This window comes from Nelusetta ayraudi, unplaced genomic scaffold (assembly GCF_046127955.1).
Source record: "Nelusetta ayraudi isolate G7.1 ecotype Tasmania unplaced genomic scaffold, CSIRO-AGI_Nayr_v1 ptg000005l, whole genome shotgun sequence".
NCBI lineage: Eukaryota > Metazoa > Chordata > Actinopteri > Tetraodontiformes > Monacanthidae > Nelusetta > Nelusetta ayraudi.
Genome location: NW_027466055.1, coordinates 2897628 through 3041806, shown reverse-complemented (window position 1 = coordinate 3041806; position 144179 = coordinate 2897628). Strand labels below are relative to the sequence as shown.

Sequence of the window (144179 nt, the reverse complement as noted above, 5' to 3'; positions counted from 1 at the left end):
CAGGGTGCATGAGGGCGCTTGACTGTAATGGAGACAGACTGCAGATCGCTTAGGGGGGTGTCATTTTATTGAAGGCATGGAGACACTCCAATATCACCTCTTTTTCAGTTTGAATTTATTGTGTCTCCAAGACAGAGATTGGTTACGGATAATTTTAGACCAAGATGTCAGCGTTTAGATATTGTTGAAATTTCAGGGTTTTTTTTGTTCTAAAACGTGTTTCTCTATTTTCCCCTGACAAATAACTGAAACAATTTGGTGTCTTTGGGGGCAATGTTGGGTGATCTTCACTGTCATTGTTAATTAATGTGATTGATGGCACAGGGTGGTAATGCTCATTTGCCCTGTGATCATACAGATGGACACCTCTTACAGCCAAGTGCCCCTTTAACCCCAATTCATTTATGTGCTGAATTTCACCCCTACCTCAGCTGGTCGACAGGGTCACAGGAGTCGGAGGTTATACACTCAATGATGGGAAAAGCTGACCATCTCTTCAGCCAAAGGTAGGCCAGCTGGAGGACGTGAATGGAATGTCGGAAAGGATTGCGCGAAGGTGCAGAAAGCGTCACAAGGTCAAGTGTCGCTACGAGCCTCGGCCCTGTCAAGAGCTTTAAAAAAGGGCCGTTTTTCATGCTGTCACGACAGTTTTTATTGATTATATATCCGCTTACTAAGTTGCACATAAGGTGATAAATGAGTGATTTAGTATTCACCACGTGTCTTAACAAGTGATAGATGCCAGCGTCAGTCTGATGTCTGTCACGCAGAGTGACAGTGCCACACTAACTAAGGGGAATAAACAAAGTCATCTTGGAAAAGACTAAGGTTAAACAGTTGAACAACAGAGAAACAACTTTGGTGAAGGTTACTGGAAGGTTGAGTAAAAGGAGAGAACATTTGCCAAAGAGTCCTAGTTCAATGTTTGGGCTGTTTCAAAAAACTGTCAAATTAAAGTTAAAAAAGAGAGACAATGTAAAAGTGATGATAAAGGCCCTTCTGTGTGTTGGACGCTAAAGTGCCAACACTTCAAATTTGAAGTATTCTGACCAAACAAATTGTTTATTGATGGAAGCAGACCACCAAAAATACATTTTTAAATCTGTAAATGACCTTTGAGATGTCATAGACCTTTCTTTGTCCCAAGACCAGGACATTATGGTGTGTCAGCTGCAGTATTAAGTAGAAGGGTAGAGAAAAAATATCAATTGTCGAGATGATGATAATAATAATAAGAAATAACGGTGTATACTATAAAACAACAATGCTATACAGTAGAGTTTAATGGGAGCAGAGCTCATTGTACAGTGTGACAGCTGAAGGGAGGAAAGACTTCCTCAACACCTCCTTCACACAGCAAGACTCCCTCACCTTGGGGTGAGGGAGTCTTGCTGAAAGAGCTGCTGAGTGCTGTTACAGTGTCCTGTAGTGGGTGGGAGACCGTGTCCATCATGGGAGACAGCATGTCAAACATGTGTCTGTCTCCCACCAACTCTCTCCAACAGCTGCAGGACAGAGCTGGCCTTTTAGGTCACGTTACTGACTCATCCTCTCTGCAGCTGATATGCTGCAGTTTATTATAAAAGTTCTGTTGATTCTTGATGGCAGAACGTGCTGCACTTTTTATTTTAAGTTCTAATTAAACATTTATATGAAGTCTGAACATGGATTAAGTGTTTGAAGACATCAATATTATGCCATAAAAATACAAAAGTTCCACAAGGGTCAATTTTGTAACTGAGGAAAAACCACTTTAAATATCTCATTGTGAGGTTTGAAAGATCATGAACATTCAGCTCTGACAGTATCATTCAAGATATTGCAGTATTTTAGAGTTGGTAGTGAAGCTGATCAGTTTGCATGGACGTTTTTTGGTGTTCAGACTTCACATGAGGAGTGTGATCAAGGGTTGTCTGCCCTAAAAGCAGAAAAAAAAAAAAAAAAAATCACTTTAGACTCCAGTAACTGGTGCAAGATGTTGGAGCCAAAGAACGAGTCTGTGAAACAATCAGCTGAAAGATGCAAAGAGGGAATGATTTAAAAAGACATCAAAATGATGAAATGCTAACTTTGCTTCCTCCCCAATTACTTCTCAATGAACGTTAATGAGCATTAGTTAAACGGATTCAACCAAAGGTGGTACAAGATCTGACATTCTTTGGCTAATGTTAAGTAAAGCGTCCTCAGGAACTATATGCAAATTCAATTCTGATTATTGAAATGTTTTAAATGGGAAAAAATTGTTTTGAAGGAAAAAAAATAAAAATAGAGGCCATTTTGCTTTTTTCGCAAAATGGCCAGTGGGAAATTAAACGGTTGATTTAATTTCACATCTTCTTCAACATGAAACATCAAGCTTGAACAAGGCTCGCAGTGCCATGTTGTTATTTAATGCCATCATTTATATTTCAACCCAGCTGGAGAGAAATTCTCATGAAAATGCACTGGTCATTAAACCAGACAGCGGAGGCCTCACGCTGTGCAATTTCGATTAATAGTCATGAACCAGCGAAATTGCTCTCCATTTTCGCAATGGGACGACGGAAAGAAAGAGCTCTTGGATATTACCCAAAGGAATTAATTCAAGACGCTTGCAATGTTTACACGTTACAAAAGAGTGACCTTATGTTGGGACCGCAACAAAGCACGGCGAATGCAGTGGAGAGAGATTCCCTGCAAACGAATCAGACACTTTATCTTTCAGTCATCTGTCACTGACTGCTTCTCCTCTACCTCAGTGGCAAGGCAAAACACAGCCCGTGGTTGTCTATTCCCTCGACGGGGGCCCTTTCTGACCCCCCAGCGGTAATTTTAGACTTCATGTCATCTGTGCCAGAGAACCAGCCCCTGCAATAATTCAAGGTCATCCTGTTTTTTTTTTTTCTCATTATTTTAGTTTGGAGACTGGAAGCCAACCTGCTTCCAGGCGCTGTGCTGTGCTGTGACGGCTGACCTGTCGTGCTGCACGGCTCAGTGACAAGCTGCGTCTGTGACGTTGTCCATTATGACCATTTCTCTGCGATATAGATTCATACATGCATTCCAACTGCACTGACAATACCAAGACTGCATTTTAAAATCCATCTAAATAATACATGGATTGCAGACTGAGCAGAAAGCACATGCTTCCTGGTACAATGGCTGCCTCCGAGAGAGATGAGACAATCGAGCGTGAAACGTGAGGATTGGAACCAGCTGGTTGCTGGAACAGGTGATCTCAATCCTGCACGTTTCACTGGATTGAATAATAAAGATGTTGAGAGTTTGGCCTGCTGCAGAGCACCGGTCATACATATTGTCCTGGTATGCTTCCTTCTGGTATGCTCATTTATAGCGCATGAGTAAGAGAAATCCCACCCACCACCCTTGTCATGTTCTGTCAGAAAAGTTGAAGCGTGACAGTGAAATGTGTTCGGACAGCTTCGGTGTCACCGATCATTCCAGGGATCATCGTCCTTCAACAGACAGAGCGGTCAAAGAGGTCCTCGCTAAGGACTGACATCTACATGGGATCACATCAGTGGTTTACAGCGACAGGCCACTTGTCATTCTAACACTTGCCATAGACTTTAGGAAGCTGCTGATCTTGGAGCGAACCAAGAGACCCTCCTATTATTCTCCTGTGTTGACTCTGATGACAAAATCATTATACAATTGAATTCTTTTTTTTTTTCATTGAATTCTTTTTTCTTTTTTTCTAATTACCATATTCCAGATACTATATATTAACATTAAGTATTATGCACACTAATACCATATATTACAATATATTAGAGTACAATATTACAGTATTCATATAAACACCAAAATATACACTATTACTACATAATTTCAAGTATATAAAGCTATGTATAAACACAATGACTTATGAACCAAATCAAACTAAAATTCGGATTATAATTATATCTTAGGCAGCTGCAACATGCTTTTGGATATTTTTTTTATTCCAAACAATGGAATCCCTGTCTTACATCAGTGTAGGTGTTTTTATTCAGGCGAAATACGCCTGTTTTTGTCTGAGTGATGGCGGCTCACAGCTCGTACAAAGCCAGGCACACTTAGACGTCCCTCACAACTTTCTTAGATCAATTTTCCCCTCTTTACTACCTCAGGATCACATCATTAGTTTTGCCTGGTTAGGTGACATCTCCACATCTAATGGTTGATAGATGTTTTATATATAAAGACCAAATGAAATCCCCTCCCCCACCGCTGAGCTGCTCCAATCCCTCCCTCCAACGTACACACACTGGCTCACCCACCCACACCGGTTTGATCTTCCTCCCATCATCCTCTATCAGAGAAGGCAAGATAACCTCACAGCCAATGACAAACTTTGACAAATGGCTTGTCTCCGAGCACCTGCAAGGAGATGGAGCTGACAGGCTCCTTCACCTTTCCTCTTCCTCTAAGCCTTGGGCTGTGCCAAGCAGGTATAAGTGATATACTGTAGGGCATGGCTGGGTGTAAGTCATGTTCCTTCCGTTTCCTCCAAATTGTGAGGGTCTCCATCTATCACTGTCAGTCACCTCTACTTCTCTGCCTCCGTCCATCTCACTCGCTCAGTCTGTACTTTGAGCTCTGTCTCTTTACGCATTCACCCAAAGGTCAGTCTTCACGTCTCCCATCCCCAGCATTTCATTCCTTTGCCATCAGAGCAGTCTGCAAATATAGCAGTGTACAGATGGCTGATAATCTAGCTTGGGGTCATTATGAAACCTTGCCATACCCCTGACCGACGGCTATAGTCAGTTCATCTCCATAAACGTGGCCCAAAATGAGCCATTTATCTAAATTTGCAGACATTTGGCTTTCCTTGCCAAATATTGCTCAGCTATATTGCCTGCAGAATGAAATCTCTATGCTTTATTTAAGGAGACAAAGATGAATATGCACTTGAGTGGAGGATAAACTGCATTCAACCTTTCTCTTTCTCTCTCTCTCTCTCTCTCTCTTTCACCGACAAAGCAATGATCTGCATACAATATCAATTGAGATTTGGTGTATCGTTCGGTAAAGCACAGAATGGGAGATTTCAGACTTCTCAATGATGATGTGCTCAGTATTATTATTTTTTCTGTCCAAGGCTATAAGATTGAGTACACTAGGTAATGTAAGGTTCCGTTAGTAAAGTCAAAAGTTCCTGGGTTTGCCCACTTCTGTATTGAAGAAGAAGAAGAAGAAGAAGAAGACCTTTATTGAGCCCACGGTGGGGAAATTTGCTTAATTACAGCAGCAAAAAGAAAAAGCTACAGCGCAAAAAGATCAAGAAATATATTAACTAAGGATATAGACAAAATAAAAATATTTGTAGGTATAAACAAAAATAAAGAGTTGAATTTACATGTGCAAAAGTGATAAGTTTACAGCCCTTGTATATTTGGTTGTATCCCAGTGCAGTTACTTAGTGCAGTTGTACGGCCTGATGGCTGCAGGCAGGAATGACCTGCGGTAGCACTCCTTCTTGCACTGAGGGTGCAGCAGTCTTGAGCTGAAGGAGCTGCTCAGGCTCCCACCTCCCAACCCCACAGTGCGGTGCAGGGGGTGGGAGGTGTTGTCCGTGATGGATGTCAGCTTGGCCAACATCCTTCTGTCCGCCACCTCCTGGATGGAGTCCAATGGAACAGTCCAGGGCAGAGCTGGCTCTCCGCACCAGTTTGTCTAGTTTCCTCGTGTCCCTGTCCGTGACTCCACTCCCCCAGCACACGATGGCATAGCACACTGCAGAAGCCACCACAGTGTCATAGCAAGTCCAGAGAAGGGCCCTGCTGACCCCGAAGGACCTCAGTCTCCTCAGCAGGTGGAGGCGACTCTGGCCCTTCTTGTGGGTTGCAAGGTCACTACACTAATTTGTAATTTGAGCTTTGATTAAAATTACCAGTGTATTACAGTGAAGAGTGGTATCACATAGGTCACTAAAATGATTGTTAAAACTGTCTTTTACAGGAAAACAACACAATAATTATGAAATGTAAAGCTCAGTCCACATTATACACAAAATGTACGGTTCTTGCTCAAATGATGGCTGCAGGGGACATGCGGGAGGTCGGTTTATTCAAGTGTAGATGCAGTGCAAAACAATGCCATCGAATAATGAAATGACAGTGCATGACCCCTTTTCATTTTGATTCAATTCTAATTCCATCATTAATTCTAAAATTCTGCATTTTTTTCTTTTTGTTAGCACTGCCATTCTTGTGCCGACAAAACCAATTTTCAAGGATGAGCAGCGTGAATACTTTGACAGTGACATTTGAAGAAACCAGAAAATGTTACTGTTAAATTGCTATGGCATAAAGTATTAAATTGTATGTGTGTGTGTTGAGTATGCAATATAAATAATTGGAAGTTTTAGAAGTTTATAAAGTTTTTCATTTGTCTAAAACTTTGCATGCTGAATCCTCCCAAGGATCACCAAAAAGACATCAACATGTAGGCTGAGAAGTGTGAGGCCTGTAAGAAGGGAAGCACTGGACTGGTCTGTCCAATCAGATGACCACCGACATCCACTCCACTCCACTGCCACCAAGGAGCTTCCTCATTGGAAGGTGTTTCCGTGGGATTGACGAGGTCTTCAAAATATTCCTTTCACCAACCCTACATGCCCTGAGTCGGACTCAGTGACAGTGCAATGTTTACCAGCTTCATCCATCATTGGTCACAGTTATCTGATGTGTTGTCATTTGTACACATATTTTTGTAGATTTTACTGATACTTATTTAGCTTCTGCTTGAATATTTGTCATTGAACAGAAAATACAGAATTATGTTATTTCACACAGTTTGGCTGAATGATGAAAATTGTCCAGCATTGTATGTGCACACCAACTGGCCCACCATTATCTATTCTACCCCATCTCACTTGATGTTGTTTTTTCCCCCATTTGCTTGATAGCCCTGCAGACTGTGATTGATGATAGACGACCACAGTCTGGCTGAAAAGATGTGATGAGGTTTTGTTCATGGCATAATGCCACACCAGATATCAGCCAATGCAAAGGACCTGTGATTATCTCACGCACATTTCCCCCTGAGATACACTGAAAGATACGGCACACTTCCACTTAAGGTCCCTCTTTCTATCTGTGCCTTCTGTCTGACTATCAGTCCATCTCTTTTCAAGTCAGGCACTGAAATTCATTTTGCAGGTCTAGGGGTGAATTATTTAAGTATGCAAAAATGAATCTTCTCACTAAAATAACTCCCATTACTTTGCTTGTTTGTTTTATTCCGTATACTTTAGAACATGTATACATTGTATGAGCGAGTACAATGGTGCACAAACCTGTGGTAAAATAAAATCATCATAATAACAGAACACCGTATACTCTACATTTAACAGGAAAAAAAGCTGCCTCCAAAGATATTAACTAAAATAAATGTTTCCGCAAAATTACATAGAGGAAAGTGTTTGATGCTCACAAACCAGCTATTTTATCTTCTGGTCCAATTGTTTCTGTGTTGAGAAACTCTTTCTCGCTGCCTCCTCTTCCTTCCTTCCCCTCTGTGATCCATATCATTGTTCCCCAGAGAGGTAAGAAAGGTGACAAACAAACCTATTTATCATCAGCAGGTTTTCACCCGCTAAACTGTTATTCGAGATGGACTCGCTAAACTTTTCCCAGTGGCCTTTTGTTTACGGCTGCATTCCCTTAAATTTACACCCACTGTTTGTTTTATGAAGTGGCCGTAGAGAGTACGGAAGGCAGGTAGAGGCACGAAGCATTTCCCCCAATCTACACTATAATGTGTAGTTGGACCAGTCCTTTGTTTGGATCCTCCATTTTAATAGTAACGGTCATAGGTATGTTATTTTACATCAGTTTTAGAAATACGGAATCCTCAAAAAGAAAAAAAAAACGTATGCTAGAGCTTTCTATAAAGCTATACTATAATTGTGTGCTATTGAACCTGCAGAAAGAGATTTTTATAGGCAAAAGTGGAACTGAAAATAGATGTGGCGATTGGACAAACTATTTGTCTATTATAGTCAAGCGTGCCAATACCAGCGAGAATGATTTTTATTTTGTATAGTTTTTCAGGGCAGCTTTGAGGAGTCGTTTGTAACTCTCATTCGCCAGGTGTCTTTACACATCGAAGACGTGAACTGATTATGGAATCCATGGCTATCTATTGGCAGGTGGCAAGGTGTGTACAATTTTTGGGTGCAATCTGAGTGATTCAGCTCCTGTGTGAGGTTGAAACCAATTGACTTACAACTTAGATTCAGGGCAACTTAATTGTGTGCACACTAAATGTTCTTTTTAATTAACAAAGCTTTACTGTAAATCCAAAAGTAAATTGTTTGTGTTAGATTAACATTTAATTTAACAGCTTTAGCAGCCATGGGGTAGCTACAAGAACTGAATACTGGTTAATAAATGCTAGCACAGAGGCGGAGAGACAAACCTGTCTGTTGCCGAGTGTACACTTGAACAATGCACATTAAAACCAAAGTCATTATCTCCCAGTCCTTTTTAATCAAAGTCCTTATTGTCATTCTGGCAAATTGAATTAAATCCCATTTAGCTTCCTCCAAATGACAAGATTCAATTATGTCCACAGGCAGGCTGTCTGCAGATTGTATTCTGACCTGATGTCGCCGTGCCTATTTTGAAAGTAGCCGTCCAAAGACAGGCAGCACAAATTTAACAAAACGTAGCAGAGAAGGAAACAACACGATCTGTTATCTCCTCCATCCATGATTGAGAACCTAGACTTTGGGTTTCTCAGGCTAACATGTTAATAGATAATAGTTGTTGGTCGCTGACAGCTAAAACTTTGTGTGACATTTCACCTAATTCTCAAGATTTTCTATCATGAAGTCACTGGGAAGTAATTCAGTTCTTATCGTATCGTATCTTATCGTAACTTTAGCATCTTGACTATTTTTTATATTTGAGAGTTTCCTATAGGAATCAAAGCAGCAGGGTGAATGTCTCTAATCACCCCTTTTTTTTCCCAACTCTGCTAACACTCACAGTAGCAAAATTCAAAATCCACACGGTCAGGAAAGTTTAACCTTAAAGTCTGACAGACAAGTGAGTGCTGTACACTTATATTAACAAGGAAAAATGTGTTTTCCATGAAATGGTACCTTGAATACATTCATCTTTATGCCTGCAATTGAGAAGAGGTCAGTATTAAACACATCCAAAGATTTATTTCTTCAGTCTTTGTCCTTCTTTATATGTCTGTAAGATGAATGTTCGCTCGTCCTAAATAATCTATCAGTGTAAATGTGCCACATGCTGCTCTCCAGATGTCTGTCAAGTACAGCAACCATTAGTCCTCACCAGACACTTCAATATAGTCGTGAGAATACAAATAAATAGACATATTGGGTCTTTTAAATTGATGTTTAAGTGTTGCTATTTAAGTAATTAAATAATTATATATAAGCATGAAAAATATATAACCTTGTTACCACTTTGTGCGTGCTCTTTTCAGAGCTGTGACCATGTTTTCACAGGTAACATACTGGCTTGTCACATCTTCTCTTAAATATCTCTTGAAGGCTGTAAACTGGGGTGATTCAGTGCCTGCCGCTGAAAAACGCTCCCCTGCATGCTCAATTGTGTAGTCAGACATTTACCTTGTGGCAAGCATTCTGCTGATGCAGTAGTACTGCAGACAGATGTAGGGGTTATGTTGCACAAACAGGGTCAACGCGTCGCACTTTAGAGCCCGGTTACCAACTGCGAACGGAAAAAAAACCAACCCACGGTGAATATGTGTGCACAATTAGCACAGGGAGAACGGGGGTGTGGGTCTTGTGCGTTACCCGTTAAAGGGCATTTATCATGCAACCGTAAATGACTGACGACTTGCGTGTGTGTGTTTGTCCCTACGGTATTGTGTTGGTGGGTGTCGCTTGCTTTTGTGGGTTCCTGACCTTCTGCTGACAGGCTAAAAGAAAAAAAAAAACATGTAGTCTCCAGCTGCTACACTGCAGTGATGTCCTATGGCCTGTGGGAGCCAGCAGGGGGAGGGGAGAGGGGGGTCCAGATGTGCGAACATCCTGGAGCTATGCGTCACCCACAGACTTGGGTGACGTGACCTACCCCCAGGGCAGGACATTGGTTTGGCTCACAGTGCCCCACTGTCCGGGGAGCCCACTCATGGCTCACTGTATGCAGATGGGGGAGCGTTTGTACAGTAGACGTGTCTTAGAGTTCGGAAACGCATTGCTGTCATCCTAAAAAAAACAAAAACAAAAACAAAACACTGGGCTCAGTATCATTTTACAAAGTAACGTGAAACCATCACGTTACTTTGTGATATTTTTCACATAATATTATGTTTTTATATTTATATTTTCTCGTGTGGCAACAATGCACTTACGTAGTAATTAGAACAGATCACGGGGTAAATGCTTCTTGTATTTGTACACAGATTATAGAGCTAGATTCAACTAGATTTCTAGAACCCCAAAAGTCCTTTGAATTGAATTCACGTTTTTACATGATCATTTTCATGTTATTTTGTGATAGTTTCACGTTACAACGTGATACTGTGCTATGTTATTTTTCTAGGGTGGCAGCAATGCCCTTCCATAGTAGAGTAAAAAAAAATCTAAAACAAAACAAAATATATGTACATTTGTTGGCCAATCAAACAGCTGGAAAAGACTGAAAACTGACTTGAACCCTTCATACTAAATAAATGTGGATTTAATAGGAAAGCTGATTATTGTAGAAAAAAAACTGTAGAGCTATTCTGAATACTGTACAGTAGACTGCGGCACAGGGGTTGCCATTAAAGGGGGAGATTGCTTTTTTAAGTGCTATCAGTACTTTGTTCAATCTGGGAAAATTTATGGAAGGCAATCAGCAAAGGAAAAATTGTGGATGCCATTTATCAGTCACAATGGAAATTGCAGTCATAACTTTCAAGCAGACACAGATGAGATACCCCTCCCCTCCAACCCCCAACCCCCAACCTCCAGCACTGACACCGCCCCCTCCAGCCCCCAGAGGTTGCTGGGCCTCATCTCTGGTGCCCCTCTTGTTTGATGTAAACACAACTAAGTCGCTAAAATGAATATTCATTTATATGTTTGCTAAAATAAACTAAGACAGATAGTTTGTCTGAGCTATTTCGCATCTTTGCCTGACAAATGGAGAAGAAGCCAGGACAACTTCAGAATCTGATTCGCAGCCAGACGTTGCGAGGTACATCCCCGAATGCTCACACAATTTTTTTCAGTCAACCAACGACAGAAAGAACACACAAATGTTTGTTTATATGCCTCTTGCATCTCCAACTTCAGCAAAAATAAACTGCAACAATAAAGTGTCTGCACATTTATAATAACTTAAAGAGTATATGTTACAAGAGACTGAGAAGAACAAGTGTTCTGTTGGGCTTCCACTCCGCCCCGCCTCCCCCCAACCCCCTCCCCCCCCCCCGACTTCCATCCCAGCAACCTTGCTAAGTTTGAGCTTTCTCTCTGATGAATAACCATGTCACACCAAAATGGATGTTTCAAGTAAAAGCACCCTGAAAATACAGTTTAGAACAGCACACCAGATGAAATAGACTATAAAATGGGCCATCCATCATCTTGTCTGACAACAACGGACACACCAGGAAGGGATTTAAGGCACTTTTCATTAGGCTTGTGCAGCACTGGCTACCCAGATCAAGTCTAAATAATGACCTTTGCACTAAAAGTGTTTTGCAAAGAATAGGGGACAGAAGACAGACTGTACTTCTATGTCTCACCAGCTCTCCCTCTGTCTCGGTCTGTGCTGGAAATCAAATGCCATCCATTTCCTTCCGCTGTCTGCCTTTCTCTTTTTATAAATCCGTGCACGCTGGCCAGAGACAGTGAATGATATATATTGTTCTTGGAATTGCTTAACGCCACTGCCCAGGAAGTGTCCTTGACTTGAAATGTATCAGTATCGGATGATTTAGAAGAGAAATAATTTTAGCGGTTAAAAAAAAAGACCCTGGAGGGGGTGGGGGGGGGGACCAATACCTTCTTTTGTAAGTTGCAAACATTTGAGTTGAAAAAGAAATGCATTGATTTGCATGTGCGCAGCAAATGATTATAATGAAATAATGGAGGATAAACCACTATTTCCAGACTACTTAGGAAGGCATGTGGCAAATTAGCGGCAGCTTTTTATTCGCTGAATAACACCTGTATTGTTTATATCTTGGCTAAACATGCAGCTAACACACCCATTATGGATAAACCTCATTTGACGACTTGAACAGCATCTCAATTCCCACGCTTAAGATGTTTAGTGAATAATTAAAGTTCACCTTTCACTTGTCTTGCATAAATTATATGAAAAAAGCCATAATTACTTTGAAAGGCCTGATTTAAATTTCCGTTTATAGCCAGTCATTCTGACTTCACAAATTTTGAGTTTCTTCATAGCCGGCAAGGTTCACATTCGGAGATGCTCAACTTGATTTGTGGATTTTGTGGATTACATACTTTGGATACATATAATACTGACATAATTTTGCTTTTGTTTCACACCTTAGAGGCTTCATTTGAATGTGGCTGCTCAACTCACTGTTGTTGTATTTTGACACAAGCTGAAAAGTTGAACGTATTGATGAGCAGTTTTAAAGCTATTAAACCACATGTGTGTCACTTTGTTTGGACTTTAAAAATGAAATGTACGAAAATGGAGTGCCATTGATGATTTATGAAACACAAAGGACTAATTACAAACCAGACAAATGAACCAAGAAAGACATTCAACATTTGCATTTAGCTGTGAAAAGCAAACCGAGATAGTGATTGAGTGTGTGTGTGTCTGTGTGTGGGAAAATATATGCTACTAAACATATTCCCCGTCTCCCCCTGATCAATTCCAGGTCCATTGTAGTGTCATTTTGATTTATGTGACACCACACTAGCATCTTTCTAAAATGTCAACCCTATGAAAAATACATTCAGCTGTTCATATAATGTGTGATGATATCGCTGCTCTGATGAATGTCTCCAGTTCGATCCCTCTAAATAAGATGAGTCCCGTCCAAACCTCAGTGGCAGCCATTAGTGAGACACTCGGCATGCCTGGAACGCTAATAGGATTAGCATTAGCATTTCAAACGGAACCCCTACCTATGTGGCATTAATGCTTTGAGCTGCTCACATATTAAAGAGACACTGGCATCTGTAACAAAGGTGAACATGTTTCTTTGCTCCCGCTGCTACTAAGCAGGACAAGAAAGAAAGAAAAAAGTAGGCAAAAAAATAAAGAGCTGTGGTGTTGTTTGGATTATAAGCTTGAGTGAAATAAAGCAGCATAATGATTTATTGTTTCCTGACTGAAGGGCAACTTTCTCCTCTTGATGCCGATGCACTGAGACAGCAGAGACAGACTCTTGGCTGCGTTAGCTCCATGATTAGATTAGATGATTATCACAGCAGTGGGAAGTTGACTTTGAAATTTGATGAAAATGTGCATGTATTTTTCATATTTAAATGAATATCGGGGCGACATAGTGGCACAGTGGCTAGCGCTGCCGCCTCACAGCAAGAAGGTTGTGGGTTCGATTCAGGACCTTCCTGTGTGGAGTTTGCATGTGCGTGGTTTCTCTGCAGGTTGTCCAGCTTCCTCCCACAGTCCAAAAGCATGCATGTGAGGTGAATTGTCTAAATTATCTGTGGGTGTTTGTGTGTGTGAGTGAGAAAAGTTCTTTGTCTTTGTTTGTCCCTATGTGGCCCTTCGATGAACTGGCAACTTGCCCAGGGTCACCCTGCCTTCGCCCTCTCCCTGTGCCTGGGAGAGGATCCAGCAGATCCCCTGCGACCCTGAGTTCAGGATTAAGCGGGTATTGAAAATGGATGGATGGATGGATGGATGGATAAATGAATGCAATGGAATTATATGCAAAATGAAGCACTCATGTGCAGGTCAGACAGTAAACAGAAAACCCAAGAAGCACTTTGCATTTTAGTCAGGAGATCTTCTAACTCACTGGTTCCCAAACCTTTTTTTCTGCAGGACCTTTTTTTGTAGGTAAAACAAACTTCAAGCAAACTTCAAGCTCCCTCATCTGGACACACAATATACACATCAATTGTGTTTAACACTGACTGCGTCTGTAGATGGACTTAAGACCATGTTGTTCAATTTGGTCAAATGAGTGGCTGTCGTCAGCAGTGCAGGGGCGGGCATAGCAGCACTCATGCTCCAATCACTGCTCGCCTCTGGTACCACCCACACGTCCAAATATGGACACTTTTGGTTTGAACACTAAGCTCAAACTCTAGAGGTCTGTGATCGTGAAACCAGTCTCGAGGCTTCAACACGGGTATTGGTAAGCCAGTGAGTCACATCACAATGACTCCATGGTGTCAGTGACGTCCATATTTGTAACTGGTTTAAACTCCACTGCAAACTACAAATCTCCACTGAGCAAAACTGAACATTACTGTAACAAAACACCAAACAATCCATTTTCCTTTGTAATTAAGTCAAATTAATTTAAGTAAAACCAGCAATAAACAGATGCCTGTGGTGCCCAAATCTTTGTTTTAAATTAACTGCAACCCCCAATACTGGCATATATACTCAATTGGGCACAATCTTCTTAACTAATCACAGTTGGTTGCTGCTGAAAACCACATCCAGTTTCAGAAAATAATAGACCTTCATCACCATCATCACTTTTATTTATTTTATTTACAAAGACTGTTTGTGACTGGTTCATCACAGATACAGAGTACAAATAAATGGCACTGCAATACAGTGTCTGCAATGGCTTACTGCTATTGTCTTATTATGCATCTTCCCACCCCCTATGCACAGAATGTGTCCCTCCTGCAGGCTACATATATGTATTCTATTCCACATGAATTATCGGTCTGATTTCCCAAATGATCTTTTTAGGTGATATACACAGAATATTCACTTTGCAATGTATAAAGCACAAACATTTCAATCAGATTCATGGATTTTGCATGTTAATGGCTACTGATGAAACACTAGTTAATTTTTTTTTTTTTGCCACAGAAAGAAATAAAATAATAAACTAATAAATGATGAAATGTCATGCATGCAAAGTAAGATTTACTGTAAGTAATGGAGGATAATGTGATTAATCTAACACACAAATAGTAATTTCACCAAGTTCTACTTCCAGCAATATAACAATGTTGTGATTAGTTGGCCACTATGCAGTGAAGCTTCGCCCACTGCTAATTATAGTGCAAGACAACACCGTGTTCACCACCACATGGAAATCTGCACCCTTAACGTGGACACAATTGCAGCAGAACATGATTTTTATTTAAATTGTTGGGTTCTTCAACATAGTTCTGAATATTTTCTGAGTAAAATCCCCCATTTAAAGAACAAACAACTGAATAAATAAATCTAAAATCTAAAATACTATTTCTAACAAGTTTGAAGAAAAGGACTGGCTTCCTATGTTACATTAAACCACAAAGTCAAATGAAATTCTGGTCCATTTATTACGTATATATTTACATATTTTAGTGCAATGGAAGAAATTTTCCCGTAATGATGGACAAGTGCATAATAAAGATTTCAAATAATATACCAGACCCAAGGGGCTTTTGAAAGTTTAGTTTTTTCTATGTAAAAACAAAAACAATCATAATGTAGACAAATAAAGTGCTATACTCAGAATTCACTGTAAATGCCAACGATCCATAAGTGATGCTTGTTAACTGCATGACTAAGAAAAAAAATTGCAGAGATCAAGTTCTGTTGTCACCTCTGGCGGCTTTGCTCTTTCCTTTATCCCCACTTACAGCGCTGTCACTTAAACATGTTCTCTACGCCCATTCACTCCTACGCGCAAAATATTACACCGCCCAGGTTCACTATCTTGCACTCAGTCTCGCTGCTCCATCTCCCACACTGGAATCACAGCTCCTACGTGCTCTCCCAGTCTCATGCCTGCTGATGAGGCTTTGAGAGAATTGTGGAGAGGGGCTGGTGGAGTTGGGAATGATTTGACCTGCAGGTGCTTCCCCGTGAGCACAAAGACCTCTCCACAGGTCGATAATGCGCACGCTAATGGCAGTGAAGTGACTGGCCAGGAATGAGAAATTGCCCTCATCAGTTAGGGTAATGGTGTCCCTGGGCCCTCTCAGCCCATTCAAGGGGAATTCTCTCAGATCTGTAGGCTTTCTGTGCGTACCTGCTCATGTTAATTACAGACAGTGGCAGACAATCTCATGTTTCACCAGGACAAGCCCTCGGTCGTACATCATCGCCACGAGGGCCGCAGTGCCGGGTTAGGAGCAATAAACACAGGGGGAAATTCCTAAAAGCCGGCATCATAAAAATAATCACAGTTTGACTTATTTATTCATTGAGCCGTTGCAGTGTTATGCCTCTTGTCCCTGCTGAAACTTTTAAAATAGGTAGAGTGGGATCTTTGTTCTAGGCTTAGACCTTTTCAATGACATTAATGTAATAGGCTGTCCTGAAGATTTCTCAAGACACGTTAAACAGAATACCACTAAACCCGAATTACACATGCAGGCTCTTTAAATATTTACGCTCTCGATAATCTGCCCTGACATCATTGCTCTCCGCTTGACAGCGGTCTCACTTCAAGACATTTTTAAACATCCCTTAGTCCCCATGGTCATGATTGCTCCGAGTAAATAGAAGAACCAGCATAATGACTCCAACTAAACGGCTCACCTCCTCTGGTGCCATTATGACAACAGAGTGGCTGACAGGCTGGGCAGCTTGATGTTGTTCTAAAAACAGCATCACAGGTTGCACGACCTTGTGATACCGTGCACACAGGACTTGTGGTTCGCTGTGCATGTGTATGTCATGAGCGTGTGAGCCATCGTGTCCCAATGTTATTGGGTTTTTTTTAGTAACAGAGGAACAGATGCCTTGTGTATGCAAAATCAACAGGGCAGCAAGAGTGCAGTCATTTGGAGAGTATTTAAGATGCTATTTCTGTACCGAGTGCGTCCGTACATTTCGACGCAGGCTTATCAGTAGAGATACACGTGCCTTTAAAAAATCTGGCCCACATGCAGCCTTGAGCACAGTTGGAGATTTAGTGGCTTGGTGAGTCAAATAATGGAATGAGTCAGCCGTGACAGGGCAGCCACATGGTTTGAAGGCCTGGGAGAAATGGTAACGTTGTGTCGACGAGGCAGAAAATGTAAAAAGTGCTAATAATGATGAGTTGTATCCTGCATTATCTCTGTTCTCCCCCCCCCCCACCCCTGTCAGTTTTATTGATGTGTTATTCCGTCTGTCTTTCGATTCATGAAAAGCTTTCCTGTTTTCTGTTATTACCAGACACTTCCTTTTGATTATTTATCTTGCACTGTAATGCCGCACCCTGGTAAATGTATCCATCATTTATGTGACTTTGCTTTCATGATTGTTTAGTCTGTACGCGCCATTCTTTAGTTAGTAAAGTGTGCGTCATGTGTCAACCTGTTTTGTCCCATTTAATCCGAGTACAAAGTTCTTGTTTGTCTTTCTTCATTTCTCTCCCTGCAGAGTATTCAGTTTTCCCTCTTTAGCTTTGTTTACCTGTTCTGACACCCTGACGTGACTCTCACCTTCTTAAGTCTTTGTCCATTTTGTCCATTGAAATCGTAATTAATAATCGACAATGTCAGTTTTTCCTTTTACTGTTGCATTGAAGTCCGCTATCCAGTATTCCTCCCTTTCCTTTTCAAAACTGCAACTTTTCAATGTACTGTGGGAACGACTCATCTACCATCTGGATTCTGGCCTGCTGGTGCATTTTATTTGCCTCAGATGTTCAAGCTCTGTGTCTGCCTGTTTAAAAGAGACTTTTTAATCTCTATTTTTTTTTTAAATTCATGTAGGAATAAATACATAGTCACATACATACATGTAACAATATAAGTTGCATACATAAAACAAAAATACACATGGGGCAAGTGTATACATCGTGAGAATATAATAAATGGCAGGAATCAGATGAATAGGTCAACTGGCCCTCATGGGAGAGAGGGAGAAATGGTGTGTGTGTGTAAGCATGCATGTGCATGTGAATGAAGTTCTATGAAGTCTAGGAGAGAATGAGTGAGTATATGTGTGAGCTGCGTGTGAGTGAAACTGAAGTGAGCAACAGGCTGAGTTTATGCTTGACGGAGGTGAGCGATGTCAAAGATGAGTCAAATCTTTGGTTTAGAAATTTTTCCTTTTTTTTCCTTTAGCCATTTCAAAGCATTCAACATTTGATGGCACACTTGATAGTCATTCTCTAAAATCACATTCAGTTAGACAACCTAGGCAAAACATTCTCAAAGCCATCCCATGTGTATTGGGTCGTATCGGCATTACAGTCTTTTGGCACCTTCACTCGTATCATATCACACTTTATCATGAACTACAGTGTCATGGTAGAGGTAAATATATATTGGAACCACAGTGTAGACTGAATGTCATTTATATATTTATTATATATATTATACAGGTCATTACTTTATTTTCCTTTGTGTCAATATAAAAGTCTTTAGGTAGATTTTGCTACATAATGATGCCTACCTCTTGCAATGCAATATGCACTTACTTTTAAATAAAGGGAAACTGCTAATTACAAAGCTGCACATTGGTTTTACAGAGATGCAAAGTCAAATGATGGAAGTGTTTGAATTGCGTGTCCTTTTATGATTCTCAGAAAGTAAAGAAGATGAACTGATTTTAAATCAAACATATAAACAAATAATAAAAACATCAGTGAGTAAGAAACTGCTTTGGGCGCTCTTTGAAGTCTAAAGAGAGAACTGCTGGGAGAGTTTTGTTTTTGCTGGGCTTTGTAACCTAGATGAGAAAATGCAAAGTCAAGAAGGAGGGAACGTGGCAGTTCAAGGACTGACAAGTGTTTGTCTAAATTCCCAGCACTCTTTGATGCACTACAGGTTCTCCAGATGAACATCAGTATTACGTCTGACACATCACTGCTCTGAGGCTTGAGTGTTATGTCTGCAATGTGCCTCTTAAAATTCTGCCCATGTTTCTTAGAATAATGGCCTTTGACATTTTAAATTGTACTCATGTTGTGTTTTTGACCTAGAATTCCAAACTCAACATTGACACAAGAATAACTTTAGTCAGCATCAAAGGGGCAATTCATCATTTGAAGGAATAATAGTTGATATATTTTAAAAAGCATGAATGCTGTGTTTCATTTTTCTTTGTGTTTGCTCTTTCCACACCAATGTGGCCACAAACATTTGCTTAATAGGCTGTTAATTGTTAAACCAGTAGAGGAGTACTGCTTGAATGGAGACTGACAAACATTTTTTCTCAGACTGTGAGAACATTCGAACACACAGCAGTTAATGTGATTATTACACTGAACTCAGCCACAGCCATTTTACTTCCTTTTAAATCTTATGCACCATGATTGGGTCTGTATGCTGCCCCAGTGCGTTAATGGAATTTTGTGGTGTCTTACTTAGCATAGTATAAAAACACAACATGAAAACAACCAGAGAAAATAAGTATGATGTTTCTATTTGTATAAGGAGGAACAAGGAACAATGTACGTTGATAACATGCATTGCACAAAATGTTCCAGATTTAGGATAATTGCCAGGCAGATGTTACATAAATTATCTATTTATGTGAGAGCACAGAGTTTTTCTTCACCATCACAAAGGCTTCCCATTCACCCACTCATACACCAAGCCACACACCAATGAGCGGGCTCCGTGTCAATAAAGGGTTCAGTGTCTTGAACAAGGGTACTATAACATGTTGAGCACTTTAACATGTTGACAGTTGGAGGAGGGTTGTAAAGCATCTTCCAAAGCCACAGCCACTCTAGTTCCAGTGGCTGTGGCTGGCAAAGAAAGTTAAGTTTTAGTTATTCATATCAGGTATTGGTACAGTACAATTTTAACAGATGTGTGCAGCAGCTATTTGTAAGTGTATAATTAAATCAGTGTTGTGGGTTCTCATTAACGTGAATGTTATATAATCATTTGAGGATCCGAAGGTGAACCGTCATGCATGTCTACTCCTTTTGCTTAAGAGTTTTGCAGTAAAAATAAATAAATAAATAAACCATGATAATACTCAGAACTTACCTGGAAAATACAAAACATTGTAAGAATGTTTTCCCTTTGCAACGGACCAACTGAAATAGATTAACTTGAAATACTGTGAACTTTTTTTTTTATTCTAAAAAAAAATGCTTGCAGGCTCCTGTACTGTCCTTCACCTGCCAAACAGGGGTCATAGGTCACACTGCTTCAGAGATCATTTTTGTCTTGAATCCTTATTCACTGTACTTGCATTGTATTTTTTTGGTGGATTTGTGGATGTTTGCTCATGTGTGTTGTGTGTCTGTTGTGGTTGTAGTGATGCTGTTGAAGATTGAGAACTTAATTCTGTCATTTGAATCATCTCTAAATACGAAGCTGAGAGGGAAGTACAGCAAATTAAGAAGTATAAGTACCAGCCAGTTAACATCAAGGACGCATTAGATGGTTACTTGGCCAAGGAAATTGAAACCCCTAGATTTATAGTGAAAAACAATGCAACACATCCGAGGTAGTTGGCAGAGACATATGGTGCTGTAGTGCACATTACAATCCACAAAGTTGCAGCCAGGAAGAGTATATTGCTTTTGTTTCAGAGCCAGCATGAAAAGGCTTCAAAGTTGGCGGTGCTGGTTAACAGTTGAATGCAATTATAGAGACAGTCGTTGGACTCTGCTCTGTGGTCACGTGAGTCTGAAGAAGCGCTGCAGACTCCTGTCATTTTGCGAGAACAAATTCACTGTGAAAGAACAGGGAAAGTATTACCAGAATATCAGTGTGAAAAAAACAGCAATGAGGACTGCTTGGAGAGAATATTACCACCTAACTAAGAGCTGGAGTCTCAGGCTGCCTGGTGCACCAAGGGCCTGAATTACTGATAAAGCAGCTAAAAATGATTGGCATGCGGTTGGTTGGTTTGTAGCAAATCAAAATATATATACAAACACACACACACACACACACACACACACACACACACACACACACACACACTTATATATAAACAGATAGATAGATAGATAGATAGATTGATAGATAGATATTGCTGTACGAAAAACACAACAAGGTTAAGGTATAATAATAAATATACCCTAAAAGGGATGCCCTGCATTTTATCAATTTGTCCATTTTTCACAGGGCCAGTTCATACCTTTCAGATGAACTATTGATGTACAGATGCAAAATTTCAATCCTTTTAGGATCCTTCCATTTTTCCCTCCCAGCTTTTGTCAGTTTGGCTGTGTCTCAATTCAGGTTCTGCGCCCTTGAAGTGCGCATTTTGGAAGGAAGTTGCGTCATAGCACTGCACGAAGGCTTGTCCCAATTCCCGAGGGTGCTTAGGACGCTCAAAATGTGCCCTAGTTTTAGCCGATTCCAAGGATACACCGCACTATCCTTGGCGCACTTTGGTATCCCATGGTGCTTTGCGTGCTGCTGCAAAGCATCGTGGGATCCTGGGAAGTCAGCTGGAATTAGCGGCATGTACTGGTTAAGACACGACATATAAATCTAAATATTGAAGTTTCACATAACGTATCCAGTTTTTAACGTAGGATTTTATTTATTGGATCATCCAACGGCATCGTTAGATGGCGAACCAATGGTTAGCTTGATACTATAAAAACGTCACTTCCGGGGTTGGCCAGCAGGAGGGAACGGCGGTGACGAAACGAGGAAATACGCTGAAGGCTAGACCATCCCGAGTGGTTACCAGGGAGGCGGGGTTTGGTCCGTCCTTCTAGGCTGGGAAGTCTACGAACGCTTCCTTCAGACGGAGGACACTCGGTCTCAAGGGTGCAGAACCTGAATTGAGACACAGCCCTTGTCCTCTACCCTGCTGGTCTCTGGCTGGGCGGGGCTGACCTACTTTCGGCTCCTGCATTCACCTTCACACACCTGCAGCTCATTGGCGCCAATCAACTCACCCTATTTTCACAGCTCAAAAAAACACCAAACAAATCTAACAAACAGTTCACTCATTAACTTCTTGGCAGTGTGTTGCTGCCCCTTCAGACTCTGGGTTTTACATGTATGGTTTGTTAGAAAATTACTGGCCTGATTTCCCCCCCTTTTTTTCAGCCATTGCCAGCTGTTCTGTCTCAAGTTTCAATCATCTCCTGTGCTGTGCCTCACAGTGAAGTTTTCCACCAAGCTCTAAATATTTCCCTGTTCACTTTTTAAAAACTCTTTCACTAACTTTGAAACAGCAAAAGACTAAAAAAAAACCTACAGAGACTGAAGGAAGAAATGAAGGAGAAATGAAATGTCATTTAACAAATGTGGTCCTCATGTTCACTATTTTTTTTTCTTCTTTACAATCCTTAACAAAGAACAAGTGCACATTCATTACCCATCAAATACAACACAATGCCGCCTGCTCCAGTGTGTGTACTTGACATTTGAGTTTGGTAGGAGAGCTCCATTCACCTTCAGCCTTACCAATGCCTAATCATGGAGAAAAATCAGCCAAACATGCATACAATTACTCTGTATATAGAGTGATACATCCATGAAATTGGATCCACTCCTCAGACAATCATCCCAACCCTTTATTATATACTGAGCACATGTTCTGCGCCTCCACCAAAACCTTCAGTGGCCATGGAAGGAAAAGTTGACTTTTGATTAACCATGCAATTCGTATTCAATGTGTCTTTCAATAATAAGCTTGATCTCAAATGTCGCAGTTTCAAACAAACTCGGGGAGGACTTGAAGTCTGTGTGTTTCCCCGTTCAATGCATAGAGAAGCAATACAGTTTATTCATTTCTTGTTTTTCACTCACGTCTTCCCTTCCAGTGCCCCTTGCTGCCTTCTGCTTACATCGTTTGTTTATCAACCTCTTGTATTGACAACCTGACATCTAATCAAATCCCCTTTAACACGCTAGCAGCTTCAAGGGAGTTGGGAAGTTGTTGAGCGAAGTGGGCTGCTATTGAATACAATGTGTCTAAAAATAATAAACTGCAACATTATAACACTATTTTAGATAGTGACATGGATCTTTTATTTCCACTGAAGCTGCAAAGTTCCAGTTAAATCAACTTGTACCTTACAACTGTTTCAATTCAATATGTTCTTGTACATTTTAAACGGTTTGAATCAATATATCTGTGTCTATTGAACACCTGGCAGACTGTTTTCTTGTGTTGTTAGGCCAGACATTAGCCATGAAGGATCCACAGCATTTGTGTACTGACAAAGTTGGAAGTCATATTCAGAAGCTTTTCGTCATTTGTAATAAAAATAACATCAAAACAACAACAACACAGTTGGCAATCAAAAAGCAAATGTCATGGTGACATTATCAGTTGCAGGATCGAAAGAAAAGAGGACACTAAAGTACCAATTAACAGCACAGGGTTTGTTGCTAAGGAGGAAAACAATTAATGTTAATTCTTAAACAGTGGAAGATAGTTTCAAAATTTTAAAAAGGAAGCAAACATCCCACCCTTGAAATTTCTCAAGAATATTTGTTGCTAATCTGTCATTCCCTTTCTCCTTATTTAAAATCGTTCCAGACGTTAAAATAAATTGGAACGCTTCAGCACCAAAGATTAGCCAATAGAAAGCAACGGCGTGCATGCCACCCATTGATTGGATGTGAGACTCCAGTTCCTTGCACTGATGTTTATTAAACACCGTAGAACTAAAAGTTCAGAGAAACAAAAAATTAGAACAACATCAGCTTGTACTATCATTAGGAAAATAGCATTGCTTTGCATGGAAGCTAATACAGATGAACAAGACATAAGCTAATACTAACCACTTTAGCCTGCCTCTCAACCAACATCAGAGTTATCTTGGATATTTCTTCCAGGCAATCCTCTCAAGCTTAGCAAGCTTGCTTGGACATAAACATTTCTTCAGTCTTAATATGTAATGAAAAAGAACAATAAAAGGTACATAGCAAACTACCAAAATTACCCTGCTTCCACATGTGCGTCTCAGTCCTTGCGTTAAATTTAACGTGGCGCGTCCAGTTCGAGAAATAAAGGTACATACTTCAAAATAAAAGCGCCTTCAACAGCTACATTTACAGTGTGATTCGTTGAAACTTGTGCTTTAGTAACATCAATCAACTTCCATGACGCCTGTATCCATGATCTTTGCGAGCAGACCACTCATAAAGTTGTCAAGATTCTGGTGAGTCAATAAAGTTCTCTTTAGCACTCCAACAGATAAAATCAATTTTACCCTGACAGCTTCTTGCTAACCGTGATCCAAATTGAGTTGAGCTGAATTTTAGTCTCCCGATCTTCTGTGAGATGAAGCATGTCTGCACTGGGAGAGTGAGAACATTTAGGAGTTTTTGTGCTTATCAGTGAGATAAATGCACAAGTGTGACGATAAGTCAGTCTATGGAAAAATGGTACTTCTCAAACTAATACAACACAACTACTTCTCACCAAAGACCTCTAGGAGCAGCTCAGCAGAAGCATTTCAGAGGGATGGTGTCCGTGGATGAACAAAGTAGTCTAAACTATTAAATAGGCCAATTTTCTTGCCAGTAAGCAGACTTTTGGTGATTTAATATTTTTCTGTTTTCTCCCTAGTTGCACTCTTTGTGTTTTGACTATGTGGTTTTCAAGTTGATAACTCACAGAGGGTGCGTCAGCTTAGTTGGCATCGTAACTTGCCTGTTACTAGACCAGGGCCGCCAGTCTCTTCAAGTGTTACAGCTACATATGAAACGTTTGCTTTTTACTCACATTGTGTGGATAAAATCGAGTGGCCTGAACCACTCCTCCATCTTTCACCTTGAACTTCCAGTTCATTTTAGAATAGATTTTTGAAAAAAAGGTCAATGTTTGTTTTGTATGACTCTTTAATGGCCTTGAATCAGCACATTCAACTGAGAATTTAACCTTGCATTACAGCAAGCAGGTTGTCTCCTGAACTTTGCAAGACCACAGGCCAAACCGGTAGGAAATCTAACGTGAAATCAGTCAGTCAACTTTTACTTGTAACGCACCAAAACACACACACACATACACACACACAGGATTCAGGCAGGATTCGAAACATTTACCTTCTTTAGTTTTACAAAATAAGTAAATAAATATACAATACACACATGCGCGCACACACACACACACACATGCACACACACACACACACACACACACACACACACACACACACACACATATACACACACACACACACACACACACACACACACACACACACACACACATATACAATATATATTAAAATACACACACATGTTCATGCCTTGTCTGTTAAAACAAACAAGTAAAATTTATTTAGATTAAAATGACTTTTGTTACTCAACAGTGCTATGCTTTCAATTTTAACAAATTTCCTGTTCGCATGAACGTATTTTTCTTTTTTTTTTCTGAGTCTTTTATCTTGTCTTTAGATGTTGTCTCATCTTTGAATTCCTGCTGGTTGCTGCAAAGTGCTTTTTTAATAAACGCTGATTTATACATTTACATCATGCACTCTCAGTGAATCTAAGTTTTCTCCCATTGCATTTTACACATTTACCAATATGTGGAAATCTAGTCCAAGGTTGCTTGGCGCTATTATGCCATGTGTGATTTCTTTGCTATCATTCACATTTCATCAGCATTTGTACAAATGCCCTTGTTGTGCTCATGAAGGTTTTTTGTCTTTCCTCAATCCCAGAGCTCAGTGTGTTTATGACTGACAGCTGAGTTGTGTTTTTAAATGGCACACGGAGGATCGAGGCCTGCGCTCTCGAAGATAATGTTAAAAGGCATCTGTTTGATCATTGCTTTTGAATTTCCGATTGCACACATATAGACACATAGGAAATGTGCTGGGGCTTGCTCATGCGTCAAATATGCAAATTATTTCAAAAGCAAGATTTAAAACAACCACCTTCCATCATGCATCAAGTTTGTTGTTACACTAAGTTTTATCCTGAGTGTATTTTTTTTTTCCTTTTCTTTTTTTGGTGCAATGCGGGCAGTGATAAATATCTTCCCTGCCATTCTGGACAGTGGACTCCAGGGTCCTGTGAGTCCTGCAGAGCCAAACCCAAAGTTTTGTTGGTATATTTCATTCTTGCTGCGGAGGTGTCACAGTTACTCAGGAAGCCACACTTGGCTCGATTTTCTGGTCTGCCCAAGTACTTTCCCTTATGTATTCCCTACATGTAATTTTGCATTCACCTGTCATACCTGTATCTAATTACTTGCCATCCCCAAGGAGTTCACACTGTTTTCATAGCCATACTTGGAAAGTTGGTCGTGGGAGACACGTCTGCACCGGAATACGTACTTAGGGGCTGGTTGGGAAGGAAATGGGTACCTAGGGATGTTTTTACCTTGTGCTGTTTTCTTTCCACAGCCATTAATGGACCATGCAAATTTAGCAATTCACTACGGTGTCTTTAAGGCGTGTTTTTGTCACTGCCACATGGCATCGATAACAAACGGAAAATTGCATTCTCTAGTAACACACAAATATCTTGGGTAATGATAATGGGGGTGCAAAAAATAAACAAAGCTACTTCTCACAAGCAATTTTAACCCCATTACCGGACAAGGAATCTGATGTGTTTTCATGTACACTTACACAGAAATATTATAATGCTGAAAAAGAAAAAAGACCCGTCAAAGAGCTGAAAAAGTCGGTTTTACCTGATAGGACCTCTTTCATCCAGAAGGACAAAGAGGCATGCGTGGTATTTTATTTGGTTGTAATTTTAAGCCTAAACTGATTTAAAAATAATGATCTTATTTGATAAATTTGATCTTTATCAGTATTTATATTTGTACTATTGAAAAAGTGTGGATTCACACTTAAGACTCAGGACTTTTGTAGACAATATTTAATTTCACCAAAACAAAGGAGAAGATGGCAAGAGTGGAATCAGTCCAGGGAGAGAATAGAAGATTGATCAGCTCGAGTGAACTACTTGTGGGCTGAGATGCTGGTGGAGGGTAAAAAAGAAAACAGTTTGGCTTTGAGGATGCTCGAAATGTGTTGACAGAAATATCTTGCCAGGTCAACAAGCTCAATTACTAAAAGTCAAAGGGTTAGTCTTTGCCTGAAACAACGCTGTGCAGAGAGTGATGGTCCAGCTGGGATTGAAGATCAGAGGGGAGCTGATAAACTGTGCTGTGATGGGACGACCGTGATGACCAGGTGAGTGTGTGTGATTGCTGAGGCAGAGCGGGTGTAGAATGTAGTAGATGGCTGAAGTGAGTGTAGGGGGTGTAGAGCAGCAGACTGACTGGCACAGTAACACAACTCACTAAAAAACAAAACAAACAGAACTGTCTGTCCGGGTTGTGAAAGAGTGCTTGGACCCATGACGGCAAATGCAAGACAATGCTAAAACATTGATATATTTACATATGCATCAGAGGAGGTGAGACCTTGACACGATTCTGCTGCTATATCTGTTCATCATTTGGTTTCAGTTTGCCCCCAAATAGTTTCTACATTTTTGTTTTTCATTGCTTATTCTTAAGCTTCAAGTAATCCCTGTTTGTGGTTTAGGAAATTGCTATCTTTTATTGTATAATCTTGAGTTATGTAATGGCCTAAAATTGTGAATCTTGAACAATAGAAGGATTAGACTTTCCTGGGACTGTGTTTTATTAAAAAGTAAAATGATAATGCAATAATGTGAGCAGAATTCAATATTAATGCTGAAATTATTATTGTGTTGTGCAGTTGTCTGAATAGTGTGAAGGCCAAAACAAAACAAGAACTGCACCACGACTCCTTGTTCCTCATATGGAAACATACAAGAAATCTCCAGCTTCATCCAACTTACATGGATTTGCCATTGCCAATAGATAAAGGGTACAAATGCAGGCTATGCTGTGGATTCAACCCTGTTTTCCTTTAATAGATCCAACCTTGATCCTCCATTGTGACAACAGCACAGCAGGAATTTGTAGTGAATCTGATGATACCGGAACTGGACAATGCCGGGGATAAAAGGACAGAGCTGCTCTGAGCACAACCAGGTTCAGCGTACATAGCAAATGAAAATAACCAGAGGGTATGCCGTCACAGTGGGAAACAGGGAGCAAAAGAAGACCATACCTTCTTTTCATCCCTCGTTGCATATGTCCTAACTGACCATTTTTCATGTTTCTATACTACTTTTACCTACATTGGCAAAGCTATTACATATTACGGACACCAATGACGGCCTAGACCATGGACTGCTCACATAATTTTTCCTTTTCACCCAATCTTTTCAGGGTATTATGGGTACACTTGCACCATCACTTCCTACAAAGTGGTCCAGTAGAAATAAGACAAAGCTTCAGTGTTTTTGACTTATGCTTTTGGATTATTAAAATAATTGAGAGCATCTGTCCTTAATGAAAAAATGTCAGTTAAAACATTACAATTATCTGATCTCTTTTAATACCGCTGAGATAGATAGATAGATATATAGATAGATAGATAAATAGATGGATAGATAGATTAGAAACTGCAGTATTGGGCATTAAACATTGACAGCAGAAGATATATGTGTTATAGTAGGACTTTATCACTGTTGCACCTTGAGCTGAAATTAATTAAATTCCTTGGTTGTAGCTTGAGGGCCTGAAAAACAATCTGGACCTCAGAGGTGACAGCCCGTAGATAAATAATGTAAATACTATAAGACAACCTTTTATTGAAGTTTTATATGTGAGGCGACTGTGAATGACTGTGCTGAGCGTCTCTGCGCCACAGAATAGAACGCTGTCACCACACAGTGCAGGTGAGGGGCCTCAAGTGGCATTTGTCAAAGTGACTGACTCGCATATAAAATTGAGCAAGTAACCTTTATAAAATATAATCAATCACACATGAACATATAGCAAGGCAGGCGAACCAAAGACAACACACAGTACATACAAAAAACAAAATAACAATATTAGAAAAAAAGCCGTTCAAAGACATAGATGCAACTTCTCCATTTTTGTAGTGTCTTGAAGCAGATTTACTCATAATTGTAGAGTCCAGAATGAACAAAATGACCTTGTCTGTACATGTTTACATATTAACTGTGGCCCTTACACAGACACGACTACTTTCTTTTAAAAGAAAATTAAATAAATCTTGGTAATTCCAACTCACATCTAACCAAAACCACTAAATGAGAAGCAACCAGGCTGAAATGGTGTGCTTTTTTTGAGAGTGAGAGAGAGAGAGAGAAAAAAAAGAGGATGTGTGGTTCATAAGAAAAAGAAAAAATCCCAAGAAACCAAAAGGGGCTAAGCCTTAGCTGAGCTGTACCTTAAAGGAAGGAAAAAAAATATGACATTTGCTTATCTGCCTACACTATTAAGTCCTGAACATAAAGCAAGAGTTGGCACCCACAGACTGCACAATGTTTGACGTCTTATACGATCGTTGCATTCCACACTGTGCGACATGGATCCTAATAAACTTTGCTAAGCCATCAAGTTTGACGATGGCAGACTGCGGTGACCGTTAACTAAATTGCAGGCGGCAGCGTACGTCAACATGCAAAGTCTTTAGTGCACACTGGATCTGCATCCGCAGAAGACATGGCCAAAACGAAAGTCGTCCTTGATATGTCATTGGAAGGGGGCAAATCAAACCACAGCTGGAACAACTGAAGGCCACAGGGATGATTCTTGAACCCCAAACCAGAAAGCAGCAGAGTTGTCACTGGGGCTTAGTGGGTTGTGTAGAAGGTTCATCCATCATTGAACTACACTTATAGCTCCATTTCCTGACATAATAAAGAAGTCCAAATCATCCAGAATTAAGTAATCAAAGGAATGTGTTGTAAGTCCTTTAAGTTGTTTAAGCTTCAAGCTCCATTAAAATAGAGTCCAAACTTTGCAAAAAGCTTCTGTTATAAATGAATGTTTGGCCATTTGATTGGGGGAGGTGCTGGTGCAAGAAGAACCAAGCCAAGAAATTTGCCTTCTCATTCCTGAGTAGTAAACTTTTTGACTGAGAGAAGAAGTTTGCTGCCATTAAGAAAGAGGTTCTTGCCATTAAGTGGGCAATTGATATACTGTGTTATTACCTTATGGGAAATTAGTCCTGGCTTTCAAGTAGATGCACTCCATGTAACATCAGAATGATTTGATACTGCAGTGGTGCCACACCAGGTTTACTATTGAGCATTGTCTTGGAAAGAAAAAGCTTATTGCTGGCTGTAAGTCAAGGTTAAGTGACACAGGTGTTGAAAGGGGGCGAGATATGTGATGGACCCTACTTCTTCCATGTTATATGGACTTTGTTGATGCTCTGTGCCTGTAGGAAGGAGGACATTAAAGTGCAATTGTCTACATTTGATGGCACTTGGCTGTGATTGCTGAGGTTCCTCCAGATCAGTCAGAGCAGCAGCTATGTTTCTCTCTCTCTCTCTCTCTCTCACTATGTCTCTTTTCAGCCATCAAAGAATTGCAAGATTTTTTGTTTGTTGGTTTGTTTGTTTGTTTGTTGCAGCCAGCCTAAATTAATTGAAAATATCGACACCTACACACTGGTCCAACCAGAAAAGACATAGCATTCTTCAGCCGTTTATTACTTATAGTGCTACTCTTCTCTATCTGACTGTTGTCATCCATATATATGACACCTACTGCATATCTATCCATCCTAGAGAGAAGGATCTCTCTGAGTTTTTTTTTCTTTTTCCCCAATTATTATTATTATTATTATTATTATTATTATTATCATTATTATTATTATCATCATTATTATTATTATTTTAAGTTTTCCCCACTCAGTTTGAGGGTCTAAGGGTAGAGGGTGTTGATTCCGCAGAAAAATAAAACCCTATAAAGTGAATTGTATTTGCGAACGTGGGCTTTACAAGTGAAGTGTGATTTGATTTGATTGTACTGCCAAAGATCCCATTCACATCAACTCAGGGATGTGTGTTTGAATGATTGTGAGGCACTGAATCAAAAATATGCTGTTAAAAGGTTTCCGTGGCAGATAAGTCATGCATTACTGACAAGTAATGGCATTTCATATTTATTTTAATATATGCCTTTTCACATGCAGTCTCATCTAAAATTAACTGACACACCAAGGATGCTGATGTGCTTCGGCATTTTGGCATGCGCTCTTCGTTCTTGGACATGACTTATGGCAGTAACGCAGGGACAGCAGCAATTATTGTGCGCACACACAAAATCAAGCTTAATTTGTTGTGGTCATAAGGGGGAGAAATTGTGACCAAATCATAAATACAAAAAAATCATGTGAATAGACAAGATCTCACGTAAAGGAATGTCAAGTAAACAAATAATAAATGAATGATTAGCAATTCTGTGTGTAGCCACAACAAGGAACTAGAGAGAAGATAGAAAATATATATAGAATACAATATAGCTCTGTTTGAAACTGTTATGGTCTGGTTCATGAACTCATTAGAATTTATTATACGCAGCAAATTTTCAAAAGCTGCTTGCTTTCATTCACCAGCAGAGAAGACACAGGCGGTTCATAACTTCATTACAGAGCAGATACAACTCTGAATTTCATTTTCCAAGATTTTTATTTAACCTTCATTTTACCAGGAAAGTCCCATTGAGATTGAAAAAAAAACCAAAAAAAACAACCTCTTTTCCAAGGGATTGCTGGCAAAGGAGGTCCTTTACCCTCATTTTATCCTGGCCACAGCTCAGACCATCAAGGCCTATATTGTTGGAGAGCTGGGCATATGAAAGTCAATGGATGGAAATTTAGTAAAGTGTCAGTTCAAGGAGAACACTGGACAATGACGCCAGTGATTAGACGGCATTATGAAACGCTTGATCACCAAAGGCTTCATCACATGAAAAATGAAGAAGGGATGCAACATAAAGCTGCCACACACAAAAAAATCATAAGCTGTGATGCTTTGCCTGAACAAATGAGAACTCGTAGCACAGCTCAAATACTTCCACTCAAGAATGTCACATATTCACTGATCTCAAGTACGCAGGAGATTCAGCAGGTAGCAAACCTTAGACCAGGAGGTGTGCTGCATTGCTTTTAGTGGGTTTAGAGATTTACTTGCCTCTGCTAATACAAATAGTTCCTCTAAGAGGCCAGACTGACCGTGAATGGATACAGAAGTAACCTGATTTCACACCAAATCTGGTGCTGCAGTGTGTTGATCTGATTTCCTTTGTTAATGTTGTTCTGATTTCAGACGACTGGTTGTGACAGTGTCTGCATTATGCCTTCTGAAGTGGAGATGGGCACTTTGGTTGCTGTGGTCAATAGATAAAAATCTGAGCTAAAGGCTATTACTCTGTTTATCAACACTCACTGACTGCTTGAATGCGTCTTTCAGAACAACAGCCATCAGAGACACTTGTTCTCTTGACTATAAATACAAGTTCTCTCTGCGTTATTGAATTACGTCTCGACACGTAGGTCAACAACACAGAAATCATGGCATTTCAACTCAGTCAAGTAAAGATCATGGCGACTTGCAGAACACGTGTGCATCTTAAATTGTTTACAAACACTTTGCAGTCATGTTTTCTTTCTTCTGTCTCTTTCGCTAAGGCTAAATAAGTCGTGTTGAGTTTAGTTTAGTTGTGTGAGACTTACAAAACATTTTCTCAGGCCATTTTAAACGTTTTAATATACTTGATTTATTTATTTCATTTTGGCAACACAACTTGAAAGAAAATGTCCTACAGCTTTGATCCAATCCAGTCTTTCAACCAGTTAGGCACGTTTACATTGTCACTTTTTTGTCAGATTGAATTGTTTCAGATTGAGGCTTCTGATTGTCCTGTTTACATCATGATTGGATTATTTTTGTGGGTTCCCACAGTACTGTCCACTGTGACATTTTTACGCACATGATCCGCACTCAGCTCTATTCGGAAACCCACCAGCATTTAAAAGACACAGCTGTTAGCCAAACATCAAACTGTATCAGACTTTGAATAAACACAAAAATTGAAAGACAACAATGGCATTAAAATCGAAATATTTTGCTTTTTCTTTCCTCTGGAACGCGCTGCTCTTTGTTAAGAGGATTGTTCATCCAAGTGTTTGGCAAAGAGGTGGTATCAGCAGCAAATAATTATCAGTGCACTCACTCACCGACAGGAGATGTGAGAGAATGAACACATTAATCATTGCTATCGTGGCCACTGCTATCAGTTTACTACAGTATGTGGGTTGCATTAATGCCAGAGGGACTCCGCATGCATGTGTAAGACGAATGACACAATGGCCATGCTCCCAAGAGAAGAGAGTCTTTGCAGACGAGCATTGCTGGTTTAATCTGCCAACACCAAACTGTAGTGTTGGGAGCATAGGGATGAAGATGAGGAGAAAACAGTGTAAGTCATATCATTGAAACAAACTGCTGAATTATGCACCGTAAAAGCTATGATGCAAAGGGACGCCTTAAATAAAAAAAATATATACAAACGAAGACACACACACACACACACACACACACACACACACACACACACACACACACACACACACAACCCACTCAGCTCTCATTCTTAGCCCTGGCTATCTGAAATCAGTGTATTCCCTGAAAGAGTTAAAAAGAAGAAGAAGGCGGCCTGGGGCTGTACTTAAAAGAGAAACAGTAAGTGTTTTCTGAAGATATTTCAAAAAGACAGCCTGCTTTGATATGTGTTTTGATGTGTGTCTTTTGATTTTCTCTTTTTCTTTTCATTTCATCCCTTTTCATTGTTTCTTTCCCCTTTTTAAGCGCATTTAACTTCTCATGGACCAGGAAGCGTGTCCGTGTGATTTTCTGTCCTGGAAAATCTGAGGGGGGATTCGCATTAAGTCAAAATAAACAACCTTTACTGCTCAACATTTCACCAGAATCCTCATCAATGTAGAGAAGATGCGTATTTATTTCACTTGATGTACTATATATGTTGTATTAAATTAGTTTGACAGCATTTTGGAAAAGTGCAACAAATGGGGGAAAGTAAAGGGTTAATTTTTTTTTAATATAAATACATATCTTTGGAATATCAAATAGCAATTGTATTCCGCTTTGTCTGCTGTAATCTGTATCACAACATTTCAACAGCAATTCACCTCCATTTTACTGGAGCAACTGCCTTCCACTCCACTGGAGGGAATCTGACAATGTCACTGCAGCGGTAGATGAAAATAACAAAGTGTGTCTCAACTCAAGAGGACATGGCAACAGTCCTCTAATCACGACGCAAAACAAAATGAACACAATATACAATGTGAAATAGTAATAAATGCCATCATGTCTGTCTCTGTCTCTGTCTCTGTCCTACACTCATTGCTTTATTTTCTTCTGCAGAAGTGACGTAGGATTTGATTGAGATCAAATGACAAAACAAAAAAAACAACTCTGCATGACACATACAGATACAAATCTGCTTTGTCTTTCATCAGACTTCTGCCATCCGGATTGTATTTGCAGTGCCTTTTAAGAAAAGATGAGAGACTCAAAGAAATGAAGAACATTCATTATATGCACATACGGTCTGAAATGGTAGCTCTAGCCTAGAAACAGAATGTGTGAGAGGGAGAGACAGAGGGAGAGACAGAGAAATAAAGAAAGAGAGAGAGAGCGAGAGAGAGAGAGAGAGAGAGAGAGAGAGAGAGAGAGAGAGAGTCTGACCATGGCCAAGAACCTTATTTCAACAGTTATGATGTCATTAAAAATTTATCTTTTCGAGGGAAGGTCAGTCTTTTCCTTTCAATTCTTTAGTAAGAGGTCATGAAACCTGCTCGGGCTTAATAAAACATAATGAGGTGTCCAGGCCTTCACATACCAGAAAAAGCGTATTCACATTCAAGAATTTTTCTTTTCACAGTTTTGACAAACATGTTAACGGACTTGTGATGGTTTGACCACCTAGACTCTTGCCACGTGATTGAGCCTGCAAATTGGCATGTAGGCGCTGGGTCTGGTGCAGCTAGGGTGTAATGAAAGGTTCATGTAGTTTTGCATCGTAACGTGTGTTTCCGTGATATGACTGGTGCGTATCAACATGGCTACAATAAAAGGTAGAGAGTTCACAACCTGGTATCAAAATAGTTGAATTCTTGTTTAAAGTTTTGTCTAAAAATCACGAATGCTTACAATTTTCCAGCAATATCCAACACTGATTTTCATATCTACAACAAACTATCAATGTCGCAGTGCAGAAATTATTTATCATTTTCAAACTGCAGGCACATGCTGTAAAGATATTGTGTCCCAACAATGAGAAAAATGACCAGATGACAAGCCCCCCTCACCTATGCACGTCCTCTACTCAAGTTTAATGGTGATAATTAATCTCACTGCAGATCCGGAGCATAATGAGATTAAATATTGGTAGTGGACTTTTCCAGCCCATCAGATTCACACTCCAGTCCCAAGTGATCTGTTTATTTTCAATTAGATCTGAAAATGAGGAGGATTCTGGCAGAATGCAGGGGAGCAAATGAGCTTCCTTCAAGCCTGCCATGAGCATGCTGGGCGTGTTTGGGTTCACACTCAGACAGCTTGATTGATCCTAAGAGGAGTATCGCAGCCCTATTCTATACATGCAAGTCAGTGCTTGATGCTGTGACTAATTGGAAACTGGCAAGATGGTAATATGCCCGGGTCAAAATATTGAACTATATAAGAAGAAAGGAGCCTTTATTGCAATTTTATTCCTGCACACAACAGTAAAGTGCAGTTACGTTTACCTGACATAAAAAAAACAACATATAAAACAGCATAGAAAATGACGCGACATAAGGTACATAAAGTAAAATGCAGACATTATTGCATTGCAGTATAAAATGAGTTGTCTGCAGCGTTGGTGCTGGGTTGCAGGCTACATTGGAATTTGAGTAAAGAGGGATGGTGAGGTGATGCGAACATCCACTTTTCCACGGCACAAACGATTTTCATTCAGTCCAAAGTCCAAAATGCTTGGTGCATTTTCACCCAGATTACGTCGGTGGAAAAATACATAGATAAATAAATAAATCCCTCAAATCAAAGTTACCCGTGTGGAAAGAAAAAAAAAACCTTCCTGGCAATAAATGCTTCTGGGTGGAAAAGGGGCTGATGTGACAGTGTGTAATGTAGAAGTAGGTGCTGGGATTAAGGATTCAGTTCAGGTTGTGTTTGTTGATCGAGGCAAACCTCTCTGTTGGCTGTTAAAAAGTCTTACTGCTTTTTCAGAAGGGATTGATGTTGCTGATGCTCGAGTGACTCCTCACGCTGACAACTTGCAGGTCACTTTAGTGCAGCTTTGGAAACATAGTGACCGCCACAATCTCAGTGGCTCAATGACAGAAGTTAGCCAGCAGGTTTAATGTCCTCCTCTGGCTTAGATATAGCGGAGTCATTTTTAGACTTTTAAAAATCACTTTCCCTTTTAATGACGTTAAACAATGTCATGATGATACATGTATACTGTATGTGCATGCCTATGTAGAAAAATGACAGTAGAGTGGAATATCGACTTGTACATTTTGAAATGCAACTGGATTACTTGGATTTCAAGTCTGACATTTCAAAGATCAGTCTTGAAAAGTGCCGTCTTATTTGCTTTTACCCAGTTGGAATTTGAAAATACAAATAAGCATCCTCCCAGGGAGAAAGAGTGGAGCCGCTGGCAAGCTTTAGTACAACAAAAACAAGGCATTGCATTTTTTTTCGTTTTTATCAGGGCTGAGCAGAATTTTCTCATTAAAAGAGAAGCAAAGAACAGCAAGGAGGCCTCTGGGGAACATACAAGCACTAAAGGAGCTGTATAAGAAAGCGTTTCACTGCTAGACATAGTCCTGGACTACACCTATGTCAAGACAAACTAACTACCTGCACATTCATGGGCTCAAGTGTAGTGAGCAGTGAGCACCCGCTGAGCATGAAAGGGAAAATAATGTGGAAATGAGTGTTTTGTTGACAATGTCAACTGATGAAGTAAGGACGTAACAATAGTGAAAGTGGGTATTTCTATCAGTAGTTTGTCTATATTGTTTTATTTTAATTTGAGAATAGGATTAAGTTGCCATGTTATCAGAAAAATTGAATGGCGTCCGTAATTTGTTGTTTATAACGTGTAGAGGTAAGTATTTATTTTGTGATGAGCAACTTTGTTTGTAATTAATATTTTATGTGCGCAGCCCATAGGCCCCATTCATTTATTGTTGAACGGGTTGTTAATTTCTTTCTAATGCATAGCCTAAAATGTAGGCTATCATTTATTATTAATGAAAGGGGATATTTTATATGTTTATAATCAATGTATTATTGTTATTCTTATTATTATAATGACCTCACTGATCCCACTTGTTTGGCTAAAGACAACAAGTTGTGTTTGGCTCTCATTAATGCCTGTCGTCTTTTCTGATTCACCCGTATGACTGCCGAGTGCCTCTCGCGATATGCATATATTAATACATCATTTATTACCCACAGGCTTACCGACCGTTCACATGTGTACACCGGTAACGTCTGCTGATGTGCAGTCAAGGTTCGGCACCAACAAGAAAATAATCGGACGGTGCTTCATGATCTACAATAGAAATTGCAAAGGATTTGTTGTCTATCCACCTGAACTGTATGACCAATAACTGAACGGCATTTGCGGTCACATGACTTTTCTTTACAACGTCTGGATGATTTTTTGCGTTTTGTAAACCAGACCAAGTGAGATGTTGCAGCGATGTATCATCTTTGCGATGATTTGGACCATGAGACGGACATCAAGGTGTGAACCCGCCCTAATAAGATGATTTTTGCATGTAGGTCCCCATGTATGTTATCAGCACTCATGTGGCAGACTGTTTCATAACTTCCTTGTACTTCACTCTCCAGTTTATCTTACTCACCTCACATCATCAATATGGTGTTTTCTAAATGGACATGCAATATATGCTCCTTCACCTTGCACATCAAGTACATTTCAGACTTCTTTCTGGCTAAGCTTCACCCCAGTATGAAAATGACCTCCTTGTTTAAGTACAAAAGGTCAATGTCACATAAGTTTGGGCGTGCATTCCCTTTCCATTAAAAGTTTTGTGACATTTGGTTTCACATAAAACATGAAATGCTGTCTTTAAGAGAAAGAACTTAACCTCAACCTTTACCCCAACCGGTGTTGCTGTACTGTCTGTTCACCTCCTCTAATGCAGACGTGGGTGGCTTAACATCACAGATTCACACAATCAGTCTGTTCCTGGCAGACAACAGAGCATTCTTTGTGCTTTTACAGAATATAGAGGGAATTGTGTAACACGACTCCGTATGCAATGAGCTGATTGTAAATGGGCAACATTAATCTGTAGGGCGCACACGATTGGATAACATAGACTCTGGGGAATTGCAGTAAACAAATGAAATCGTTTAATGAGTGTGAAACGCTGGCACTGCTCAATAAGTGAATTGTTGGAGTTGAGAAAATACATTATATATTTACATAGATAAATACATGCATGTTGTACTTCTGGAGAGACAACTCCACACAGTCGCTGCCAATCAATGTCAATGTTCATTTGTTGTGAGAGAAAAAAAAAGCTCAGAGACAGGCACTTTCCGACATGTAAGGCTGCACTTCATCGTGTGTGCAGTTACATCCTGGAGGACAAGGAAATTATACGAAGGATAACGCTTGGCCTCGTGCAGCCTCTATTGATCTGCTGCCTAAACGAGGCCAATTGAAAGGACAAGGACATCAAATGAACAGAAGAAAGACAGGAAGCAAATGTTTAGGGATTGATGGGAAGTGCTGGAGGAAGAACAAAGGCAAAAAGGACACCTAGATCGAAATGATGAATAAATAAATAAATAAATAAATAAATAGATAAATAGAGTGGGGCAAAAACGTATTTGCCAGCCACTGATTCTGTAAGTTATCCTACTTAAAGAAATGAGAGAGGTCTGTAATGTTCATCATAGGTACACTTCAACTGTGAGAGACAGAATGTAAAAATAAATACATAAATAAAAATCCAGGAAATCACAGTGGGTATGATGTTCTTGGGATGCAACTCAGCATTCTTCCCCTCCAAACACGGCGAGTGGCGTTTTACCAAAGAGTTCCATTTCTGTCTCATGTGACCACATGACATTCTCCCAATACTCCTCTGGATCATCCAGATGGCCTCTGGCAAGCTGTAGACAGACCTGGATGGTTAAAGCAGCGGGTCCTTTAAAAGCACTGCAGGATTTTAATCCATGACGACGTAGTATATTACTAATAGTTACTTTGTTACTGTGGTCCCAGCTCTCTTCAAGTAATTGACCAGTTCCCCCCCCTCCGTGTAGTTCTGGGCTGTTTCCTCACCGTTCTCAAGATCATTTGTACACCATGAGGTGAGATCTTGCATGGAGCTCCAGGTTCAGGGATATTGTAAGTGATCTTGTATTTTTTTTTTCTATTTTCTAATAATTGCTCCAACAGGTGATCTCTTCTCACTAAGCTACTTGCCTACTGTAGATTGGCTCATCCCAGTCTTGTGCAGGTGTACAATCTTGTCCCTGGTGTCCTTAGACAGCTCTTTTTTCTTGGCCATGGTGGAGAGGTTGCCATCTGACTGTTTAAGGGTGTGGACAGGTGTCTTATACAGATAAGGAGTTCAAACAGGTGTCATGAACGAGTGGAGGATAGAAGAGCTTCTTAATGAAGAAGTGAGAGGTCTGTGAGGGCCAGAATTCTTGTTGTTTGGTGCTAAGTTTTCTGCACCATTTCTCACCATTATACAAATGGATTATATAATAAATCTGTCTCTCACAGTTGAAGTGTACCAATGATGAACATTACAGACGTCTTTTATCTTTTCCAGTGGGACAACTTGCAGAATTGGTGGCTGATAAAATACTTTTTTGTGCCATTGTAAATGAAGGAGTAAATAACACACTTGATTAAAATATCATCCACATGTGAGCAGGACCAACGGCTAACACAACGCTTCAATTCTAATTTTAATGTGACACGTCTTAAGTACCACCACCAACAAAAGTGTGGAAAAATAATAAGCTTGCCTCTTACTTTTCTGTGTCAAGATCACTGAAAACATATCAGGCAGAGACTGTCGACTTCCGCCACCATGCTGACAATAAATCTGAGGGTGAGAGGGCCTTGTCGAATATGTCGGCAGGAGGTCGTTCCGGCTGACGAGAAAGGTGCACGGCGCAAAAGGACACTCATCGGAAACGGTCATGTGTCAACACGGAGATGGAGAAGATAGAGCAGCAGGAGAGAGGAGGTGGGGTGTATGAAAAGGAGCCGTTTCTCTCAGCAGAATTGTGAAGAATTCTGCTTTTTTTTTTATTTCTTTTCTTTTTTTCAGTGCTTGGGATTAAACCAGCAGGGTAAGACAGGTGAAACGCTGCAGGCAAAATAACAACAGTGCACGAAGACTGAAATTGATAGAGTGACAGTTTTATAAAAACCAGCCCCAAGAATATTTGTTGGCTTTGAGTTCTGAACTGCTTCCCTTCTTTCTTTCTCTCTCTCTGTATATATGTTCTGTTTTGGGCAGTGTTTCAGTCTTTGCTGATTTCTTGCTTTCTATGTAATCGGTATTTATTTATTTTTTTTTACTAATTTGCATAATAGCACTCTCATTATTACAAATTGTTAAACAGAACATTATAGAACAGAAAACAATAGCAATAGTATTTGCAGAGAGTCACAACCATTATGGGTTGTTTTTTAATTGATAACAGGGACAGTCTTGTCTCCATGATGCTCTCACAAACGTCCAGCAATAAACAAGGTTTGTTTTGTTAAAAACAACAACACTAAGCCTCCAGGTTTGAGCTGTACAGGCCTTACAAGAGCGTTTCTCTCACTCAGCCTGAAGAGGCTGTTTTGCTCTCTTCCCTCTTACCTTCCCTGCTCCATCCATGGCTCCGCCCACTTCCTTGTGATTGGCCAGCCATCCAGAAGATGGCTATTATAGCTGAAGCTTCAACCACATTTAAAAAAAAAAAAGCCTGCAGAGGCGTCATTGTGATGATCAAGCTCCTAAAATCCAACCAGTTTGTTGCAGCCAGACTTTCTCGAAATGTGCAAGTTGTCATTTTTCATACTTGGTGTGCTAGTTGGCATGACAGTGAAGCTCTTGATCGTTCACATCAAGAGCGGGCACTAAAGAAACAGCAGAAAGGAAAAACTGCTTGAGAGAATGGAGAAACCTTGAACAGATACAGGCTCCCAGGCCTGTGTAGTTCCCGCTTGAAACCAAACCAGAAATAAAAATTAATATGATAAATAAGTAACCACATTGGTGGAAGGTTAAAATACTCCCCTGAGTTTTCCTAATAATATTTTATTCCACTACTTCTGGCCACAAAACCTCAGCCTGACAGCATTGCCACCTTCAGATCAGCTCTTATCGTTGCAAGCTGCACGTCCCAACAATGACGAATGCAGAAAATTGTCAGAGTCCATCTTCATTTTGTTATTTTTATCTAATCGCAGTTGATAGACAGATGACGAAAATGGACTGGGGGAGTCATGAGATTTAGACTTCCTGCAAAGCTAAAATTTGATATAAAATAAAAAAAAAAGTCTAAATTTACAAGCAGTGGGCAATAATTATTTTAATCATGATTAATTTGTCCAAAGGGAACATTTTAATGATCCAAAGGTTTAATGAACATTTTTTTATTCTAAAAGAAATTAAAATGTTGTTGAAAAGACTTCCAACGAATAGGAAGCTCTCTTGCAATGATTTACCTTTTACATAGCTGTCAAGAAAATCTTTCTTCTCTAAGTCATCTAATATAAACATGTCTAAACAACAAAATTATTAAACAATCATAAACAAGTTATTGCCCCTTTCTTCTCTTCTCTTCTCTTCTCTTCTCTTCTCTTCTCTTCTCTTCTCTTCTCTCCCTCTCCACAATGACTCTGCCCTGTGTCAGAGCCAATGATCAACAGAGAACCTTCCAAAATAAATACAAAAACTTAAATCCGTTAATTGTGTCAAAACAATCCTCATCATTAAATGCTTAATGCCGTTAACTTTCCCAGCCAAAATTTACACATCAGTGAGTGTATTGTGAATTCTGCCCAACAAAGAGAAAGGGATCCGTTCTTGAGACTCAGAAATCCTGTGAAATCGCAGCCAGCCAAGCATTTAACAATTGAAATGTACAACTTAGCATACTTCAGAAACGGGCGCCTGAAAGAAGTTTGAAGCAGCACTACTCTCAGCTCTTTTGAACTTTCACACTGTGTGCACAAGAGATAGCACTTTACTTTTGCACTTGGGTCCAAGTGCATGGTAAAGCCTACGAAGCTTTATTTATAAATGTGAGTGCGTACATAGATACCAATGACCCTGTCAAGGGTGGCAGCGCTGTTTGGGCCATGGCTTTGTGGCCACTATTCCAGTAGAATATTATCTAAAACACATCCACCTCCTCCACCTCCTCCAGCCTTCACACATCAATCAATCATTTTATATTTGCACACAGCAAAAACAATTCTATACATTCTGCGCACATGCAACAGAATCTACTATTTAAACCTGGATCGGGGTGGGGAAAAAAACCCATGGAAAAAGAAGAAACCTGAGGGAAAACAGCAGACGCGGGGGCCCTGGTCGCTCCAGTCCCCGGTGGCCGCTCACTGACTTCATTTCCACTCTGTCCTGTTGGCATTACTTTCCGCAGGTGCAACTGATGCCGGAACTGCAGTCAGGCTGTCGGACTGCAGCCGTCGACATTGGCAGCTCAGCACCTGCTGCATTTGGACATGGCTGTTAATTAACCTTATCTGGACTTTTTCAGGATTAGCATACGCTACTGTTAACAAGGTATTTTTTCTTTTTTGTAAGGCACTTTCCTTTTTAGTCCCAATGTTCGCTCTCCTCTCAGCGTCTTGCCTCATTTAAAAAAAAAAGGGAAAGTGATTTACATTTTATTATTTTGTCAAAATCAGCCAAGGAAAAGCATTTTAACTACGTTGCTCATTTAGAAACAATCAATGCAGACAATCAATGTGAGGCTGTCTCACTCCTCTGAGAGACATAAGTACAGTCAAACCCAGTGGTTTCCATGTCAACCAGCATGCCAACGCCCCATAATGTCTTTTATTGGTTTATTCCTGTCACGTTTCTTTTGCTCATGACTTGATGTGCTCCACACAGGTTCATCTCCCCACCATCTCCTGTTCATTAGATCCTCTCTTCACCTTGGCTGCTGCACAAAGACCTTCGACAGAAACATTCTCATACTTCCTCCCAGTCTTTGGCGCACATTCCTGTGACCATCCGGTTTTGCCAGTTTATTCCAATAGATGGACACCCTGTGAGCTATAATAAATAAGGGAACATTTAAAATGTAACTATGCTAATGTAATATGACTAAGTAATTACATTTAGCTGCATCAACAGTATTTGAAACATTAAACCTTATGAAATTTTAAAGATGATAGAATTAACGCATACAAACATACGGACACAGAGAGAGAGGGAGAGAGAGAGAAAGAGAGAGAGAGAGAGAGAGAGAGAAAGAGAGAGAGACAGAGAGAGAGAGAGAGCTACAGTTTTACAGTGTTTTAAGGTTCAGCTTGTCAGGATATTGTCAGATATCCAACAATTGTATCAGCTCTTGGACAAAACTGTTATTTCAACTTGTCGTTAAACAGCTGCCGCTGGTGTTAGGCTTGTTATGTATTTGCCACACACGCAACCACACACAAATGTCACCATCAGTGGCGCTGCTCACTCTGCCTGTTTGTTTTGACAGCCCCCCCAGTTTGTCTTGACAAGCTGGCGCGCTGCGAGTTACGCAACAGGCCCAGTGCAAACTAATATACATGCATCAAAAATCATGTCTCCCTCAAGGCCCAGAATTATTCCTGCCGCTTTCATTGGCCGGATGAAATTCCACAAAGTTCCTGATCTGCGCTCCATCTATCATTGTCTGCAGCAGTAATTACATTATCACTCAGTTGATGAGCCTCCATCACTTGACCAACCCTTGACAGAACTGCAGTGTCTACTTAATAATGAGCATCGCACACCCTCTCAAACTGCAGCTGCTGCCGCTGCCTCAAAAACGAATGATGGAAAAAGTGTTCAAAGGTGATAACAGTCAATTTCAGTCAATATCCAACGGATCAATAATTAATTTGCTGTATTCTAATGTTCCTGTGTTAAATTGTCCTATAACAGAAAACCTCCAAACCACAATCTTTGAAAAAAATTGAGGCTCTCACATTTGAAGTGTAGAATAATAATTGATTCCTCTTCCTACACCTGAAACTTTAACTCTTACCTGCACATGATGTCGGGGTGCAATATGGTATTCAGAATATGGATGTTTCATATATGCTGCAAAGAGCCAGTGAGAAAAACAAAGAGTGAGTATAAAGAGAAAGATAAAACAGATCAGCCGAACTGGCAGGTTATGAAGTTTTTTTTCAATGTGACTTTTAAAGCATTGTGTTGTCGATGCAGCAAGAAATGTGAACATATTTCACTCCACACGTTGTACCATGTGACAATGTGCGGCTCTCCTCTCTGCAGTCCTATCTACAACTTCTTTATTGTCAGTTGACTTATTTTTAGATTGTATTAAAAGATTATGCTAAGCTTGCACAAGTGCTGGGAGTATACAAAAGGCACACGTTTATGTCGGATTATTGGGTGGAAACATGGTAAAGACCGAGGTTATGCCAATGCAGGGGATAATAGACAGCTAAGATGTAAGAAAAGAAAATCTGCTTGAAAGGTTGATGCCAAAAAATTTGCTTCAACCAAATAAAGAAAAGAGCAGTGTGTGTCAATTACTCACTCAGGCTGCCCTGGCCTTCTAGGGATTGCACGGTGTTGTGTCTGAAGAGCTGGGGACTGCTCTGGTTATATATCTTATACACTCGTCATCCTAGTTCCACAGCTGGCATCCAAAACAATCTTCAAACATGCAAAATCGATTTTGCCTTTGTTTTTCTTTGTTTTTTTGTTTGTTGTTGTTGTTGTTGCATTTCTGTGCTCACAAGAAGGAAAAATAGTGCAGGGGGTATGACATCAGCACGGGAGATTAGAGAGACGTTATCTGCATTTTTGCACAGCTAAACTATTAATCAAAGATTCATTTTCCCTTTCATCATCACTGTTTATTCCTCCAGGAGATGAGAACATTACTGCATCCTTGCCTCTCTAAGCTCTTCATTTCTGCAGATTTACAACAGCACAGTGTCAAAGCTCGCAACAGAGCGACAGCTCCACTTTGTCCTAAAAGCATTAGTCTTTTAATCCCATCTTTTGTTTGTCTGTGTGTGTGTGTGTGTGTGTGTGTGTGTGTGTGTGTGTGTTGTGGTGTAACTAAGCCACGTGCACTCCAAAGTTAAGATAGTGAGTAGAGCAAATCTGCTCAAGGAGCTTATAGATATGATGATTGCAGGAAAAGCCGTGTCTGTGTTTCCACCTTGTTTGTCTCTGAATGTGGCGCATAATCAATTATTAGAGGAGAAAAAAAAAGTTGGGGAATTAAAGCAGCACAGGAAAACAACAGGTGGAACTCCTCCTCCTCTTCTCATCCACAACAAGAGAAAATACTATAGATAACGAGCGCTGGAGGCTGCTTTTTCTAATGATTTTAAAATGTTAAACTCATTTATGTCGCGGGTGCATTTGTACGCACAGCTGTTTTCTTCCTGCCAACAAGTTGCTAATAAGGCAAGTACCATTCCACGCCCTCGATCATTGAGTGGAAATATTTTAGCCGGAAGCACCTTGAAATTAATTGTTTGTGCTCAGTCCCTCATACAACGTTGTTAACATGTCACCGCTGCACACAAGGACGCTGTGCTGCGCACGTGCGGAACACGGCACATAGCCAATGCCATGAGCGAGAGCGCTCTCCGTGATCCTGCCGGATAACAGAGGCAATAAGTGTGATTTGTGTTTGCTTCAAATGTGTTTTATTGACTAACATGGCAGCATCTCAGTCGTTGACACCATTTTTGCAAAAGCAAAAGTGTCACCATAATGATGAAAAATGTGTTTGCTGTGTCTGCTGAATTAGTTAGCGTTATTCCCATTATCCCAGTATTATTGTTGGAAATTAAAACGCACAGGGGAAAAAAAAAGTTCTGTGTACAAATCTCACAAAATATCCAATGATGGTTGCCAAGCACACTCACACTTTTTTTTTTTTTTTTTTTTGGGATAAATTCAATTATTTCTGACTCTAGACTGAGAGATTAGAGGTCACTTCATTTGACAGCTTTCTACAATAGCCCTGCTCACAGAAAATAAAACAGGTCTTACCAAAAAGAGAAGATACACAGGCAATTGTCTTTTCATTAGCATGCCGATTGCTGCCAGTACTCTCTATTAACCTCTCAGTATTCATATAACATCGATTTATCACTCCATTACCGCACCTCACTCAGGACGGCGTCTTTTACATCCTTTAATATCACTTTTTTTCCCCCCTGTTCGTCCTCTTTCCGTCCTCTATGTCTTTTTGTATTCATTACTCCGGCTTGCTTCATTTTTTTCCCCCTTCTTGTTTTTTTCCTCTCCTCCCTCGAGACTTTAAGGTCACCGTCAGCCATTTGTAACCATGTGCTTTAAATGCTGTTTGACCTTATATCGGCGTGCTTTATGCATTCCTCATGAGTGACAGCACAAAGCCGCGCCACTCCGCTGTTGGCGACACTACAAGGCAACAATTCTGTGTTGTTTTTTTTTGCGCTTCCCACCACCACCACTCTTCCTCTTTGTCTCCCGTTCTCTCCCCCTTTAGACAGTACCGTCACGTGCAACATTTATGCACAGCTCTGTCCTCTCGGTGCGCAGGTAGGCATCTTTCAGCCAAGACTCTGACAAATAGAGATAGGGATGAGCGATCACATGATTCACCTAGCCCACATCCTGCACACACGCTGTCAGAGGACACTGACGTCAGCGCGGAGCTGAGGCTGGCGCATTGACACAGTCAATGTCACCTTATGTTCTGCTTAGCTGTTAGCACAGTGCGCCGTGCTCTGCTGCTCGCGACGTGACTGGGCCCAGAAGCGTGAGCATAGAAAGGTGGAGGCAATAAAGATGGTGACAAGTCATCCTCAACCGTCACAAAACCTGCTGAGCCTAATGATGTGTGTCTAAAATTGTTGTGTGTGTGTGTGTGTGCACGTGTGCGGTGCATGCATCTGCATTTTAAGAGTCTGTTTGCCATTACATCCGTGGGTGTCATCTTTAATGCGTTTTCATTTAATTCAGAAATGAAGACATTCTCCATTAACCACCTAATATAAATTTAATCTATTTTAACCCTTTGGTAAAGGTTAGAACAGGGGGAAAAAATGATTTATATAATGGCCAAATAATGTTGTTTAGCACGGAGTTGTTCTTCCATTTCATAGTCATGGCATCCATTTGTGCTTAATATTCAATTACATGTCAGTGACTGGGGTCTTTTGCCTAGAGGAGAAAAAGAACAGCAGGCTGTTCTTTTGAGGTGCCTTCAGAATCTTTAAGCTTCCCGCTATAAAATTATAACTGACTATGGATTTGTGCCATACAATTTGCTCTCCCTTGATAATATTAAACATGCTCTGTTGCTGCAAGTAACATGATGGTGTTTTTTTCCCTTTAGGTCTGTTCTGCAAGGCTAATACAATTATTTTTTCTCTCTTTTAAAAAAAAAAACATGGACCACAATTGCACTTTATTGTCACGGTCACGCAACATGAAAAAAAGACCAATCCAATCTTCTTGACAGGAAAGAGGGGGATGAAATGTAGTCTCGCAATGTATTTCAGAGAAAATAAAAAGGGGTCCTGGGGTGGGGGAGGACAGCACATGGACACAGAAGGGAATACTAAATAAAAACTGTAAAAAGCCCTGCAGCCACTGTCAAAGTATATTTTGCATAAAGGTCCTCTAGTGCTGGCTGTCTCTATCAGAAGTCTGTTGACTGGAGCCCAAGCTGTGGCTCAATGCACAATGACGGAACCTAACCATATTTTTTTTTTTTTTTTTTGCGTCTTTTACTCTATAGGGAGCACATTAAACTACACACATTAAAATAAATCAACTAAAACATGCAAAATTAAGGTTTTATTCAATGCTTTTATGGGGAATGTAAAGCAAATAACCTTAACCAAATAACAAAGGCCTGAAGATCCAGTGTGTAAGAACTGAGGAGGTGACTTGCCATGAAATGAAGAAATAATGTTGTAGTTACTCTGACTTGAGGTCACTGAAATGAATAAGTGGTGTATTTTAAAGCACTAAACACACACGCACACACACAAATTGTGAATCTATATTCACACAATGAGCAGCTCTACCTCTAAAGATCTGGCCATATTGTTCCACTATATGTACAATTCTATGTCTTATAAATGTACCCTTAAATTACAAGTGGAACAAGAGGGAAGAGAAATCAAGTAGGATCCTGAAAGAACAGTGATAGACTCTAAACATAGGGTCTTGGAGAGGGTTTTCTTTTTGAAACAGTAAAGGAGTAATCATTGTTTTATGACAGCAATGATTTCCTGCTGAGGCGATGTTTTACCCAGCATGTTGCTGATTTAGGTTTCTCAGTGGGTCCAAGTCTCCATTCTTCCATTGTCACATTTCAAGCTTAATATGTACAAAACATGGCAAACAGATATGAACAACAGGCGGGTCGAAACATCAGTCTGTCTTTAGTTATTGACTACGCCCTGCACACATTGCCTCTCATGATGCATCATCACGCGATGATGAAGTGTTTACTTTTCTGCCACAGTAAAAGCCTCTGTGCAGAAATGTATTTTTCAGCCTTTTGTCTGTTTGTAAATGGACCCCAGAGGGCTTAAAGGAGACAGGAATTCCATGCTGCATTTTCTCCTGGCCCTGTAGCTGCAGAAATAACTCTGAATTATTTTCCTTGCCTCATGTACTAAGATCCCGGATAGCACCCATTGCACATGCTACTGGTTTGTGTGTGGCGAGCGATCTAATAAGGCTGCACGCGCAAACAAACACAGGTGGTGGAGACGAAGCCTTACCCAGAACCAGAACCCAGACAGACACAGGGAGCACGTAGATAGGACGCAGGCTGGATACACTGAACCCGCAACCTTTGTGCTGTGAGGCGACAGTGCCACCGCGCAGCGCCGCCTTGTCAACCACTGCATTTTAAATGATGGTAATGGGAAGATTACACGTACATTGGCACATTAAGATCTATCTTTTATACATTTGGCGCTGAGCTATTTTCCCTGTGTGCAGCGGAAACAGGGGAAGAAAGATTTAAAATTGGAAGGGAACTGGCATGCAGGATAAGGTCCGAGGAGGAAGCAGTCAGGGAACATTTGACAAATCAGTCATGGCAGCGTCTTGGGGCATCTCTATCCTTCTCACTTTTCCTCTCTTGATTTTCAAACCCATTTTCTGGGTTACTGCTACGATACTGCACAGAAAGTCCAGTGTTTATCTAAAATATATATATTTGTATTTTAGTTAAATAAATCACTTTATTAATGCAATATTTATTTACATTTGTTCAATTCAAATCATTTCTTAATCAATAATTCAGTAAAATCAAATATCAAAAAAACTTGTTGCAAGGTTGTCATGGTTTTAAAACTGTTGAAAGAGAGAAAGAGTGTGAAAAGCCATTAACCAGTCATAAAATCAGATGTCAAGAAAGAAGCATTACCACAAACAGCACATTCACTATCTTCCAGCCACAGCAAGCAGGTAGGAGCAAAGAAAACATCTGTGAAACATGGCAAAGGCTGTCAACTTCTCATTCACCTTTTGACACATGGACTACATCCAAATGTACAATATTTATTCTTGTTACTATGAACTGCAGAATAACTGTGAGAAAAAAAATCTGTTTTAATCCATCATAGAAATGAAAGTAAAACTTAAAAAAAATATGTATAGATGGTTTAGTTTCGTTTGAATTTAGAGAGCAGTATATTTACTATTCAATTAAATTAAAGAAACATTTGTTCATTACGCATAATAAATAGTATGGAATGATTTATTTATTTATTCCAACTTGATGACGACAAAAAGAAATCGCCATAGCAACACAGCGTCCTGTGCGTCCGTCCGGCAGTTGCGTGGGTCTGCTCGTTCATATTTCTTCTTCCATCTGTTGGTGTCCTCCATCTGCTTTGTTTCATCTCCCGATGAAATCCATGCAAAACACACCCCGCTGTGGAAGCCTTTAAAGCATTTCTCCAGCTTCTATGTTCATAAGGAGTTCCCCGCTGACCACCCTCAAGTCTACCTTGAGTTGGCTCTGCCTGTGCCGGATGCGGCTAGATGCAGTTCCTGCTCTGCTCTGTCCTGGCCTGCTCACTCTTTAGACCGCAGTCCTGCGTTGGTAAACCTGCAGTCTGACTGGTGGTTTCATCTCCTGGTTTAGTCTCCTCCCACCTTCAGTTCCATGCATGGCAGTCCTAGATTGCTGCGGCTTCATTGTTTAGAATCACCTTACAGTGAACCACCAGGGATGCATGGATGTATTGGTGGATTTACATTGGCACAATTGTATTCACATCTGCAGTCTATTTAACCAACAATTTCAACTGATTCATAATCAGAGTACCACTACTTTTTGGGAGATGTTAGTTGATTTGGATTTAGCTCCTCATTTCCGCCTCAGACGGGCCAACGTACGCCCCTCTCATTGCCATGGTGAATCGATGAATCCGAGATCAATTGCTCTGGTCTGTTGAAGGAAGCCACATGTGCGTCCTGATCCAGGATAGGTTTCACCGTGTCAGCTCATTCTGGCTTGTTCTTAGCGCAACCGTTTAAGCCTGGACGCCCTAGTTTTGGATTGGTTAAACTCAAGCATGTAGTCATAATATATACAAATATTGCCATACAAAACATGCTCGCATGTTACAAAACCTGAGGTGTTCTCTTGCATTGTGCTCTTGACATTTCCAGTCCAGTTGTGAGTGCATTACCAGCCAACAAGTCTTGCTCTCAATTAAAAGTACATAGTGGTTGCAAGGAAATGTCGATGGTTCAGATGAGCAACGTCAATTGTATAGGCCTTCTCTGATGGAGTCGAAGGCTCTGAGCCCTGAGGGTTCCCCACTGAGTGAGGTCTTTAGGTTGGCCATTAAAAAGCAAAAAGCAAAAAACAGCACATGCTTACACTTTTGCTGCTAATAGCTTCTGTGAAATTGTCTTTCCGCATGATAATCAGGTATTACAATTTATAGTGTGTCAGTGGAGAAAAACCTTGTTTATTTCCGTCCGTCAGTTACAACATGGGAAGGAAAATGTGAGCGCTGCATACAAATGACTGTCCTCCAAGGTTAATGCTATGAATATTGGACTCTCTTTAAAATGCAACTCAGATGCAAGTTGGCCACACAAACATGAACCTGTGCCTGGCGAGGTGAACACTGTCATTCAAATGCATTCAAACCAATCAGCATGTGACAAGATTACCAACTTTGCCCTTGAGAAGTCTGGCCCTCTCTGACAATGTAGCTTTTGAAAACCACACAGTTTTCTCCCTTGTCATTGAACCCTGGAAAACAGCTCATATATATTCAACCTGTGTCTTCAAAAGTATTTTTTATTCATAATGGGCTGTGACTCATAATATTTTCTTGAACAGCTTTCAAAGCAGCAATCTTTTATTAGTGAGTTTATGCATCTAGAGATGTGGGCTGGCATTTTTTGTGGTGTTAAAATTATGAATTAGCAAATTACCGTGAACATATGATTAAATAAAACAACAAAAACAGGTGTTTAATAAAGGGATGTGAAAAGTTCAAAATATCAGTTTCATGACATTTAACCAAAGATAACTGCTGTGATAAGTCATGGTGAACTGGAAGCCTTATGTCCCATCAGGGATAAAGAGGATTACGTAATTAAGTAAGTAGTGGTTTTATTGAGTTTACTGACTTACTGTTGAGTCTGGCATTTCATTGCTGCAGCGGTATCCCAAGAAAGCAAATTCCTTGATGCCTACAGTGAGCTCTATGCATGCATCATATTTATATTTTTCTTAAACAGAACACAGCAAAACATATATATCGTGAAATTCAATTAATATTCTTCTTTGTCTTTGCTTTTTAAATCTTCTCAATTAAAAAAAAAGAATCACAGAAAAAAAGTTTCGCAGCAAATCTCCCAATGATTTTGTTTTCAGTTGCTTTTACTCTCTTTTGTTCTTTTTTCAATCAAAATGGCATCCAGACCTGCATAGTCTGTTGTTTTTGTCCCTGGAGCCAGTTGTGTCAGTTTGCACTTTAAAAAGAAAGTCAATCCAACTTTCTTTCAAGAGAATATATTTCTTTTAAGTTGCCACTTGAAAAAGAAGGAAAACAGCTTGGACACAGTTTGAGGGGCCTCACTGGAGCACAGAACCTATTGGCCGAAAGAGACAAGGATCACTGCCCTCTGGACGCCTGGCCTCTAACTAGGAGAAGTGAAACAATAAACCAGCTCAGGTCCCATCACCCTGGTCAAGTCCTGTCATATACGTTCATTTGGTGCTCATGGTTGTATTAAATTTGCACTTGCACTGTAGTGACTGAAAAAAACAAGAAAGCAAAAACAGAATAAGGACATTGGCATCCACAATGCTCGGACACCTCGAACCCTCATCAAGCAAGAAGTTTGATGCTCCTCTCTGAGCCTCCGCTGCCTGTTTGTGTTTAGCACCATTTGCATGCCTGCTGACTTTATTTTCCCCTCCTTGTTTCACGCTGAAGTTGGCCCAACGTAGTTTGCAAAATGCATGAGCATCGTGAACATGGTTGGAAAGTGTCACAGCAGGCAGTCTGAAAATTTGATGCATATTTCTTCTTCTTTGTGGTTGTCTCGCTCATTTTGGGAATCTGTGGGAAAGCAGTGACTTATGGCACGCAAGGCATGTAGGAGCTGTTTGGGTTGGGTGCCAGGTTGCCAGGTACAACAACACGTGAAACACTAATTTGTCTACTGTCACTTTGAAATCGGGGGATGGTAGGAATTAAAAATCAGAGGGAGGGCAGAAGAAAGCATTAAAAATTGGGAAACTCCTGCATAATTTGGGAGAGTTGGCAGTTCTGCCTACCTTACAAGATGCGCAGCACAGTCAGAGTGGGAGTAGAAGAGGAGCAGTGGAGGACGTCACTTTGCCTTTTCATCCTCAAATTGCTTCGGATTAGGGAAACTATTAGGCAGATCAAGCACAAAACACAAAAAAGCAGAGTACAGTTTTTTTTTGTTTTTTTTTTTAATTTAACGCAAAAAAAAAAAAAATGCAACCTAAAGAATCGACACTCGAGTGGACGTGACTAGAGTGTTGTGCCGACAGAGAAGGAAACAACAATGACTGCAAGAAATATCCAGCTTGGAACTCACAAGTACATCATGAGCCACATAGACATAGCCGACTGGACCGCCCACCATCATCGCGCAGTCTAGTACAATGAGTGAAACAGAATGAATCAATCTCAGCATGAAAACAGCATATGGCTGATGCAAAGCAATGCCAGACATGTAGTCAGGAGACTTAAAGGACAAGGACTGAATCTTTAATGGGAAGTGTCCTTTAATGAGAAGTGCGATTGTGGGTGGTGTCAAGCACGTAGGGAGGGGATTATAAAGTCAAGGGCCACATGCCCCCCACCCGCCAAGCCACGTTCTGCATTATCACACGGGACTATGCTGTTCATGGCTCTGCTTAGATTATAGTGTGACATCAGAGAGGAGAGTCATTCCCACCTCATCAAAGTGTTTTTGTGAAAGCAGGAGTGGATTGAAAGTGCATGCTGCTGTCCAGGGATAATGTTTTCTGTTGCTAAGGAACCATGCACGAGTGACAAAAACTGACTTTTAAAAAAGAAAAAAAAAAAAATCCTGTTTAATCATGATTTTGCAGAAAATGTAGAACCAAGTTGTTAAAGGACAAGCAAAAGTGCATTGTTCATTTGAAATGCAATTTTAAAAGACTCGCAGTTGATTTTCAATACATATATAATATATAATGCAAAGGTCAGGTTTTTTTTTTCATAATGGAAATAATTTTAGGCAACCTGCCCAAACAAAACAACAAGCATCTTCTAAGAAGGATATCTCATATAGAGCAGCGCTGAGTGGCAGCCCTCCACAGCCCCCCTGCAGTTGCCACCTCTCCCCCCCTCTTTATGCTCTCCAGCTGATTGGGGAAGGTTGTGATCCTGAGCGATTATCTGATTCTGACCATCTGATCCTGCAACAGCTGAGCAGGTGCTGAGCCTGGACTACCTGGAGAGAGAGGGAAGAGATGAGGACACACCAGGCCCCCAGAATCCAAGATGGCGTCCAGTCACAGTCAACTGGTTTAAAGGCGTTTATTTTGTATCGCGGTCGATAGGAAAAATGCTTTTTGGGTCCATGGAATTATTTTGCAGCAGTACTTCGCGTGGCCACTGGGAACAATCGGTGCACTGCCAGTCCGTCCAGGATCCAGTTATTATAGTACATCCATGGGACACACCCACACACCAGAGCTGTGAGATGGGAAGTGCTCACACTAAACGTCTTGGGCTCTAACACTGCTGATTTTCAGTGGCGTACTCTAATCCACATAACCATTCTGCTGTTTTCACTCAGGGACCTTGGTTCCACTCAGTGCCAATGGGATTCTGTGCATCTGTAGTTTCCTTGTCCTCGATCGTAACGCCCAGCGGCTTCTGTGTATGTGCACCTTGAAGTTGCTGCTCTGTTTACTGTTCATGAATATAGACTACCTTTGAGAGGGGCAGAGAGCTACATATCGCATGGAAGCAGATCTGGTGTCTCATGAAAGCTTTTACACTCTGCACATAAACATGGCTGCTGCTGGTGGCAACAGTGGATATTTTGGTTAAACATTGACGTAGATCCTGGATAGTGTGCACAATCGATTGCACACACAAACAGATTATTAGTTTGCATATGGTGAGTGAGCTGGCAAGATTGCACACGCAAACTGAAACAGGTGCAACAGTGGTGTGGAGCGACCCATGTAAATGAGGGTTTTTGCACATGTTACCAGTTCCATAAGGGATACGGGAGAGCAGAGTGACTGCAAGCGAAACACGATTGCAGTGACTGTATTACTGTACAGTCTCACAGCAGGCGAGAGCTGTCGCCTTTGATGCCGTTGTTCAGTCAGGACACTCGGGCCGTCGGCATTGTCAGCTGGTCAGCGCTGTATTCTGACGCTAGGCATCAATGAATGGAAGGGAAAGAAATGGGACAAAGACTCATGCTCATTATATGGCTTGAACGACACACGTGCACACACACGCACACACACACAAATCGAGCGAAGCGTTAGTACTGACAGGTTCATGACGTCGCCTTATTAGTATTCCAGCTGCGTGACCCTAATTAGCTGTAGGCTTACATCACTTCCCTCAGCTCCTATTGGTCAGCCTCTTTAGAAGCGCCCTTTTTAAAGCCACCCCAACTGATCATCTTCCTCTGCTTCTTCACCAGCGATCGAACAACCCACCTCCTGCCCTGCTCCTCCATCACGATTGAAACTAACATTTCTCTCTGTAGCTCTGGTTCTGCAGGGTTGGTTCGTAGTTGCTGCCGCTGGGCTCCCTGCATCGCCTTTCACGATGGCTCGTGAAGGGCAGGAAGAGCTTCCTGCCCAGGCCTCTCACGCAAGCGCGTGGGAGAGGGAGTCCCCAAAGCGAACCTGAGCTACCCTCCCTGCCTTATGCCTTTCACGATGGCTCGTGAAGGGCGGGAAGGGCTTCCCGCCTCGGCCTTCCTCGCATGCTTGCACGGAAGGGCAGGGGGACACCAAGCAGAACCATACCGCCCAATCTACGTGTTGATTAACCTAACGTGTTGATGTGTAATAAATTGTTATTTTTGACAAAGTGACCCTGTCTGAATTCATGTGGTTCTTGTTTGTTTGACCAAGTTGTTTTTCACTTTGTTAAAGTGCTCTTTGGAAAAAATACATTTATTTTTTCTATGCAACTATCAAAGGTCTCATGACAATTGACTAAATCAGATTGCTTTTGATTTTTGATTGCGACCCGATCCTCATCACAGCCAATTTTTTTCAATTTGAATTAGCAGATCACCTTTGTCATTAATTTGCCTGTGCAAACCTTTAGTAAATGGGGGCCATGGTATGTTAACGTTGCCATTTCGAGACAATTTGACTGATGAGTCTGACTGATGATGAGACACTTGGACGATCGGATCCCATTAGTCGTACGGGCCACGCTCTATCTTTTTTATCTTCTGTTGTTGTTGTTTTTATCTTTGAATTCATAGCCACCACATATACAGTATATATAGGTATTGGGACTGAAGGGAATTTTTTTTTTTTTAACCCTCTTAAAATTTTCAGAAGAGTTTTGAACTTAGAGCTTAGAAAATGTCTGTGTTGTGATAATGGTGAGTAGAAAACAAGATGAGCTATCCCCTTAGCGACAGTTTTGTTTACTCAGCTTGAGTGGCCGCAGTCCAAGCTGACACTCAGAAATTAATCCCAGATTTGTGAAAACATTCTAAATCAGGTTACTGTAATACTTTGTGAAAATAGTTGTTGAGAATGTGCTACTGTCTGTTAATCACTGTCTCTAACAGGGCCGTGATTCATACGGCCATCAGACAAGACATTACTGAATCATGTGATGTGTTCCCTCAAAGGTTTATCATTGCTGAATTTCAGTGGGAAAGACAAATGTCTAGATTTGCAGTTTCAAAATAAGAAAAAAAACCAACATATTTTTAGTGTTATTTTTCAAGGTGATTCCTCAGGTGAATTCTTTAGCCTGTATAGCGTCAGGAACCGCATCCGATCATTTCCAGGGGCATGTTATTACACACAATAATATAATAATAAACATGGACGCTTTTTTTGCTGCTGGTTCCATAATGAGCTTTCAGTTGTTTGGTTCCTCGGTGACTAACTGAAGTTGTTTTGACATTATCCAAAAGGAAATGAATGCTCTTAAATTCTTAAGATCAAATTGTAATTTTTTTTGCTTACACATTACAAAAAAAAAAGAAGAAGAAAAAAACAATAATAATATGCTTCAGAAATTGAACATCTGGACCCGTTATTAAACAGAAGTGTGCTCAAGTGGTTTGCTTAAGACTCAACATCCAGGATGTTTACAGACAACAGGTGAAGCTGAATTGTACCTGGTGTATTATGGTCTGGGGTTTGAACCTGGCGTCAGCCCTCAATGGTGTGTATTGGTTGAGAAAAAGTGCAGTCACAGTCACAGTCTCTGTGGTCATGCTCTGGAAACTCTGAGAATCATATTTAGTGTACACTTGGGAAATGCAAACCCATAAAATACAAACACTTGTAGATGGCGGTGAAATGCAGAATGACAATCAGGTGAATTACTTCCATCCAACAAATCTCTCTAATGTTTACCACTCAAGGTGATTTTATTCCCTCTTTGTCACATTTGCCGCACTTACCAAAGTGTAAACGAAGGTTGTTTTTGAAGGTCCTTTTCATGGGCAAAACATCTTATGCTCTCCTTCTGTTGTTGGTAGGTATAAAACAAGAAGCTCTGGCTTTTCAGCAGCGGAAGGCTGACATGTTCTTCAAGGAAGGTTCTATTGAACTAATAGAATTATTTCTACCCAGATTTCCTGAACGACTTTCCTCTTTTTCACGTTGATTTATTCTTTCCTTTTTCCATATTTCTTCATTAAAAAAAAAAAAAAAAAAAGCCTCTGTGTTTTGGTTCCTTGCAAATTTCACAGGTTCCAAGAGAAATTTTGAGAACAGAAGTTGTGTAAGGTGCGTAACTCAACCATTGTAATCGCATCAGTTTTCTTTTCTCGAAAACTTTCTTCTGCCAAATCGTGGTCAACTCCACCATTCCACTATTCTTCAAGCACTGAGCGAGCTGTTGCCTTCAGGGCGCACCATAAAGAATAAATCAGCATGTTTTTATGATGGATGCCCTTTGTGACACAATCCTTACTTTTATCCAGCACAAGGACGTCACTTGTTTGCGCCCATTGAGGTTTCATTTTTGGTAAGAGAGAGAGTTGGACATTAATTCTCTTCTACCAATTTGCATTTACGCTACTGGTAGTGTTGCCAACTTTCATTCAGAAAAATAAAGGATCCTTCCCACAGTGGTCGAGGGCATGACTATCACAGGCCAGTGGCTCGCCAGGCGCTGTAAAACTTAATAGGGTTTCAAAAAAGTATATGGCTCACATAGTTTGTAAAAGCCAACACTGCTGCACTTTATTGTTTGTTGTGTAAAAATATTAAACATTTTAATATTTCAATACAATTTAAACATTCAGCTTATTTCTAATGTCTAGGAAAAAAGCAGTTCAAAGGAATTAAAGGAATAAAACTGAAAAGAACAAGTGAGCCTGATTGACAGTCTACTCTACGCAAGCTACGCAGCCAGTACACAGTTGTTGTGAATGTGTCGTGCATCGGTATTGCCTGCAGCTACGTAGATTAAGGTTTTAACTCTATGGAAACCAACGTGAGTTTGCATCGGAATCCCCGTCGTCCCTTCACGATTTAAAAACGAGACGCACCATTTCATTGTCAAATACAGGATGATTGGCAACTGCAGCTACCAGCATTTAACGATGGCGCTCTGTGGATAGGACACATTTTTGTTTTGCCCTATTTGCACAGGTTTTCTGGTCAATCGCTTTGTGAATCTGGCTTTAAGTACCAGAAGTAACGATTTGCACAATTCTAGATGGTCTGGATTTTTCCGTGATACTGCAGTGAATCAGATTCACAATCAGAATACTTTATTCATCCCCGAGGGGAAATTACTTTCCCCAAGCGGATTACTTCCCCCGTGAAATGAGCTGTTTGGATTTTGCTCGGCTTTCTTCGTCACAAGTCGAGCTGATTAAAATCAAAACGCTGCTGCAGCTGCCTTTTTTTTTTTTTTTTAAATGTGGGCGAGGTGTCGCTGCATGGGAGCTAGTGGCCATCTTCCCCGCTCACAAGGAGGGAGGAGGGAGGAGGGAGGAGGGAAGAGCACCAAAACAGCCTCTTTGGGCTGCGTGAGAGAAGCGCCTGTTTTGTGAGGCCCGTATATCTCAGGAGTTTTTTGGCCAAACACAACTTGTTCATCAACGGACGCAGGCCACCAAATCATATTAATTAAACCTGGGAATGGCTATAATAAGCAAGACACTGAATCACAACGCTACACTCTCACCAACGACTAGAAAACTATTTTAATAACTATGTTTGCTTCTATTAGTTGTTCAGACTCAGTTTCAAGGCAAGTGTGTAAGAGTTTGTCTCATATAGACTGAAGAATGGGAATGGGAAGCATTTTGCAAACAATGTTAGTCCCCATCAAATCACCATTACACCCGCTGTGATATCTGGCTAAAATCACAACCCTGAGCAAATGTGTTGCGATACTGTAGATAGACAGTGGAGCAAAATTGTGGCTTCTTGCAAGTGGAACTCCTTTACATGTAAATTTAAATGCTTATTATATCATATTGTATTTTTTTCCTTTTCTTGCCAATAAATCCTACTTAATTTTACATTAATATTTCTGTCTGTTGTGCAGCCATAGCAGAGGGACACAGAGAGAAGCTGCTCTATGCAAACTCTGCCCCCTGTGAAGTGGAACTGTTTTCTCTTTTGTGACTAATACTACAATTTAAGTATGCATCAGTTTGTCAGCTGGTGTTTTTAAATCACAATCCAAGTGAAATCAAATTAGATGTACACCTATAAATTGACTAGTTGACATGGATTTGGGACTTTCATAATAATAAAAATCAGAAGAAATAAAAAGAAATCTTCAGACAGTTACACAACACACCGCCTTGAAATAGGTTTAAAAATAAGTTTTTGTTTTATCATTTAGAGATTTAAAAACAATGGCATGCATTGACTTTGTATTCATGATTCTGAACTGGTTGCTGGATGGAAATATTTTTCTCTGCACTCTGCATAAATACAGCCCTAAATGTGCAATCATATAGGAATTGCTCTGTAGAACCGACCACTAGATGGTGCTAATGTGTTTCCTGCTATATCCCCACATGTCCCCCAATCAGCTGGCTCTTGTCTCTGATGTTTTTTTTTTTTTTTTTTTTTCATAAAAGCCATGAGCACCTTCGGTGAACAGATACGATACATAAAAGTGCACAATTATTCTCTCTGAATGACGAGTCGGATGATGGATTTCAAAGCACTCGAAACAGAAAATAGAGAAACTGAGGCAGTGTGCAGTGCAGTGTGACTTAGATAAGCTTTTTATTATCACTCCACTATCTTGGTGGCAGTCCTCTGCGCACACGTGTCACGGAGTCAAAAGGCCGTCCCCAGCTGTTGTTTACAGCCGGTGATGAAAAGCACAGGCCGTGCATGCGTTTTATGGCGGTAAGAGGTTACGAAAACCTGCAGCCGCTACTGAAGTAATCAGGCGCAGCACTCTCTTCAGTATGATATACATATCTGAGTGTCTACCACTACGACACTCCGACGGCATTGGTTGTCGCTTTTGTCTGCCTTTCAGTGCCTTTGATACAGTGGGAGGGCGCTTTGGTATTTAAAAGGCAGGATAGGAAATTTGTGGAAGAGAGAGGGAGGAGGGAGAGGGTGGGGGTGGGGATTATACCCCTGCTATTGGATTTAGCAAACACTTCCTCTGTCTTCCCTCCAACGTTCAGAGCACAGACTCACCATGGATTACTGAGTGAAGATGTTGACTTTGTTAACTCATCCGTGGTGAGTTGTGCTTCCAATGTAAATACAGTATTTTGCATCAAAAAAGATTTGAAGTGTAGATGTTAATGCGTAGAAATAAATAGAGCATGCAGCCTCCCTTTGTGTTCATTTAATATATTACAAAGTGTGAAATTTGCGTTGTTTCTAAAGCCGCATGTGACGCGCGATGCTTAGCGATGCTTAGCGTCATCAAAGTCAGAGCTTATGATTCTTTATTCCGTTTGCTGCTTTTGTTTTTGTTTTTCTCATTTTAATGGTGTTTTTGATGATTGCATTTTTTTAAATTTAGATGTATACACATCATGTACTTTGCTCAGATCCTGGCTAAAATGTAAATGAGAGAATCAAACCCCCACAAAACCTGCAAACCTCTTGGTTGATTCTGTGTTGATACTCGTGGCACACACTGCTATTGTAGACATTGCAGTGTCTGTCAAGAAGTAACCTCTCTGTACTCAATTTCAGTGCTGCTTCACTATATACATTTTCAAGTTAGAGGAAATTGATTTATACCTATGTGGAATTTCAGGGTTTTCTGCTGGACACCTTTTTTCTAAAGGACAAAAAAAAAAAAAGAAGACTTAAAGTACAAAAGCTTGATGTGGCAGAAGCACCACACTGAGTCACTCTGTATTAGTGTAGCTGTTCGCTGGAAAACGTCTAAGAAAAAAAGAAAAAAAAAAGAAGAAAAAGGTCTGCACGTCTCCGCGAGCTGATCACCATGGTTCTGCAGCCTTGTTGTCTTTAATGGGCACGTTGGTCTCTGCAGGTGTCTGTCTGTCTGTCTCTCCGTCCACTCTCTGACATGACATCCCACCAAAGTGACTCCAGGCCAGATGGACCCCCGATGCGGATGACTTGATCAAGCGTAGCATTATCAAACCACCCACTCTGACTGACACAGGCTCCAAGGGCTAAGCGTATTAGTAGGCAGGGGGTCTGCCGGGACTATGGAAACACTTCAGAGTAATAAACCCATCAGGAAGGAGACAGATACACCTGTTCGCTACAGGGTTACTGAGACACAGTGCGCGGGTCAGGAGGAGGCAAAGATGATGGAAGGAGGAGCGCTGGGTAGAGTGCACATGCTGAAAGGGGGGTGAGAGCAGCTGGAGAGGGTGGAGTAGGTGATAAAGATGGTGAGACTGGGACCATCCCCAGGATCAAAATTGCCTCTAAAGAGACAAACTGAGATGGCCTGGATATTTCAGAGTCAGGAAAAACATCAGGTAAAATGCTTGAAATGAAACTGTTACTATTTGTTTTATGTTTTTTTTTTTTTTTTTTTTTTTTTTAATCAAATCTCTATTTTTTTTTATCGAGCACAAAATAAAATCACACACACACACAAGAAAAAAAAAATCCTGGTGAAACGGTGTCAAAATATTTTAAAAGCGGAAACGTCCACCATCAAAACAGGGACTTTTGCTCAGGACCAACCTTCTAATCTTGTAATTTGATTGTACAATGAATAATGATGATAAAACTGAAATAAACATTTAATTGAAAATGTCTTAGGCCGTCAGCCTTGAGAGCTCAGACGTGCAGCCAACAGATACGGGTAGTGACAGAATGAAATAGCAATTAAATGAGATGAAATGAGACAAGAGGGACGGATCCACCTCTTCTATATACAGTAAGTCCATTGCAGCCCAAATATAGACTATCTATGAGGTCACCTATATAAAAATAGTTGCTAATTTTCAACAATCATACAACACTTGCTCTTCGTGAATTTCCAGAAATAATGCAGTGACCCATATGGTTCTGTCTCAGGCTCAAAATCGCTTTGGCCTATTTCAACATAAAGTAGTCCGTGTTCCTCTTTCAGGTTTTTCCCAGATAGCAATGATTGGGATTTTAGAGAGAACAGGTTTTTTCCCCTGCAGTTTGCCATTCTTCAGTCACACCACAGTGCCAAAACATTTGAGGAAAAGATGAATGGGACCCCCTCAGTCTCATAAGCACTTTTTCAGTTTAGTTGCTGTCTTGCAAGAGGAACGAATGGATTGCGTGGATCCTCTTTGAGTCAAAAACCACAGCTGATCGCTGTGAAGATAAGGTTTTTTCCACAGGTTATGAAATTGTTGCTAGAAATGTGAGTTATATAAGAACTTTCAGAGGGGAAAAGATACAGAGACTGAACAATGAACAAAAAAATAAGATTTTCAATTGATGTTATTAGTGTGGTGAAAGATAATCACAGGCTGGGATTTCACGTGGTGTATCATATAATGTTAGGCTTACGTTTTTTAAAACACCTGTTCCAAAGGGACAGCAGGGGCTTCTACTCATCTCTCTCTCTCGGCATGATATCCAGCTCAGCAGGCAAAGGGAAAGGTAATTATTTGCCCATCAGGGTAAACAGAAGAAATACTGTAGGCATAACCACAGGCCTGCCTTCCATGACTGCAAAAATTTCCTGTGTCCATTCGCAGCTGCCAAAACATGATTTGGCTCTCCTGCAGCATGAGGTTATCCTGCTAAATTTATTTAGGATTATCATAATTTATCTTTGAATTGTGATGTAATTTTATTTCTGGAAGAATAAAAATGATTCAAGCTGCGGTCATTCCAGATGACAACAATGCAAGTGTATTTCAGGCATTTTATCTGTTTGCTTATAAAAAAAAAATCTAAGTTGTATCTTTCAAAGCAAATAGAGACTTTAAATGATGAAAACCATCACCTGTCGATGCTCATTATGGCTCTCAGTCCAACAGCGATGACCACAATGCAGGATCAGCTACACAGTGGACACTGATTGCTGCATATTTATCGTGCAGTGAACATGGTGCACGAGCAGACATAGTTCATGTGTACGCTCATGGCACAAAATCTTGCTCAGTAACAGTATCAATAAAGGAGAATTCTGTTGCCAACATGAGAAATGAAAATCAACAAGTGGACAGACACAAAGGTCATAAGATTTTAATTTGCTCAGTGATACTCCTTGCATAAACTATACACTGCTGCTCCCTTTACACTTAATGATGCTGCTGAGCAAAGTCAGTGATTTATTGTCCTCTTTTTCAAACTGTTGAGCCTCATCATTACCAGTACGAAACGCCTTTTAGACAGACACTGTGACACACACAGCAAAAAAGCATCTTAATGGTGCTTCTTGTTCAATACATATAGTCACATCTCGATAAAAGGACTGCTGTTACTATAAATGTTGCAATGTACAATGTGCTTAATTAGCATGACTGGTAAAAAAAAGCAAATGTCATTTGAATGGAAGATACGCAGAAAAATAATTTCTTGAAAGTAGCCCTCGAAGGAAAAATACGGCAAAGGCAAAGCTTTTCTTTCATAACGTCAAAAGTGGCAGGTGCATCTCATTCATGCACACCTCTTTAAGGAACACCTGGTACTGCTTGTGCTGAGTTCAAGGTGTTCTGTGCATTCTATGAAACTATTTTTGCATGTCAGGGTCTCTCTTTTCAGTCTTTATATCCATACTGTGTTCCATCCGTCATCATCGATGCCTTTGAGGAATGGCCAAAATTGAGTGATGAATTACATTTTTCACATTTCTCCATTCATTCATTAATTTTTCTTGGGGTGGTTATTTCATTTATTGTTTTGAGTATAGCCATCAAGGACAAGTATTGATTCTCATGTAATTTATACAGTTCAGGCTTTAAAGACAATCCACATTATAAGTTCATATGTAATAACCTATGAAATGAGTGTAAGAAAAGTCAATTTTCTTCCTGGGTTGTATAAAAATGAACAAATTAATTACATCATACTGAATCAAATATCATCCTGGACATATTTAGAGTGCATTCTTTGGCCTTTGATGTTCATTTTTTTCATTTTAATCAACAGAATGTGTGTATATCTGTGTGTGTGTGTGTGTGTGTGTGTGTGTGTGTGTGTGTGTGTGTATGTTTGAGCAATATGTAAAAAAAGATTTTTTTCCCCGTTAAGTGAAGAACAAACAGAAAAAATGTTGGATGACCACCAGCCCGGAGGGCAAACCAGGAGCGAGTCCCTGGTCAGTGTGGCGCCAACCAAACACACTGTGCAGCTGCTGGTCCTCACTGGTCTCACTCTCTCTTCATGCCACATTGAAGCTGTGCAACACACACAATATTTTCCACATCTTTCTTAGATATTGTTTGGACACGTGCAACAGGATCATGAATTGAGACACAGTGTAAATCACGGTGACACGGTGACATAACATGACAGCGACAGTGTTTACAGTTGTTATATATGAATTGGCAATTCCTGAATTGCTTCTACCACAGTCCCCTTTCATCAACCAGACTGAAGAGGTTTTCTCTGCGTGCTGGTGGGAGGTTCATGGAAAACAGCCCAACACCAGGGGAAAAAAAGATGGAATTGGCCTGTGATGACATATGAGTTGCATGTTGCCAGGTCTGGATCAGGCACACCAGGGGCTTCAGGCCTGCGGTGCTTTTTTATTTAATTTCTGTGTGTATGATGTGATGTGATTTTAAGAAATCTGAGAATTTGGAAAATCACTGAAAATAAATAAATAATGAATATTATATGTAATAAATATAATGATGATTAATGTTCACTATCATCTCTTTCACAGTTTTCAAAAGTGAAAAATTGTCTCTTGGAACTCTGGTGGAACACATTATGACCGCTAACCACAGACAATTCAGAGAACAGAAACAACTTTATGGGATGACAGAGTACATTCAAGAAACAACACGGACAGGATGATTGTGCGCCAGTCCTCGTCCACAAATCACCTCAAATTTTATGTCTCAATTGTTCTTGCCTGCTGTAAAAGCTTAGACTCCAACTTCACTTGTTGAAATCTGTCTAAAGCAGGAACAAGTAGCAGGTCACATTGCTTGAGGGAGGAAGGAGTGGAATCAAAGTGAGAGGTAAAACAGGAACGAGAATGTCGACCTTGAATATTGTAAGCAGGAAGCGCGCCCCCCCCCTCCCGCCAACCTCCCCCCCGGCCTGGCTGTTAACACCCGAAGAAAGGCCATTTCCAGCAGATTGAAACTAAATTCACAAAACTGTGTTTTAATGCAGCTGTTGCCAATTCCAAGTCCACTTCCTGTCAGTGCATTTCCTGAGGGCCATTGAATTGGGCTAATGAAGAAAGCTGCTAATGGCTGGGTTTATCTCAGGCAGTACTGGTGACATTTCATCAACGCAGGTATTTTTTTTTCCAGGTTGTGTTTAACCACACCGTCCTGGATTTTTAACTTGAAAATTGTGCGTGCGTGTGTAGCTACGTCCACATGCGTGTTTATGTGTGTGTGAGTGTGTGTATGTGTGTATGGAAACAATATTCTTTGCGAAGTTCCATGAGTAAATTTCTTTCCACATAATTATGCAGTCATATCTGACATCCATCCATCCATTTTCTATTACCGCTTCTCCTGCACTCAGGGTCGCTGGAGCTCATTCCAGCTGTCTTCGGGCGAAGGCAGGATACAACCCAGACAAGTAGAAGGTTTATCGCAGAGCTCCCAATTCCCCCTCACCGTGCATGTTTTAAGCCTGTCCAATCATTGAGTGCACGTAGACAAATATGCACACGTCCAGATGAACACAGTGATGTGACATTTGCCTCATTTATCACTTATGAACATCTTGGCAAAAGTGCATCACACCATCTTGAGAATAATGAGCTCTGGTTCGTTGCATGCTGATTAATAGAAGGTTCTGACACTTGTGTCATTCATCCCATCAGGGTAAAAGGTCAGCCAGGAAGTCAAAGAGGTCGACCACAAGATTAAACTGAGCGCACATGGTGACGCAATGTAACAAATGGTTGGCAAAGAATTCGACTCTGAGGAAAATTCAGGGGGTGACACGGTGGCGCAGTGGTTAGCGCCGCCGCCGCCGCTTCACAGCAAGGAGGTCGTGGGTTCGATTCCGGGGCCCTGGCCTGGGACCTTTCTGTGTGGAGTTTGCATGTTCTCCCTGTGTCTGCGTGGGTTCTCTCCGGGTTCTCCGGCTTCCTCCCACACTCCAAAAACATTCATGTGAGGTCAATTCAACAATCTAAATTGTCCGTAGGTGTGCATGTGAGTGTGAATGGTTGTTTGTCTCTATGTGGCCCTGCGATGAACTGGCGACTTGTCCAGGGTGTCACCCTGCCTTCGCCCAAAGACAGCTGGGACAGGCTCCAGCAGACGCCCGTGACCCTGAATAGCAATAAGCGGGTATAGAAGAAGGATGGATGGATGGAAAATTCAGCTCTGTGCACGGGATTGATTCATCTCAGCAGGACCTCAAACTGAGATTTCTGTCGATGTGAAATTACTTTTAACAGATAGGAGTAGTATAAGCAATACTGTTTCAAAGCAAAAATGTTAAGATAAGTCTTGACAGCATTTCCTTAAACCTAAATGCTCTGGCAATCCAAAATGATGTTGCTTTTTACTGAATGTGTCTGCTATTCCAATGCCTGCAAACACGTTATTTATTTGTTTATGCAAAACTCAGGCAAACTGCTCCGCGGAGAGAGATGAGCTTGAATGCGTGTTCATTTTTTTTTTTTTTTTTTAACATTTTCTGAGTGAAGACTGAAAAGTGTGACAGTAACTTATTGAAAAAGAATGTACATCTAGATTAAAATTATATTTTAGTTCTAAATCCCTATTTCCTTCCTAAAGGAAGGAAAATATGCTTCTTCTCACAAACCTGAAACTATAAAATCCAAAAGTTATAGTTTATGACATCCCCTAAACAAACTACAAGATTGTAAAATGAATACATAAACAAATATATATATAAATAAATAAATAAATAAATAAATAAAAATGAAAGTTTCTCTAAAGAAGATCAAAATCCTGTGTGTGCAGCTGGCCAGCATGTTTCCATTCTGTCGTGTGCAGCTTTTCAGTTGGGCCTCACATCCCTCTGATTGGATTGCGTTTTTAAAAACCCAGTGGGCTGAGCTTCAGGATAACTCCCAACGACTTTTGAATTCTCGTTGACCGCTTGTGATGAATGGTTCAACTGAAAAAAAAAAGAAAAAGAAAAACAAATTCAAACCCCGCATCCGGGCGCCCTCGTTGCACGGCTGCTGCTGCTGCTGCTGCTGCTGCTCAACGCACCGTTTCCTTTATTGTAAACAACAATGAAGTGTGATTTTTTGAAAAAACACAAGATGCACCGCCGGTGAACCGCGAGCCACCAATCACCTGAACGCGGCCTTTGGGTTCCGCCCCCCTCGGCCCTCCTCTTGCACGCCATTGGCTGCCGCGGGAGCAGCGACAATGTTTAATGCAGCATGCGGTGCCCGGAGTTCAGTCAGTCAGTGAGTGGAAACCCTTGCTTGTGCATAGGGTCGCGGCAAGAGCCCAATTTGAGCAGAAGTAACGACTTGTGTGTGTGTGTGTGTGTGTGTGTGTGTCTGTTTCAAGTGGAGCCTCTTTGTCGGAGAGACTTTTGTCCGTCTGCGGGTCTTTCGCCTCTTGAGGAGCTGTGGATCTTGTTCGCGGACTGTTCCCGGTGGTGGTGCGGACGAGCGGAAAGGACAAACATGCCAAACCGGGAGATGTGTCACTCAGCGCTGCCTCGGACTTTGGGGAAAAGCACCTAAAATATCGCTCACAGCGTCGATCTGAAAGTGTCGGATCGCAGCCCAGCCGTCATCACAGAGTATTTCTCTCTGTGTTTTTCCTGTTGTTTTTTTTTTCCCCCCTCCCATGAACGGTGACTCACTGCGGAGCTGAAGGCAAGCAGCTGCATCCTAATCAGACAGCGGAGAGGACCTCAGCTCATTGACATTACAGTCACACTTTTCTGGAGCACTTTTTTTTCCCCTCCCTCCTCCACCACCACCACCTCACCTCCCCCCACTCTCTCCTCACACTGCGCTGCACTGTAGTCGGCGTGTGCGTCGGAAAGGAAGGAGGGAGGAAGGAGGTGGAGAAGAAGGAAGGAAGGATAACCGGGGAGGCGGGCAGGACTCGAACTAACTCTGGTCGAACCTTTTGCGGAACTGTTTTCAAAGACCCTTCTTCTTTCTTTCCATTGATTTTGGACTAGCGCATTCATTCGTTTTCGGTAAGTGTTCACAAGACGTGCCATGCAATATCCCTTTGGAACTTATCTTCTTTATCTTGATACGATTATTCTCATAGGCATCCCGGTGCGTGCGGATGCAACAGCTTCTCGGATGTTGAGTAGGAGAAGGGGGTTAGACGGCGAGCTTGAGCGGCGCAGAGAATTACACGGCTGCGCCGAGATGTTGGCAGCTCATTTCAGAATCCTTCTTCTTTTTTTTCCCCTTTCTTTTTTTTTTTTTTTTTTATATCGGGCTCATTGTGAATATCCGGATTATGCGGATCGGTTAATGCGTGTAAGAGGCTCATTTTCCGCACGTATTCAAATCACCGCCACAATAGTCCGTTTTCAGCCGAGCGCGCATCGCAGCGTTTTATTAAACTTTTCCTGAGACACGGAGAGAGAGAAAGAGAGATGGATAGAGAGAGCGAGAGGGGGAGAAGAAAAAAAAATATTCAGAATTCTCCAGACATTTATACTGACGAGTGAATGAAGCGTCATTACGAAGAGGTCAAGTCTTGCACTGGAAAATTGCTGATACATTAAAGGGGTGTATGGCTGATGCGTGTGTATAATCATATTTTAATAAACCGCGGCGTAACTATAAGCTGCAAAGGCGTCAATGCCCCTGTCCGCGCTGTGATGTCCGAGTCTGTCTTTTTCAAGGTTAACAAATTGACAAGCTCCCTTCTGTTGTTAGATGAATTACACATAAGCCCTGTTTTCTCCTTGGGTCGCTGATGATCTGATCTTCCTGGTAGAATGGTTGTATTTTTGTACATTGAAAAAAAAGGAAGAGAATAAAAAGTCATTGCCACATATACATTATAACAAATCCATTCTTTTCTCATCCTCTCTCTAGGTAAAAGGCGTGAACCCTTACAAAGACTATTCTGTTTGGAGTTATGATCGTGATTATTGCTCAGATGAGTCTGGGCACTCAGCAGAATATAAATTAGGTGTTCGGCGCCACAGATTGCTGGAAGAGGCAGAGGAAGGGAGAAGCAGAGCAAAGACAATCATCAAGACTAATGCCAAGCTCTCACATGATGAACAGGACCCTTTTAATCCAATGTTACAGAGATACCAAAATTGAAAAAAATATCAACAGGTCAATGGAGGCATAAATCTAGTATTAGAGCCGTTTTGAAGAAGTGGGAATGTATCTTTCTGTTTTCTTTTTCTTTCTCCTATGGGCGCATGCCCTGACATTGAAAAATTTGAATTACTCTGTCCCGGAGGAACAGGGTCCGGGGACAGTGATCGGGAACATTGCCAAAGATGCCAGACTTGGACCGGAACAAACTGGACAGGGTGGGCAGGGTAAGAAAGCCAACTTCAGGGTGCTGGAGAACTCGGCTCCGCATCTCATTGACGTGGACCCCCAAAGCGGACTGTTGTACACCAAACAGCGCATTGACAGAGAAACGCTGTGTAAGAGAAATCCCAAGTGCCAGCTGTCAATGGAGGTGTTTGCCAATGACAAGGAGATCTGCATGATCAAAATAGATATTCAGGACATCAACGACAACTCACCCACTTTCCCCTCGGATCAGATTGATATTGACATCTCTGAAAATGCAGTGCCAGGCACACGTTTTCCCCTGACCAGCGCACATGACCCAGATGCAGGGGAGAATGGCTTGAAAACCTATCAAATAACACGCGACGACTACAATCTCTTTTCCTTGGAGGTAAAATCCCGTGGGGATGGGACTAAATTCCCAGAGTTAGTTATTCAAAGACCCCTTGACAGAGAAGAGCGAAGCCATCACACCCTTATTTTGTCAGCAACTGATGGGGGAGAATATCCTCGATCAGGTAACATGCAGATTAACGTCAAAGTTATTGATTCTAATGATAACAGTCCAGTATTTGATCAGCCGTCTTATGTTGTAGAGATTCCAGAAAATTCCCCTCCAGGTAAAGTCCTGATTGATTTGAATGCTACAGATCCTGATGAGGGTAACAATGGACAAGTGGTGTATTCTTTCAGTGGCTATGCCCCAGAACGAATTCGGGAGCTTTTCTCCATAGACTCAAGAACAGGAGTCATAAAAATTCAGGGTGAAATTGACTATGAAGAGAGCCCAGTAATAGAAATCGACGTCCAGGCAAAGGATCTAGGACCCAACCCTATTCCAGGCCACTGTAAAGTTACTGTTAAAGTTCTTGACAGAAATGATAACTGGCCCTCTATAGGTTTTGTGTCTGTGAGACAGGGAGCCATTAGTGAGGCAGCCCCTCCAGGCACTGTTATTGCTTTGGTTCGTGTCACAGACAAGGACTCAGGAAGAAACGGGCAGCTTCAGTGCCGAGTGCTTGGTAATGTCCCTTTTAAACTGGAGGAAAACTATGATAACTTCTACACTGTCGTGACAGACCAACCTTTGGACAGAGAGATGCAAGATGAATACAATGTCACCATCGTGGCCAAGGACAATGGCATTCCTCCTCTGAATTCTACAAAATCCTTCACTGTTAAGATCCTGGATGAGAACGACAATGTTCCTCGCTTCACCAAGGCCGTTTACCTTCTTCAGATCCCAGAAAACAACATCCCAGGGGAGTATCTAGGTTCAGTTCTGGCAGAGGACCCAGACCTTGGGCAGAACGGAACTGTGTACTACAGTATAATCAACTCCAATGTCAGTGGCGGTGATGTCAACACGTATGTCAATGTGAATGCTGCTAATGGTGCCATCTATGCAGTGCGATCTTTTAACTATGAACAAATCAAGTATTTTGACTTTAAAGTCCTTGCTAAAGATGCTGGGTCTCCCCACATGGAGAGCAACGCGACTGTGCGCATCAGTATCCTGGATGTCAACGACAACATCCCTGTCATTGTTCTGCCCATACTTCTTAATGACACTGCTGAAATACACGTGCCACGTAATGTAGGTGTTGGGTACATTGTGACCACAGTGAGAGCCGTGGACAACGACTATGGAGAAAGCGGGAGGCTTACATATGAAATCTCAGAAGGCAATGAGGAGCATCTCTTTGTAATCGACCCAGTGACTGGTGAGGTGCGGACAGCCCATCCGTTCTGGGATGATGTGAGCCCAATGGTGGAGCTGATTATTCGCGTATCAGATCATGGCAAGCCAACTAAACTTACCGCTGCTGCCAGGCTCCTCATTAAAGCATCGGATGGACGTCCCCCTGATGGACTACCTCACACAAAAGACAATCAGAACTGGGACATGTCCCTGCCTCTCATTGTGACACTTAGCATCATCTCCATCATGCTCCTAGCTGCTATGGTGACCATAGCTATTAAGTGCAAGCGGGAAAACAAGGAAATTCGTACCTATAATTGCCGCATTGCAGAGTATTCACATCCTCAACTTGGGAAAGGCAAGAAGAAGAAGATTAACAAGAACGACATCATGCTGGTGCAGAGCGAGGTGGAGGAGCGGGATGCCATGAATGTGATGAATGTGGTAAGCAGCCCTTCCTTGGCCACCTCTCCCATGTACTTTGACTACCAGACACGCCTGCCACTCAGCTCACCAAGGTCAGAGGTCATGTACCTAAAGCCCACTCCCAATAACATCAGCGTGCCCCAAGGCCACGTGGGATGCCACACCAGCTTCACAGGCCCAGTCACCAGCACTACAGACACACCTACTAACCGCATGTCCATCATACAGGTAAGGGGAATTGCACTCTCGCCCGTCAATGTTATGCCACCGTTTTCACGTCACAATCCTCAGCAGCCGACATTGTTCTGTATCAACGTTTGCCCCACATTTTGCAGAAATGAAAGAAATAGAAATATGAACATTTGGAGACTATGAGGCCTAGGAGCACTGAGAGAATAACAGCAAGGGAGGGAGGGGTGCGCATTAGAAGGATTAAACAGTCTAGTGTTCTAATACAACAGAGCCAGTGACATCAACACAGCCAAATGTGTGTGTCCCAAATGTTTTAAGTCCAGACAGCCTTTTAAAAAATGTTCTTAAATTCAGATATTTCATTAAGCAATCAATTACTGTCACTTTGTTTTCTTTGGGAGTTGCCTGTTTGCTGACCAATTCCTTTTTTTTTATTTAACTGTCCACCCAATACCCTCGTTCATAAAATGACTGTTTTTAACTTGATGATAATTGATAATTTTAACATGATATTAATATATATGTGTAAAAAATATCAATATACAATATCACCATGACTTGGAGTAATTTTTACGAAATACATTTTCCCCCTTTTGGTCATGTAAGTCATACAATTTTATGGCTCTTGATGATTAATTACAACACCTCCAAATCCTGAAGATTAGCAGATGTACTTATTTTCACAGCTTCTTTATGTGTCTTTATGCAGACTACTTGGGCACATAAGCCTCTACCGTGATAACTTCTCTGTGTCTTTGGCCTTAAGCCTATTAAAAGTCTGTCGTGTCAGACGAGGATTAGGGCTTGTTGACGACAGTAGTACATCATGCCGGGGGCAATGGGCTGTAACATAAATGAAGCCTTTTCTCAATGTCAAAGTAGCACTAAAAATATTCTGCCTAAAAAAAAAAACTATTGGATGTCAGTACCTGTATTTGATTGCCATAGTTTATCTTTGTCTTGTTATTTGAGACATAGGAACAATGATGCTCCTTCCAGTTCCGCCTTAATGCATTCTATACATTCCTGTCTTAGCTGAGCGCTCTGAGCTTTTTTTTTTTCTGCCCTACTATCTGGAATGGACATGCATGTAATGATAACTGTGATCAAACGTGACATGTTCGCACCAGGGCAGATCGCTGCTGCCCGTTGTTCCCACTCTCAGTCTTAGCCATGTTTCTATTATGAGCCAGCTGCAAAGGCCAAGGGTCATTGCAAAAACACAAAAACCCTTAAGGATTCCCAATTAGAAGGACCAAATTATTGCTGGTCCACTCTACAAGCTGTTTCCTTCGCTAATGTAGTGATGGTTATTTTGACCGCCTGCCTTGACTCACTGCATGCTCATTTTTAGAGTTTTTTCACATTGTCAAAGGGGGAAAAACAAGCAGGAAGAGCAACAACACATTCCTTAGTGTCTTGTTTACAGAGCGCCCCTTTCACGCATTAGACGTGCAGGGTGCTCTGTTGTATTATTCAACAGAACCTGTGCAGAGGGAGATGGCCTGAAGCATTAAGTTTCTTCAGAAGCTGTACAGCAGCATATCACTTTCCTTCCTCCTTTCCTCCCCATCATCATCCTTTCCTCAGTCTTATGGACAGTACGTAACCTGAGTCAGAGACGAGTTGCTATAGGGAAAATGTCAGAAAACAAAGACAGAATTCCCCTCTCATTGATCCCAAGGCCTTTTAGTCCATCTGTCACCACAGCTGCCATGCAAGAGGCTAGTAGGATAGTAGAAGGAGAGTAAAAATAAATAAATAAATTGATAAAGTGGGACATCATATCTAGTGGAGAGCCAGATTTACAAGGGCACCATAGTGCCAGTGTCTTCATCTGCACCCAGTAGGGCTATAGTGACTGCCCGTAACTCCCAGTCTCTCTGTAAACTGCTGCTAGCCTCTAATGATGTTTTATAGTGATGCACTGGTAGACAAGCTGAACTCCAAGCCTCTAGTCTCTAGCTGGGAAAGGGGAATAATATGAACATATTAGCAGTGCTCTTGTGGCCTTATCATTGTCACCGCCACGCCACAAGCCTGCCCAATGGAGAGCTTCATTTCAGTTATAAAGAGAATTCCTTGGATAAGGAGATGGATGATACGTAATGATGCCTAATTCAGCTTAAGGCGTTGACGGGAATTACTTAGTGTTGAATCAAGGTTAAAACCAATCTGCTGCAAAATTCTTCAATGCCCAGGAAGCAGGGATTTCAGTAATTCGCTTCAAAGAGCGAGCCGGCACCCACTCTGTCTCAAATATGTTTGGGATTTTGGCCCACAGTAGGTTTAGCTTAAGCAGCTGTACCATGCTGTGGTTAACAGTCTGGATCACAAGTCTATTTGTTGCTCTCTAGTTGCCACCTCTACACTTGCTCCTCATGTACCTGAACTCCCGTCATTACTTTTAATTGCCTCGTACTTTAACATATTGCTTTGTTTTGATATGTTTTTAGCGTTTTTATTTGGTTCACTGTGAAACCCCAATCAAACAGAATCCTGCTCGGCAGGGGTCGACGTGTTAATAAGGTGCAGGTGGTACATCGGCAACCGAGGAATCTTAAAAGCTATAAAAACCGCCTTTAGGTGGCGGTATTCTGCCATTGGGTGGCATCAAGGAGAAGTTCACAGACTGAGTGGGGGCTCAATGTCTGATCAGCTTCAAATATATAAATTACATGAAATATTAAATACTTATACTATTCACTGTTTTTTTTAAAAAACATATTCACTCTTTGGGGTCAGCTGGACATTTTTCCTTGAGGAAACTGTTGTTTCGACCGATGATCAAGGCGTCATTCTGCATATTCAGTCTGACTGTGCATGTGTGTGAGATTGCGTGTTCTGTCAAAGTAACGACATTGCATATTCCAGGCCTGTGGTTTAATTGTTAAGTTTGCCGGCTCTATGACAGATATGCTCTCACACTTGGGTGGGGACAACAGAATAAAAAAAAAATGCTCCAGATTTATTTTCTTTCCCCCTCCGTGTAATGAGTGTAGTTAACATGTTGGTATTGAATTACTGACTGTACGTAGATAGGATTTAGTAGCCTTGCAGATATGTACAAAAATGTGTTTTTACAAATTAAACAGTGTTCATTAAGCCTTTTCTAAACCGGAAGCTTTTTTCTGAATTGAGCTGTTTAGGGTGACTTCGCCAAATTTGTTTTATTTAATATTTCCAGTACAGCTGCCCTCAGGGTGTGTCTTCCTTTTTCCGCAATAAATGAGCTGCTACTGTACATAACACAACATGCAGAAATTCTGAATTATTTATAAGCAGTTTCCTCTTTCTTCATCGCCCCCAAAAGCTAATATGGTAGAAACAACTGAGAGGAAGTGCCTTCAACTACAGAGCGCTGCTCTGAAAACACCTACACTGTGAAATATAGAAAATATGCACATTTCATAAAGAACCCATGTAACATTACAACACCCATTTGCTTTAGGTCAAATGTGTAAAATATATATTTAAGCAGTTTGAGACTTGCACTGCATGGAAACAGCAACTATAGATATATTTAGATTTAACAAATTGCATGGAAGCAGTTCTTCCAGCAGACTTCACAGTAATCATCACAGGTCTCAAGCTGCAATAATGTGAACACGTGTGGCGGGGGAAATGAGGCAGTTTAACAGAAATTTCTCTGAAAAAAGAATTTAAGTTTAGTTCTTGGTCCTCTCACACTAAAAACACAGAACAAAAGTGTCTTTCCACACCATCACATACAGCAAATTGCTGTATTATTTTTAGTTACCTTTAGTTATTATTTAATAATGTTTTCTCTTTAAATATTTTTAAACTCCAACTCCAACTAGTCTTTTTTAGTAACATTAATTGAAGTTGTTTAATGCTACATTATTCCAATTTATTGCTTTCAATTTTTTGTCAAATAGAAAATAAGATTTCACTGAACAATTGCAATTTTGTACTTGTGAACAATGTAAATTGAATAACGACTATTTAATAGCTAGTATAAATCCAACTGCATAACTTATATGCCTTTTCTGGGCTGATACGTCTCCACTCTCGCTTGCAGCTACAGTTAAAACATGCTCAAACTTTTTTATTGCAACAGTAATGCCATGTCGTGGTTGCTAACCAATTTTTTTTTAGCAATCTACACAAATACAATCAGTCGTGACATGATCGTGTTGGATATGTTGATTACAAGAGGCTCACTCCAGCCACATAATCCTGTTGGTTTTCCCTGCAGTGCTGGATTTGTGAATGACCTAGAGTTAATTGGTAGAAAGCCTCAGACTTGGTTGTACCAAAATGACCAAGATTAGCAAGTGAGAAAAACCAAAGGGATTTAAAATACAAAGTAGAAGACAGAGAGAAGGAGCATGCATTTCCCTGAATTTGCCCAGTGAATCTCGATTATCATACATCAAAACGTAGAACTTGAACAGAAGAGCGGATGAAAACGGAGTTGAGCTGAAGAAAATATATACAGTAGATGTACTGCAATCCGTTGGTCTTATAAGTCGGATACAAAATGTCCTTTCAGCCATGTGGGCAGTTACACAAGGCAACAGAAGTGCTTTGTAAAATTATAGATATGGCATGATATGTGAACATAAATTGGCCTTTATGATAGCCGTTTAGACAGTGTAGGCTCTTGAAACCAGATGGCTTGGTCCAGTAGTAGACATACAATTACATATGGATATGCTGAGAAGACGGTGGAAATTCGGCGGATGCACAAACACAAGAGCGGTGAATTTCTTTCTTTTTCTTATTGGGGTGGAGTGACTCCGTCTGTACCTTTGATCCCAAGTGTCGGGATACTCGTTTCGCTGTTGTTGCTTTATACTGTATGTGTGCAGAGCCCCTTGGGAGATAAATGTCAAGGTTGCCCACTGGCTGGCTTTTGGAGTTAAGTGATATTAACATTCTGTCTTCTCCCTCTCTGTGTTGAGCTTGCCGTCCTAATTGTACACGGTTTAAAGCGGTCTGAGTTATTGACTGTGGACTATTGAATACAATTTTGATTTTGAACTTCGGGTTATGAAACACACTATGCATTTTTATTTTGAGTCTTTTTAATAATGTTGCTGTATTGCCTGGCTTAATATAATATTTTTTATTCATATTAGGATGGCTGTGGCTCAGTTGGTAGAGTAGGTCGCTCAGTGAGCCCAAGGTCTGCGGTTTGAATCCCAGCTCCAACACGTGTGAAAGTGTTGCATGGGCAAGACGCTGAAAAGTAGTGGCCCTAAAGTGCTCCCTGTGGGCCTGGCAGTGCCTTGCATGGCAGCAGGCACTGCCATGGTGGGTGAATGTGAGGCTGTGGAAAGTGCTTTTAGGCAATATGAAGGTGTGGTTCAGCGCAGTCCAATTTTTTACCAAGGCAATGCAAATTGATTAACCTAATGTGCTAAATAACATGTGGCATACCATCAGACGTTGATGTCATTTTTCATACTAGTTTGTTGATGCTTTAGATTTTTATCCGGTTAGCGATAGGTTTTGGTTTTGTGCAGCTTTTATGATATCTCACATTTAAATAATTCATTATCTATGTGTCAAACATAGGTGGGGGATACTACAGTGCTGTCAATACAACTCAGTGGCATCTGGTCATGAGGGCTTTGATCTGACTAAGAGTCTTTGACCGAGATGTTGGACTTGACGCATGGGAGATGTATATATATATTTTTTGTGTGTGTGTGTTTGTGTATAATACACATCTCCTGAAGTGTGCTCTCTTTATAAGCCGGTGATCTCTCTTGGTGGCGATGCTTTGTACTACCAGCAACTGTACTTCAAACACTGTCAAAGTCAAAACAACGGAAAAGTCGCTCCGCTGCCTCTTGGCACAAATCCAACCTGCGAGAGCTTTTATTTCGTTCACATCTTTTCTCCCCTGTGCCCCCAAGCATCTCCTGTCGAAACAACAGCTTAAAGTATGAGCGTTGCGAATCCGCTTTCACCTTTTCCCTCATTAGTATAGCAGGAACGATTTATCCCTTTCCCCTAAAATCTCCCTGGCTCCTTGTCCGTAACTTTGACAGTTCAGCACTTCCTCAGCCTCGTGAGTGATGAGACCTCATTAACTACACTCGCAAATAGGCTGTAGCACAAAGAGACCTTCTCTTCAGCCAATGGCGTAACTTTTCTGTAGCTCAACCTGGAGACAACAGATTGTTTGCAGCATTTGGAACATTTTTCTCGGTAGTGCAAACAAGTCAGTCTATGTTGGCACACTTCTGTGTGTCTGGGAAGCTTCAAACTCTCCGGCTGTCTCCCTCTGTAAATGCACCTGTCTGCGACTCAACCCGTTAGAAAATCTGACACAGGTTTCTGATGCCGTGTGCGTGCCTGAAGGGAACTGACAGCCACTGTTTTGCACTTTCTGTTTTGCGTTGCTGCGGTGTAAGACTCTGCACTCTTAAGGTGCTGTTACCTGAACAAAGGGGGCAATCTGAGCTGCAAGGCGCGGACAAAGATCCGTCATTAAGTGCATGGCTGTTTCTCCCCAGGGTGGAATTGGTGATGCTAAATACTAATAGCACATTGAAAATGACATATTGATGGGCCTTTGCCTTGTCTTTCGCACTGCACAGTTTTACTCAATTGGCCCTTATAGAAATCTTTCTGGTTGCTTTTAGCATTCAGATCAATTGTTGTGTTGCTCCAGTTCCTATTGATTTTTTTCTTGTGTTTGGAACTGAAATACTGTATTTCATTATCTATTCCTCTGAGCATAGCTTGGTTTAAAATAAGTAAAAAAAAATTAAAAAAAAAACCCAAACAAAACAAAGCAGTGCTTTCTCTCTCTGGTCCTTGCTCCCACTCCTGACTCCTTTTCATATTCCCTGTTTCTCACTCTCTCTATCTCTCTGTCTCTCTCTCGCTTTGCTCTTGTCATCTCAGATAAGCGTTGCAATTGCTCATGTTACTGACGGCCCAAGCCAAATTCATAATGATGAGATTATCTTGTCAACAGCACGGGTGTATATGCCTGCTGTATTGATCTGTGCACAGCTTAATAAATGAAGTTGTGCGATGGAAGCGTTGGCTCAATGATAACTCTGACTAGAACTCGCTATTTATACACTCGCAACACAGCCGGCGTGATGAATGGAACTTGAGTATTCTGCTCTCCTCCCTCTTTCCTCTCCTCCTCTTTCTTCTTCTGTTTGTCCTCTCTACAGATTGATGGTGTGGTGGGGGGAACAGCCTCTCTCCCCCCTCTAGCATCGTCTTAAACACGTCCTCCTTAAGGTCACATTGACATGCTAAGTCTTGTATAGGTGCATGGGTGCCCCTGTGGAAGAAACCAATCACGCAGGCAACAGGGGAGGTAAAAAAAAAAAAAGAAAAATACGAGGACAGGAGCTCATTGCCTCAAGTCTTTAAATGAGTGAGGTGATTTTGCATTTGTGGAGGAGGTCAGAAGGGTTATCGAGCATGAGATTATGTGTGGGTGTTCCTTTTGTGCGCAGCTGATTAATTCTAAAGCTGCTCCGACAAAATCTCTCTGCACCTTCGTTGCACTTAAAAGACAGTGAGAGGAAGGGGTATCCAGTGCCTCGACATCAGAGCATTAACACAAAGCCTGCTCTGCTAGCTTTTTTTCCCCTTCATTTCCCAGGTGCATGAACTATCCTTTCTGTCCTCTCTCCTTCCCCTCCTTGGTCCCTCCTTTGCTCTGATTCTTCTCACCCAGTGCACATACAGTACATAGGGTGACCTTGAAGTCGAGCTAGACCTCGTCCATCTGCTATGCGTGTGTGGACCATTGTGGGGGGTGAGTTGGGGAGAACGCAGGTGTTTGTGTGTGTGTGTGTGTGTGTGTGTGTGTGTGTGTGTGTGTGTGTGTGTGTGTGTGTGTGTGCATGCGCTCTTACATGAATTTGTTTTAGACATGTGTGTCCTGCATTCCGGGTCCATTTATCTCCCGCTAGCCTGCGCTTGGAGCTTTGTGGAAAGTCTCAATCTATTCATTTATAGCACTGCTGTAGCGCCATCAGTTCAAATGGAATAATTTCCTTCTTTTATGCCTTTGTTTATGAGCTCTCCTCTTCTCTCGTGCCACCCCACAAATTAGATCACATTTTCTGGATGTTTTGTTCCACACTCTATTATGAAATGCTCATTCATTGGCTTGAATTAGATGTTGTTGCTCTATAAGAGGCCTATAAAATCTCAGTTCAAAAGCGATTCTGAGTTTTTGCTTTTTGTAGATAGTTTCACGCCAAAACCATATTAAATATTGTTTTTTTTTTCCACATCTTTGGATCTTTGGCTATAGGAAAGGTCTATAAGCTGACAGTCTGCAAGATATTAATTAGCATGCAGCAAAAAGACTAAAGAAAACAGAGAAGCTGCTCTCACTGTTATTAAGGTCCTACTGAAAGATTCATACTTGATCATCCTCTTTCATTGCATTTCTCATTGGGCTCGACTCGAACCTTTGGCACTGAACAATAGCTACAGATCTAGAATACACACTTGGAGGAGAGCTGCGGGAAATCGCTGCAAAATTGGTGTTTTACTACCTTCTTAAATAACCTATCTAGAGTTCTTTGTCGGGCTCAGTTCAGTGAAGTCCTATGGTCACCATCAGTGCCTGAACCCAGACTCTTTCTCTGCTCAAATACGATTCTACCCCATCACAACAGTTTTTGCTAAAATTGTCGATGAATGTCGCCGAAGCACTATGCATTATGAAGAGTAAAGCAGCCTTTAGCCAATGGCTGCCAGGCCACACACACTCAACTGCTGCTCCAAGCAAAATAACAAAGCAGTTCCTTTTTCTTTTTTCAGCTCATTCTAAATTATGTTTTCTTGATTGTGGAAATTCTTTTAATTTTCTAAACAGAGAAGGTTAGTCATGTGGACCATAGACTCTTGTCATCTGTTTGTAGTGTGGTAGGTTATTGTAATCATAGCATGTGGTGATGTTTGTCCAAATCATAGATCGTATCTTTTTTTTTTTTAGATGATGACAATTATCTAATGATGATTCTCTCATTGGGTCATTGGAATTATTAACAATCATTGTTTTCATTATTCGTGTTAAAAGGATTACTGTATATGACCAAATGTCAATTTAGACAAGCCCAAACTCCCTTTGTTCATTCTAGATTATTTATTTATTTATTTTCTATGCATCTTGAAAGAGGGCGAGGGCATTGGCATCTTCAGCATATGTTACTTTACTTTGTGTGTGTGTGTGTGTGTGTGTGTGCAAGACAAAGTCAAGGAGGCAAACAAGTTCAATGATTCGTGTCCTCTCATGAGGTTTCCATTTTAGTACTTTCTGCACAAGTGGCTCCTCGAGATTATTACGACAGACACAAGTACAAAGTTCCACAAAGATGTGTATACCACCTCTCTGTCTCCAGGGGTCCTGTTCCTTTTCAATTCTTCAAAGCTCATTTCTTCCACAAATCGAATAACAAACACCACAAAGGATAAACACGCTTGACACAAGTAGCTGCAAGAGAATATTGATAGGCTCTTTTATTTGGCTCTTAAAAGAAAGCGCAGTGATTCCTACTAAGAAAAAAATATCAATGAGATCAACGTATTCACTTGTATAGAGATGAGAAAATATCAACATATACTTATACTTATACTTACTATATTTTTTTCTTGGACTCCTTTTAAAATAGAATTGAAAAGTAGGAGTCAGTGCAGTGAGGTGGCAGAAATGAACCTCAGTATTTTTATCGTCTTTTTGATGAAAGGTTTTTTTTCCTGCACGCGCGCACACACACACACACACTCACACATATATACTTAGCAAAAGTTTCCTTCGCTCCTACTAGACCGATACGTAGGCACTATTAACAGTGCATCACCGGGTGATGGACCACTCAGAGAAACTTTTTAAAGCCACTCTATTGGTGTTATTATGTAGCACAGATCTCAGTTAATCTCATTAGGCGAATTTGGGGAGCAAAGTAACAGGACATTAAATACCACAATCTCTCCAGTTCCCCTTGAAACCAGATTGCACCTTCAAAATCAATGTCAGTCTAAACTCGTCCAATCATTCACCTCTAATGTACCACCGTCAGAGCCCCTTCTGTCTCATGTAGATATTTTAACTTGGCCTCTTAAAAGTTATCAGGATAAGATAGTGGAAGATGTTTCACAGACAGGAGACTGCAGTGCCTTTCGGTTCACTGAAACCCCCCTGATTGATTAGTGCTATCTGCAGGAAGCTGTGTAGGATCCACTAATTTGATTTGATCACTTAAATGTACTCCTCGGCCACTAGGTAATCGTTGTGCTCTAATTTGGGGTGTTTTCACTTTTCGTACGTTTTGATGTCATCCTCCCCTTTTGTCTCCGTCTAATTTTCCTTTTCTATGCAGCCTGTGCCCTCAGCACTGTGTGTTTTCTTCAATTTGCCTGCTTGTCTACTCAAACCATTAACATTTGGCTGTCGCTGAGCAACCATCTTTCTTAGATTTTAGTGGGAAAAGTGGATTTCAGAAGGGTCTTTTGTTGGCTGCTTCACCATAACTATATCAATGTATGTTCAGAAAGACAGCTCTTTACATTTTGTTGAAACAATATGTAAAGGGTAAAGAGTTTTCCTACTCGGGGTTCTATTATGCCCTTGTGTTGCAAAGAGAACAGCAGTGCCAGGTTGATTTGAAACCAGCGAATGGGTCGAGGGAATGCTGTGTGTTTGTCAAAGACAGCAAAGGACAAAACCATGTATCATACCTTTCAGAACAGGTAGATGGAGGGGTTGTACTCTTGTTCCTGTGAATAATAGACAGCTGCCCAATGATGTGTAAAAGATACGCTGCAATTCGTCCTTACCTAACGTTTCACACACACATACACACGCTCACACGCACGCACGCACATACACACTCGCACGCACGCACGCCTGCGCAAGGACGCATACTGCCCCAAAATGTAACAACCAGTCATGAGAATAGAATAGCAGTCCAATGCAGTCTTCCCATTTGTCTCAATCGGCTTGCTGTCTGCATGGTCAGTGTTTGAGTCTCAATGGGAATACTGAATAGAGTGCAGCATTTTACACTTACTCAGCCTCGCTGTACTATTTTCTGACTCCTCTGGCCTTGCTGGATGGATTCGATACAGCACAGCATTCACTGCAGTTGACACAATTTCACCCCCGCAACAGCTAATCATGCACGAATCGCCAGGTAACCCAAATTAGATGCAGTGACCCAGAGCGTGGCTGCCTTTCAGTTACCCTTTTTGAATGTTTCGAGTCAAAGAATGATGTTTAGAGCCAATAAGCATTTTGTACATTCAGGAAGTCAAAGGTCAAATGAAGACGCTGCGTTTGGTTCGATTTCCGGCGGTTTGCAGTCCAGACACGTGTGATTTCCTTCCTAACTCAGTTACTGCCTGATCAAGGCAATGCTGTTATAAGTAAAGCATTGCAGACAGGTGGTGAAGACACCCAGTTTACGTTGCTTTGGCAGTGATGTGGCCACAATTTTCAACACAATGAGTGCTGGGACTCGAAGGTGGCCTTTCAGATGAGAAATTCTCTTTGTTGGCTTCGTATAAGAATCCTTTGACACAGTGTTTGGCTTGTCCTTTATATATTGTGTTTTATTATTATCACTTTTTTAATATCTGTTGAAGAAGAATGGTAAATTAAGTAATGCTAAATCTCACAAGTCTGTTACACAAAAAAGTGAAAAAAAAAAACAAAAGGAAATTAATCTATAAAATAACACAAAAGCATCTGCAAGAGTATCTGTTTCAAGCCAACATAATACAGACCAACAATGTTTTGGCAGCTGTGCATTTATTTTAGAATGTTACTACAACAAACTAATGCAAATTAAATAGCACCACAATAATTTAGAAAATAACACTGAAGTGGTGTCTTCTTGATCACACAGTATGCTGTGAATTTTGAGCAGCTTACACACACAAAAAAAGAGAAGAAAAATAAACATGGAACTCAGCGGGGACCAAATTTGGTACAGCGAGTGGTCGGCTTATAAGGGGCTATAGCAGCGGCAACGCTAGATGTGGAAGAAGAAAATACAATTGCAATGGTTGGTTGGCCAGCCATATGCCATATACATCTGGGTGGATTTTCTTTGTTTTTGTTTTGTCCTAAAAATGAAGTTGAGAACAGCAATGTATTTATTTTTAAAGCTCATTTTCTTGTGGAAACAAATTTTTGTCTCAGGATCTGAAAATTAGGATAATCCTTTTTTTCAAAATTGCATGTTTTATTATGGAAATTGATTGTTCTTATCTTATCATTACAACACAAAAACATAGAAAATGATAGGAAAAAGGGCCACGAAAGATAATTAGTTATCAATAACAACTAAAAGATACTGCTGGGCAAGCTTTAGTCACTATTTCTTTATCATTGATGCGTGGTGATTCAGTTATCTTGTTCCTTTGAAATGGAAAATTGCATATTTCACATAGGATGTGGCTTGATGCGACATTTCTGCTTTGTATATAAGTTGATAAAAAAAAAATTCCACTCAGATTTACTGCGTCTCGTAATGAAAATACAAATCCTGAGCATTTTGCTGCTGCATTTAATCCCCTTGCTGGAAAAAAATTCTGTGTTCACTGTGAGCAATGACTGCCAGACTACGAGACAGTGAATGCTGGCTGTTATCGATCTACTAATTAGAAGAGGCCTATTGAAGGGAAAGGACAGACAGGAAGAGATGGAAGCTTAAAATCAGCCTGGGCCCTAATTGGCCGGAAGGAGGTTCCCATAAAGTGCCATGATGTGCTTATTACCGGTTTCTACAGAGGATGGATGATGGAGAGTTATAAAGCGAATGCCATTGTTAAGTGTGACAAGGAAAAAGTGTAATCGCGAAGGCTGTTGTCACAAAAGTTTTTTGCTCGAAAAACACCTAAAGTTTATTTTCTGACTCATGGAGACTTGAGCTTGATGCAAATACCTAAATGCAGAAAACACCCTCTGTGAATGAAGACGTTGTTGAAGCTCCCATATTTGATCAATATTCAGATCTTTGTTATTTTATTTCAGTGAAACTACAATCTACTGTCCAAAATCTCCAGAAAACTGCAAATTAGTCGTGCAACATCATTGGGGGAAAAAACAAAAAGAATTCCTGGCACTTGACTCCCTTGTTCCTGTGGGGTCAAATGCCAGGCGAGAGATATACATGTTTTTCTTTTTATAGAATTGACTGGTAAAGTGAATTTTTGTATAATATTCTCCTAAAGTTCTTCATGCATATGTGCGCAATAGTGAATTAAACCAAACTCCGGGTAACTTCATTTATACTAAATCCTTTCAACTTGGAACACATTTGGTGACTGCAGACCAGAGTTAATTGAAAAGCGTGTCCAAGGATGAGTACCTGGCCATAACAGTACAGGAGGGCCACGTCAACACGGCCTCACACAGAAATGTCAGTCTTTATTTTTTCAAGGCCAAACCATTTCAGACATGCATTTTTCTTCTGCTCTGCGGTCAGATTCCAGCCTTTAATATATCAACTTCAAATCAAATCACCACTTTTCATACAGTAGAAGCAAGTCAAAGTGCTTCCCATCACGAATGCTTCAAGCATATCTAACCTATGTGTTTACACACACACACACACACACACACACACACACACACACACACACACACACACACACACACAAAGGTTTTTTTGTTTGTCTTTTAATTGTGCAAGCAACAAATTGAACACAGTATTGAAGTGGCCTATTGACCTTCAGATGGTCCGCTACACACTGTTGTAGCTTGTGAAAGACCCTGGCACAAGCAGACATGACTCACTAAACATGGCTTTTTACTGGTGCTGATGGAGACACAGATCTGCGCACGACAGAGGCTATCATAGGCATCGCTTCTGCTGGCAGAATCAGAGGGATTCTGCCAGCACGAAGATGTGTATTATCAACAACCATGCCCAGCATGATGCAGTCGTTCTAACAAAACGTGTTTCAGTTTTCTTTATTTAACTTAAATCTACACATTCTTTATGTTGATCATCAGAAACATCTGCAAATGATAAAATGGATAAACATGTTTTGCCTTTCAATGTTTTTGTACTAAACTGTCTTTTGTTAATATATTAGATAGATGATAATATATAGATATATAGATATATAGATGTTCTCTTTACCCCGTTTCCATCCTATCGTATTTTGTGTTGCATATATATTTATTTCCTGCATCTTTTTTTTCTACAAATGTTGCATGAAACCTGGTTTGTACGATAGAGACATTAAGTGAACGCCAGATGGTTCAGCACATTAACTCATTAGCAATTTGTCACTCTCTGCTGACAAATAGAATGTGTTGTGACTCAAAAAAGAAGAAAAGTGTTATGAAAATACCTCTGCAATTAAACTGCATTTTACTTTCCCCCAAACAACAGTGCCATGATTGATTGCCAGTGCGTGAATATCTGAAAATTTCCTTTTAATGTTCCCCGAGACTCTTTCCCTCCTGCATGTATTGATTCGATATTGTACGCCAGATGTGATGCGCTGCTCTGTTGCTTACCGTCCGACGATTAATTAGCGCGCCTCGCGCGGCTAATATGCTACCAAATGAGTGAGACGCGGGATCCGCCGCGTTGTGTTTCACCACTCTGTCTTATTTATCTCGGCATAATTAATCGTGTGCCACCTGTCGACTGTTGTCTCTCTGCACAACTTGGTGATGACTCTTTCAAACTTTCTGTCTCTGTCTTCTTTGCAGACGGACAATTTCCCCACTGAGCCTAATTATATGGTGAGCAGACAGCAGTTTGTTCAGAGGTAAGTTCTCCGAGTCGTAGCCATCGCGGCATCTCAGGCTTTGGGTTTCTGTCTCTAATGGTCCCAGCACAGTGCCCCGCCACCAGTGACTAAGCCCATGCTAAATTGCAGCGTAGTGCTGAATGGGAGTACATTTTCATTTAATTAGGTTTAAAAGTGTCACATAAAATATGACTACGCACTCAATTTTCTATTTATGCTTCATCTGTGTGTGTATTTTAATTCTTTTTAACAGATGGCACTGGCGGTGCCTTTTGTCAAGTATTTATTTTTTATTTTCATTGCAACCTCAGCTTTATTACTAGCGTTTCTCCTGTTTTGTTTCATCATTTTGTGATGTTCATCGGTGTTTTATTGTTTCAGTAAGCTTCCCTTGAGGCATGAGGGTGGAGGGGGTGGGGGTGCAGTGGGGTGGGGTGGGGTGGGGGGGGGGGTAAAAAGTGCAGTACGCTTTCAGGCGTTCAGTTACCAATCCGCCCTCTGTTGTTTATTCGTTCAGTAGTTCGACGTTTAAGGACCCTGAGCGAGCGAGCCTCAGAGACAGTGGTCACGGTGACAGTGACCAAGCTGACAGCGACCAGGACACCAACAAAGGCTCCTGCTGCGACATGTCTGCAAAAGAGGCGCTGAAAATGAAGGCTACCGGCATAAAACCACCGCCGCTGGAGCAAGGTACGTCCTCGCTGCCGGATGTGATGATGAGGGTTGAGATGTGGGGAGTGAGCAAAGCGCGCTTTGCCTTTTTTTTTTTTTTTTTTTTTTTTGCATTGACGTTGGCGGCTGCGCTCTCTTACGCAGGCTTAGCTGCTTCAAACCCCTCCGACAGCGGTGCTTTGTTTTCCGACCCCCTTTTTCTCATTTCAAAATGTGAAAATTGAACACGGGTGCATTTGAGACACGTCTTCAGTTTATCAAAGCAGACAAGCCCATTATGTTTTTATAAGCCCAGCTACTCCAGACCCTCCATTTAGTCCCTCTTCCCTGAGCAGCCATCTCTGAAACTTTGATAGTGGAACATGGAAAATGACTTAGCGAGCGGCAAGCGATGTAACTTTGTCGCGTGGTGATTAAAAATGAATAATTATTCTAAGCGCTCTGGGTCGGGCAGATTACACATGACATGTGTTGAACAATAACTCCCAGGATGTGACTTGTTCCAGTCCTCCACAGCCCAGCCATCTCGCATGATTAGCACGGAGCCAGGGGAGGGAAGGTAGACATTCAGGATATGCATGTAACGTGAGACGAGTAGGTGCGCTTCATTCAGCGCTGCAGCTCCAACCACTCTGGTGTCTTGTGAGCTATTACCTGCTGGGGGTGGGGAGTATTTATATAGGGTAGAAACATAAACTCAGTGGGGTATTTTCTCCACCCAGTATGCTTCCCCTGGATTGAGATGTGTAGTGCAGAGCATTGATATTCCGAGATGGTGCCATTATTCCAGGGAACAGACGGTCTTTTCTTTTTCTTTTTTTTTTTTAAATCCTGACTGAAAGGACAGCGACAATTTGTGCAACAACACTGCGCTGCAATATGTGCGACGGTTCGGATACATTTGTTTTCTTCTATTGTTGGTTTTTTTTTTCCAAACAAAAAAAAAAAAGGCACACACGCTGACAAGAAAAATTGGCCAATTAAAATTCCACATATGTTTCTCATTTTGGAAATATTCTTATTTAATTGTCCATGGGGGACTGAGAGTGAGATCATGTGACGAAGAGAGCAGTGTGGTGCAGTGTGAGAGTTGAGAGTAGTCTGTTGTGGAAAAAAAACTGCCATACATGGATATAAAAAAAAAAAAAAGAAAAGAAAATTCCTTCCATTCTAAAAACAAGCACAAAACAAAAACCTATAACCTGCCCTCACCTGTGTGTCACTTGTTGCTGCTCGTCCTGTCTGGGCCTCAGAGTTCTGCACCTCCTTTGTTGGAGGGGAATCGATTGATGTGAGATTAGACAGTTAACTGGCTGCAGCTGGCCGTGTTTAGCCAATAACACGAGGGCCCTGCTAAGCTACGGGTGACGGCGAGGGCAGGGGGCCAAGGCGTTGTGCTCAAACAGTGTTTATGAGCGGGAGATGGTGGACGATCAGACTGGCAGCGCTCCAGCTCATCTCTATTATAGCCACTGACAATTCAAATCCATAGAAACTCATTTAGCGATGCAATTGAATTCCTTGTGTGTTGCGCCGTATTGAGCGTCAAAGGTGTTCGAATAAGAAGGGGTTTTCACATATGATCCTCTTTAAGAGAACTCAGTCATCTTAAAGTGGACCAACAGATAAAAGACTCATTTCTCATCTCGTTTCTTGTTCACTTTTTTCAAAGTGTGTGTGTATGTATATATATATATATATATATATATATATATACAAATATATATATATTTTACGCCATATAGAGAGTAAAAACCTTTTAGCGATATTTGAGAGTTTTTTTTCAAAGTTTAGATGTTTCCATTACCAATTTTTATTGCGATATTTAGCTTTTGCGCAATTCAAGGGGTAATGGAAACACAGCTTATGTCTGCCACCAGGAGACAGACACCCTCTCCTTCTGCGTCAGCCTTCTCTGTCACAGGGTATATTGCATGGCCGTGACCTCCATCACATGGAGACTGACTGACTGATGAAAGGCACGCTTAACATACAGCAATGCTGAGGTGACTGAGTTGGTCAACATTGGCAAAGTTGTTCACATTCAGCAGCTTTCCGTTAGCTTTCGCTAACTCTTAGCTTCAGTGATTTGTCATGGATTAGCTTGTTTGACTAGCTTGTTGCTAGCAAGGTTGGTGTGAAGTAAAGCGTCTTTGTCTTTACATTACATTAATTGAATTGATTGTGATATCTAAACTATGACAGCATGTCTGTGCTAACCTCGATAATGCTAGCATAGATTGCTAGGTAAGACGTAGGTATAACATTTTCTTCAATCTTCTTAAACCACAGTCTGTTCCCAGTCTGCTGGAGGACGGACCAAATCACTGCTAGTTTGCTTTGTATGCTGCTTGCAGTGTGTGTCTCCCATGCTGAGAGATTAGGTTTTATTAGACAATGAAACTGGCCTGCTCAATAATCCAATGGCGGCAGCCACAATCTTCTGATTAAAAACCTCACTAATTCGCTCCTTTAATTGAGTCCTGTGCTTATGCTTGTGAATGTCTGGTAAAAAGCAAAACTTGGTGGTGGTGAATTGCAAAATGTGCTGTTATCTTCAGCATAGCTGCTTTATTCATGCAGCCGATATATTGTATTCATCTCAAGGAAGATGAATAATGCGTTAGGAAAGGGCAGTGAAACTGGCACAACCAGAAGCGGGCGAGGGGGAGCGTTTATTGTGTCGTGCTGTGTTTAGTTGTCCAGGTGAGGCTTCTGGTGTGCACACACAAGCTGCACTATTGGTTTTGTCACTGGCCCCCGTGCATGTGGTCACCATGCGGCAGGCTTGCTTTCTTCCTTCACATCCCTGCGCTTGAAAGATACATCACGCTGACCCTCCTCTTCCTCAGTCCTACTATAGGTCACTGTTTACGCCTATCCTAGTGCTCTTTTTCTCAAGTCTTTTCTCGCCTGCCAGGACACCACCGCCTCATTAAGTGGCTCGGCAATAGAAACACATACAAATACAAAACATGTAATTCAAGTCCCATCAATTCCCAGCCCCTTTTCAGTGTTTTTGCCTTTGTGGTGTTGCCTACAGTGCCTGCATAAAATGCTTTTTACAAAAAACAAAACAAAAAACTGTCCTTCCTGTTCTTTTGATACTTGTGTTTCCCTGAAATATCACTATTCGTATCCCGACCCCCCTGCTGCACTGCTAGAACAAACAGAACTTTCTTTTTGCCGGGCGCAGAATTCATCCTTTTTGTCCACACAGCTTCCATCCAGACAACATAATCTGGACATCCCCGCATCAGGGGACTGGTCCCTAATTGATTAATTAGCCGTGCATAATTGGTCGCAATGTATTAATTAAGCTTAAGTGTATCGAATGCATTATTTTTGCCAGTTTTAAACGGTAATTAATTTCTGCTCCGACGCATCTGCAGCAGACGCTGATAGGGGCTCGTCTGGCTCCGGCGGCGCTGTTGGCAGCGATGCCGCTCGCGCCTGTGAAGATGCCACAGTCGCTATCAGGAAGTGACAAGCAGCAGTTGTGTGGGGAGATGATACCCCCTGATAATAAATCTGGGGGGAAATGGATAACGGGGCAGGATTGTGATGCACAAGGCAGGCAGAGGTGGGGACAAGGGCGAGGGACTGTGTTTAACAGGGATGCCGTTTGACCGCACCCGCTGGCCTAAGCCAATCAGTTGTGAGTGTAACGCAGCGACGAAGACACCTCCTGGCTTGGTTCGAGAAGGAAGGCATCGGTGGGACGCAAGAGCAGGGAGGTGGGTGTGATGTTAACAAGGACGGCGTGGGCACAACGCAAATAGATGGCAAAAGATCTGTTCCCATGACAGCTCGATTCAGAGTAATTACACATATTCATCCCTGTTATTTATGGTGGCGTGACTGTTTCAGCCCCCACATCCCCCCCCCCCCCACACACACACACACACACACACATTTTTTTTTCTTGCATTGCTCGTAAAAATAATAGTAGTAACATACATGAACCTACTCCTTACACCCAGACAATGGTCCAAGCTTTTTTTTCCCACTCTTTTTTTTAAGGTTGGACAGTTTATTCTGCTGATTTCCCCCAGCACATATTCAAGCACATCAGCAGGGACGTCTTCATTAAAAAAAACACTATGGCCAACATATGGTCAAAGAAATTATTTTTGAAATATTCCCACTGTTTGTTCATGCTAGAGCCAGAAATGTACTGAAGTCCATTCATTTCATTTGATATGGCGCAGATACATTTCTCTGCGCCATATCAGCATTTTCAATTAAATAAGAGAGCCCAAACATTTTCCCCAATATTTTAAAAAGCAGTTTAATGTGATGGACTTTTGGATTCCTCGCAGTCGCATTGTTGTCACTCTGTTAGACATGAATGGGATTTGACTTGGCAATAAATCATCTGCGGATTCACAAGGGTTTTCAAGTCTCCCCCTCCCCCACCCCCTTTTTTTTCATTTCATAAAAGCTTTTCTCTATCACCTCACAAAGTTGAGTCAGTTCTTGTACCCGTGCCCTGTGTCAGGTTTTGGAGGTGGCAAACCTTTGTAGGAACCTTTCAGTCTTGAGGCGGCCAGTAAACCTGATGCGCTTCTATATTCCCAGAAATTAGCTATGAGTCACATGCACACTTTCTTGATTAAACATGATAGAAATCAGAGATTAATTGACTGGTTCCAAGTCAGATCAGATGCCCTTTTCACGTTTGTCGCCATGGCAACCTTCCCTTCTCACTTTGGCCTTCAATAAACCTTTATCTGACTGGTGGAAAAGGGCACTCTGTTCAATGTCATTCGTATTTCATGGACAGATGCGGGCTTTCATATACTGGGTGGAAACGCACACAAACTGCATCCGCTAATCAGGTGCTCTTCTGAAATGGTATTCGGAGAGATTCTTGATCAGCCTTGTTGATTTCTTTGAATATTGTTTTCACAATCTGTCATCTCAAGCCAGGACAACGGACAATAAGCCGCTTGGAATGAAAACTGAAATACATTTTTTTTTTATTAAAGTCCTCCTCATGCAAACTCCTCCCTCATGTCGGACAAATTGCACATTTTTCTTTTGACAAAAATTGTTTTGTTATAATATAACAGCAAGTTACAAATAGAACTGGCTGGTTGTTTATTAGTGCAGTCATTCGTGTTCCTCATTAGGACTTAATTAATGCTTTCATCAGCCAATAAAAGACAAAGATGGAAAAACAGTCCAGACACATACTGATCAAATCCCAAATCAACAAAACTACACAGAGTCTGGCTGCTGAAATGTTTTCTGTTGGCATCAAACACAAAGCGGAGACAGACGGTGGAGACACGGCCAGAACTGGACTGTTTTATCTTGTAAACAAGGAGGCCAACTCTAATACACTTATTAATCATCCACAAGACTTCTGGGGATTAAAAGGTCCATATTTCTTGCTAAGTCCTTTTATCCAACCACTGTTGTCAATGCTCACCAAGCAGGTGATGGGCTCATCGCAGACCTCGCCTTGTCCTGGAAACTCACAAACAGACAGCATCATGTTTTTGTTTTCAATCTTTGTGCATTGAAAAATGCAGGTCACTTTTTTTCCTCCCTTCTTATTTTTCAAACCAACCTAGAAGGGAGAATTGATCCTAATGTGGGTGAAGAAGTAGGTTAGAAAAGCAACCAACATTTCCAAACAGCAGCCAGATGCTCCTGTTTCTTGGTCGCGTTTATGCGAGGTGGTTGGGCAGAGAGGATTTGTCTCTGAGCCTTTCATCTTCTCCTGCTCCTCGCCTTCTCAGCTCTCCATGTCCTGTCCCTGGCTGGGCTGATAGCCTGATTCATGGCAACATCACCAGCTACTTTCCTGGTGTAGAAAATGAGACCATCAGCAATCTGGACATCACTCAAAGTCAAATAAGACCGTTTGTGTGCATGTGCGTGTGCGTGTGCGTGCGTGTGCGTGCGTGTGTGTGTGTGTGTGTGTGTGTGTGTGTGTGTGTGTGTGTGTGTGTGTGTGTGTGTGTGTGTGTGTGTGTGTGTGGCCACAGATCGTGTGTTCGCGGAGCAGTGAGGCGATTTGCGGCTAAGCTAGTGGAATCCTGCGGAAAGCCTAAAATCTTGTGGGGTGAGGGGAGGGAAAATATCGCAGTCTACGGATTTCTTCCCTCTCATTATGGAAGATTTAAGGGGATTGGACTATTTTCCTTAATGCATGAAGTTTTATTAAATTCCTTTTGTTATGATTGCCGTTCACAAAGGCCAATGTCTCTTGCTGCGCTCCGTCCCGCCTCCACTGGCCGCCATGGCCCTGTGATATTTGGCTGCGTTGGTGCGATTTCCAGCTCTAAACCTCTGGCCGCCCCCATGGCGGCTAAACTCTCCCACCCTTGATCCTTACTTAGTCGCCCAAGTCTGTCTCAAGCACTGTGGAACCACAGCACTGGAGAGGATTGATGAATATCTACTCCTCTCGCCACGTCTGCATCCGAGACGTCACCCTGTCAAGTGAGAAACCACAGTGAATAATTGGGGCATTTTTTTTTTTTTTTTTTTTATGGCTGTAGAGAGTAAAAATAGACCTGGTTTGACTGTTGAAACCGTTGCATGTCCTCTCACAAGAGAATGATTAGTCTTGTCTTGCAGTAGAAAAAAATAATCTACTCATCCCATTTTGGTTGCTACTCAGTCAGAGCTGCTGCAGCTTACCACTGTCCAGCCAACTCAGCAGGGAGAACATTACCGGGTATTAACACATGTGTACTTACTCTTTTGACACATTTTGATGAAATAAAAAATAAAGGCCATTAAACCATGTGGAATATTTTTCAAGGCCCATTAAAAATGTAGGCATACTCATTAAGGAGATTAGTTGGAAGTCACAAAGGTTTAAAGTTAATTACTCTCGACTTGTTTTGTTAAAGTTGCAACAGCTGAGCATAATCTGAGGTCTAGTAATATCAGTGTTCTTGTTACTGAAGCCAGTTGAGTAGTGGAAGCTGTAGTAGTGGCAAGTGAGTCTTCAGACACAGCGAATCAGGATTTTGCCGCTGTGTGCTTCCAGGAAGGTTTTTTTCTTTGGTCCACATGTTGAAGATTTACATACTAAGAAACATTTGTGGAAATGGCAGCAATTAAAATAAACTTTTATGTTTACTTCAATTGTTTTTTGCTGGATCCTGTAGCCACTGACGCTCATGTCAGCTGGCGGAAACGGCTTAGCCAAGGGAGTGCAGTGATTTCACTTGTTTAGGTAATTACATTGGCATCTCTGGATGACTTTAAATCACTTGATTCTGCTGTCTCCACTAAGCTGCTGTGTTCTGTCTTCATACGGTCTTGAGCTAGACCTGACATGTCATGATTAATGATTGATTGGCCAAAACGAATGTGTTTAATCTCACTCCCCATTTATTCTTTGCAAGCAGTGTGTATGACTGTCAAACAACAGTGGTGTATTGCAAACTGCTGGCTTGTAAACGTTGCCTTGTCACACCACGTAGCCCGAGTTTATTCACATCATCCAAATGAATGGAAACACTCCTGGTTTGTAGCCTCTTTCATTGGCTTTCCGAAAGTTGCCTTTAAATTGGCTTTTAAATTGAATGGAAACACACTAATTGTTGTGGGTAGAAGCCTCTTGCTAATGTATTTTCAATGAGTTTTTGTGTCATGATTCATTTGTGTGAAAACGACCTTGAAACGTGGGATCAAGGTTATTTTTTGCGTACAAAATCACCACTGTCACCTGACTATATTTTCAATTCAATTCAAGATCCTTCATTAAACCAGGCAAAAAAAAGACTCATTAAGATTAACAACTCTTTTTCAAGAGTGACCTATATACTTGCATGTAGCATGCACATTAGCATAAGCATGATAACTCCCCTGAAGTAGCAGTAGGAGGGACTAGCTATTACTTCATTGTGTATTCATTGTGTCCACCATTACACCATGACACCTCCTCTGGTTTAGTTAGTTGTCACTTCAGCAAACCTTGCATGTGTGGCAAATGTGCTATCAAGAGAATTAATTACCAGCAAGTGTCTTAGTCCCATGGCAGCACAAACCCTTGCTTTTTTTCAAGTCATTTATACTTTAGCCCTCATTGAAAAGCTCATACGTATCTGTGACGACAGCGCACGCTGTAAACATGTTATCCTAACCTCTGATGGAAATATATCTTTGGACGCTTTGGAATATGATTCCAGTTTTGAAAAATGTTGTGATTTCTTCAAGAAAAACAAGACAAAGCATCACATATGAAGGTGGTTTTGCAGTGACAGCACCTCTTGAGATGTGAGAGAACAGCTGAAGAACCCGTTTCAGTGTGTTCTCTCAGTGGGCGAAACATGTTGTCCTGCTCAGCAGTAGGGAGCATACTACGGAGCAGATTATAATCATACCCAACATCGTCACTTCCTGGACTAGAGCCACTTGTCTGCCATCTGTCCTCTGTCGTACATTGCGTTTTCTTCTTTTTCCGTGCGTCTGTATGTTATATAACCTTAAGACTTTTCATGTGTGATGATATCTAAATATTATGACAGATAAAATAACAAATCTATTTTTTTCTATTTTTTCTTTTACAGAATTTTTAAAGTTAGATAAGACTGCTGGAATTGCATTAGTTGCTTGTGTCAGCTTGCCATATTACGTAGGCTTGACCAAGATGTTCCAGTTCAAAAGCTATTAAAACAAACTTGATGCACAGCTAATATTAGAAATACAATTGAGACTTGGTTAAAAGACCTACATTACTGCTTCATATGCAACAAGAGCTAATGTCATGTGAGCTTGGGATAAAAAGGTAAAGTCCACTGATTGTCACATCCCAAATGATGCAGAATTTATCCTCTGTGTTTGACCAATCCCCCGAGGGAGAGGCGGTGCCATAGTCACAAATCATTGGGTGATCTAACCCCCCAATCCAGCCCTAAAGTGAGTACTGAGTGCCAAGCAAGGAGGCATTGGGCACCATTTTTACAGTCTTTGGATATGACCCAGCCGGGGATCGAAAGCAAGACCTCCCAGTCTCAGGGCGGACCACGAGGCCGCTGAGCTCATAATTACACAATGATAGTGAAATATGTAAAGACAAGTGCAAGCAACTGCTCAGGAAATAAAGTTTGGGGGAAAAGAATCAAAGCTAAACGTCAAAGAAAGTGGCTCAAGATGACCGGGGCAAAGAGAACATCATCTGCATGATGTTATTCTCTAGTCTGAGGCAACATCAGTGAACTCTAATATGTCAAAAACTGGAGCTGTTTGTTGGGCTGTTGCAACACACTTTGACTATGTAAAATACCCTATTTATCTTATTCATTATATATTTTTTCCAACGATACAAAATAGCTGCTATAAATTCGCACTCAAAAGTAAAATATGTCTGAGGTCCACACTCATGGCATTTGTAGGCACAAAGAAACTGCACAGTTTCTGGCAAAAACAAAAACACTCTTCTGAAGTTTAGTTTGAGCGATGCAATGATTTGAGTCATATTGTGCCAAGTAATTCCGTATTGGATACAAAAGTGCTGCGTTTTCAAAATGTGGAAATGAAAAACAAATAATAGCGATAAAAAAATATCCTCATGACATTGAATTCAACATAACTTTTAAGGGAAAAGATGTACCTAGTTTCCACGACGTTTGGGAATATATACATTTGTGTTACCATGAGGGGTTTTGCACCCCCTTACTCCCACACACACGCACACACACTCCCCTCCACCCCCTCACCCTCCCAGCCCTTCCCATCCAGAAGCAGAGGAAGACAAGCAGGCCCTAGTTTGTGCCGTGTCTTGCTGCTCTCTCATTGTGGGTGTAATGTTTGTCCTAATGAAGGAAGTCAGAAACAAGACAACCAGTTTGTTTGGAACCCTCCTGTTCTGTGGCATGGCAGAGGTCTGCTTTCACCTTCACTGTACTCCAGGCTTAGGTATGGGCTTAGTCTCCAGAGCGCTTCCCCTTAAATGCTCCCCCTGCTGAGCTGGTGGAAGAGGGATCCCCCACACACTGCATCAAAAAGATGCCTTCAGATAAACGCACTCTAAGACATGTCCCATGGATGTGCCACGTTGCTGTCCAGATACGCAGTCTAAAGCAGGCCTGGCTGTATGGCTTTCATCAAACATCTCTGTTGCTGCATTGTATAGCATCCAACAAATACCAGAGATGGAAGGAGACGTGCGTGCATGGCACAAGTGTGCCATGGTGGGTTATGCAAGGATTGCAAGGAGTCTGGGAGTGTTCTGTCCAGATAACCTCAGTTTGTTGCTTTTTGATCCTGCTAAATTAAGATAAGAGCCTTGGTTAATTAAACTGTCACATGGCAATACCTTGAGGAATTGCAAGTCCAGCGCAGTTTTAATGGGCTGACGGCAATTGTCCCCACGTTGCCTTTTCCTCCCCTGGGGGGGACGCAGCCCCACGTGCAGTGGAAGAAACAGCCGCTTCGCTGCAGGCAAATGATACAGGAACTGATGGAAATGACGAGTTTGCAGTGTAAATGAAGGGGTGTGAAGCCGGCAAAACTGTCTTCCTGAAATAAATCCAAAGTGTGTAACACTGATAATGCAAAGAGTGGCTTCAACAGAGTGCGAAAACCAGGTTAGCCTGGCTTCTGACTTTTAATTGTGGCTTGGATATGCATGAGCGAGTTGTGGCTGATGTTTCCGTACGTGGCAGTATTCTCTGCGGCCCATTAGTTGCACGTCTACAAAGCCCAGCGGACAGTGTCAGCAAGCTTAAGATGCATCTGTAATTACCAGCAGCCAATTAACAGCTGACCTCAACAGCCCACCTCAAACCACAACCAAGATCTATTATGGAGATTTAGCAAGGCTTTTTAGTGTAAACAACTGAGTGTGATGGATCGCCATGGATCTCGCGCTTGTGGATGTGTGCGCTCCCTCCCTTGGTTCCCCTTTATTAAAATTCAGGACACATGGATGTGGACAGTTGAATGCGTTCCAGCTGTGTAGGGTTTTATTGTTAAAATAGGTTCATGGAGTTGTGGAATTTATCATTGTATTGCTCAATATCCGGTTTGAAGAAAGCTCTACTTGTTCAGCATCTTTGCTCAGCATCAATCATCAATCCATTTTTTTTTTCCTCAGGAAAAGTTTCTGAAATTCTGAATTTTCCTTAGAAATCATGGTGAGATTGTTGCCATTAAGGGGTATTCTGGTGTGTGTGTGTGTGTGTGGGAGGGTGTAGGGGAACGAGGGGTGGGGGGGTAGGGGGGAAGGTGGTGTTTTGAAAACAGTTGTCCATCTGTCCCAGGAAGTGACTGAAATCTGCCTTGATTAACAAGTGGGATATCTGGGTGTTGGTCAAGTGGGAATGAAAGAGGATGAAGTTTTGAGCCGAGGGATAATCTGGCTCCCCAGATTGTGATAATGCTGCTCAGGATGTTCGGGGTAGGGGATAGGGGTGTGTGAGCGGTGGGGGATAGAGGGGGTTGGGGGGTGTGATGCTGGTTGGCGCATGAACGTGCTTCTCGGCTGCTGTCAGCAGAGCCACCAAGTGATTTAGCAAGCGATGGAAAACTCAAGTCTTTTTGCTCGCAGTGTATCCAAGCAACGACATTGGACTGTCAAAGAACAGTTGATTGCCATATTTTTCTTTGTGCGCTCAGAGCTGCTAAATTAAGGCGGTGAATATAAATTAATGTATAAAGACTCTAAACGTATTATTAAGAGGCAGTTAAAGTCCCAGCGTGCATTATTTCACACTCAATTACAGTGTGAATCGTCATGAAAAAGGAAAAAATAAAATCATTGGAGGAAAATAGCGCCGCCAGAGCTTTTGTTTCCCGTCATGACTTCTTTCTTTCTTCTTCTGACTGACTTAACAGGTTGTGAAGTGACAGTGAGCTTAAGCTCCAGCTGAAATCCCATTTTAGTTTAAAGTTCCCCGTTGTTCCACATGGTCACTTCCCACCCTGATCTGTGTCTGGTGTTGGTGTCCAGCTGTTTCATCAGCACGACAAGTGGTTCAGGAAACTCCCTCATTGTTCACTGACCAATCACAAACACACCAGAATGCTGTCGACGAGCATTTTCCACCCAGTGGGTTTTGCATTTGCCTGCACCTGTGGTTTCAGCCCAGAGGGCACGGGATGCAGGAGGGGTGGGGGTGGGGTGGGAGGAGGCCCGGTATGAAGTAGAATGGGGGAGAGCCTGACCACTGGAGTGGAAAGGCAACCAGGGTTGGGATGAGGCTGTCTTGTCTGTCAGTCAAGAATAAATAAAGTAGATTTATCGTTGTTGTTTTTTGAGGGGTGTGTTTTCCTTAAAACTGCATGGCTGCGTGGCAGCTGCACTCCTCGTCCTCTTTTGCATTTTTCTCATTTGCATGAACTTGCCAGCGCTTGCAGGCAACTTACGGTTGCGTGTGCAAGTATGCATGCATGCTTGTGTGTGTATGTGTGTGTGTGTGTGTGTCCAGCCATGTGACCCATTAATTTGCCAAGCAAAATAAAGAAGTAGCCTAGACGATCTAATTGACATGCTTCGAAGTGGTTTGCACGGCATTCATGGAAATCTTGCACCACCTGCACTGAGGCGCTCCTCTGAAATTTGCTCGAAAGTCAGGAAGTGACACCAGCTGCCTTCACCGACTTGCGTCATGATGGAACGCAGTATAGCACTGCAGTGGTGACTCCACCGCGCGACCAGAATAGATGGCGTGCGCTGCATCGCAGGCCTTGGGTTTGTGAATCTCATCGGACAGAGTTATAATAGAGGATTTTGTGTGTTTTTGTGTACGTGTTTGTGTGTAGGTGCACGTGCACATGGACGCGCATGTGTGTCTCTGTCTAGGCCCCTCTGGAGTCCATTAATCCCAAATCTAACAGACTTGCTGCAGAGGCAGCCTTTGATGTGCTGCTGAATCCCACTCTGGAATATTGGATGCTGCCTCAAGAATATTCACTTCGTTTTCCCTTGTCAGGAACACGTTGTCTGGTTTTCACCCCCCACCACGCTGGGACCGTCCAGCAGGACAGGTGGCTGCCGTCTTATGAGTTTGTTTACAATTCAGGTGTTGTTTTTTTTCTTTCTGCCAGCTCTTTGATCTGTAATTTTACATCTCTGAGCTCTTTTAATCCCATTCTTATCTTGTGTAAGCCTTCTAATCTTTGACCTTAATCTTAAACCCCCGTGTAGAATAGGGCAGCACAGACTGAGAGGAGTCCAAATTCAGTGCATGCATTTGTCACAGGGTCCGCCGGGTTTCCGTCTTCTCACGTCATCGCAGTTGTATCTGTGCGTGTCTTTTTGTTGAGCTCGACCTGTTTTTGTGTTTCTTTTAAGCCTCATGTTTGTGACCCAGCAGTTTCCAGTCTCAAGTGAAATGAAATGAAGGGAGCCGACACGATATAAATAACACAGTAAAATGGAAAACACATCTCTATTTGGAACGATTATCCCACCTGATGCGGATGGCTGATAGACCGCCATTGGATTTCCATTGGTTTCTTTTTAACCTAATCATGCTTGTCGAGAGAGAGAGAGAGAGAGAGAGAGAGAGAGAGAGAGAGAGAGAGAGAGAGAGAGAGAGAGAGAGAGAGAGAGAGAGAGAGAGAGAGAGAGAGAGAGAGAGAGAGAGAGAGAGAGAGAGAGAGAGAGAGAGAGAGAGAGAGAGAGAGAGAGAGAGAGAGAGAGAGAGAGAGAGAGAGAGAGAGAGAGAGAGAGTCTAGACTGGCACCAATAACACCAAATTTGGAAACAGGAAACATCGATGCTAAAGAGATGTTTCCCAAACACTCTGCATATTCCCCTATTCCTCATTCTCACAGAGATTGCAGTGACAGACAGACAGTGAAAGGAGGGAGGAGGGAGGAGGGGGCGGGGGGTGGCGCAGGGTAGCAGCAGAAATAGAGGAGAGGCTTGGCACAGGCTCGCCGCTGCTCATACAGCCCAAAGTGTGTCAGTTAGTTCTCTAAATGCGTTAGGCCCCTGGGCTGAGAAAGCCAACACCACCATCGAGACACACACACACTCACACACACACCTCTCCACCTTTCCCCACTTAACCTCTGTTCAGCATCCAGCCAATATCTGTTGGGGAGCTGCACTGCTGTTCATTGGCACAATTGATCAGATGCCTTCGTGCTAAAGTGTACAGTCTTCGTTTTGCACATATTAGTGTCAGGAGTGTTTGGCAGGCTGTGGGGGATGAATCCCTATTGGTGAGCAGCAAATAGCCATCGGTCGGGGTGGCTGGGTCCCTGACATGTTTGTCAGCCAGTCACTGACGCCACGTCACATTCTTTTTACATTTTTTTACTTTTATTTTTGTATATTTTATTTATCTGCCGTTTTCCGTTATTTTCTCGTATATTTCTCTCTCTCTCTCTCTCTCTCTTTTTTTTTAGAACCCTTTGGCAGATTCCCTTTGAAACCTATTAATTTTTCACGGGTTCTCCTTGGACTGCATTATGCCTTACTGGCACGTTCACACTTGCCAAATTGGTGTTTTCGTCACTCTCCGCAACCTTCTGTCTTGCAATCAGGATCTTGATGGATTTGTGTTTGACACAGTTAATGAGTGATTTCCAACAGGGAGTGACATGTTAAAAAAAGAAGAAAGAAAGATCCCAGAAGGAGGAGATCCAGCATGTCAGCTTGGTCTCTTGTTGCACATTTAAGATTCTTACTGCTCTTTTCCTCCCCACCTCTCCTTCCCCAACCCTTGTCCACTCCATCTGGCCGTGGCTGTTACCATGGCTTCCATACCAATTTCTACCATATCCAGACCTTTAGCCACAGTTGGCCTTCAGAGGTTTCCTTTTAACTTGTCTTGCCAGCGTTTTTCCTGGTTCACCTCATCAGCATCACTTTAGTTTAGGTCGGCCACTAAATAATAATATGATTTGATTGAGTTATGTAAAATAATAACACTCTGGTTGGGTTTTTGAAGGAATTGTGTTTAAATTTCAGCACTGGGTTAGACTAAGAGAGCGGCTAATGCTTTGTCTCTAACGAAAACAAACCAGTGGATTGATCTTATATCCCCAATATTCTCTGTTGGACTGATAGATGAAAAGTCCAAGTAAATCAACTTACACAGCAGATATGTTTCTGGTGAATAGTCAAACTTTTCCTTGCAAAGAGTTGTTCCCAAAGCTCAATTGAGTGTGTCAATAAACTTGTGAGCTACCCTCTCAATCACAAAAGAGAAAAGGCCATCATATTTTAATGCTTCTAAAATAATTTAATTGAATAATAATTAATTTTTCTTAATATTTCATGATTTAATCGCCATTCAGTTTCACTCAAGGCTGAAGAAGCAGGACATACATAAGAGGTACAGTTGTGACAGAAGCAAGACGAGACGACTCCTACCAGTTAGAAGAAGCTGGTAAAAGTATTAGCGTAGATGCTGCTGTGGTGGCAGCTTTATCAGAGCTGGATTGAATTTTCACAATAAAAAAAAATACCTCAAAATGAAACACTTTCTTAGTGGACGTGTTCATCTCCACTGCTGTCTGACTTGGGCAAGAGTTGATATTGAACACCACAGTTCATTCCGGTTTAACAGGAACAGACTAGCCGGATTAATTCGCAGCATTGAGAATTGGTTGGGTTCCTTTTCCTTTCTGTTTCATTTCAGCAGGCAGTGCCAACAGACAAAACTGCCTCTGCGTGCAATTGGGTAGACGTACAACCAGGGGGAGTGAAGCGTGTGATGAAGGCAGCGCAACAAGCAGCCAGGAATCGCCTAAAGCTCACCCCACACAAGATCCATGGCTGCATTTAGCTCGGATGGCTTTAGTCCTGCGACCCACGTTGCAAATGCAGTGAATAGCAGACCCACATGCAGAACAAACACATTTGCAAAGGGAATTACAGGTCCGCCTGTGCTCAGCTGGTCACCTACCTCACCAACTCTCACTCCTGTCTGAACTGATTGTACCAAGTCTGATTTGTTCACTACTACTGGTACTACACATGCTTTCAAGGGGCTCTTTACCACATGGGAGTGTAAAATAAATGACAGGTTTCGCCATGCTTGGCTGGCACAGTTCCTATTTGATGAAACTGATTTGTCAAAGCACATTGTCCCTGATGTGTTGGGAATCCTGTGGCATTAATTAACGCTGCCATTAGTGTTCAAAGACCTAAAGGCCAATGGTACTGGTGGGACTGTGCCAGTGGATGCGTTATTACAGTGATGGTTCTGTTGAGAAGGGAAGAAATGAGAAGTACTCTCCCTAATCCTGCTAAAGCGGTACACATGGGAATGATTATTTGCATAAAGCCATGACACCCTGAGTTGTTGAAATCCCTTTGTTTGAAACGGAGCCTGAGAGGCAGCGAGAGAAAGCGAGAATAAAAGACAGTGAATTAATTCAGCAAATGTGACGGGATTGCATGATGCCTGGTGGATCCTGTTATTGTACGGATTGACTGAATGAAGACTTCACACTGCTAAATGGTTTTGTCCTCGTTTGTTGTTTTTTTTTTTTTTCCCCTTCATTTTTTTGATGGGCTGTAAAGGCAGGGCCGCAGTACCTCATCTCATGCACTGAATCTAATCCGCTCAAGAAAAGGCGTCATATTCTGTGAGCATTAGAAGCAGCATCCCGGCAGCGTCCGCGGCGAAAATGTTGAAATTCTGCTTGGGCCAAAGCGCTTAAAAAAAGAAGACCGCCCTGCAGATCGGTAGTAACGGTCTTTTTTTTTTTTTTTGCTTTTCCTTTCTTAATGGTTGTGGTTTAAAGGCCTTTTTTTCTTCTTGGATAGAAATGGGGTTTCTACAATGAACTTGTGACTCATAAATTCCCTCAGCTTAATTTTTAAAATGCCCTGCCTCTTCCTCTTTCTTCCTGCCATTGTCTTTCCCTTCCTTTGTCTCGGCCTTTTCTTCTTGTGCACACTGGCTCTCTAAATGGGCCGAGGCAACTTTCCTCTCTCTGTCATCTGGGGGAGGGAAGTAGATTAAGGCTATTAACAGGCAGAGAGGGGTGCTGATCAGCCTCTTAAGTCTCACGTCTGCTCCACACTGTGCACTCCCGCTATGGGCTCTGCCGTTCGAAGAATCCCTCACACTTGTGTTTGTTCCTAGGTAGTGTGTGTGTGTGTGTGTGTGTGTGTGTGTGTGTGTGTGTGTGTGTGTGTGTGCGCGCGCATGCGTGTGTACACAATCATGCAAAGCAAGTTGTGCTAGGTAAATAGAATAAAAGGCACAGGCCAGACGGACTCTGTCGGCGAACACGCCGGAGTGTACATACACACACACACACACACACACACACACACACACACACACACACACACACACACACACACACGAGTGAAACAACAGGCCAGAGCGTGCTATATTTAGACGACAAACTGCCATAAACCAAGGCTAAATAGAAAAGAAATAATCAAAAGTGAGGCAGTCCAGAAGCATCCCCTGTCACGGTGCAATCCCCCATGTCCTAATTACACAGGCTTAGAGGAAACAAAGGATTAGCACTGATTCACCACGCTTCTCGCCTCATCCCTTAATAAGTCTCCTCCTTGTCTCATTGCCTTTCTCTTTACTATCCTCCACATCCATCCAGGTAAAGGTTGGAGCACTCTATTGACCTGTGGCTTTTCTTTCCCTCTTTGTTTGTCTGCGCTGACGTGTCTGCCGCAGACTGCCTGGCACAGGGGAGAACACACATTCCCATTTTAGATGTAGGCCAAACAACAAGCTGCTATTAGACCTTAACAGATATGAAATAACATTGAAAAGAAATACTGTTAATAATTAATAAATTAATAAATAATTAATTTAAAAAATAATAAATAATTAATAAAAAACTTTTTTTTAAATTAGTTTTACTTTTTCTTTATTCATTTTGTTGAGATAATCAACCCACATAACTTTGCATTTTGATGCTATAAGATTCCATATAAACATCTGATGGTTCTCAGTCGTCCAGGTGTAGAGGGTTAAATTGAGGCAACTGAATGCATGTAAATTTCATTTATTTGGAAAGTTTTAGTGTTAGTTTTAGTTATCAAAGCTTTTTTCCCTGAATTCTGATGAGCTGAATATCACCTACTGCTTCTTTTTGGAAGTGTTGGATGGCTCTCCGCGTGTCCCCTTACATTCTTGAGGAGGCTGTATTGAGTAGATCAGATCTGAATTCTCATGCTCGAACCAGAATCCTGCTGCCCAACATAGTAATATGATTTGGACTGCAGGACTGTGCACCACAACCTTATCTGACATTCGAGCCACTGCTGTTGGTGCCGCAATGCACTTCGAAGAAACTACTCCAATCCTTCTTATAATGTGGGTCACAGACCCTTTATTTCATTTTTTTCTGTAGTTTTATTAAATTTGAAAATGAAATGTATGAATGTATTATTTTAGGGACACTGATTGATTGGTGTCATGACAGCAGAAAAGATAAGTTGTTCTCTGCTAATATCTATCCTAGCCTAAACCTAATACCTTGTGAATTGGTGATGCCTGGACTGATAATTGGCCTTGGTTGATAAAGGCCGACTGGCCAATCAGAATGGCCAGTCAAACTTTGCAAAGTTTTGTCCCAAGGTTAACACTTCTACCTCTCTCCCCTTCGCTGTCTTGGTTGCTGGCGTGTGAGGATGCTTAACTTTATAAAGTTGAGTGTAAAGTTGTTTCAGTTGTTGACCCATGTGTTGGTGGAGTTTAAGCCAAATCCCACAACGCCAGCTGGGTATGAGCTGCTCTCGGCTTCAGTTGTCGTTTCCCAGGTGCGATGAGAAATTGCTACAGGGAGCGACTGCATGAGCTCGAAAAGAAAAAAACTGAAAAGAAAAAAATAGACTAGAAAACCCTGTATTCAAAGTTTTTCATTGGCTTAAATTCTAAACAGGCAGTCCCACTGTCGAGTGTTCTCCAGCCCCTTTAAGCATTTACCCCTTCAAAAAAAACAAGTAAAACCAGTAAGTTTGGAATCATGTTATGAACAATTACAAAGGACTGTTGAAGTCTTTGTTTAAAACAGAAACAGGTTGAAAACAGCACATTGGCTAGTATCAATAAAAGATGGGCTGATCAGACGCAGGGCAGCTTGGATATATTTGGGGCAGACGGTGCTGCAAATGTACCGACTGAAGAATCCCAGATGCCCAAAGCTATTCTGTTGTGATTTTTAAGTCACTACAGCGCTTGAGGACGAGGGATGGAAAAAAATAGTTAGCAACCTGCAAGAGTGAGATACGGTCAGAGGAAAATGGAATTATATTAGGTCTTAAGTGACAGGTCAGAGAGGCAGCTGAGGGCTGTTGATTGTCTGAGGCGACAATCTGCCTCACGTAACAATTCAGCATTCATCCAGTGCCTCTGCCGTCTTTGAAAAGTGAATGTCAGGAACTACTGTTTGCACAAAACACACACACAAAAAAATGCACTTTTATCAACACCGCCGTTTTCTCTTGCTCCCCAGTTGCGTCCTTTACAGCGAAAATGTTCAAATGATCAAATGGTGAGAAAAAAAAATGCTCAAGTGCAGCGGTGGGAATTTTTTTTTCTCTTCTTCCCCCTCCTGAGTCGTGTTGTCACACGTCACAGATGTGGTTACAGATAAACATTGGTTTTCCTCTTCTCAGCGCTTTTCGGCCTTGGACACCTTCCCATGGCCGTTCATCACTGTTTAATATCTGTTTGTTTGAAGCTGATACTCTCGCCACCACCGACCCCTCCCCTACACGCAGCCTCGAGGTTTCATTGTCAGCAGATAATAGAAACAGTGTCTCGGGCTGTCACCGCCGTCTCAAGGCCAGCCTTCACTCACAATTAGAGCTGGTGAAAACCTTTGATAATTGATATGATACCAGGTGCCACGAGGGCTTTTGCTGGGAATGAAAGCGAAACCCCACGTTGTAAAAATGCGCAGAAGCATGAGGGGAGTCTGTTTGTTTTAATGGCTCGTGTTTAATTAGAACTATTAAAGGAAAGAAAGAAAACTCAAGGTAGAACAAACAAAACAGGTTTGGTTTAATCTGCTCTATCTCGAGAAAAACAAGCCGACAGACAACCGCCGACACAGGTCAGGGCCAAACAAAACTATCTAACGAGTTTGTGTTTTCAAGTTCCTTAGGACTGTAGCTGCATTTCCATTAGCCCTAAAATTGCGCAAATCCTAAATATCGCAATTAAAAACAAGGTTTTGACGCTCCCACGAGGTGATTTTTCAGATCGCAAAAGTGTCATGGAAACCCTTTATTATTTACACGTCAGCGGATGTGACGTATGGGGTCACGTGACCAGTTCACTTCAAGTGAGAATGGCGTGCTATGTTTGGACGGAGGAGGAGACGGAATATTTTTGTCTCCTAATGATAACAGCGGCAGTGACAACGGAAATAGCTGCTCCAAAACGCAAAATGTTTTGTCCCTCCATCCTCGAGATTTGACGAGAATTACGGCTTACCGGCTTCACACCATTCAGTGGAAACATTTCCAATTTGCAATTGTGCTTTGTCGACATTTTAGAAATATCGCTGTTGTGTTCAAAGGGAAGCACAATTTGAGAAGCTGAACGTGGCGGTCCGGATGCGCCCACAGACCTCTCTGGACACCCACAGCACGCGGCACCCTGCTTGCTCATCATTGATTAGGTTTTGTGCGTCTGTTTTTGTTTGAGTACCAGCTTATGCTTCTCCTCCTCCTCTTCCTCCACCTCCCCCTCCCCTTCCTCTTCCTCCCCCTCCCCTTGGGTTTTAATCCTCTCGCTTTCTCTCCCCTGCATAAACACTTTGTCCGCGAGGTATTCTTTGAACTGCTTAGCCAGGCATTAGCTGACGATGGGCGTTGCAGTTTTGCGAGGAGGGGAAACCGCCTCGAGTGCGGACGCGTTTGATCCTCAGATACGTGTCCTTGATTCCGTCTCTGCAAAGACGCCCAGCCAACAGGCATCTCCCACCGCGGCCACAGAGCACTTCCTGCCACGCAGTCCGCATTCTTCAGCTTCCAATTGTCATTAAAGCTGTTGCTGCCGGAGAAAATGTACCCGTCATTGTGCTAACCCCGGCCCCCCACGACTCCAGTATCATTCCACGAAACGACAGCCAACTATCCCCAGCCAAACTTCAATTACGATAACAAATTTTAACCAATGATTTTTCACTTAAGAATAGTATGGAGTTCCATTTATTTATGTAGAGCCACAATACTTATCCTTATTGCAGGCTCCACCATGTATTGCTTCCCTGCAAAAACAAAAACAGAACAAATAAACGCTACAAAGAAGAAACGCTGCAAAAATGGGATTTAATTGTCACAGTCGGCAGAGTTTTACTTTTTAAGACTTGAATGGTCGAGCAAAACACAGGTGTGGTGAAACACAAACAGCCGTTTGATAAAGAAGACCAGCGCACAGCAACATGTTGAGCCTGTGTTGCCAAAACACACTTGCCAACTGTATTAGCAACCTGTTTTCCCAGCACATGTCTGTTTGACACAACAACAATATAAAAGCAGTCAAACCGGAGCGACGTCGATATTTCCACCACACAAAATATGCCAGCATTTTCTTTTTCTTATTTGTTTTGCGATTTCCTTTGTTTTGAAACTCTTTTTTTCTTGACGGTGATAATTTGTCTGCCCAAGGAAAAAAAAAAAAAAAGAAATCCGAGTTTTTGTTGTTGCTTTTTCCATTATTGCCTTTTTCACAAAGGCATTAACTGACGCTGATGAATAGCAATGAACAATGACAATCAAGAGAATCATAGCCTCTCAGTAGTTGATAGTTTCTTTCGATTTACTGTACTGTACTTAACGTTGCGCCCAGCCACACAAAAGAGCATTTGTTTATTTATTCATGTATTTTTTTAAATCTATTTATTCTAACGTGATTAGATACATTTACCATCACACACAGTCTGACAAACGTCTACTGCGCTTCACTCACACAGACTCAGAGTTTTGAAATTCCTCCCGCCCAGCCGCTCCTGCCGACTCAGCTCCACACCTGAGATGTCACAAGATGTTTACAAAACATTCCTACCCCCCCCCCCCAACCTCTTTCCCCCCCCTCCAGCTGGGAGACGCTCTCATCTGCGCCATCATTGGGTTTTTTTCAGTCACCACTGATTGGCCTGATTGCAGGATGGATTCGGTGGCGGGCGGGTTCAGAGGGGGTTGTGGGGTTTTGCATGGATCAGCTGGGCAGTCTATCAGTGCAGTGCGGGCAAAGAGATTAAAGACACAATGACACACACACACACACACACATGCACTGCGAGCTGGCTGAGGTGAACAGGTGCAGCCGCGGCCTGTGGCAGCTGCTCGCCGCAGCTCCGTCAGCTGCCGCTCCTCCTGTCCACCTCCGGCGGGTGAGAGAGTCGCTGCCACAACACAAAAGTACAAACCTCGGCAAACGCGGCAGACACACAAGCTTCCCTCCTCTTCGTTCCAGCTGTGCTTTTAGTTGGTTTTCCTCATATTCAATTCAGAACTTTGTGTTGTGTTGTGTTGTGTGATTTGTGTTTTCCAAAGGTTTCCTTGAGTCGTGGCGTTTTAAGGTTACAGGTGTTTCGTCCTGATTATCGGAAAACATCTGTTGAAATTTTGCCACTGTCTAATTTTTCCTCCTCGGCGGCGGCTGTAATTCTAATTCCGGGACTCGGCTGCTGATTTAAGGAAGGTGTGAAAACGTGTGACGACCACCGACGCCGTCACTGCTGCTGTGATCTTTGACGTGCGAGCGCTAACGAGTGAGGAACGTCGCGGTGAAAACGCTGCAGTCAGTGGGACAGGTCACTCTGCCTCCCAGTCTGATGGCATCTTTCCATAGATATAATTAACATACAAATAATATATGTCGCTGCACAAACAATTATTATTATTATTATTATTATTAATAATAATAATAATAACAATAATAACATTAATAATAAATGTCCATTTATCTTCAGTTGCGCGTTCTCCATCAGGAGGTGATCCTAGATCTCGCACCCTGGGCTGTTCAACCAGGTTTCCAGGCCCCAGCGAATCTCAACTTGTTTCTTCAATCTGATGAATGTATTGATTTCATCATCAAGTTCCGGCATGTTTCTTGCGGCAGGTGGTTGCAGCAGCAACGGCAGCCCGCACTGTCACTGCCCCGCAATTCACACAGTGAAGCGTCAGGTGAAACTTTTTGTGATTTTTTTTTTCTTTTTTTTTTTTTCTTTTCGACGAGTTGCGCTTCGGCTTTGCTTCAATGAGCACATTTTGTCAAGTTCCTTTTTTGTTGCGTCAGTAATAAACTGACCTTGAGGCCATTAAAAAGAATACTTTTTAATGGCAAATTTCATGATGAGTTCTATTCATTTGTTTATTTCGTTTTTTTACCTTTTCGTTGAGATGTTGAATAGCAAATCTCAACATTTTGGTTGACTTGTAACCGCTGTGAAATTAATTCCACATTCAAAACATTCCAGGTATTTTTTTTTACATAATCTTTGAAATTCTTTCATGACATTCGGAAGTCTAGAATATTTAATGTTCCAGGAGAAAGCCCTTAAAAAGACATGAACCTTAACGAGCACCACGGCTCATGTATGGGATCGCTGCCCTCTGCGTTCCCACGTCTTCATGTTGAACAGAGCTCAAACCGTGCGAGGCTGAGAACGCAGCTCACTCCCACATTCACCCGCACGTACAGTTGTGTCCGCCCAACACCCCTATGCCTTCCCGGGAAGCACGCTGCGTGACAGGGGGACATTAATCACAGGGCCTGGGTAATAAAGCGAAGAGGGATAGGCATGTTGGGCCGCGAGGGCAGCTGTCTGGAGAGAGGAAAGGGTGTTTAGGGAAATAAAAAAAAAGGGGGAGAAACACCGTGCTTTATTATTCACACTGATTCACAAGGCACACTTTTACACTTCACACGCTTCGTCCTTAGTGCACCCTTACCGAGAGCTGAGTGAAAAAATCTGGGAGGAGGAGGAGGAGAATGTTTTCTGGATGGTCGCTCTCTAAGACTGCCACAGCCAAACACATGGCCATGGGTTGAAGTTTTTATTAAAAAAAATAAAAAAAATCTTAATTTTAAGTTTTTTTATGTCATGTTATTCATCCATCAGTGTTACAGTGTTACAGTGATAACAGTAACAAATTCCTGTTCTGAATTCACTAAAACGAAACAATAAAGAATAAGATCCGACAGAAATATAACTTTATTGAGAACTTAGCTTTGCCTCATCAAATATTATCTAGCAGATATTAGGAAATGACAAGTAGTCATTATCTTTCTGAATTGGACATTGTTGTTCTAAATAGGCAGTGGTCTATTGTTTTATTGTGTTTTTCTCTGGGTTGAATGCTGCTCCTTGCACTGTGCTTCCTTAATGGTCCACAATGATTTTTTCACTTCCATAAATCATCAGTAATAAATGTTTTCTGAAAATTGTCATTTTCAAAGGATCAGCGACCCATTTTTACATTTCAAACGAAATAGCAAATTATTCGGACAAAATAGTTTCGCCACAAACTCGAGAACTAAAATCATTTCCTTTTCCTTTTAGGAACTTCCACTAGTTCCTTGTGTGTTAGATATGTGTGTCATTGGGAGCTTTTAGGTCTATCTGTTTCATTTGCTGAGCATTAAATAGCATTAAACTCGCAGCCATAGTATACGCCTGTCTTATCTAATTCACTGATACCCTTCTTTTTTTATTTTTTTTAGCCGAAGGCAAAGCAATTAACCCCGCTAGAGGTAGTGAGATAGCTCAGGCTGGTCTCTGTTAAAAAAGGCATTCACAAACACAAAAGAGCGCACAGAGTTAATTAGACTTTTTTGTCCGCGCTAGAGATGTAATAAGTATCCCATTTCAATCAGGGATTCAGATCAAGTGTCTGCAATAGGGGTGGAAGGATACAAACATCCATCCCGCCGGCCTCCTGACAAATCAGAGCACCACTCTACTTATGAACTGTGCTGAAGTATTTTCTTCTTATCTTTTCATTTCCCAGTAGGTTTATCATCACGATTTATAGTGGGTCATTTAAAATCCTATTGTTCATCATTGCATTGTGTGTCCCCCTTTCGTCATCATTTGGCACTCTTGAGCAATGAGACGTTAGAAAGTCACTGTAAGAAACCCTGAACTAGTAGATCAGATTTGTATTTTTTTTTTTGTGATACATCTAAATGAGTTTTGTCTGTGAATCAGAGTGAGATACTGTGCAGCTAAGAGCAATGGTTGCAATGCATGGAATAAATCCAAACAAAGAAAATAAAGTGGACACTATTAAGTCATCCCATCCTCAGTATAATTCTATTTCCTAACGACCCAATCAATGGAGTCGTTTATTGCGTGACCCATTACCGTGCCACATGAAAGCACTGACTTGGCGGGAAATCAAAGGGTGAAAAATGATTCAACATATCTATCAGTGTAATTTATCTCCGAGCGGACGCGGCGCTGATAAGTGAAACTGTAGAGGCGGCGGCAGAGCACAACCCAACCACCCCCCCCCCCCAGCCCCCCACACCCCAACCCGCCCCCCCACTGTAACCAAATCATGGCAGGCAAATTTGTCCTTGGTGGAGGCTTCTGTTGCCCATCTCAGAGCCATGATGAAGAGGGGGAGGGGCGCGAGGAGGCTGAATGTCACCCACGCTCTCATATGTCATATTGTTAGCCATAGATATGAGGAGAACGCCTCAAGGTTGAACGCGCGGGGCGAGACATGAATAATCTATCAGAGGGTTTCCTTCCGACTGAAGAGAGGGAAATATGTCTGCATGGATTATTGATGCTTTAATATGCGCGTGGCGAGCGGACAGTCACCTCCGAGAGCGTGGCGATATCGCCGCGGCTAACTCGATTGTGCGTTTGGAATGCGGCTGGAAGGCGGCCGCTCGATGTGCTCAGCTTGCCCGGCTGGGTAGGCTCGGGTACACATGGTGTTTACGGCCTGGACTTGTGATGGATTGCGGTAATAGAGTTGTTTTGCAAGGAAAGTCTACTCAGGTTTGTCCTAATGTACGTACAAGCTTTTTGACCGCGTCATCCATCTTTGTGCCTTGACGTCTTTATATTTTCTTACTCAAATCTGGAGTTGCTGTTCCGCACGCACGCACACACACGCACACACGCACACACACACACACACACACACACACACACACACACACACACACAGCCCGTGCACACACCGTTTAGACGTCGTCCATCTCAAACTGGTCTGGCCGCTGTGTTCCCGCTCATCTGATTCTCCTCCTCCTCGGACGACTGCCTCGACATGGGAAATGTCAACGCTGTCCTCTATTTGCCTACTTCAAACATTTGTGAAGTGTTAAGCTCATCTGGGCGCCCTAAGAAGGCCAGTCTCTGGGGATTTCGAGGCCGCTGACCCGCACGGCGGCGAGAGAGAGAGAGAGAAAGCCCGGCCAAGTGCACTCAAGCGCAGCCACTTTGCTCACTCATTTGCATCATCGAAAGATTGTATTAGTCCCAAGTTTGTGGTCTCCGGAGCAGCACTATCGCCTCTGGTCTCTAGTAGAGGCCCGTACGTAATGGATTTGATGGGGTGGCTGCACAGCTTCTACCACTAATGTTGCCTCTTCGCAGCCAGACAGTAGCATCGAGAGTAACAGCGGAAGCTGTTCAGTCTCGTTGCTCAGTGCAGTGCCTCTTGTGCAGGCTCTGGACGTGGCTCTGTTCACGAGAAGGCTCACAGAAACAAAGCAAAAACTTTTGACAGTTGAAATCAAATCCAGCAATTTTCCCTCCTGTGAATGGCAAACTTGAGAGAAGCCTGTATGTTCTCCTCTTGGTGAAAAAACGAGTTAGTGAGTTTGGTGTGAAAACCTGTAAACCAGTTATTACTATCAGTACTATCCTTACTGCATTATTGAATTATTTAAACAATAGAGTGGTGTTGTATGTACACAAGGCTGTACACGTAGGGCAGGTGTGTATATATTTTTATTTTTATGTATTATTAATTATTTTTGTCGATTGTGTCTTTTTTTGATTTCATTCCATCAGACAAATAAATCCCACTTAAGGGACAGCATATGCTCAATATTTATTATCTCTGCTTCTCACAGCAATGTGGGCCAATATCCTCATTTTTTTATGACATCAATCATTTTTAAAGCAAGTTCTGGATCTATTTAACGCACACATGAACACTCCTGCAGTCAACCAGCGCGCTTGCTTCAGAATAGAGATGAAAGAGGGGGAAACGCACAGTCGCACTCTTATACACACGCACACGCATGCGTGCACACACAACGGCGTGGAGCGCGCAAAGCAAACAGGCGCAAAAAAACACGCGGCGAGGAAGCACGAGCCGTTTGGCACGGCGCTCCTGTCTGGGGAGAGCTTCAAAGCGCCCTGACATGAATTTATGATAACGGCGCTGCGCCTTTGCCAAACCTCAACCGTTGTTGTTTTTCTCCAACTGTTTTCTCCATCCCCACATCCCCTCAACCCCCCCCCCCCTCCCTCCCTCCAGCCCTCCTGTACGCCGCGCCATCCCCTTGATCAGAGATTTGGATGTTGCCAGGAGGTGTCCCCCAGTACCTCCACGAGGTGTTTTTAGCGCTCGTGCATTTAAGTATGCGTGGCAATGGATTTTGGCATGGGGGGAAAAATCTTATCTGGCTCTTCTCTTTTTCTTTTTTTCTTATTTTTGCATAATTTCATTAGACTTGGAAGGGCTCTCTATCGCCTAACTCGGGGCACCAACTCTTTTTACACTTCAGCTTTCCCCTCCTCACTGCTTGCGTGTGTTTTTGGTTTGTTTGGGTTTTTTCGGTTTTGTCGTCGTTTTCTTTACTCTGTACGCACTTTTTGATTCTTCCATCCATCCGTTTCCAATACCCGCTTCTTCCCCGGGTCAAGGGGGCCTGCTTGGAGCCTCTCCCATCTGTCATAGGGTGAAGGCAGGGTGACACCCGGGACAAGTCGCCAGTACATCACAGGGCCACATAGACACGAACAACCACTCGCACTCACATACACACCTACGGACAATTTAGAGTTTCCAATTCACCTCGCATGCTTTTTTTGGGAGTTTGGGAGGAAGCCGGAGAACCCACGCAGACACAGGAAGAACATGCAAAGTCCACACACAGAGAGGTCCGGAATCAAACCCACGACCTTCTTGCTGTGAGGCAGCAGTGCGAACATCTGTGCGCCTTTTTGTTTCATACGTTACTTTTTTTTTACACCCTGCCTTTGTGTGTCTCTCTCTCTGCAGATGAGGATTGCGTGAACTGCACGGAGGAGTGCCGCGTGCTCGGCCACTCTGACCGCTGCTGGATGCCTCAGTTCCCCGCCGGGGGGAACCAGGCGGAGGGCGTGGATTACCGCAACAACGTGTTTGTTCCGGCGGGCATGGAGACTGTGCCCGAGACGGAGACCTACGAGACCATCAACCCCAACGGCAAGAAAACCTTCTGCACCTTCGGGAAGGAGAGGCGCGAGCACACCATCCTGGTGGCCAACGTCAAGCCCTACCTGAAGGCCAAACGTGCCCTCAGCCCGCTGCTGCAGGAGGTCCCCTCGGCCTCCGGCAGCCCCACCAAAGGCTGCTCCACCATGTCGCCCTGCTCGGCTGTGAAGAGCCCGGCGGACGGAGCCGAGGGCAAACCCCCTCCGGCTACCTGCTCCGGCCACTACGGCCCCCCCGACGGCCAGTACCTGTCGCCCACAAAGCAGAGCAGAGAGCAGGGGGTCTACCCGGCCTTGCCTCCCTCGGACCCGGTGGCCAAGATGCTGGCGGAGGCCCGCTCCAGGATCAGCCAGGAGGCGACGGGTGAAATGGAGTGCGGAGTCCTGGAGCAGGCGGAGCCGGACGCCGGCCGCGACAGAATGAACGCCGAGCAGGTGGTGAGGGACATCGACAAACTACTGCACGATTGCAGAGGAAGTGAGGCCACCGGCACACTCAGGAAGTGACCCAAAAGACTGCAATAAAAAAAAAAAAAAAATGAAAAAAAATAAAAAGAAGATGAAAATGAAGAAGAAGCACGGAGGCGGAGTGAGGAATATAATGTTATTCCAAAACTCTTGTACCAATGCTGTCACTGTTACCAAAACAAAATCAAAAAAAGGTTAAGTGGCTCTTTGGAGCTTTTTTTCACTGTATTTGTTGTTGAAAAGTACTGACACTGGAGAGACAATGGGAACGATTATTATCAGGCACTTACTCTGGTGCTCACATCCCTCCCAACAAAAAAATATATAAATAATAAGGACCTGGATAACCAACGGTTTCTGCTGAATTTAAAAACTCTTTTTGTTTCTGTTTTATTAAAGAAATTCCAGGGGCTGATTGAAGCCTCCGGTACCTCGCAAAGCTATTATCTAAGTGCCCACCAGCTCATAAAGTGTGTCGTCCATGGTCTCTTGTAAAAACCCTACACTTCTACACACGTAGGTTGACTCCTGTTATGTGTGATGGCCATAGAGACTGAACGAAAAACAGACTGTTTATGGTCAGACACGACAATCGATGCAAGAGCAGTGAAAAAAAAAAATCTATCCGGGACAATGGAAGACAGAAAAACACGCGAGACGACCTGACCTGTTCTGACTTTAATGTTGCTGTTCGACGTGTGACGGATCCATTTTGAAAAGAGATTGTGGGCAATCAGGGCTTCGTCTCGGTGGTTCGGCGGAGACGGTGGTGGCGGGAGAAGCGTCGTCGATGTGCTAAAAGAGAATTATAAACAGTGTAACCATGTTTCACCCATCATTTGTAGCCACATTTGTAACTTGTGTGTCTGTCTCACGCCCCTATTTAAACATTCATGTCGCCGGCCAGTGTAGCCACATGCACCAGTTTCACACCGTGTGCACCACGCCTTGCCCACACACGCACAAGCTCTGATGCCCTCACACACACACACACACACACACACACACACACACACACACACACACACACACACACCTACACACACACACACAAAACTGGTCATCTGTGTAATTGTCTTCTACATGAGCATCATCAGCTTCTAGTCCCGTGTGTACAGTGAATTATCATGTGTGTGGCTCTGCCTTAAGGCAATCACAAGTTGTATAAAAAGGGACATTTTTTTCCTCAACTGTGAAAAGATGATATCTATATGATTATGTGTAGAAATCCATGTATAGTGTCCAAATATTAACAAAATATTTAAACTTTTCATTAAAAAAAAGAAGAAATGAGGGAATCTCAGCTTCAAAGTGTCCTCAAGTCAAGGTCAAGAGTGGGATATTAATTTATTTAAAGAAAAGAAAGAAAAAAAAACATTGCGAAGGACACTGCCATTTTTTTCCAATAAACAAATGTCCAAAAATAAACAAACAAGAAAATGTCCCTTCACATAATCACTATACATAATATCATTAAATGTGTAAATGTACCCGGTTTAGATGTGTTTACATAAAAAAAAGACATATTTTTATTGATTTTACTGCAATTTCTGTGCATTTGAGCCAAAATGTTGTGTACAAAGCTCTATTGTGTATTTTATTAAATTAATATATAGTTGTGTTGCAATATACATGGGCTTATATTGTATTTGGCAAAAGTTGCCTTAGTAGCTGTCGAACTCTGTGAGTTTGCTTTAGTTAGTTCTTTTTTCTTTTGTTGTTGTTTTTCTTCTGTTTTTTTATCGGTGTTTTCCCTCCTCTCTGCATCTTTGCAGGCTGGCTTCAGTGCTTTTGAGATGTTGCCTCTTTTTACCCTGAGATCCAGCAGGATCACCTACAATAATTGTTGAAAGCTTAAATGAGCCAGCAGACCTAGAAATACAATTCAAAACCCAAGTACAAAAAGCAACAACCACAGTGATAACAGTTCGACTATTTTTACTAAGCAGATTTTTACAGGGCAGCTATTCAGTTTTACGATAACTAGTATGCTTTCCTTGGGTGCATTGTGTTTTTACTTTCTTTCCAAAAAAAGAAACCTGCCATATGGAAGGTGGAGTGGTTTCCTTGGTGATCATAAAACTGCCTTACTGTCTCTGCGGAGAGCTTATTGTATCTGTGGAGCTTGTGACTGCTTATGAAGCCCTGGTCCACCAGAATGTGCATTTTCTATGAAGGACCAAACGGGGTTCTTTTTCAACAGTCTGTGCTGTTTATGTATGTAAACCTTCTCTATACATGTTAGAATTGTCATGTTTTGCAGAGAAACCTGGCATCGGAAATTCTCAAGTTATGTTGATGTCTTAGCTCTTTCGGTACACGGTTTATACAACCAGGTGCCTCACATTCAGGCTTTCTTAAAAAAAAAAAGAAGAAGAAGAAAAGAATGAGACATTTATTTTTGAAAATTTTGGCACCTTTCAGCCACTTTCGGAAATATATTATTAAAAAAATGGGATATACTTTTCTAATATTCTCTGACACTAAAATAAGCAGAACAGTAGGCTATTGTTAGACTAGATTTGTTCTGAAGACTATGTCCACAATCACCAAATCTATGTAAGACGCTGCCATAAGAGGGAACAGTAACTTGAAATCGTGTGGCTCCCGGAGAGTTTTAGCTGTACAGAGAATCTGAGCTGAGTTGAAACAGGGGAAAAAAAACAACAACAACAAAAAAAACATCTTATCCGCGAGGCATCATATCCCAGTGTTTTAGTATTTTAGTTCTGGCTTGCTTCTTTTCATTGTAAGTACATGTTTGGACTTTGGTTTGTTTTTGGCACAATATCCTTTTGCTTGCTTGTCATCTTTTTGTATCCCGCTTTCCATGTTTCTACTTCTGCTCTTTCATTTGTTTGCTTCCTCGCCTCAGAGGAGCTACGTAGCTAATAGCTCTGCTCCTCTCGTGCGTCTGGGAGGGATTTGGTTAAGGTTTAGCCTTGCTCTTTTCCTCCTGACATGCTAGTGGTTTTTGTCTCTGAGTGGGCTTGGAAGATATGACAGAGGAAGAAAATGTTTTGGTTATTTACAAATAAGATTTCTTCCGTTTTTTTTTTTTTTATCAACCCCGTAATCTCTTGAAAGATATCCGTATGAATCAAGAGAGTCTGATGTACAAACAGCACAAACTGGTAAATATGCTGTTCAAAGCGCTCCACAGCTGTGATCCTAGTGACAAAATGCTATTTTGCACACACACACACAAACACATAAACAAAACACATTGACACTTGTGCAGCACACAGCCTCTCATTTAAATGCAAAGTCCCTTAATGGTAAAGTGAAGGCTGAAATTGAGAGCAAAACACTACCCAGAATAATGTGACACTTTCACACCTCTCGTCATGCTTTATTTCCTCTTTATCTCATTGTGCTCAGTCTTCATGCTGGATTATGCAGGCTTTCTTTTTTTTTAGTGAGTGCGAGAGTGTATGCAGGTGTTTGATTGTCTTTCATTCCTTTAATTGCTCGAAGAAACAATCCATGACTTATTATTTTTATTATTATTATTATTCAATTTATATTTGCTGTGCTGCATAGACTGAATTTCAGCTCACACCTCTACCGGCTCACTCCCAGCGTTAATTAAAAGAAAACCCAGTGTAGAAATGGCCACAGGACTCTGTTTTAACTCCGGTCGGTCGCATCAACAAGTCACCGTCACAGTTGCAGCACATTAAAAAAGTGCTGTCCCCTCTAATGGTGTTACCCTGGCCTGGCCACTGTCTGCGCGCTTGCTTGCAAGATGTGGGCAGGAAATGAGCTGGGTCCAGTGAAATGAAAGTACTCTTTTAAAGCCATGCCCCCTCTCTCAGGCGATTTGCTCTCTAATAGAGCAGAGTCTGCTGCTGAGGTCAACTCACAGTTGAAAATTGCGCATAATGCAAGGCTTGCTATTGTTTAACTGCACACTGTTGGAGTGACATGTGAGCAGTGCATTATACTTAAAAACTAGAGTGGGTTTATTTTTATTTTATTTTTTATTTTTTTTGGCCCACTTGAGACCGCTCTGGTTTTAGCGAGCAATGAGGACAGGGCCTTGTTGAATGTGGCTAACCGCCTCTGGTCTCTGACTCACACTGATGCAGGTGCACACAGACTCAGCCAGCCACTGCTTCACACACAAAGAGACAACATGCCATTTTGGTTAGCTTACACAAGCACCCAATGTTCGTCAGTGTCGTACCCTCACTCCCCCTCCCCCCCCCTTTCAAGCCCACACTAATAGCATAAGCGTCCACGCTACACTGGGCAACTGGTGAAAAGACCAGAGACTTTCTCATTTGTATGAATTATTTCAAATGCTATTGTCTAAAGGCTGTGTTCATTGTGATCTATCTTGAAAAATGAGGAAAAGATCAAATAAAAAAGCAATTACTAATGAAGTTTGTTTTCATCTTTTTATGATGGGGGGGGTGATCTTTCTTTATCTTTCTTTTTAATCTTACTTCTCCCTTCACATGAGTTAAGACATGAGATTTTTTTATGTCCTCCCACCCAATATGTACAGACAGTTTTTTTCTTGTAATCTCTGCCCTAGAGGACAGAACTCGCTCATATTATTGCATTCTTTGGTCCAGTGGGTAACATTCAAAGGGAAGGGGAACGTAAAACTGCCTGCCTTTTATATGTTATCCATGTCAATATTAGCATATAGTGCATATATCCTTTTACTAATAATACGCATTTAAATATAAATAATGAGCAACTCATTTGAAAGGAAGCAGCCATATTGTATTACATCGTCTCTACGGAAGCTCAGAAACAGATTGTGGATTTAATCTGAGTTTGGTGGTTGGGAGGTTTTTCTTACTGTGTGTGTGTGGTTGTGAAAAGAAAATCAAAAAACAAACAGAGCTGCTTTACTGGGGTGTGTGCACATCAAAAGATTGTTCATGGGTTTAGTGTTGCAGGTGACCTACTAAGACTGCCTAGGCACGAGTAGATCAGCTTTGTCATTAGGTGTGTAGTGAGTGTCCACACACAAACCTTTGGTAAATCAGGTCCAAAGTGTTGATAATAGATGTGGCATTTTTGACAATGCAAGACCCACCGAACACAAAGAATTTCGAGGGAGCTCATCTATGAAGAAAGCACTAGCATGTGTTTTTTATTTGTTTTATAGGTCATCTGTAGAGTGTTTCTCAAAACCAACACAGATAACAAATTAAGTCCGATGAACCGGCACATTTCACTGGAAAATGTGAAAATGCATAAGGTCGAATATCATAATCATTTGACTGTGATAAAAGGAATTTAATATCATAAATGTCATAAAAGTGTGTGTTTTATGGTTTCCAGAATGCGCATGTCTGAGGCATCACGATTAATTACTGCTGGAAATATTTAGCACTTCAAAGAGGACCAGATCAAATTTATTTTCACGTGGACCACAGAGGACATGGTTCTGGATTTTCAGAACCTTGAAATGCACCAAGGCACTTTTGTGTTTGTATTTAACTTCTAGCCTCGGGATAGATATTAATTAAGTGCAGAGCAAGAGGTACTACTGCATCTTAAAACACATCTCAAACGTAATATCTTCAAAACAACTTTCTTTGAAATGTAGAAGATAGATTTTCTGTGCAAGGTGGAGAGCAATAACGTTAATGTGTTTGTGTGGAACAGCTTGTTGACTGAAACAGCCTTAGAATGACAGGTTAGGCACGTTCGCATAGGAGATGACACAAGTTGCAAAGTACACTTGACAACATGCCTCAGCAAACTGGTGCACAGTTGAAGCAATCAACAGCCTGCTAGAGTTAATGGGAACATCATGCACATATATGTAAACGTGTGCAGTGTTGGGGATTTTCGAGGAACACACTTTTAAAGCATATTTCCGCAAAAGACCTTGATCCAAATAACTGCTAATGGGATTTAATCAAGTCCTACTCTGTTTGGAGCTGGCTTTAGGGCCAAATTAAAGAAAAGATCTTTTCAGCGTGAAGAGAAGGTTTTCATCACATCAGCCCTGTGGAAGAACAAGCATCCTTTCTTTAATGATAGTGTGCTTGAACAAAGAGCATGTGTGGGTGTGTAATACCCACATCAGCTTCAAATTGAACATTCACAAAAGAGGTCAAACATAAAACAGAAATACTTTTATTTCAGACCAAAAAATGAAAATGAAGATCTAAACACCCCAAGAGCCAGATATTTCAGCATGTTGCCCCTTTTCATGAAGTTCTGTCTGTTCCCGTCTGAGTCCCCTCTGAGAGAGAACACAAGTCCCCCCCCGCCCCCAACCCCCCAACTAAAAAAAAAATTAAAATTAAAAAAAAAACATCGAATAACAACTTCATACAGTGTTGTCAAGGAGGCCAGTGCACATCAGTGAGAGACATTGCCAGATGAAAAGGTCAATCAGCAACATGAGAAACTTAATATTTGGGTGACATGTGAATTGCAATTCATGGAGTAGTACTCCTGGCAAAGTGCAAGACTGACTACTAACTCTTCTAAATCGATTCAGAATTACTCAACGCCGGCTGTATGAGACGTTCACAAGCTGCAAGGACCTTTCTCAAAATGTCATTTGGAATGAAAACATAAAGCAATTCCATTCACTTCTTCTGTTGTAATGTAGTGGATATTGCTTCTGGTCAAACTGGATGGATTTTGGGAACCATATTGTTTCATCAAGCAACACTATATATTATACCTTAAAATGATACTTTGGAAATAATCTTTGTTATCCAATGAGTGGTAACAGGGATAACGCCACCCCTAGTCTGACATACAACTCTGCCCTCTTCTTTCAAGAACACACCTTGCTTTATTGCAAACCTTCTTGAACCAAATATCAACAATCCTTGCGTGACTGTAGCTGCATTTCCATTACCCCTAGAATTGTGCAAAACCTACATATAGAAATAAAAAACTGGTCTTGGGAAAAGCTAAACCTTTAAAAACCTCTCAAATATCTCTAAAAGGTTTTGACGCTCTCATGAGGTGCTTTTTCAGACATATCGATGTCAAAAGTGTCATGGAAACACTTTTTTTTTTTTCATCGGACGGGACATACAGGGTCTTAAAATTGGAAATGGAACGTTATGTTCAAAAAGAGAAAAATATAACAGCCGTTCTTGGCAACAAACAAACGTAAACAAACAAAACAAAATGAAAAATTACAGGTTATGCGCTTCACACCATTCAATGGAAAACACCTGCAAATCACAACTGTTGTTTGTCAAAATTTTAGAAATATCTGTATGGAACTGTAATGGAAACAGTTTGTGAGAGGCTAACTTACTCATCTATGTGTGTTAGTATTGGCCACGGAGCCACAGAGTGGAAGGAAGGTGATAAACAGGATGGAGTGAGAGACAGAGACTAGTTAGCCCATTTCTCATGGGACGGTCCTGAACAGGCAACCAGAGATATGTGGTCTTGTACCAGCCCCATTGAAATGTTGTCTCAAAGGCAGTATTGCTGTCTCCCCATTTCCTAGTCAATGAATTGTTGATGTGATTTGATATCCTAATCAGATAAATAAACTGCATAGCGTCGCTTTACCTCTATGGGCATTGCAGGATGTTTGTACTGGACAACACAAGCACTACAGCCACAGAACGTCCTGAACAATGTTATAGAGATTACAGGGCACTGATCCCTCTAAAAACCCTCCCTCTATTTATTGCTCATGATCTATATCTGTATGCATAATGGAAACTTCACGTTGTTTCCTTCACAAATTATATTTGGATCATTTACTGTAACAGTCAATACAGGGAAGATTTTTTTTATTTTTTTTTTTTATGGTTAAACTTTCCAAGAGTGGCCATCGGAGACAGGATGCACTGGATGATAGAGAAGACATGCCAGTAAAAAGACAAAGACGATTGCTACAGTAACAACAGGATGTGATCTGGACAGTCTCATGAGGAAACAGAAAGGTCAATATTGCAGTAACACAATATGACCTTGGGGACAAACATCTTACTGTTGTGGCTGCTCCCCTTTGAGAGTGCTGGAACATCGATCCTTGACTCTAATATCAATTAGCCGCTCTATCATTAAGTGCGCTTCCCCACAATGTCATTTTGACAGCATTCTTTCTTGAGCTTCTATACCAACTGCATCTTCTCTGAATCTACACATTTAACAGAAGCCTGAGTTATTTTGTCTGGTTTTGACAATCCTTACCTGTGTTGAAGGCTGAAATATTACATTTAGGCAGTAATGGAGTAATACAACATATTATTCACTATATTTTGGTAATTTTACCTTTACTGAGGTAACAGTATGCAAGCTGTTGTACGGATGTCTCAGACGCAACAGTCATAAAAAGGAGAAAACATTTTTTTGGAGATGGCAAGATGGCTTCAGCTGATCATCCAATAGTTTTACTTAGCAGTTACACTAATGACACTAATTTGCATTTTTCATAGAAAATGACAAGAACCTCAAAGCCAGGTGCACGTTATGTGCTGGTGAGAGGCAGAGGGAACTGCTGACGTTAAGGATGCACTGATACAGATGCCAGTATTGGGTGTCGGTACCGATACCGGGTTTGAGGCCTCTACTCATATGCGTAAAATATGTGCCAATACCGCGACACTGAAACCTGTTTACGGAAGCTGCCAGTTTACCTTAATTGACTGCAAGGCCGGCAGCGAGGAGTCATTCTCAGCGGCGTGCAAATATTTCAGCTTCAAACAACTGCAGTCCACCGCCCACACACTCAACAATTACTTATAATGTCTCTCATTCAACAGAGGTTGGACACAATTTAGTTGAAATGATCTGAATCACTTGTGTTCTGCATTTACTAATATAAATGATCAGAAAAAGAACAAATGTCCATGTATTTCTATGGTTGAGGATGCCTGCGTAAGGACACAGTATTATGCTTCCTTCAACATTAACTTTAGCCATTAGATACGTTCACACCCACTCAGAAAAAGAGCAAAAGTAAACCAACAGTTTAGTGAGATCAAAACACTGGGCCTCTGCCATCGTCCCGTTCCCTTCAAAGTTTATGTATATTCGGTTTGAACACAGCAGTGGATGCAAGGATGTCGGCCCGTCTCTGAACTCAAACAAACCACTGCCAAAGGCGATAAAAGCCGTGTATGCATATGGCACCATCCTTTAGAGCTTTCACCCGCCCGGGGAACTATTCCCTCAACTTAGACGCTGAAACGCCAGTAGGAAAAAAGGAACACCCAGTTGGCATCAATGAGGATTGAGGGATGGAACAATGAGAAGGAGAATCAACGTGGGGAAAACAAAGAATGAGAGGCTAAATCAGCTGGGCGGCATGCAGAGGCCTTTTCCTCGGCTAATGGCCAGTACAAATAGAATGGGGCCTCAGGGATTTCGAGGGCTGCAGCTGACAGTTAAAGCAGTCCAAAGCTGATCCACCACAAAGTGTGAATGTGATGCATCCACATAGCACCAGCAAAGGCAGGATGAGTGGGTGTAAATAACAGTCGGTCCCCAGAGATGTGTGCCATATAATACAAAGACTCCCCGGATTGGGTGTTGGGTTTGTTTGAACACTATCTGACATTTACTTAACCAACTGTAGGGAAATTAGCTTTAAGGATTCCCAATTTGGCTTCGCAATAGTGTCTCTCTGCCTTTCTAAATTTGCCATGTCACCACACAAAGCTGCACTGGATTCATTACAAATGTAGAGTCTACTTTTAGTGTGCTCCACCTTGTCCTTTCATTTGTGTATTCAGCAGCCACGTGAAAGTGTAGGACGGACTAGAATGAAGTCGTTGAAGTGATAGCTCAACATGATGGCAAATTCACCCATTTCTATAATCCCTAAGGTCACATGAGCCGGTAACCAAACAACTCCACAACACTTGTGCAAGCTGTGACCTGCACAGTCAAAATGCAATGAAATAATAATGGAATATGAAGAGACAGATATACCTGATGGGGGAATGTGATTTCAAGAGTACATAATTAGTGCTGTCATCAAAACAATACCTCTGTTGTAAAGAATAAGAAGTCTGATCACAGTGCAATGTATGGTTTGTAGTGATGATGATTTCTTTACAACTTTCTTTCCTTCGTCTGAGACAAAAACCTGTCTGATGTATGCACTGCTTTAAGTGTCATGATGTCACATAATTTATACAATTATTATGAGAATTATGGCAATCAGCAAATTTGCCAAAATGTTGAAGCATCCCTTTAAAACACTTTGAGCACGAAAAGGAAATGAAAATGTTCAGGAATTCAGGAAAATGAAACCGTGGTGGCCTGAGGTCATCCAGGAGAAGCAACGGTTTGCTTCTGTCTCCCTCTCTTCTTATCTGGGTGAACATCTCTGCCATCAAATTGCTGTTTGCTTAATGGAAAACATAAGAGAGAGCCTTCTAATGTTTCCCCTTTAGATATATAGCACTTTCCCCTTCCCTTCCGCCTTGCCTGCCCACGTGTAACAATGCACTTCTTGCCAGTGAATCATTGCACTTCAAAACTACACACAAAAGAAAATACCATAAAAACCTTTGAAGTCACATCTGAAGCTGTTGCCACTGATCCATACACTGTTTTTGGTTGATTTATCAGTTTATTGACAGTTGTACTGGCTACCCACCAGATTAACTATTGATGAAATTATTGATTTGCTCAACAGCTCACAGTTCCTCTTTGTCAGACATATCAATTTTTCATGTGTCAGTACCTTCACCAGAAAATCATGCCTTAATGTGACGCTTGTTAATGAAGACAAAGTGAAGAAAAGGACAGGGCCTCCGTGACTGTTGTGGTATTTTTTTTTTTGTTTGTTTGTTTGCTTGATTTATTGTTTTATGTCCGCAAAGGTAATTTTGCTGAACGATAATATAAAAAAAAAATGTTGTTGTTTTCTGTGTCATTCAAATTAAATAGACATTGTGAAATAATAAGGTGTTTGACAGTTCTACAGTGACACTGAGAGAGTGCCTCAACACCGAGTAACATGTGCATACAACACATCATGTCATAAGACTGTAGTGTGGCAGTTTAACTGACACATCTGGTTCCAGTTTTTCTTTTTTCCTTTTCTTCTTATACTGAATTGCATATAATTTCTTGGAGTTAAGTGCTTGATCCTCTTAAGTGTGAAAGTCAGTCCTTCATGCCCATGATCCGACTTTAATAAAGTAGTTTCACACCGTAGGTCTTAACCATTAAGGTGGCATATCAGAAAACTCTGATTTATACAAGTCATTTGGAAAATCCTTTGATCATATTTCAGTCTCTGAGAAGAATAAATGAAACACCTTTTTAAATATGTTCTACTGATGAGAATGAATGAATGAATGAGAATGATGGAACTCAAGCAAACCTCAAAAGGCTGCACATCTGTTATATATTAAGATAATATTAGAAATGATTAATTGCCTATGGCACCACTTTAGACCTGGTCTTTTTAAGCTGTGTAATTTATGAAAAATTATGGACAATCAATTGAAAATTAAAACAGATTAATCAAAATGAGGAAGTGACATCACACACAGAGGAGGAAGAGGGGAGTTTAGAAATCAGGCACACCTGAGCCAAACGACAGAGGGAACTTCAAACAAGGAGGAACAAAGGAGCCGAAGCAGAAACGAAAGAAAGTGAGAAGTGAGACGAAGAAAGGAAGGAAAAAGAGACCTGAATTAGGATTTTTTTTTAAAAAAAAGAGCACAATAACCGGACTGAACTGGAGGTGCTGCAATCAAGGAGGGGTTCAAGGAGGAAGAGGAGTGAGCTCCACGGGTCAAGCAGACAGTCACCTGTATGGAAGCAACAAAACCCAACCTCGGACCGAGTCAAGCTAAGTCCAACCCACTACTCACTCTCCAGGTTTCTCCATCTGACTGCTAAAGTCACCAGCTCTGTCTTTCTCACATAAACTCTCCAACACTGACACACACACACACACACACACACACACACACACACACACACACACACACACACACTGAATTGAACTCTAACCTTGAACACACACTCACCCGCACACTGATTTTTGAAGGACGTGTTTACATATGGAGTTGTTTGGTTCTTGACCTTTGCTTGAAAAGAAACCTGACAGTGTGAATCCTCTCCGGCATCCAACTTTCAGTTTTTATATGTTTTGAGAGGCATCCTCCGCTACAAAGGATTTGACTTTTCAATGCATTCGCAATTGGTGGCACTGAAATACATTCATCAAATGTAAATACAAGTATTTTATTTGGACGTACATCACTTTCCTCTTTTTTTGCAACATGGAAAATTCTTTGAAGGGGCAGATGGTTGAACCATTATGTACATGAACCGTTAAATTTGGCCAGGTTGAGATGATGCTATGGGTGGCAAAGCTGCAGCTGGCGTGGTGTTTGCAAGGCCCGCATGGTTTCTCAACCACAACCGCGCCTGATGGCATCGTCCACTATCAGTCAGCCGCACGAGCGGTGGCGACCGGCCTGGTCTCATACCCGCTGCGTAAATTGCACATTCGGAAAAAAAAAAGTTGAAAGCATTCATCAGTGCTGACTTGGGGCAGGAGTGCGTTTAAAGAACCTCATGTCGCGTCGTTCCAGGGACGCCTCGAGGATTGAAAGGGGGGATTTTGGGGGTAACTTGCGCTGGCCATGACTTTGAGTTGTTACTGCGACTTGCGAGGAAGCCACGACGACGTCAAGTGAAAAGTGGCAGGCTGGCCTTGGAGTTCTCTGCTGTTGAACAGAAGTGACTGAAATGCTCGGGTCACCTGCGTTGACTCAGTCACTCTTTGTTGTGGCTAAATAACTCACTTCACCATTCACAGCATTCATATGCTGCTTGTGAGAATCAATAAAGCGCAGCCTCTTCAAGGGTCCTAGTGGCCACTCGGTGGAATACAACAGATCCTTTCAAATGATTCTAATGAATATTAATTAGAATTATTAAATTATAACATGATTAAACATGGATGTGTGGCATCACTGTGATGCTCCCATTTCTTTTTGTTTTCTTCTGTGTTTCATCTTTTTCTCCATCCAGCACCAAACGCATGTCCTGTACTCAAGCAGATTTGTCATCAGATACTCACAGTTTCTCCCCTGATGTTTAGCAGCTCTCATCTATACATCTAAACACTATTTTTTAATAACAAATAAACTTCTAAATGAAGAAGTAATGGTATAGTGACATGAAAAAAAAAAGTAATTCAAAGGTTTTAAACAGTTCATTTGTTTGACTTTTTAGTTAACTAATTGGAGCCCCCATTGACTTTGTTTTGCCATGATGCCAGACACTTATGTAAACATTCTGGCTAAGCAAAACCAGTCAAAACAGAAAAAAGGTTAAAAAATAAAATAGGGACAGCTGCAGAATTGAGCCTGGAATTTCTTCAATAGAAAAGCGGTAAGCTCAGAGAACCACAGAGAAAAGGGAACGCTTATCAAGCAGGTGCAACTAGCAGCTAATAACAGTTATTTTTCCCGATCAAATTATTTATAGACCTATGACAAACAGGCAAATCATCCAAGGTGCTCCAAGCCTTCGCCCCATGATGGCTGTGACAGGCTCCAGCAAACCCTCGCAACCCTGAGTGCAGGAGAAGCGTGTACAGAAGATGGAGGGATGGAAATTATTTATATTTAATACAACCTAGGGAAAAAAGAAGAAGAATCACACAAAATAGCCCAGGACTTGCGAGAACACGAGATTCATTATTTAAATGTAGAGCGAGATTACACCAAAAAACATGTTCTGCACTGAGGTCTGGTTGGCTTAAAGTGGCGGTGCACTCAGTCACAGCGTCTCAGGACCAAAATTTGATTCTGATCTCACAGTTTTGTTGTACATAATGTACAAAAACAATAAAGCTGCTGTGTACTACAGCTGCTATCCAGTACATTGGAAAGACCCAAACATACATTGTATTTGTTCGGCTGCATGAATGGAGCAGGTAGAGAACTTGACATATTGATATGCACGGTCACATTAAATAGAAAGACGCGACTTGAAACAGCAAATATATGGTTCGTGCGATGAGATCAGTTGAACTGAGGTGGATCTGCCCAACGGATCAGCTGTCTCGCACAGCAGACAAGAAACGTGCTGCCGATAGGTGAATAAAAATATGTTCCCTCTGTTGACGACGCTTGTTGTCCCACATAGGTTATGCAGGGAGAGATAATGCAGGCTGGCACGTACAAAGGAGAGCACTCAGCGCCGCCTCCCTGAAAACAGTCCATGAATACTTCAGGATGCTGCTTTGTCTCTTTGCCGCACTCGTCACAAGACGGCTTTTGCCAGAGCAATATGCTTTCCAGCGCGCACACACACACACACACACCCACGTAGATGTCATACATTTGCGTCATACATGCGGTATTATTAATGTTTACATTCCTCTTATGTCTCTCTAATAGAAAGCAAGGAAATGCGCTTCCCCCTTAAATGAAAGAGAAACGAAAACGAGAATGCATTTTGTATTTGTGTGCCACTCCGAGCGGAAGTCATCAGTATAATGACAAAACTGAGCAAACCCACAGACGCGACGCCGTTGCTGGTGAAATGGCATCATTTAGCAACAACATTTATCAAGTTTGCGCAGCGAGCAGCCACAAGGTTTATTTGTGCAGCGGGGAAATGACATGCTAAGCTCTTTAAGGTCATGTGAGTTTCAGGCAGCAGAGCAGCTGAATCAACCAACAGACACTCCTGATGAGGAAAAAGAACTTAAGTCTCTCTGCAGGTGGCGTTGCTTCGATAGAAAAAGGTGTAAACGGGGGATGGTGGATGTGGGGGTGTCTGCTTTGACAGCTCTACGGTGGGAAGGTTTTGCGCTGCAGCGCGAAGGATGACACTTGTTTACACAGTGAGTTCAAAGCTGCCCGGCTTACATCCTGCTATACCTGCTTACTTGAACGAGAAATAAGACCCTGCAAAAAGTGTGATTTGCATAAAACTTTTGATTTGAAACAGATGAACTCACGGCGCAAAGGAACAGCCACTTTGTCGAGATTAGAAGAATTTATTTCTCACATTAGTCAGAATTACTTGCGTTGATGTCAGCTGCTCGTTGCAGTCGCTGAGAGGAAGACTTAAAGAAAAACAACAAAAAACGTACATTTTCGAAAACGCTCTCAAAAAATCTTTAAAAATGTTCCCGTTTACACCGAGACGTTGGAAACAACTGAAAACGATGTAGTACCTATGCCAGGCCTGGTGTGGCGGCGCAAGTTTACTCCCAGAAGGCAGAGGAAGAAGGACACCTGAAACACAGCATGTTTAAAGCAGGAGCTAGCTAACAACATCAGAGAACAGAGAGAAAGATCACTTGTGAAAAGACGGTGTGGATAAATGCAGAGTTTAACTTCTGCTTCGAGTTACTTTAGAACACAATGCCTTCAAAGGTCCTTGTTAAGGTTGACTGGGAGCCGTGCCAATAAAAGTTTGCCAACTTTTTTGTCATTTAGGTTTCCTGCCTCAATATCCCAGTCCGCCGACCCAAAAGAAAATCAATAAAAAGTAAAACAGGAGGTTTACAAATTCCTTTTGTTCTGTTTATTTTCACTTTGCACACAATCCACAATCAATCCACGAAGCCGGCAGGGCAGCGTTTTCATAAATGTGCAGTTTCGGTCTGTTTGGTTTCAGTGAAAACGCCGGCTTTGTGTGAGGGCAAGGCCGAACCGAATAATTATTTCATCGTTTTCAGAGAAACCCTTCTTCGTGTAAACGGAACCTAAGAAAGAAGGAAAGAAGGACCCTCCACCTTCTCCCTTTGTTCCCTCCACTGGCACCTTATTGTGTCCTAAGCTGCTCCTTCACCTGCTGCTACTGGTCCTTGCTAGTTTCGCGCGGTGAGCCGCATGGGAGCAGAAAAACTTCCCTTTGCTCTTGTTTCTTATATCTCGGGAGGCGCTTGACGCGTCGGAGGAACCGGAGCAGCTCGGCTGGACAGAACCTCTTCTCTTCTCAGTGTGGCGGCTGGAAGGAAGTCTACCATGACAGCTGGAGATCTGTTGTGATGAAGGCGGCCTGTGGAGTCGGATAAACTGCCAAACCGATGTCTGCTTGGGAGGAGACAGAGGGCTGTGGTAGCGAGGCACTCATGCAATAGGAATGAGCGCGGATGGGAGGCAGGCGGCGCAATAAAAGGGAATTAATAAGTAAAAGGATCATGCGGACGACGCGTCTTCTTACACCTGCGGTGGTTCAACCCCCCCGGTAGGAACGCCTTCGGAATCCAGGCCGAGGTCACTTCCTTATGAATCCGGCATTAAAAACAGAACAGTGGGTACGGGGCGGAGCACATGATGAAGTGCATTTCTCATGAATAATTTTGCTTGTTTCCATCTTTGCGATTCTGCCCATGAACATATGCCGGAACAGATGAACAATGTGGCAGAGCGAAGGTCAAACTGTGATCGCCCCCTTTAAGCGGGGAAATGAGTTCCACTTTCGGCCGACACGAAGAATAAACACGAAGAAGATGAATGGAAATTACACTCTGTGGTATTTGTGTGTTTTTTCTTGTTTGAATCGTGACTGGAAGGGATCACCCCTGTTGTCCAAAGAAAGAGGAAGGGTGGGTCTCCACGGTGGTGAACCTGTGCAGGCCGCTGTCCAATCTTTCCGATGGGCCACTAACGGCTCTGTCAGTCACCACTTTTCAATCCTTGCAGCCGAGAAGCTTTTCCTGCCACTTGTTTGGTGGCGCCCTCCTTTCATCTGGTGTAATTGGGAAGCCAAACGCTCCTCTGTGGCAAGTGCAATTTCACAACCCCCCCCCCTTTATTTTGCTGGGACACTTGTTTGCTTCTGCCTCAAACTCTTCCAGCTGCTCCAAGAAATAGGGTCAGCTGGAGTCGAGTGCCAAACTGCTGGTGCGTCCCGTCGTGCAATTTCTCACTTTCTACATTTCCTTTCACGTGCTGTTTGGTGTTTTGCTTGGCGTCTTCCCTCTTGCTGCTTCCTCACCCAGGTCCGCCTTTCTTCTCTTCCAGCCCGACGTTCCACAACCTCCGACTTGCCACGCTGTCTTCGTGAAAAATCAGTCACAAGCTGCCTCTCACCCAAATATAAGTATGTGGCAACCCTCCACATTTAGTTGTCAGTCAAAGCTACGAGCCTCCACTCATCACACTGTCATCGGTGTTGATGAGAAAAAGACTCTAACCCCTGTTCTCATGTGAACATTCCGAAGCAGCTCCGCAGCTCCATCAATCAAGGCTCCATCAACCTGACAGAGCTGTGATTACACAAATCGCTGTGACTTTCAAATGCAAAATGATCGTATATTAGCAGTCGGCGCACACATTTCGCCTTCCCAACAGCCGTAGAAAAATGAGGCTGGCTGCCGACATGAAAAATAAAATTGGCTTTTATAAATACGGTACGTCGTCCAAGCCAAGAGGAATGCCTGTGTGTGTGTGTGTGTGTGTGTGTGTGTGTGTGTGTGTGTGTGTGTGTGTGTGTGTGTGTGTGTGTGTGTGTGTGTGTGTGTGTGTGAAGTTGAAAAGTCTAATGCTCACTAAGGGTTTTGAACCCAGACGAGTTTCGTGCCATTAAGGCTTCATCTGCGTTGGCAACAGTGCGCCTACCCTGATGGTTCAGTGCCGTGCACAACTGCACTTTAATGAAAGCTGTTAAGGGTGCATGGGAGTGGTATTCACTCAGCTATCTGGAGCCAGTTCACAGTTGGCAAACGTTTAGTGCGGATGCTGCTCCTCTAACCTCCAGGATGCCGTCAGGGTCAAGTGTGCGTGATCTCACAAATCTATCAAAGCTTGTTTTTAAAAATGTTCCGCTTTGTTATGGGGCAGCGCGCTGCCAAGGTCCAGACCTTTTAAACGCCAGTTTGTAATGAGATGAATTTTTCCTGATTTTTTTTTTCCCCTTGCCTTTTCTTGCAGTGCTGTTATCCAGCGTTGTGCTTTTACACTGTCTTCTTTGTGGTTAATACATTTTGAAAAATCTGACAACTGTGCAATGTGTATTTCCCACCTATGGGCTGTCCTTGGCTACTTTTATTTATTATGCGGTATGTGCTGATGCCTCTTCAATGGGGATTTTAATCTATAACAGTTTTATTACAAATCTTCACTGAAAATAAGGAAAGAAAATCAGATTTTGCTGTCAAAGCACTTATTTTTAAAATGTTATTTTGCTTGTTAACTGTAACCTTGCTGTTTCTTTGTTGTTGTATTTATTTAATTATGTAAGCATCCAGTGAAAAACAATATAATGGAGCATTCATTGACCTGAAAGTCCTAGTTATAGAACACTGCATCTCTTTATCACCTACGCTGTTAAAATGAAAAAATGTCCCTGGAAATGTTGGCAGTTTGAGAGGGGGAAAAAAGCAACCAAAAAACAACATTTATTATAGAATCTTTTTTTCTGGATACAAAGTTACTTGCATTGCTTACTCTCTGACAGATTCTGACAGCGACTGAAATTTAGTTTTCACTGCTTTTGCAAATACAACAACACTCCATCATCTTGAAAGGTTTCTGCTGGTAGAGCATAAAAGCAGTTGGGTCAACAAAAAAAAAAAAAAAAAAAGGTAAACATTTTCAAAAGCCATTCTTTGGCTTCGCTCTCTCCCCTCTGGCTTCCACTGCTGTGCTGGTGTTGACTGGCTGAATCTGCCAAACTCCAGAGTTCGAACAGCTGTGAGCATTTTCACTATAATAGGATTTTGGCTATAGATAGGCGGACGTCATATGGTGTTGCTCTTCTCTGAAATCCTCGCATATTTGCTGACAGATGCTACGCCCAGATATGAACAAATGTTGTGACTGATACCAAACTACTGTTCATGTGGGCAGCTAGCAGTCAAATAGGCAACCCTCAGTGCAGGAGAAGCAGTCATAGAAAATGGACGGCGTGCAGCTTCATGCTGCTCTAAAACATGTAACTGGCTTGAAAGCAACAAAGTGTTGATTCACATCTGACGGAAACAAATTACAAAAACTATTTAAATATTTTGCTCAGCACTTTGCTACAGATAAAAATGAACAAAAAAATGACCCACAATCTTCGTTGCAGAAATTATTTTTCAGCAGTGCTTGTGCACATTTTTTTTTCCAAAGGTGAGGTTTTGAGGACTGAACATGAAATCAAAATATTGTGAGGGGAAAAAAGAAAACACCAGTACATGTGATTTAGTACCTGGTATGAATGTTTCCATTTGTTGTAGTGTTTCATTTGCAAAGCAGGGGAGATGTGTGAATCCAAAGGTCATGACAAGCAGTCCCAGTTCTGGTGGTTGCACACGTTTTAAATGAACCTCTAATCAGCGTTCTCGATCGTTTACCCAACACTCAGGAGCCAGGTCATTCTCGCCTTCTCAAACTTAAAGAGTCATCGCCCGCTGCGGCTTGCTCACGGAATATATCAGAGCATTCCCAGCTAGCCGATAAGCAGCTGGCCAATTCCCGTGGTCACCATTGCGGATTATTTCTTTTGTTATAAGTAATAAGTGTGAAATGCTGCGTAGTCCCCAATAGACTGCACACCGTGTCATGCTGTATGTGCCAAAAAAAAGAAGCCTGCAATCACTATAAAGGGGAAGACGTGAAATCCACCAGCCATCTGTTGATGAATAGAAAAGAAGTCCAGGCCAAGCTGGGGTGGCGTGGCAATCACTCTCCACTCCAGATGTGACCCTCCACCACAGCCTTGCAGGGGGATGGGAGGAGTGTTCCATGGGGGGGAGGGGTCTGAGCAAAGGTTAAAGGGATAGCAAAAAGGCACAGCTCCCATTAAGAGGAGACAGGACAGCCTTATGCAGCGTTGAAGCGGCGTGCTTGAAAGCTGAAAAATCATCATTTTCTCAACAGCTTTTTGGAGTGTTGTAGTCAAGACCGCACCAACGAGACCAAGACATTATCAAGACCAGAGAGTATTGAGACCAGACAAGACCAAGACTTTATATATCAAAAAGAAAGAAAAACATCAAAAAGAAAAAAAAATGACCAATATCTTTTTTAAATTCAAGTTTGCTGCAAAATCTCTTTTCAGCAAAGTTTATTATTTTCATTACATTGTGCTGCTTTGTCAAATATTTTGAACCAACTTCATAAAAAATAATTTTGTTTTATAAAATTAAAAAAATAAGATTAACTAGGAATAAGGGGCTGTGCCACTCTGGGTGTCACAAACAGAGTGGAAAACGGCAGCAGCTGGAGTATTTTCCGTTATTATCCGTCAGTGTAGTGTTGGCTGAGTCTTGACCGGTCTGGATCTAAAATCCAGAGTCCATCCAGTCCGAGAGTAAAAATGCCTCCGAGTCGGAGACGAGACCGAGACCCTTAAAATGTGGTCCGGAGACCAAGACCAATCTCAAGCACTACAACACGAGCTAGTCGCAGGTTAAAGGAAAACAAACTTAGGGGGAGGTGCGGTGAAAACGGCAGAAAGGGCAGGAACTGTGTGAGGACGGCCATATGTCGGAGAGGCGGCTGATGTGTGAAGTATCATCACCAGCAGTTGTCCCCTTTACACACTGCTGTGTGTGCGAGGGCACCTTGGCCCACTGGGAGGCATGTCGACAGAGGCTGTCCAAAGCTCCTCATTTATAGCTTCTCATTAGTTAGAGTGAAGACGAGGGGGGGGGGTTGAGTCACCTCGCTACGACTTGCACCGCCGCAGGAGTAAAATGCATTGAATTTCCAGGAAATATCTTATTTGACCTGACTTGACCTCTGTTTTATTCACGCACAAAACGACATTCAGGGACAAAATTCTGTGCCTGTGGTTACTGAAGTCGCGCTCAGCAGATCTGCTTCATGTGCAGGGCCACACAAAATTCTTCTTCAGGGAGTCGGTGTGTTTGCCTCAGCTTGACACAAGATTGTTGAACAGAATGGACTGGATTAGATCACAGCTGGCTGTGACGTCAGCAGGGAAGGAGCTTTGACAACTGAGCCGTCTTGAGCTGAGTGATCACTTGCAGTGAAGGTGCCCAGGTCCGTGGAGAGGCCGACTCCAAGACTTGGATTTAAAGGGTTAGGTCAACATTTTTTGGAAAATTGCCATAATCCTCACAGTAAGATGAGTATATACATTCCCTCTGATGTCTTCTGTATGTATCTACAGTGTAGAAAGTTGTAAAGATAAAGAAGAAACGCGTGTGTCAAAACTTTTGACTGGTAGTGTATGTAAATATATATAAAGTCGTATATGCATCAGCCTTTTTTTGGACAATATTTAACCCATTCCCAGAACCAGCCCAGTACAAACCCCACCTGACATCCTGGTACCGACCTAACCTTTTTCTGACTAACCCACCTGCTGCTCGAGCCTTCCTCTAAACCATCTCAGCCTTCCGTTCCTGACCTTGAGTCCAGCCTGTCAGACTCCTGGCTCAGCAAAGGATCAGTGTGAGCTTCCCTGTTCCAGCTCTGTGTGTTGCTGTGTTTGAGTGGAGCCTGTGCCTGGTGAGCTCCTGGTCTGATCTCTTGGCTCGGTCATACCTGCTGCCTGCCTCACATCCGATTGTCTGCTTGCTCCTGTTGACTCGCCGGAACTGAGGTTCAGTATTGGGCAAGTTTCCTGTCACCATGCAACCATTCCATCAAACCAGAGAACATTTGCTCGTTCGTTATTGTTAAGACAGAGTTGAACAAGCCAGCGCCGAGGTTCCAAGTCCCTCAAATTGTTTCTCATAGCGATAAAAATGTCACAGAACGTACCTGAGACAATAAAAGGTAGTGATGGGGAAATACGCACAGACTTTGACCAAACGGGCCATTTAGCTTTCCACCTGCTGTTAACTAATGGATTGATCCCCGCCTGTCATCATGTGTTTGTTCTCCCACGCATACACATTACTAAACCATTCAGTGTCAACGTGAACAGTTGCAACATGGAAAACAAAATCAAAAGCATGAGGGTAACCTCATGCTTTTGATGGAGAAAAATACAAGCAACAGGTAAAGTTGTGAGCCTGAACAAGAAGACATAGGGAAAAAATAGAATAAAGTCCTCTGCTGTATGTTGTCAAAAAAAAAAACAGAATTGCTATTTGTTGAATCTTCCATGTATTTGGAAGGAGACAAAAATGTCAATCACAGAGGACAGCACAACCTTAGGGAGTTCACTGACTCACAACCATAAGAACACATTGTAATTGTCAATTTACACGAGACCTAAAAAAAAACCAAACATGCAAAGGTGTTTTCACAAAAGAGGGATGATCTTTTGTATGTTTTATTTTTTATCATCACATCTCTATGATTTTGCAAAGAAATAACATATCGCTGTCCTCACTGTAGAAGCAACTTATTTTTTTCTGTTCTAATCAGACACAATTCTTTATGTCCATTCCACATGCACAGCTACTCCTCACTCAGCGAGACATCATAGCCTCAAACCATGACTGTTACATTCTTTCTCTCATGTACACAGAAATCATCCGTTTCCATCCTGAGTTTTCTGTTGCTTTTGTCAATCTGAAAACAATGTGGTTGAGAGCAAAGCCAGTTCTTTCTAGTACACCTGTTGTGCTGTTATGTCTCTGGCGGTGGGTGTGCCAGCACCATAAACTTAGTAGTAATAACATAATACCATCCATAGAGGTGGGAATTCCATTATTGATTCCCTTATTGATTCTCGTATTCACAAATGGGTTTGTTCGCATTATTTCCTGCTAGAATATCAGCTCAGTTTTTATATATAAGTGTTGCACATGGCAAAGTTTTTTGTTTTTTTTGCCTTATCTTAACTGGTTTTGGATGAATACAATTAAAGAAAACTTGGAAATGGAAGCCAAACCGTCCCTGATAGTGGTCCCCTCGGAAACACAACCTGATCAAACAGTACCGGTGCACGTCCACTCAGCATGTCTAAAAGCGTTTCTCCATTCCGTCTCTTAACATCAGGAATCTATTGTCAGTATGTAAAGTAGCACACTGTGGAATTACTGGAACTGCGTTACCACTAGGCAACACAGTGGTGCAGTGGTCAGCGTTGTCGCCTCCCATTGAGAAGGTCATGGGTTGACCCACATTTGCTATGGGTGTGGTCCCAGTAGCTGCGTTTCCATGACCACTAGAATTGTACAAAACCTAAATATCGCAATAAAAAACTGGTAATGGAAACATCTAAACTTCAAAAACCTCTTAAATATCGCTAAAATGTTTTTTACGCAATTTTAGAAATACCGCTTTTATTTTGCAAAAAACGTATGGAAACGCAGCTACTGATCCCTAAATACATTAAGATCTTCAGGGTTTTCCTTAACATAATGGGAAGTATGGACAGTCACACGTATTGCCTTATCTCCTCTCGGTTGGTCCACCGCAGAGCGGGTATGGTCGAGCTCATCAGCGCTTGGACTTATTCAATCATTGCCATTCCTCACCCTGTGTCATTCAAGCCTCACTCGTTAAATGATTAATCTTTTATAAGTCACACCTGCAAATAATCACAACCGACTTCATTAACCCCGCTGACCCCAACGCTCCCAGTCAAGCTCATTTCTCCTCACTGCAGAACCTGTTCCCCTTTCATTCATCACTCTGTCCTGACAAGATCTCCGAAAGCCATGGGAGGAGAACAGCATGTCTTATTGATCGCCAGCCAATGCCTGGGATTGACTGCAAGGAAAGCGATCTAATGCTTTCTTTTAGGGTTTTTGAGATTAAAAGATGGCGGAGGGAGACAGCACTTACTTACAGTGGCAATTTGCTATTTTTTTTTTTTTTTTACAGCTTGAAACTGCAGCTAAGCACAGCGTGTAAACCATAACAAAGAGGCCTCGTGCTCACTCCCCTCGCTTTCATGAAGTCACACCACTGAGAGCTTCATATACTATTATTTTTTATTAGCTTATATCTGACAATGATGAAAGTCACACCTTACCCCTTTAATGTTATTCAGTGTAGCTCTGCAGATAAAGGATAGGACTGCTTTAAAAAGAAACTATAATTAGGTAGTAGTGCATCAGTGCAGTCTAACAAAATAAGTATGAGAATAATGAACAACTCGCACATTACAAGTTATTGTAAAGTTGTATGCTCTGGTATATTCATGTGTATATATTTCATGGAAAATTTTTACCTTGACATCTTAAAGTATGGCATAAAATATACAATCATTGCTTGAATCACAATGTCATGTTTATTCATTTAAATTCACAGTATGTTTCTATTGGATAGATAGACCAAACCATACTTACATACATACATACGTACATACATACGTACATACATACGTACATACATACGTACATACAAAACAATCATATGAAACGTTACAATGAGACAATGAGTCCCTCCTGTAAACAGTGCAAGTCCAGGTTATTTTAATGATAACAAATAACCCCCCCGCCCCACCACCACCACCACCACCTTCTTAGAACAGCGTGAATTAGCATTATATTGTTGACTCACTCTTTTATACCACTTCAAAAAATAAAAGACAGTCACTCTTTGCGTGATCATTTCCTTTTTGTCTGACGGCTGCAGACACAGCCTGTGTGGGAGAGCGAGTTTGGCACCAGTTTTGCATCAGAGTGGCTGCCAGCGCTGCTACTGCTGGACACCTTCGACATTTGATCAGAATGAGGGTGGTCACTGAGTCACTGAGTAGCACTGTCATACACTGCTGCTTGCTCCTTTCCCCTCAAGTAATCCTTATTCCCTGAGTGCTGTATCTTGCTCTGTGATGATGTTCCAGTGCAGGGCTTCTTCAAAAGTAAAACAAGCCTTTGATGATTTTAGGATGAATTCAGTTCGATCGTCATCGTCTGTGATGACTGCTCTCCAAACACAATAAGAAACAGCATTGCTGGTTGAGTCAAAGAATTTTTTTTAAAAAAATGCTCTGTATAGTTGTCAGGAATGGGAACTTTAAACCTCTGGGGTGAGTCAGGCATGAGGGACATGTGTGTGTCATGTTGCCGGGTCTTTGATCCCTTTTGATTTTGTCTTTTTCGAGCTGAAGACTCTCTATGTCTTCCAAGTGCAAGATAGCTCTCAGACTCTCATGACCTCATGGCCCAGTGTTGATGTGTAATGTGCATTAAAACAAACCTCCCTTCTAAAAAGGTTTCCTAAATAATCAAACCATATGTTGCAAGTTAAAAAGTTTACTGGAAAACTGTTCAAGTTCATAATCTGTTAGAACAGATTTTTCTTTTTTCTTCTGATTTCATGTCCATCCAGTGCTTTTATTGCAAAAAAAATATGGGTGAATTTTTTAGGATGAAAAATAAATTTTAAACCAAAAGATTATTCTATGACTGTCTATGCAGAAAGGAAAAGAGTTACTTTAGTTTACTTTTAGACCTTCTTTTCAGTTTAAAACTTTATTGACCATATTGGTGTCTAAATTAGGTCAAAAGTTTTGATTTCTGCAAGGGTCCAATATAGATTACAATAAGTCTCTGTAGAAACTTTGACTATCGCTTAAAGTTGTGTTTTAACCTCCAACACTTTTGCTGCCCTGCTTCTGTCCATTTTCTCCACTTACATACTTGAGGGATTACATCAATTTCAGTGGCGTAAACAAAATGATCCAATTCAGCAGATGTTACCCACAGCAACCCCCTAAAGGAAATGATTTTTTATCAAGGTCCCCTTCTGCTGTTTTTGTATAAACTAGCACTTTCTACAGAGAAACGTTCCCCTGTGTATGCTGCCTTTAGACAATAGGAGAGAAAAAAAAGTTTTGAGAAATCAGCTGAAATAATATCCTTGTGCAAATGTGTTGTCTACACATGAATTGCACTAGATGAATATATGGCATTCGTGGCAATATTAAATCAAATTTTTACACTCGCTAAAAAAAAAGTCTTTTAACTCTATAACACTAAGATTTTCTAAATGGCAAGTTGGACTCATATGTCCCCTCTGATGAACAGTGGACTACGGTGGCCCTCACGTATCAAAAAGGATCACGTTCAGAACAAGCACATCAAGTTCTCCTTCTAATTATGAGGTTTTCATGTATACACCAATATCTACCATTTGCCTGGTTAGCAAAACAGGTTCAAGGTCCAGAGGACCTAAAGAGGCAAATCAGTTGTATTGAATTGAGTTAAATTGGCTCAACAAATAAAGTACACAACAATTAACACAGTCAACTAAACAGGAGACTGCAACATCAAAATTATTATGTTAAAACTCCAAGGTGCCTTGAGACCATGAATATACATAATACTCTATTGTGCGAAAAATGTCACTGTCTGCTTTCAGTGTGGTGCCTCAGCCTTGGCAACAGGGGTGTGGTCACCAGATGGAGGAACTGACCGAAATGCTCCTTTGCCATTGCTGTGTCATGCGTGAGTCGACTGTCTGGCAGTCTTAAATCCAAGCCAGGATCGCTGATTCAATGTAAGAATCATTGTGATATTGTTATTTTCTATGAAAGAAACACTTTGTTGATCAGAATAAAGCATATTTCAACACGGTGAACAAAAATGCCACTGCTTTGTATCATTGCACGTGTGCTACTTTAAGGCACTGTTGCAATAGACTGTGCCAATAAGTAAAATTGCACACATAGCAATAGATTTTTCTTACTATAAATATTAGAAAAACCCGATCAATATTGATACCAACAGAGACAACATAGAATGCAATGGTGTGTTTATATGAAGTCAGCAACATCCATCCATATTTAATCAAAGTCAACACACGTGAGGGATACAGATTTAAACATGGAACGCCATCTCAGATTTTCAACGCCGTGGCAGAGGTTGTTGTTTTGTATTGTTAGAGTATCTAAAGGTTTGACACAAGCACACCGCGGGCATATTAACAAGCCCCTACAGGTCACAAATAGCTCACATAGGCTTAAGGTCAGCAACCCTTGTGTGACTGAAATATGTGGAATATCTTTGCATGTAGTCCCCCAGAAATGTACAATTGTGTCATAAAATGAAAAATGAAAATTCTCCTAACATCATCATAACACTGCTTGCAATGCAGAACTATGGCAATAGAGACCTCACCTGAGCATCTGCTTATTTTATTTATATTTGCTGTCCTTTTTTTCTTTTACATCTGTGGTGTCCTCTTTCTCTCTGATCTCAATTTCTCCAGAAGCAGAAATAAGCTGGAACACGTGAACATGTCTGGTGATTCTTTTTCTTTTTCCACCACCTAATTTTACAAACCAAGAAACACGAGAAAGTAAAATGATTGAATTAAGAAAATAGAGGAATAACATGCAGAATCAAACTTATCACAATGAGAAGGGTTTGGCTGTAATAGGGTGTGGAAATAGGGTGCAGAATGTGGCTGAGAGGGCTTGTGTCCATGGTTGAGGTGATGATGGGGTGTTTGCTGCTTAGATTACCGCTTGATGAAAGCAGAGAGAAGGGTCTCTTCTCGAAGGCTGGAATAAATAATTGGAACCGGAGTGCTAAGGAAATCTGAGGAAATGGAAAATGCAATGTGATGCTATTTTTGATGGGGCAATGTGCTTTTTGTGTTTCAAAATTGTTTTGACATTGCTAATTGCTAGTAAGTAGCATACAGACTGGATGTGTGTATGGACTGGTAATGGGATACTGTCAATGGTTACTTGTGGAATAGGCTCTATGCACGAATCACTTCCACGTTCGAGTAAGGATGGTGAGTCATTTCCGGTCTGGCGTAAACACTATGAACCAAGCGCTGAGTAACGTCATGGCTTAGCCTACATACACAAGCTGTTTACTGGAGTTGCCAAAGATCACAGTGAATGATGTCCGCAGAATTGTCCGAGCGTCCAGCGCAACACCTCAGAGCAAACTTGAAAAAGGTTTCAAGTTTTACGTCTCGTCGTATCCAAGCGAGCAGTTCGGCTGGCTATCACAACCACGC

At 41.7% G+C, this 144179-nt stretch overlaps 1 protein-coding gene across 4 annotated transcripts; it reads left to right on the top strand.

Moving 5' to 3' along the window:
- The first annotated feature begins 67880 nt into the window (after positions 1 to 67880).
- pcdh17 (protocadherin 17) lies at positions 67881 to 120827 on the top strand. Of its 4 annotated transcripts, none has more exons than XM_076049263.1 (5): positions 67881 to 68623; positions 69486 to 72072; positions 86939 to 86997; positions 87500 to 87669; positions 115778 to 120827. In XM_076049263.1, the coding sequence occupies exons 2-5, from the start codon at positions 69784 to 69786 to the stop codon at positions 116476 to 116478; spliced, it is 3219 nt and encodes a 1072-aa protein (XP_075905378.1). In that variant the 5' UTR covers positions 67881 to 68623; positions 69486 to 69783; the 3' UTR covers positions 116479 to 120827. The 4 variants fall into 4 exon arrangements, with proteins under 4 accessions (XP_075905378.1, XP_075905370.1, XP_075905359.1 ...); XM_076049255.1 differs by having other exon boundaries at positions 87497 to 87669; XM_076049244.1 differs by having other exon boundaries at positions 69486 to 72282.
- The last annotated feature ends 23352 nt before the right edge of the window (positions 120828 to 144179 follow it).

What these genes read in the sequence shown, in the direction of transcription:
- pcdh17 (XM_076049237.1), top strand. Translation starts at nt 69,784, where the DNA reads ATGTATCTTTCTGTTTTCTTTTTCTTTCTCCTATGGGCGCATGCCCTG. An exon ending in ACCGCATGTCCATCATACAG is followed by an intron (nt 72,283 to 86,938) that starts GTAAGGGGAATT and finishes TCTTCTTTGCAG; the next exon opens with ACGGACAATTTCCCCACTGA. An exon ending in AGACAGCAGTTTGTTCAGAG is followed by an intron (nt 86,998 to 87,496) that starts GTAAGTTCTCCG and finishes TTATTCGTTCAG; the next exon opens with TAGTTCGACGTTTAAGGACC.